This window comes from Oncorhynchus nerka, linkage group LG1 (genome assembly GCF_034236695.1).
Source record: "Oncorhynchus nerka isolate Pitt River linkage group LG1, Oner_Uvic_2.0, whole genome shotgun sequence".
Classification (NCBI taxonomy): Eukaryota; Metazoa; Chordata; class Actinopteri; order Salmoniformes; family Salmonidae; genus Oncorhynchus; species Oncorhynchus nerka.
Genome location: NC_088396.1, coordinates 21,366,391 through 21,510,569, shown reverse-complemented (window position 1 = coordinate 21,510,569; position 144,179 = coordinate 21,366,391). Strand labels below are relative to the sequence as shown.

The following is a 144,179-nucleotide window of genomic DNA, read 5'->3' as shown; positions in this document are numbered from 1 at the left end:
AGTCATCTCCTGAAAAATAATTACTTTTGGGTATGTCCATTTAGGTGGAAATCTAACAAGGATATCCTTGTCTCATCGCGCACCAGCGACTCCTGTGGCGGGCCGGGCGCAGTGTGCGCTAACCAAGGTTGCCAGGTGCACGGTGTTTCCTCCGACACATTGGTGCGGCTGGCTTCCGGGTTGGAGGCGCGCTGTGTTAAGAAGCAGTGCGGCTTGGTTGGGTTGACGCATGACTTTCAACCTTCGTCTCTCCCGAGTCCGTACGGGAGTTGTAGCGATGAGACAAGATAGTAGCTACTATCATTTGGATACCACAAAATTGGGGGGGGGGGGGTAAAAAAATATTTAAAAATCAGCCATTTCCAGCTAGAATAGTCATTTGACACTGTACTTCTGATCAATTTGATGTTATTTTAATGGACAAAAATGTTTGCTTTTCTTTCGAAAACAAGGACATTTCTAAGTGACCCCAAACTTTTGAACAGTAGTGTATGTCTTTACATCAGCTGCTGAATGGACAGTACATACCCCATCTCCAGCATTCATCACAGGACATTGATTCTGCTCTTTCCTTATTTTGAGTGAAGGCTTCTGAATACTAGTGAGTAAGGACTGTTACTGTTCTGTTCTTAGACTGTTCTTAGAGACCCACACCCATTCAGACCAAGGTCTCTTGCATGGGAGCCCTGCATATCAACAATTACACAATCAGCAGCACACTGTAGGAGCACAGGAAATACAGTATACCCCCCAAAAAATACAAAATACAAAATACAAAACACAATCATGAAAAACAATCATGTAAAGAAGTCCTCAACCAACAATATGAATTGCCCAAAGGGTGCTATTGCATCTGTAGGGTCCAAAGGCCACCTGTTCCTACTATAAACAACTGCCAAATGTGCAGTGGAAGGGAAAATAATGTAGGGCTCTGAAAACAGCTTGATGATGACAACAATACCGAAGCTCAGAAAGCAGACGTACAGTACCATCACCGAAAATATGAAATAAGCATCTAGTCTATCACACAGAAACACGAACAAACAGATGCACACACCCACACACACATTATCACACAACACACATCGTGTTTTCACATCAGCTCTTAATTTGGACAGTACATGCCCCATTCATAACCCATCACCAGCATTCATCATAGGACATTGATTTTGCTCTTCTCTTATTTTCAGTGAAGACTTTGTGCCCCCTGCACACCCACACTCACGCGTGTGCACCTACTTAGAGACACACACACCTTTTCACCCCTATACTTCAGTACAGTATTTGATTAGGATCTGGGAAGTGCATAACAACACCCATTGTATGTGTCTCGCACTCTCTCCTAACCCTTGAGGAACGGAATTAATTTACACAGTATTTTGGGACATTTTCCTCACACTCCATGGAAAGACATATGGTGAAAACAGAAAAGAGCTCTCAACACTTTTCAGCCACACGTGTTAGGTGCTGTAGTCTTCTACTAGAGGGGATAGGTCATAAATATACCTTCAGGGTCCAAGGACAATAAACATTCATGCTGTGCACACACTCACCTCTGCATTGTGGGAACATAATTGCAGCAACATAATAGCAGCATGGTATCATTTTTTAACTAGGCAAGTCAGTTAAGGACAAACTCTTATGTCCAATGGCGGCCTAGGAACAGTGGGTTAACTGCCTGTTCAGGGACAGAACGACTTGTACCTTGTCAGCTCAGGGATTTGAACTTGCAGCCTTCCGGTTACTAGTCCAACACTCTAACCAGTAGGCTACCTTGCCTAGGGTTATTAACACAAACTTCTCCAAAAGCACTCAGGCTGGGATGATTTCTTTCCGCACATACATATGGAATGTTTGATGGGCTGTCTTCAGCATCACATAATGTTGTGAAATGTTCAAATAAAAGTATATAATTAACAGCTCTATTCATGCCATTTCTATCTGCAAGGTTGCATCCTCCTCAACACAACCAAGGATAAAACAAAAATAGCTACAAATTGAAATTACTATATGTGTGTGTGTGTGTGTGTGTGTGTGTGTGTGTGTGTGTGTGTGTGTGTGTGTGTGTGTGTGTGTGTGTGTGTGTGTGTGTGTGTGTGTTTAACTACATGAAAAAAAACAAAAATTTGACCAACTGGGGATATTTTGTTAGTCCCCACGAGATCAAATGCTATTTCTAGGGGATTTATGGTTAAGGTTAGAATTTGTGTTTTAGGTTTAGAATTACGTTAATGGTTAGGGTTAGGAGCTAGGTTTAGGGTTAGGGCTAATGTTAGGTTTTTGGGTTAGGGTTAGGGGTTAGGGAAAATAATATTTTGAATGGGGCTGAATTGTGTGTGCACACAAGGTTAGCTGTTCAAGACTATGCGTGTGCGCGTGCGTATTTGTAATCTGTGCTTGTGTATGTGTTTATGTAAGTGTCACCAGTTCCACCACCGGTGTTGATTTGTATGCATGGTCAGGCCAGCAGACTTCTGACAGCAAAGCAATCAGCAGAGATAATCACTGTGAACAACTGAATGTCAAATGAAGCCTGTATCCCAATCTCACAGAGCAGGTATAGGAAGGGTACTGAGGGAGGCCGAGAGGGAAACAGGAGTGTTTGCCCTCCCTGCCCTGGCCTGAGGACAGAGATGTGGGGCAAGAGACGATTTTGAAATGACTTGGAAATTAAACAGGAAATAGCTCCCTGATCTGCCCACTCATCATTTCCACCTGCCAGACCTCCCTTCAGGTCACTTCAAAGCCTGGCAGCACAATCGCCTGTGGAAGCCAACTCTGTGATGAAACACACACTCAACTCAGACACTAAACTCCACTTCAACAAACTCTCCTCGAGCTAGGATTAGGGCTGTGACGGTCATGAAGTTTTGTCAGCCGGTTATTATCATGCAAAATTCTGCCTGTCTCACTGTAATTGACCGTTCATTAACATAAACAAGTTTAGCATTTCCAGGCCTCCGCGCATACAAGACGCATTCAAGCCCTGGGAACATCTACATTTAAAAAAAAGTCTCATAAATCAATTGAATATACACCATCACAACATATTCATTATTCATTTTAGTCTAAATAAACATCAGGACATTAAGAAAAGGTATTTCAGAAGAAAATAATATGAGTACAGTATGTTATCTGGCTATGCTCCATGCCATAGGCTGTAGGCTTGTACATTTAGCAGACAAAATATGCTTAAAAGTCCCGTGCCATTATTTATAGTAAGAAGAATATAATTGAACAACTTGAATAAAATAGAATGGATATTTTTCTCATAGCAAGAGTGCGCATATGAAGTGGCTATGTTGACAGTAAAAGTGATCATTTGAAATGGGTCCTGTATGCTAGATTTAGAGTTATTTTGGAAACTTAAATTGTGAATGATACAACCCTTAGAATGCCTTAGGAATCAAAAGATATATGGGCTGCATGCTGCGACTATAGGCTATTGATGATTTCAGAAAGTTTCTAAAAAAGCTTGCGCTCTGTTCCTTGCCTCAGGCTGCACATGCTGTTCTCTCATGAAGTGATCATATTTTCACCCATCAAACTATTCTCAATGTATTCTTGTCTTTACTAATATATACAATTAGTTTTGATTTAGAATGGCCCATTATCAAACGGGCAGGAACAAGGGCACTAAAATAGGGAGGCCACATTCCCACCGGTACTTTATTTTGCTGCAAAACGTGATACTCCGCCCAAACTCTGTATGCAATGGGCTCTCCAACCCTGTTCTTGCAGCTATCCAGTGCTTAATATGGGAAACTAGGTGAAATCTGTTTGGGAACAGTGACATGATAGTAACATGTTTTCACAAGGAAACATATTGAATTAAACGGTTGACAGCCCCTCTCTCTGCGTATGCATAAGCTCTAATATACATATGGTTGTTTTGAATTAATCATCACCTTAGAAAACGCTGTCCGTTTCGTTGTGTTTGGCTTTGAAACAACATCCACAACAACCATGTTTGCCACTCAGTTTCAACCTGTTTTTGAACTCTTTAAATTGATCAATCACAGTGAGGTGATTTTTGTTGTTGTTGTGTATTTTACCCCTCTTTTTCTCCCCAATGTCGTGATATCCAATTGCGATCCAGTTACAATCTTGTCTCATCGCAGCAACACTCCAACGGGCTCAGGAGACACAAAGGTCGAGTCATACGTCCTACGAAACATGACCAGCCAACCCCACTTCTTAACACCCGCTTAACCCAGAAGCCAGCTGCACCAATGTGTCAGAGGAAACACCGTTCAACTGACGACTGAAGTCAGCCTGCAGGGGCCCGGCTCGCCACAAGGAGTTGCTAGAGCGTGATGTGCCAAGTAAAGCCCCCCAGGCCAAACTCTCCCCTAACCCGAATGACGCTGGGCCAAATGTGTGCCACTCTATGAGACTCCCGGTCACAGCCTGGGATCGAACCCGGTTCTGTACTGATGTCTCAAGCACTGCGATGCAGTGCCTTAGACCGCTGCGCCTCTCTGGAGGCCCTAGCTAGGATTCACGATTGGGGTGACCCGCTCGTCAAATAGGCTCTTTAGATTGACTGAGTGGACTGGTTTTGATGGTGATTGGGGCCATGATATAAATTAAGGGCTTGGGGCAGAATCTGACAGAGGAGAAACAGGACTCCTATATTTACCTTCATCACGTAGCCCAGCCTCAAGCACAGTCAATTAGGTTAAAGATGTTTGTCATTAAAGGGTTATGTCTGCATCACCACACCCATCTCAACACAGAGTACCACAGTAGATCACAGGACAGAAGTGAACTAAATGTCAGACTGAGGGAGGGGGAAAGCATACATACACACTCCAAAGTACTGTACTGTACATCCAAAGACGAGGACGTTTGAAGGAAAGAATAATACAACAGTCTCTCCATCGCTCTCCCCTGCTGGGATGTCTTTCTAGGGTGATACCATTAGCTCTGGAGGGAGGGGTCATTAATCATATTGGTTAATTCTGTAATGGCCCATCTGTTGGTTGGTGTGTTTGGTAATGAACCAGGTAATAGCTGCTAATGGTGGAAGAACACCAAAATGAAAAGATGGCACCGCAGTGGAAAGCGGGCATTTTACGGGCTCCCTACCAATTCTGTTACTTTGTGTTTTGTTATACTGATCTTTACTTTTTTTGTTCATAATATCTCTTCCATCATTTCCTATGACCGAAAACAGTTTCTGAACATCAGTTCTGATGAAACTACGTTGGCGTGCAAATAAACCGCACCTACCTTCCATTATTTTGGTGAATGTATAGTCACTGGGCAACAAACTGAACAAGCTTTGTTCGAGACTGTACTATCAACGGGACCTGAAGAACTATAATATCCTTGTCACGCCCTGACCTTAGAGATCCTTTTTATGTCTCTATTTTGGTTTGGTCAGGGTGTGAGTTGGGGTGGGCATTCTATGTTTTTGTGTTCTATGTTTTCTATTTTTCACTGTGTTTGGCCGGGTGTGGTTCTCAATCAGAGGCAGCTGTCTATTGTTGTCTCTGATTGAGAACCATACTTAAGTAGCCTTTTCCCACTTGTGTCTTGTGGGTAGTTGTTTTCTGTTTTTGTGTCTGCATCAGACAGAGCTGTTTCGTTCATTCTCTTTGTTATTTCAGTGTTCAGTTAAATAAAATCATGAACACGTACCACGCTGTACCTTGGTCCACACCTTCCTCATGCACCGATGACCGTTACAATCACATGTTTTCTCGGAGTCGTGGCTGAAAATGACATGGATATCAAACATCTTACTGGTTTTTCTATGCATCGTCAAGACCGTACGGCAGCGGTAGGTAAGGTTGGGGGAGGGGTGTGTCTCTTTGTTAACAAAAATGTTATCAGCATGTCACCTGTGCAAGCAGAGGAGACAACTTTAGAACACCTTTAATCCACACACAGAAACGCATACAAAGTTCTCCCCCGCCCTCCATTTGGCAAATATGACGATAACTCTATCCTGATTCATGCTTATAAAACAAAACTCAAACAGGAAGTACCAGTGACGCAGTTAATACGGAAGTGGTCCGATGAAGCGGATGCTGAGCTACAGGACTGTTTCGCCAGCACAGACTGGAATATGTTCTGGGATACATCTGAATAAAATGGAGGAGTTTACCATATCAATTACCAGTTTCATTAATAAGTGCCTCGACGACGTCATCCCCACAGTGACCCTACGTACATATCCCAACCAGAAGCCTTGGATTACAAGCAACATTTGCACTGAGCTAAAGACTAGAGCTGCCGCTTTCAAAGAGCAAGGCATTAATCTGGATGTTTATAAGAAATCCCACTATGACCTCCGACGAGCCATCAAACATGCAAAGCGTCAATACGGGATTAAGATCAAACCCTACTACGCCGGCTCGGATGCTATATCACGGGTTACAAAGGGAAACATAGCCGCGAGCTGCCCAGTGACGCAAGCCTACCAGACAAACTTTGGAGCAAGCAACACCGAACCATGCATGAGAGTACCAGCTGTTCCGGACGACTGTGTGATCTCGCTATCCTTAGCCTGTTTAAAGACATTGGCTAACATTCACAAGACAGATTACCAGAATGCATTCTCAGAGCATGCGCTGACCAGCAGGCACTTACATTTTCAACCTCTCCCTTACCCAGTCTGTAATACCTACATGTTTCAAGCAGACCACCATAGTCCCTGTGCCTAAGAATGCCAAGGTAACCTGTCTAAATGACTCACACCATACCACTCACAACTGTAGTCATGAAATGCATTGAAAGTCTGGTCATGGCTCACATCAACACCATCATCCCAGACACCCTGGGCCCACTCTAGTTTGCATACCATCCAAGCTCTTCGGTCCTCATCACTAAGGAACTATCATGGTCCACACACACCAACATAGTCGTGAAGAAGGCATGACAACGCTTCTTCAAATCAAATCAGATGTTGTTTGTCACATGCGCCAAGTACAACTGGCCTTTACCGTGAAGTGCTTCCTTACAAGCCTTTAACTTCTTGGTGACAGGGGGAGGGGGTGAAATAGGGGGAGGAATGAATAAGGTTCCCAGAGTAAACTGCCTGCTACTCTGTCCCAGATGCTAATACATGCATATTATTAGTAGTATTGGATAGAAAACACTCTGAAGTTTCGAAAACTGTTTGAATGATGTCTGTGAGTATAACAACTCGTATGGCAGGTGAAAACCTGAAACAAATCCAACCAGGAAGTGGGAAATCTGAAGTTTGTAGTTTCATTTAAGTGATTGCCTATCCAATATGCTGTGTCTATGGGGCCAGATTGCACTTCCCAAGGCTTCCAGCAGATGTCAACAGTCTTTAAAGTTGTTTGAGGCTTCTATTGTGGAAGGGTGTCGAATAAGAGCTGTTTCAACAAGTGGACTGAGGCCAATCAGTTGTTTACTGCGCGGTCACGCCGTTCCTTCTTTTTCCTCTTTAATGAATACGCTATTGTCCAGGCGGAATATTATTGAAGATTTATTATAAAAAAGACCCTAAGGATTGATTGTAAACATCGTTTGACATGTTTCTACAAACTGCAATGGAACTCTTTTGACTTTTCGTCTGGATTTTGCACTCTCACATTGTGCCTTTGGAATAGTGAACAAAACTGAGGTATTTGGACGTAATCGAACAAAACGAACATTTGTTGTGGGACTCCTTGGAGTGCATTCAGACGAAGATCAGCAAAGGTAAGTGAAGATTTATAATGCTATTTATGACTTTTGTTGACTCCACAATTTGGCGGGTAACTGTATGGCTTGCTTATGTGGCTGAACACTGTTCTCAGATTATTGAATATTGTGCTTTTGCCGTAAAGCTCTTTTGAAATCTGACACAGCGGCTGCATTAAGAACAAGTTTATCTTTAATTCTATGTAAAATGTATCTTTCATCAAAGTTTATGATGAGTATTTATTTTTGATGTGGCTCTCTGCAATTTCTCCAGATGTTTTGGAAGCATTTCTGAACATGGCGCCAATGTAAACTGAGGTTTTGTGATATAAATATGAACTTGATCGAAGAAAACATCCAAGTATTGTGTAACATTGAGTCCTGGGAGTGTCATCTGATGACGATCGTCAAAGGTTAGTGATTTATTTTATGTATATATCTGCTTTTTGTGACACCTCTCTTTGGTTGGAAAATGGCTGAATGCTTTCTGTGACTAGTTGCTGACCTAACATAATGATATGTTCTGCTTTTGCCGAAAAGCCTTTTTGAAATTGGATTAACGAGAAGTGTATCTTTAAAATGGTGTAAAATACTTGTATGGTTGAGGAATTCTAATTATCAGATTTCTGTTTTGAATTTGGCGCCCTGCAATTTCACTGGCTGTTGGCGAGGTGGGACGCTCACGTCCCAAATGATCCCAGAGAGGTTAACCAACAATAAAGTTAAGAAAATAGAGTTGAGAAAATATTTACTAAGTAAACTAAAGTAAGAAACACAATCAAATAACAATAACGAGGCTATATACAGTGTGTACTGGTACAGAGTCAACATTGGGGTTACAGGTTAGTCAAGGTATTCAAGGTAATTTGTACATGTAGATAGGGGTAAAGTGACTATGCCTAGATAATAAACAGTGAGTAGTAGCAGCAGGGGGGGCTTCAATTGTTCAGCAGTCTTATGGCTTGGGGGTAGAAGCTGTCAAGGAGCATTTTGGACCTAGACTTGGTGCTCCGGTACTGCTTATCATGCGGTAGTAGAGAGAACAGTCTATAACTTGGGTGACTGGAGTCTTTGACCATTTTTTGGGGCCTTCCTCTGACACCGCCTGGATAGAGCCTTACGGTTGGATGCCGAGCAGTTGCAATACCAAGTGGTGATGCAACCGATCAGGATGCTTGTCGGATGTGGCAGTGGTAGCAAGTTATTACGAACTACAAAGGGAAAGCCACCTGCGAGCTGCCCAGTGACACGAGCCTACCAGACGGGCTAAATGCCTTTTATGCTCGCATCGAGGGAAGCAACACTGAAGCATGCATGCGAGCACCAGCTGTTCCGGATGACTGTGGAGCTGATCGGGGACTACAAGAAAATGAGGGTTGAACACGCCCCCAGTCACTTCGACGAGGCTGTAGTGGAGTGGGTTCGAGAGCTTCAAGTTCCTTGGTGTCCACATCACCAACAAACTATCACGGTCCAAGCACACCAAAACAGTTGTGAAGAGAGCACAACAATGCCTATTCCCACTCAGGAGACTGAAAAGATTTGTCATGGGTTCACCGATCCTCAAAAGGTTCTACAGCTGCACTATTGAGAGAATCTTGACTGGCTGCATCACCTCTTGGTATGGCAACTGCTTGGTATCCAACTGCAAGGCGTTTTCAGAGGGTGCTGCAGACGACCCACTACATCACTGGGGCCGAACTCCATACCATCCAGGACCTCTATACCATGCGGTGTCAGAGGAAGGCCGGAAATTGTCAAAGGCCCCTGCCACCTAAACCATAAACTGTTCACTCTGCTACCGCACGACAAGCGGTACAAGAGTGCCAAGTCTGGGACCAAAAGGCTCCTGAACAACTTCTACCCCCAAAGGCACAAGACTGCTAAACTAACAAAATGGCTACCTGGACTTTTACATTTACCCTTTTTTTCACACATACTTACACTGTATGTGTACAGTGTGTGTGTGTACACTGACTGTACACACACACTACATACGTTTGCACACACACAAAACACACACACACACACACTTTCACACTCTTCACATACACTGCAGCTACTCTGTTTATTATCTATCCTCTTGCTTAGTCAATTTTACCCCTAACTATATTTACATATTACCTTAAATAACTACCCCTGCACATTGACTCGGTACCGGTACTCTTTGTATATTGTCTCGTTATTGGTATTGTGTTCTTTTTTTTCTGCTTTCCTTACTTTTAACTCTACATTATTGGGAAAGGGCTCGTAAGTGTTTCATGGTAAAGTCTACACCTGTTGTATTGCATGTGAGAAATAAAATGTGATTTGCAGCTGATGCTCCCTCCCTGCCTCAACCCAGTGCAGGGTGATCCAGGCTGGGCTTCGACGGGCACGGCTGTCCCTTCTCTCTCCATCTCCCCATAGCTGGCCTGTAACAGGATGGAGCATCAGTTCTGCTCTCTGAACAACGGCCCAGCCATACCCACGCTATCCACGATGTCGGGCACTGGGACAACTAGCATGGTCACTCGACTGCCTGCCCACCACATCTGAAGGAAAACGAGCTGATTGGGGCACAATGGGGATGGGCCTCGTTAATGTGATCAAGGACGTCGGAGACTGCCCAGTTTAAATCCGTTTAGGTGCCGGATGGGGTAGACACTCATTAAAACCCACTGCTAAAATTAATTGGAGAAGGCAGAGGGAAATGTCCATTCAAAATTATATTTTTTTTTTATTATGTTGCAGTGTTTACACACAAACATGAGGGTTTGGATTAAATGCGGAAGACATTTCAGTTGAATGCATTCGGTTTTACAACTGACTAGGTTCCCTTTTCCCTTACAGGCACAATCTTTATAGTTAGACATTATTTCACTTTCCCTCATTGTTTTTTCCCTTCATATTGCCAAGGAGACAATGAGTCTCTTGATCATTGTTAATAATATTTTTTTATGTTCCCTGCAGAATAGATGGAATATGTCAACAACCTGATATATGACTGTCTGCTGTGACCGACGCAAAGGATATGAGGAAGGGAAGAGGTAGGAAAGGAGATAATGAGAGAGGACTGGCTGATAGTTTTCATACCTCTTCTCTCCTGACAAACTAACATGTTGCTCTTACTCCTCTATGTAACTGGGCACCCTATGGAGGATCGCAAGCAAACTCTAATTTATACTTGTCTAATTATAAAGTGGGGCAGGCTTAAATGGATACTTTGGGATTTTGGCAATGAGGCCCTTTTATCTACTTCCCCAGAGTCAGATGAACTAGAGGATATAATTTGTATGTCTCTGTGTCCACTATGAAGGAAGTTTGAGCTAGTTCTGCGAACCAATGCTAACTAGCATTAGCATTAATGGAAGTCTATGGGTGTCTGCTAGCATGCTTGTTAGTATTTGAGCTAGCGCTAGTTAGTAACTTCTTTCAAACCACACATAGAGACGTACAAATGCTATCCTCTAGTTCATCTGACTCTGGGGAAGTGGATAAAGGGCCTCATTGCCAAAAGCCATAAGTATTTTTTTTTCACCTTTATTTAACCAGGTAGGCTAGTTGAGAACAAGTTCTCATTTGCAACTGCGACCTGGCCAAGATAAAGCATAGCAGTGTGAACAGACAACAGAGTTACACATGGAGTAAACAATTCAATAACACAGTAGGAAAAAAGGCATGAGGAGGTAGGCGAATAATTACAATTTTGCAGATTAACACTGGAGTAATAAATGATCAGATGGTCATGTACAGGTAGCGATATTGGTGTGCAAAAGAGCAGAAAAGTAAATAAATATAAACAGTATGGGGATGAGGTAGGTAAAATTGGGTGGGCTATTTACCGATAGACTATGTACAGCTGCAGCGATCGGTTAGCTGCTCAGATAGCAGATGTTTGAAGTTGGTGAGGGAGATAAGTCTCCAACTTCAGCAAAATATATATATATATATATATGGGTTTTTTTTCAATTCGTTCCAGTCACAGGCAGCAGAGAACTGGAACGAAAGGCGGCCAAATGAGGTGTTGGCTTTAGGGATGATCAGTGAGATACACCTGCTGGAGCGCGTGCTACGGGTGGGTGTTGCCATCGTGACCAGTGAACTGCGATAAGGCGGAGCTTTACCTAGCTTGGACTTGTAGATGATCTGGAGTCAGTGGGTCTGGCGACGAGTATGTAGCGAGGGCCAGCCGACTAGAGCATACAGGTCGCAGTGGTGGGTGGTATAAGGTGCTTTAGTAACAAAACGGATGGCACTGTGATAAACTGCATCCAGTTTGCTGAGTAAAGTGTTGGAAGCAATTTTGTAGATGACATCGCCGAAGTCGAGGATCAGTAGGATAGTCAGTTTTACTAGGGTAAGATTGGCGGCGTGAGTGAAGGAGGCTTTTTGTTGCGGAATAGAAAGCTGACTCTAGATTTGATTTTCGATTGGAGATGTTTGATATGAGTCTGGAAGGAGAGTTTACAGTCTAGCCAGACACCTAGGTACTTATAGATGTCCACATATTCAAGGTCGGAACCATCCAGGGTGGTGATGCTGGTCAGGCGTGCGGGTGCAGGCAGCTAACGGTTGAAAAGCATGCATTTGGTTTTACTAGCGTTTAAGAGCAGTTGGAGGCCACGGAAGGAGTGTTGTATGGCATTGAAGCTCGTTTGGAGGTTAGATAGCACAGTGTCCAAGGACGGGCCGGAAGTATATAGAATGGTGTCGTCTGCGTAGAGGTGGATCAGGGAATCGCCCGCAGCAAGAGCAACATCATTGATATATACAGAGAAAAGAGTCGGCCCGAGGATTGAACCCTGTGGCACCCCATAGACTGCCAGAGGACCGGACAGCATGCCCTCCGATTTGACACACTTAACTCTGTCTGCAAAGTAGTTGGTGAACCAGGCAAGGCAGTCCAGATTGTCAAGCCCAGCTGATTTGTACGGGTCCAGGTTTTGCAGCTCTTTCAGAACATCTGCTATCTGGATTTGGGTAAAGGAGAACCTGGAGAGGCTTGGGCGAGTAGCTGGGGGGGGGGGGGCGGAGCTGTTGGCCGAGGTTGGAGTAGCCAGGAGGAAGGCATGGCCAGCCGTTGAGAAAGTTTTCAATAATCATGGATTTATCTGTGGTGACCGTGTTACCTAGCCTCAGTGCAGTGGGCAGCTGGGAGGAGATGCTCTTGTTCTCCATGGACTTCACAGTGTCCCAGAACTTTTTGGAGTTAGAGCTACAGGATGCAAATTTCTGCCTGAAGAAGCTGGCCTTTGCTTTCCTGACTGCGTGTATTGGTTCCTGACTTCCCTGAACAGTTGCATATCGCGGGGACTATTCAATGCTATTGCAGTCCGCCACAGGATACCCGGGCCAGGTCGATTAGAAAGGCCTGCTCACAGAAGTGTTTTAGGGAGCGTTTGATAGTGATGAGGGGTGGTCGTTTGACTGCGGATACAGGCAATGAGGCAGTGATCGCTGAGATCCTGGTTGAAGATAGCGGAGGTGTATTTGGAGGGCCAGTTGGTCAGGATGACGTCTATGAGGGTGCCCTTGTTTACAGAATTAGTGTTGTACCTGGTGGGTTCCTTGACGATTTGTGTGAGATTGAGGGCATCTAGCTTAGATTGTAGGACTGCCGGGGTGTTAGGTGACCTAAACTGGGATATGCTTAACAGAACAAACTCTGAAGCTAGATGGGGGCGATCAATTCACAAATGGTGTCCAGGGCACAGCTGGGAACTGAGGGGGGTCGGTAGCAGGCGGGAACAGTGAGAGACTTATTTCTGGAGAGAGTCATTTTTTAAATTAGTAGTTCGAACTGTTTGGGTATGGACCTGGAAAGTATGACATTACTTTGCAGGCTATCTCTGCAGTAGACTGCAACTCCTCCCCCTTTGGCAGTTCTATCTTGACGGAAAATGTTATAGTTGGGTATGGAAATCTCAGAATTTTTGGTGGCCTTCCTGAGCCAGGATTCAGACACGGCAAGGACATCAGGGTTAGCAGAGTGTGCTAAAGCAGTGAGTAAAACAAACTTAGGGAGGAGGCTTCTGATGTTGACATGCATGAAACCAAGGCTTTTTCGATCATAGAAGTCAACAAATGAGGGTGCCTGGGGACATGCAGGGCCTGGTTTTACCTCCACATCACCCGCGGAACAGAGGAGGAGAAGTATGAGGGTGCGGCTAAAGGCTATCAAAACTGGTTGCCTAGAGCGTTGGGGACAAAGAATAAAAGGAGCAGATTTCTGGGCATGGTAGAATATATTCAGGGCATAATGCTCAGACAGGGGTATGGTGGGGTGCGGGTACAGCGGAGGTAAGCCCAGGCACTGGGTGATGCTAACAGAGGTTGCATCTCTGGACATGCTGGTTGTAATGGGTGAGGTCACCGCATGTGTGGGAGGTGGGACAAAGGAGGTATCAGGGGTATGAAGAGTGGAACTAGGGGCTCCATTGTAAACTAGAACAATTGTAACTAACCTGAACAACAGCATACAAGGCATATTGACATTTGAGAGAGACATACAGCGAGGCATACAGTAATCACAGGTGTTGAATGGGAGAGCTAGCTAAAACAGTAGGTGAGACAACGACAGCTAATCAGCTAGCACAACTGCAGGTAAAATGGCGTTGACTAGGCAGAGAGGGTCGGATTAACTACACACAGAGCCTGAGTGCGGCCGACAGATAAAACATAAACAAACAGAATGGAGTACCGTGATTAATGGACAGTCCAGCAGGCATCAGCTATGTAGCCAAGTGATCACAGTGTCCAGGGGCCACATTACCATAACGCTGTTTATGTAAACCTCATATCTGAGGCTGTATCTAATTGTTGTATAAGATGAATGAGTGAGTATGATACTGTTAAATTGTGTAATGTGATTTTGGACTGTTTAATGAAGGAAAACTCAAAAAGGGGATTGGAGTTCAACTAAATCAGAGGACCGCCCCTGAACCCAGTTAGGGTCAGACATCCTGGGACAGCCCTTTTCTGCCATTCCGAATAAAACCCAACTTTGAGAAATTATCACCAGACCATGTTTTTCTCCATTAGGAGAGTACAAAGGTTGTAGACCATTGCTGAATCTTTTAACCATACCACGTGGTTAAACTCTTAGACTATCGATACCGACAGAATAAGAACAAGTCTTTGATATTAATTACTAGTCTGCAGCTAGGAATTCGGTATCATTGAACGCGAAGAATGACAACCGCCGAAACATCCATTCTATAACGGAACGAATAAATGTCACTGAACTATTCCCTCTAACCACAACCGAGGGAGAGAGACAGACAATTCTACAAAAGAAACTTACTTTTCACCAGTGATCAAGACGACACACTGAGCGTAAATATATATATATTGATTGCAATTGTTCCCGAATGAGTGCGCGTTCGTGTGCAAAGGATTAGCATTTCAATTGTTATAATTATCACTCTGTAGTGACTTCTTAGTTGACCCCCCCACACACACACACACTTCCCCTTTTGTCTAACAAGCCGTGATGCTGAAAGACCCAGCCACGTTTCATCTTCAATGCCCTTGCTGATGGAAGGAGGTTTTCACTCAATCTCACGATACATGGCCCCATTCATTCTTTCCTTTACACGGATCAGTCGTCCTGGTCCCTTTGCGGAAAAACAGCCGCAAAGCATGATGTTTCCACCCCATGCTTAACAGTAGGTATGGTGTTCTTTGGATGCAACTCAGCATTCTTTTTCCTCCAAACACGACGAGTTGAGTTTTTACCAAAAAGTTATATTTTGGTTTGATCTGACCATATGACATTCTCCCAATCTTCTTCTGGATCATCCAAATGCTCTCTAGCAAACTTCAGACGGGCCTGGACATGTACTGGCTTAAGCAGGGGGACACGTCTGGCACTGCAGGATTTGAGTCTCTGGTGGCGTAGTGTGTTACTGATGGTAGGCTTTGTTACTTTGGTCCCAGCTCTCTGCAGGTCATTCACTAGGTCCCCCCCCCCGTGTGGTTCTGGGATTTTTGCTCACCGTTCTTGTGATCATTTTCACCCCACGGGGTGAGATCTTGCGTGGAGCCCCAGATCGAGGGAGATTATCAGTGGTCTTGTATTGTCTTCCATTTCCTAATAATTGCTCCCACAGTTGATTTCTTCAAACCAAGCTGCTTACCTATTGCAGATTCAGTCTTCTCAGCCTGGTGCAGGTCTACAATTTTGTTTCTGGTGTCCTTTGACAGCTCTTTGGTCTTGGAGGACAGAGGAGCCTCTTGAAGAAGAAGTTACAGGTCTGTGCGAGCCAGAAATCTTGCTTGTTTGTAGGTGACCAAATACTTATTTTCCACCATAATTTGCAAATAAATTCATTAAAAATCCTACAATGTGATTTTTGGAATTTTTTTTCTTCTCATTTTGTCTATCATAGTTGAAGTGTACCTATGATGAAGATTACAGGCCTCTCTCATATTTTTAAGTGGGAGAACTTGCACAATTGGTGGCTGACTAAATACTTTTTTGCCCCACTGTATGTAGGATCTTAAATTGATCCTGCAGCAACAGGAAATGTGAATTATTATATGGATTATAATTAATGGTAAAACATTTTGTAAGAGCAAATCAAGCCTGACACTTTACAGTGGACATTGCATACTTCAGAAGCCTTTTAAAACTTTGAATACACTACAAGTTTGCCGTTTCTGCTGTACAGAAAAATTCACAGCAACAAAAGAGTGATCAAATTAAGATCCTGAAGATTGGTGCACTCACAAAGCAAGTAGCCCAATGCAGTATGCCCTGTTACTGTAGATGATAATGAGGGCAGGCTGAAGTTTCCATGGGAAGAAAGAGACTCAATCCACTGAGGATAAACGAATGAACAGCCACAGCTGTTTGGTTCACACACCGTTTACAAGCAACTCAAAACACACACTATGAGGACATCAATAATATGTATGTCTATTACCTCTCACTATCTCTGAGCTAATGGGGAGAGATAAAGAGAGCAGAGGGGGGATAGAGAGACGGATAGAGAGCAAGAGAGAGCCCGAGAGAGCGATAAAGAATGAAAGCGAGAGAGGGAGAGAGGGAATGAAAGAGAGAGAGAGAGAGAGAAAGATTGTTAAACATAAATAGAGAGCGAGAGAGAGAATGAAATCGAGAGAGATAAAGATTGTTGGACATAAATAGAGAGAGCGAGAGAGAGGGAGGGATAGAGAGACGGAGGGAGAGCGAGAGAAAGAATGAAAGCAAGAGAGCGAGAGAAAAATTGTGAAAGCGAGAGAGGGAGAGGGAATGAAAGAGAGAGAGAGAGAGAGAGAGAGAGAGAGAGAGAGAGAAAGATTGTTAGACATAAATAGAGAGCGAGAGAGAGAATGAAATCGAGAGAGATAAAGATTGTTGGACATAAATAGAGAGAGCAAGAGAGAGAGAGGGAGGGATAGAGAGACGGAGGGAGAGCGAGAGAGAGAGAGAAAGAATGAAAGCGAGAGAGAGAGAAAAAGAATGAAAGCAACAGAGAGACAGACAGAGACAGAGAGAGAGAGAGGGAGAAAGAATGAAAGCAACAGAGAGAGAGAGAGAGAGCGAGAGAGAGAGAGAGAGAGAGAATGAAAGCAACAGAGAGAGACAGAGAGACAGACAGAGAGAGAGAGAGAGAGGGAGAAAGAATGAAAGCAACAGAGAGAGACAGAGACAGAGAAAGAAAGAGAGAGAGAGAGAGAGAGAGAAAGAGAGAGAGAGAGAGAGAGAGAGAGAGAGAGCTTGTTGGACATAAATAGAAGGAATAAAGAGAGACGTCTTAAAAGGTCTTGAAAAAGAGAGGGAAAAATAGAGGAAAAAAGAGAGCGTAAGCGTGAATCATTGCATATTCTATCTTGCACTAAATATACCCATCTAATTTGACAGCTACGTGGTCCTTTGTGTACCGTCACCATACTGTCAGGTCTGATGACACAGCCTATCATCCGTGTCATCAGAGCATGGCTCTTGTCAATGTTTCTACACCTGGTCCCCAAACGCATCACCCCTTGCCTGGGCAGGTATGGGGCAATGACCTCTCACATAACCACTTGGCTTACTTATTACTGTTACGTAACTTTTGTCTGGTGTCTTGACTCTGTTTTGACAGAATCTATTGTTAGGGCTAGATTCAATCCGGGGCCGCGGAAGATCCACATTACAGAGTGATTTACATTGAAAGTTCATTTCCAATTGAGCCGACATATGTAGAGTTTAGCGTGAATGCCGTCTCCGCAATTGCGGGAACATTGCCTTTAAATGTCAATCGCACTATAAAGCGTATCTTCTGCGGTCCAGATTGAATCTAGGCCTTAAGGTCGTAGATGGCGCCGACAGACACGGCCACCCTGTTTCTAGCTCCTAGCCAACTCTGCAGTATTATTTTTTTGTTTTTTGTTATTTCTTTCTTTTTTTGCTCAGAATGTTTATGGTATAATTATAGATAGAACGGAGATCACTCACCTCAAATTTGACTTACCAGACCTGGATCCTTTTTTTGGATATACAAAGCGGCTCCATTCATCCCGGGTTCACTACCTAAAAGACGCTGCCGAAGGAGAGGACGAAGAGCTGGTATTATAGTCACTCTGTAGGAGGGCAAACCACCCACCGCTTCAAAGTATATAACTTGCTAATTTACACTCTCTTGACAATATGGTAGATGAGCTCAGGTTGAGGATCTCCTTCCAGTGGGACATGAAAGATGGTAACATAATCTGTTTTACAGTCATAGTTTACGCCAGCTATTCTTTCTTTGGCCATACAGCCTGCTGGTACATCGCACGGACAAGAAGAAAGAACTCTCTGGGAAAAGCAACAGTGGATGGGTATGTTTCATGGTTAATAACTGATGGTGTGATTGTAACAACGTTCAAAAGCTGAAGACCTTTTGCTCTCCTGATCTGGAATACCTCACCCATAAATGCCGACCACGCTACCTCCTAAGAGAATTCACATCGGTTACTGTCATGGCCGTTTATATCCCCCCTCAAGCCAACACCATGGCTGCATTCAAGGAACTTCACTGTACTTTGAGCAAACTGGAAACTGCACATCCTGAGGCCGCATTTGTTGTAGCTGGGGAATGTAACAAAGGAAATCTGGGAAACATTCTTACAAAATTTCACCAACACATCTCACCTGTGCCACAGGAGCAGAGAAGACGCTTGATCACTGTTACTCTCCCTTCCAAAATGTCTACAAGATCCTCCCCTGCCTACCCTTTGGCAAATCAGACCACACCTCCATTCTGCTCTTCCCCGCCTATAAGCAGAAAGCACCTGTGGAAAGGTCTGTGCAATGTTTGTCTGACCAATCGGAATCCATGCTACAGGATTGTTTTGTTCATGTGGACTGGGATATGTTCCGGGTCGCCTCTGGGATTAACTTTGATGACTACACTAACTTTGTCACTTGTTTCATCAGGAAGCGCATGAAGGATATTGTTTCTGCTGTGACGATTAGAACAAATCCAAACCAAAACTGAATGCGTAAACCACAGCAATTAAACACGGTAAGGTGACAAGGAACATGGACGCTTACAAACAGATCAGCTATGACCTCCGTAAGTCTATCAAAGAGGCATAAATACATTAAAGGGACAAAGTGGAGTCACAATTCAATAGCTCAGACACGAGACACATGTGGCAGGGATATCAAACCATCACAGATTATAAAGGGAAAACCAGCCACGTAGTGGTCACCAATGCCTCACTCCCAGACGAGCCCCTATCTCTCTGGGTCTTCCTTTCCTGTGGCAGTCCTCATGAGAGCCAGTTTCATCATAGCGCTTGATGGTTTTGGCGACTGCACTTGAAGAAACTTTCAAAATTCTTGACATTTTACGGATTGACTGACCTTCATGTCTTAAAGTAATGATGGACTATTCTTGCCATAGTAAGGACATGGTCTTTTACCAAATATGGCTATCTTCTGTATACCACCACTACCTTGTCACAACACAACTGATTGGCTCGCATTAAGAAGGAAAGAAATCCAACTATTTAACTTTTAACAAGGCACACCTGTTAATTGAAATATATTCCAGATGACTACCTCATGAAGCTGGTAGAGAGAATGCCAAGAGTGTGCAAAGCTGTCATCAAGGCAAAGGGTGGCTACTTTGAAGAATCTCAAATATAAAATATATTTTGATTTGTTTAACACCTTTTCGGTTACTACATGATTCCATATGTGTTATTCATAGGTTATGTCTTCACTATTATTCTACAATGTAGAAAATAGTGCAAATTTAAAAATACAAAAACTTGAATGAGTATGTGTGACAAACTTTTGACTAGTTCTGTATACCTCACATGCAACCCATAATGAGACTATAATCAATTAATGGACAAAGTATATAAAAAGTATATCTGACTCCATTTAACATTATAGTAAAACCATGTGCAATCAGGAATTATGCATTTAGCTGGCTAAGATCAAGGAATGGTCATGAGAAGTGAATATCAAAGCAAGTATTATTTAATAACTTGTCAAATGAATGGATTCTCATACAAGGCATAACGTTTAAGTTATAAGGCTGATATACTGATATCAACAAAGCATAATTCTAGGCATATACTGTAGATCCTAAGGTTAAGACAAAGCATGGACAAAGAGATGCCAACTAGGCCGGAGGCCTAGAAGCCAAGGAAATTAGAAAATATCATACAAAATGTGTCCAATGGACAGGAAATAGGATAATAGAGAGAACAACAGACTTTCATTTACATTTACATTTACATTTAAGTCATTTTGCAGACGCTCTTATCCAGAGCGACTTACAAATTGGTGCTTTCACCTTATGACATCCAGTGGAATTTAATTAATTAATTTAATTTCTAACATCTGATGAGACCAATGTAAATAAGACAGAATTCATGAGAGGACAATAAAACCCCTTTGCAAAGAGTTGTTTCAAGTTCACCCTGTACAGATACACGTTACCACAGAGATCATACATCCATATAGATTGCATCAGAGTTCTACTCAGAGGACAAGTTATAGATAGATACCCAACATGGATAATATAGCATTATTCTATCACACATTCAATAGTCAGCCCTCTGGATACTGTCGAGATACATTTTGGCCCCTCGGAGGGAGAAGGGCGTACTGACCCTTACTGGCCATTTGCCATGCGGCCAGAGGTGACAGAGAGCAGAAAAATGAGGGGTGAGCCAACATTATCTCCAGGCCATCAGACTGTTGAACAGCCATCGCATCCTGTAGTAAGAGACAAAGATGTGTACACGCTGTATCTGTATGGAATCTGGAGTCACTAGGGCAACAGGCCTGCCTGCTCTGTCTGTGTGGAATCTGGAGTCACTAGGGCAACAGGCCTGCCTGCTCTGTCTGTGTGGAATCTGGAGTCACTAGGGCAACAGGCCTGCCTGCTCTGTCTGTGTGGAATCTGGAGTCACTAGGGCAACAGGCCTGCCTGCTCTGTCTGTGTGGAATCTGGAGTCACTAGGGCAACAGGCCTGCCTGCTCTGTCTGTGTGGAATCTGGAGTCACTAGGGCAACAGGCCTGCCTGCTCTGCTCCTCAAAGAGGGGGGAGGAGCAGACTGAGGGTCAGAGAATGGAGAGGAGAAAAAAAACAAGGAAACCAAGATAGCAGTGCCAGCTGTACAGATAACTCATCCAAAGTTCTTTGACTTTTCAAACACTGCAGAATGCTAAAACTATATGATGCACCGTCTCCTTATTAATTCAGCCACTGAGCTAACTAGCAAGTAAAACCAAATACTCAGCTGGACTCACCAGCTCCCACTTTCTCCCATTGTGTTATTTACAAAAAAACACATAACTTACTCAACTGTTCTGGGGAACTATGATAAACTTCATAATGTAACATAATGTTACAAGGTGAAATGAAGAACGCAATCTGCGTGATCTCCTAACATATTGCACAAGTTGACTGCAGGTATTTATACTGAACAAAAATATAAACGCAACATGTAAAGTGTTGGTACCAGAATTTTTCCATATGCTCAAAATGCTTATTTCTCAACAACAACAAAAAATGCACATATTTCTTTACATCCCTGTTAGTGAACATTTCTCGCTTGCCAAGATACTCAATCCACCTGACAGGTGTGGCATATCAAGAAGCTGATTAAACAGCAGGATCATTACACAGATACACCTTGTGGTGGGGCCAATTAAAGGCCACTCTAAAATGTGCAGTTTTGTCAGATAACACAATGCCACAGATGTCTCAAGTTTTAAGGGAGCATGCAATTGGCATGCTGACTGCAGAAAGGTCCCCCAGAGGTGTTGCCAGAGAATTTAATGTTCAGTTCTCTACCATAAGCCACCTCCAACATCGTTTTAGAGAATTTGACAGTACGTCCAACCGGCCTCACAACCGCAGACCACGTGTAACCATGCTAGCCCAGGACCTCCACATCCAGCTTCTTCACCTGTGGGATCACCTGAGACCAGCCACACGGAACATGGACAGCTGATGGAACTGAGGAGTGTTTCTGTCTGTAACAAAGCCCTTTTGTGGGGAAACACTCATTCTGATTGGCTGGGCCTGGCTGCCAAGTGGGTGGGCCTATGCCCCATGTAAAATCCATAGATTAGGGCCTAATAAATTGATTTAAATGGACTTATTTCCTTATATGACATTTAAGTCAGTAAAATCATTGAAATTGTTGCACGTTGCGTTTATATTTTTTATTTTTGGGATTAGTTCTGGAATTCGTGATTTCTTGTTTCTTGTTTTTGTTTATTATTTGTGTACTTGTTTGACATTTTTGCATAACTGTTCGGAACTAGTAAGACAAGCAGTTTGCTGCACCCGCTATAACATATGCTAAATTGTGTACATGACCACTAAACTTTGATTTGGTTTGATAATTAGCCTGTCTAAAGTGGTGTGATATGGTGTGATATGGTGAACATGGTGTGATATGTTCAGTCAGGTGTTATCATAGAAATAGAATATTAGAACAGACTGAGATCAGTTTATGATGCCCATAAAGGTGTCCTGCATTTGGGTGTCATAAAATGATCTAATGTGATGGATCATGACACTGTCCTGTCATTATATGAGCACATGAAGGTGACTTCATGATAAGTTTTATATTGTACAATACAGATGCGAACACTGAGTTACTTTTATAACATTATAACTCCCACGTGGAACAACCCATTCAAATTCATCTCAATCACAACAGCACACCACAGGCTTTGGGCTTACATCACACACTGTCAATTCCCCATTGCCGCATTGTAACTCATTGTAATGCAATGTCCAATTCAAATTCATTTTAAAGGAGCAGGCCTAATGAGCACTAACAAGCAAGCAGCTGAGCTTTGAAGAAAATGGTTGTGAAAACTGGACAAAACATTACTCACAGATATTCTAATGTGGAAGGCATTAAGATACACTACATGACCAAAAGTACGTGGGCACTAGGGCTGTTAAGGTGACAGTATTACCGCCACACCGGCAGTCACGAACCATGACAGCAGTCAAATTCCACGTGACTGTTTAGTCACGGTAATTAGTCTTCTCTGAGCATCTCTGATGCTGCTGAGGGTCATTAATATCCTACCAAACTTGCTAACTGCCTGGTACGTTGCACTCTATCGCGTCCCTCTAATCACTCTTACATCAATGCAAATGTGATCAAAAATATAATCAAACACTTCATGAGAGCCCATGAGCTCATGTTGCAGCAACATTTCTATAGGCTATGCAATTGCATGAGAAAACAATGATGGCCTCTATTAAAAAGAGGAGAATCTTATAAGCTTTATATAGGCTAGGCCTACTATATTTATTTATCAACTTCCCTAATGTGAAGCACATTGCTTCTCTTTACAACATGAGGATAGCCTACTTGGCTGGCATGAAAATGAGCCACGTGAAAAGTTCCAATCTCCATTCGCTATTTAAGTGCATAGATGACATGTATTTTTTCCCACTGCCCCTGTTTTTAATCATAGTCGCAAACCTCATGTATCCTAGCCCATGGGCCTGTATGTTTTGATAAGGTTTGTTTCACAACTGGCCAAATAAAATAAAGCACATTAATCTGCTTTACAAGGGGTGTAGAGGCTAACTGGAATACATAAGCAGCGAGTCCAGTTCATTTTCACCATAGAAATGCACCTTTATAATAAAAGCATTGCATGCATAATCGCATTTGTGGTCACTTTTGAGAATGTTGTTTTCCTGCTAATGGAACATTAGCGCTCATAGCCTACTGAAGAAATAGCATAATAGTTTATCAACATTTTAAGCTAAACGTTCGTTGAACATCTTATTCCAAAATCATGGCCATTAAAATGGAGTTGGTCCCCCCCTTTGTTGCTATAACAGCCTCCACTCTTCTGGGAAGGCTTCCCACTAGATGTTGGAACATTGTTGCGGGGACTTGCTTCCATTCAGCCACAAGAGCATTGGTGAGGTTGGCCGATTAGGCCTGGCTCGCAGTCGGCATTCCAATTAATCCCAAAGGTATTCAATGGGGTTGAGGTCAGGGCTCTGTGCAGGCCAGTCAAGTTCTTCCACACTAATCTCAACAAACAATTTCTATATTGACCTGATAAAATAATGTATAGGTTGAAAGATAATGATAAAAGCCTTATAACGGTATGCAATTGATTAGAATCATAAAATTATAATCTGATAATGTGTGTAGTTTTAGTCGGAATTAGGTTAAACAATGTATCTGTATAGTGGGAAAACACAGACTGTCTGAGCAAGGCGTAGTTTAGGATTTGAACTTGGATGTGGGTGCCTAGGAAAATACTGAAGAACAATTAAAACTGTGTTTGAACCGACCTGGCTAGGCCTCTGGGGAACCTATGATAGCATAGGGAGTATTTGTCAAGGTTTCCCTAATCTCGGGGGAATGGAAGTGTCGGCTAGGCAGTGATCCACAGTGGTGAGAATTATAGAGATAAAACTCACCTACTATTTGTGTGGAAGTATGTGCGTAGGATACCTACTGTTTGTGTGGATGTATGTGCGTAGGATATCTACTGTTTGTGTGGATGTATGTGCGCAGCTATAAAATGGATGTCTTTGTATAATGGACTTTAGAACGTTCTCGTGAATAAACTGTACTACCCTTTTGCATAAGCTGAGTCTTTGACTAATTATTATTAAACCCATGGTCTTACAGATCTCGGGGACTGGTCAGAGCTATTGATTGTCAGTTATTATCATTGGGATTAAAAATTCTCCTGACAGGACCTCGCTTTGTGCACAGGAGCATTGTCATGATGAAACAGGAAAGGGCCTTCCCCAAACGGTTGCCACAAAGTTGGAAGCACAGAGTCGTCTAGAATGTTATTGTATGCTGTAGTGTTAAGATTTCCCTTGACTGGAACTAAGGGGTCTAGCCCGAACCATGAAAACAGCCACAGACCATTATTCCTTCTCCGCAATAACTTTAAAGTTCACACTATGCATTGGAGCAGGTAGTGTTCTCCTGGCATCCACCAAACCCAAATTTGTCCGTCGGACTGCCAGATGGTGAGGTGTGATTCATCATGCAAGAGAACGAGTTTCCACTGCTCCAAAGTCCAATGGAGGCGAGCTTTACACCACTCTAGCCGACGCTTGGCATTGTGCATGGTGATCATAGGCTGTGTGCGGCTGCTCGGCCATGGAAACCCAGTTCCTGAAGCTCCTGACGAACAGTTCTTGTGCTGACGTTGCTTCCAGAAGCAATTTGGAACTCAGAAGTGAGTGTTGCAACCGAGGACAGACTATTTTTATATGGTACACGCTTCAGCACTCAGCGGTCCCGTTCTGTGAGCTTGTTTGGCCTACCACTTCGCGGCTCTGGCATTGTTGCTTCTAGAGGTATCCACTTTACAATAAGAGCCCTTACAGTTGACTGGGGCAGTTCTAGCAGAAATTTGACAAACTGCCTTGTTGGAAAGGTGGCATCCTATGACGGTGCCACGTTCAAAGTCACTGAGCTCTTCAATGAGGTCATTCTACTGCCAATGTTTTGTGTATGAATAATGCTTGGCTGTGTGCTCGATTTGATATACCTGTCAGCAACAGGTATGGCTGAAAAAGCCGAATCCACTAATTTGAAGGGGTATTCACATACTTTGGATATATAGTGTATTTCCATTTGTAGACATTACATATTTTCTGTATTTCTAAGCGCATGCAGAGCGGTGTGATTGAGAGAGAAAGGGTACCTTAGAGTAAGATATTAGGTTGAGGGAGTGTTGTTTTTGTACGAGTCGTCTTTTATTATGTTGATTATGTATTTCCTATTTTGTCAGCTGTTGTTATTTCTGTTGTTTCTTATTTCTGTTGTTATTTCTTTACAGTCATGTTCAGCCAAATTGAATTTGGAAGAAATAAACTTGATTGAATTGAACAGTATTTAAATGTGTGTGTCAGGGAGTGGTCTGGCCCTGTGGGACGATGTGGTTGTCATAGGGTAAACTGCCACAGTGCCACAGCTCCAATCCCTGCTGTGTGTCCCTGTCAGCAATGGTTATTCTGTATTATGATTATTAAGATTATAATCCACGTGGAACCTGCTCTACTGAAACGGACATTCTGGTGCTTGCACTGTAGATACAGTACACACTCATGGACAAACACATGAATAAACATGGTCAGACAGATAAACCCAGCTAGACAAACACAGGCAGGTGTTTAGTTTAGATGAACATGCATTTGTGTGTGGGTACATTGAGATGTAAGAGTTTGGGTCAGTGTGTAATGTGTGTAGGTTGAGTGGTTTACTGTAACAAATGTGTCATGTAACTGTTGTGCGAACATTGATGTCGTAAATCGATCCTGCATTGTTGTATTTACGATTTATTTTCCCCAATGTCAAATAAAATTATAAAAATCCACTAGTACCAGGTAGCCTCTGGTCACAGATAGATGTTTCCAGTTTTTAGAGTAAGAAGTGTGTGTTGTTTCAAACCAGGACACTGTCACACCCTGATCTGTTTCACCTGTCTTTGTGCTTGTCTCCACCCCCCTCCAGGTGTCGCCCAACTTCCCAATTATCCCCGGTGTATTAATACCTGTGTTCTCTGTTTGTCTGTTGCCAGTTAGTTTTGTCCGTCAAGCCTACCAACGTTTTTCCCTTTGCCCCTGTCTTTTTCTATAGTTCCTGTTTTCTAGTTTGCCCAGTTTTGACCATTCTGCCTACCCTTACCACCCTAAGACTGCCTGCCGTTCTGTACTGTTTGACTCTGATCGGGATTACTGACCTCTGCCTGCCCTTGACCTGTTGCACCTGTTCTAGTAATACACTTTTGTTACTTTGACACTGTCTGCATCTGGGTCTTCCCTAAAACGTGATAGTACGAACTGGCCATGACTGACCCAGCAGACTCGGACCAGCCCCGCAACATCATCTCCTCCCAAGGAGCCACCATCGGCTGGCACGAGTAGTAGCTTCATGGTCTTATGGAATGGTTCCAGACCTTGGCCGAACACCATGACTGAGCGTTGAACACATTGCAATTCCGCATAAACATTACAGGTTTGATTGAATTGTAGTCAAACTAAGCCTGAACCCCTATACCTCTAAGTTTTTCCTATACTTACCCTGCAGGTAAAACCTGGCAGAACAGGATAGACAGAGGTAAGAAAAATAGTGGAGACTCCACTCAGCCTGCCACAGGGCTAGATTGAGCCGTAACCTATCCATGCCTTTCATATCCTGGAGTGTGAGTCAAGATGTGCCAAGTGGGGGCAAAGGGTTGATTTCATATTGGGCCAACGCTACGGTACAATGTCTCCTCTCTCTCCCTCTTGCTTGTATCACTTCTTTAATTAAAGCTTACGTGTCAGCCTCGTACCTTTCATTAGTGCCTTTGTCAAAGGCCTTCCGATTGGCTGACATGTAAGCTTTTTTTTAAACGATACGAGCAAGAGCAGTGTGCACATTTATTTCTTATTTGAAATCCCTCTTGACCTCTACTTGCCTCTACATACTGGAGCACAATGATGTAGTGAGCGTCATTCCTCCTTGTTCTCAAAGCCACCCCTCTCTCGCTCTAAAGCTTACAGCTGGGAATGGAATTCACAGCATAGCAGCATCAACACTGGCACCAAAGCCTCTGGCAAGACCAGCTCCCTGTCTTCTCACATCTGAGAGCTCACACACTGAGAACTGTGAAACCAGCAAGATGGCCTGAAGGCTTCCAAGCCAAAATGTGTCCTCAGAACATACCCAGCTAACATACGTAGCTAACACATTTGGTTCTTTGGAAGTTGTGGGAACGTTAGTTTTTGTTTTTCCATTGGTTTTGGGAACGAAGCCATACGTTTCCTGACCAGTAAAACTTAACGTTTTTTAAACATTCTGAGAATGGAAGTGAAAATGTTGCCTGTTCTGGGAACATAAATGTTTTTGATTGCAGGCAGGTTCTAAGAATGTTTTACTATGGTTCCCTGAAAGTTTTCCTGTGAGGTTTTATTAACCTTCTGAGAACATGACTTTGAATAGAACCATGAGGATATCAAGCCAGTGTCAAACCAGTTTGAGGGCGGCAGGTAGTCTGGCGGGTAGGAGTGTTGGGCCAGTAACCGAAAGGTTGCTGGATCGAATCCCCAAGCTGACATGGTAGAAAGCTGTCATTCTGATTAAGGCAGCCCCCCGCACCTCTCTGATTCAGAGGGGTTGGGTTAAATGAGGAAGACACATTTCAGTTGAATGCATTCAGTTGTACAACAGACTAGATATCCCCCTTTCCCTAGAACAGCGGTTCCCAATCTTTTTATAGTCCCGTACCCCTTCAAACATTCAACCTCCAGCTGCGTACCCCCTCTAGCACCAGGGTCAGCGCACTCTCAAATGTTGTTTTCTGCCATCATTGTAAGCCTGCCACACACACACACTATACGATACTTATTAAACATAAGTAAACATTTAAATAAATATTAAACATATGTACTAAACATAAGAGTTTTTGTCACAACCCGGCTCGTAGGAAGTGACAAAGAGCTCTTATAGGACCAGGGCACAATAATAATAAATCATTTGGCTCTTTATTTAAACATCTTACATATAAAACCATGTTTTTTCGTCAAAAATGTTGAACAACTCACCACAGGTTAATGAGAAGGGTGTGCTTGAAAGGATGCACAAAACTCTGCAATGTTGGGTTGTATTGGAGAGTCTCAGTCTTAAATAATTTTCCACACACAGTCTGTGCCTGTATTTAGTTTTCATGCTAATGAGGGCCGAGAATCCACTCTCAAACTCTCTTAATATGATTAGTTATTTATTTGACTAGGATACCTGTATTTGACACTAGATGTAATACCCAGTAGGAAAATATAAATGGCCTGTATGAAAATGTGAAAAAAAACAATGTTTAAAAATATATATATATTTTTAATGTCAATCACATTTTTATTTGGCTACCCCCGACGGCATTGCGTGTACCCCTTCATTATGTTAATGAGGAACATTCCACTTTCCTTCAGAATGTCAATAATTTTATGAAAACGTACTGTAGAATGTAAAACAATGAAAAAGAAAGGAATAATGGAATGGAGGGTTTTTATTAAAATAAATAAATTCGTTGCATGTCCGGAAGTGTATCTGAACACAGAATTCAAAATGTAAAAGCCACGCTCAGACTTACAAATATAGCAAATGAGAGTGCGCAAACTGGGTTTGTTTCTTGAACTAACCACTCTCTATAAAGCCTCTCTCTCTCTCTCTCGCTCTCTCTCTCTCTCACTCTCTCTCTCTCCTGCTCTCTCTCCTGCTCTCTCTCTCTCTCTCTCTCTCTCTCTCTCTCTCTCTCTCTCTCTCACACACACACACACACACACACACACACTCTTGCTCTCTCTCTCACACACACACACACACACACACACACACACACACACACACACACACACACACACACACACACACACACACACACACACACAGAGAGAGAGAGAGATCTGGCTATAATAAGCTGCACCGTGCTAGCCCAAGGAACAGAGGACTCCCAGGCTCGCGCGCAGTGACTGATCATTAAATTCAACAGTAGCAAAGGAGCACCCTACACAATAACTGAAGCTTGGAATTAGATCACAAAGGCAGGCACATTTTAGAGTCGCCTGACCATTGAAGCAAAACAATTCCATTATATACTCTCTTGAACAAAACATAATACTCTAGGCAAAATAGATAATAGATACACGGTTGCACTCTTAGTGTATGTGGGTCAGCAAAAATATGATGAGCAATAATCAATAATAATGTATTTTTTAAATGTCCTAGCAAGTGGGTAAAGTGTGCAAGACACGCACCATTCGAGACTTGTGAATGAACTCCAAAGACTGCGCGTAACCGCGATGGACACCCTGGACCAGCCTCGCTGCGCACGCTGGGATTGCCTTGCGACATTGCCACGCAGTTGAGATATCATATCCTCCAACCTTCACTAGACGTGTGGGACAGAATATCATCACGTATTTTGTGAGCTTGCACTTGTAACAACGTTATATAAAATAGGTTTACTCATTTTAACGCAACTGATGCTAAAAGCTGCTCAAAACTACACCATTTTTTTTTTTTTTTTACCGTAAAAGAATATTCAACAAATGGAAAATAAGAGTAATATTGCACAGTGATTAACGGCGTAGATTAAGTAACCAGCTGTACTTGTAGGCCTTAATGGAGGCCTGGACATTCCTGTGGAGCGCTGACGCTGGTGGCAAGATAGGGAGGGACATGGCCAGGTAATGATGGCGTGAGCTCCGTGCGCACTGCCTGCCGCAAATTTAGCCAAATTTCCCCCAGCCAGAGTAATATGAAACTAGCCTTCGTGAACAGCAACCAGGATGATTTATGATCTGGCTGACCTCAACTATAGCCACAACGTGAGCGACGACCCGTTCAGCTTATTGGACCGGGAATGGAGCGACACTCCGAAAGAGACCCTCTCCAGGACTGGCTTCATCGTGCTCTCCGTGTTTCTGGGCTTGATCATGACCTTCGGCTTCCTCAACAACTTCGTGGTACTGCTCCTCTTCTGCAAGTTCAAGAAGCTGCGTACCCCGGTCAACATGCTCCTCCTCAACATCAGCGTGAGCGACATGCTGGTGTGCATGTTCGGGACCACGCTGAGTTTTACCTCCAGTATCAAGGGAAAGTGGCTCCTGGGCCGCCACGGCTGCTTGTGGTACGGTTTCATCAACTCCTGCTTCGGTGAGTCGGTCGGATGCCTCTCTAGCCTTCTCGCCTATAAAGGCTCATTGCATGCGCTGTGAGTGATAAGGTAGGGCTGCTGTATATTGTAGATTTAGCCAATGAATGGAACTTTAAACTTGTATCTTCGTTAAATCGTTCAAGTGTAATTTCATAGTCGTAAAACAACTTTCATGGATGGTGTAGCCTACCCTATTCATAGTTTATTTGACTGACCGCGCTGTAAGAATTTGAATATCTCCGGCAACTAAATCACTGGGTAGCAGCTGCTCATCCTCGAATTAAGTTTTAAGAAAATTATTCTAAATGCCTTCAAATAAGTTATTGTAACATAAATTAATAGCTAACCAAAATGTTGTTTCCTAAATTTGTCCCCAACTTGTCACAATGTTTCAACGGAGCATTTCGAGTTTTATTTCGGGAGAGTTTGGCTCTGCATCGATGTCAATATGCGTAATGTGTGTAATAGTAACGGTACCCCACTAAGATACAAGTTGTTTCTGACGGTGAGACGTGGGTGTAGTGGTTTGAAACGCACTAACGCAGAGCAGTACTGTGTAGTGAACGCAAAGCCATAGCATACAATGGCATAACGCACTGTATACTGTATACCATGTGTAATACGAACATAGAAGGCAAAGGCTTTACACTAAGGATAAGAAGAAGAAGAAGAAGAAGAATATGTCTAATTGATTGGATTTATATATACATATTAACAAACATTTGAATATATATGTTTGTATTATTGTTATTCAGCAGAGCAGAGGTTACTAGGCCTATTCTCCCAGCGATCACAACAACACAAACGTTCCTTGTGGACTATAGTTAGAGCTCTGACAAGCACTTAAGACTTCAGAGTTGTTGTAGAGTAACTCTAAAGAGGAGGAGGGGGTGTTAGTGGTCAAGGATGGTTGAAAGGATGTTGTGTGTCTAGGCCAGTGTAAGGGTGATTTCTGAGATCTGATTGGCCCAGACATTGTGACTGACGGCTCATGCTGTTTCTGGCAACCAGGTCATCTATGTATGATTACAAGTCAGTATTCGATGTCAATCCATGTCTGAGGATGTCGGGAGGTGACTTGGAAACCAGCCATTAGGGGCAACAGTGAGCACTGTTACCTTCAAATAGGTTTGGGTTTTGTTAGGGTGTTGGGGTTGGCAGATAGGCATGGGCATTTGTCTCTGGTGCTGAAGGTTGCATGTTCAAGTCCAGTGATAGAAAGTTGTGTGTATAAGCAAGCTGCTGCTAGAAACCCAGTCTCATGTCAGAATTAGATGTTCCTCAAATATCAAAGTGTTTACATTGAGTTATTAACTCTGAATGGTTAAGGTTTGGGATAGGCTTAAAACAGAAATCTCAAAAACAACTTTCTTTCGCTGTATTCGAACATGCAAATTGGTAGTAAAAAAATGTGGAATTAATACATAAACTTAACCATAAACCCTTTGACGTTTGGAACCACTTCGAGACTTGACATTTGAGAAACATGGATGAATGTCTAATTCTGACGTGTGACTGAGACCTAGTCGGTTTCTGGCAGCAACTAAAACACGCATAAACACATGTGCGTGCACACACACACCTGCACTGTAAAAATAAAACAAAAGGGAAAAGTTCTGGCAAAAATGTATTGGTACAATATCCATTATTTTATGGAACTGATATCTGTATAAACATATTATTTTGAGAAGATCAGGGAGTTTTGCGACGAAGAGGTTATGGACATCACATGCCTTGCACCAAAGTCAAAGGTAGGACAGAAACAGGCTCTCCGAATATAGATTCCCTTGTTCATGTGTGGTTCGGACGGACCAGTCATCAGCACTATCTGCAGTGCCTCTATTCAAATGACTCTCTCCTTACACACATCTAATATTTAATATTCTAATATTTATTACAAAGAAATATCTGGACACATTCTGTTTACCTGGATTTTTTCCTTATTCTAGGCTACAACTTTTACCACTTTTAGTCTTAATCTTTACTACACTCACTGTTTAACACATGACCTCACATGTGAATCCTTAAAGAGATGGGTGGGGCTGGCTTAAGAGGGTGTGAACCATGCTGAGTGGGTCAAGACAAAGGAGAGCTCTCCAGTAGGTACCAACACATTCAAAGGCCATTTTCTCAAAAGTGAGTTTACAAGTTAATCAACTTTCAAAGCATAATTACTTTCCCATTCTTCCTCAAAAATGCAGTGTATGGTATACCATTTTGTAGCTCTGAGTCTCTACTTTTATCCAATGTAAAAAACACAATTTTAAATTTTGCTACAAAAGACCGAGTTGAGCCAGTCGGTCACATATATCTGTTATAACTTTTCTTTCTCCCTTCTTTTTACGGACCTTCCCTGTAATATATTGAAGGGAATGTACATTTAAAAAAGTACAAAGTTTTTTAACAGATTTACACAGATTTATATCCGCTATATCAGCTTTAATGGACAGTCAGAAGGCAGGTTTCCATTGACTCAGGTTTGTTAGACAAAATCAATGTCATATATTATTATATACAGATCTCTGGACAGATACAGTTTTACATCAGCTATGTTAGGTTAGATACAGACATACCGCAAAGACCGCATGAGAGAGGAAGCTACACAACACAACAACAAGGGACAGAGACAGTTCATGAAAGTATACCTTATCTACTTTGAAGAACTGCTAAAATTATTTTGTCAGACAGCTGTGCAGCATAGGCTACTTAGGCAGGCTAGCTAAATAGGTTGGCTACAGACAGTACAGTATAGGGAACACATAGATTACGTTAGGTCTGGCTGGCAGACTGCTTCTGCCCGAGCAAAGATGAGATGATGACTTAAAAAAGGAATTAGGAATGAAAAATAATACGTCATCAAAAAAAAGTAAGTAATATAGACAACTGAAATATTGTATTATATCATAGTAATTTCCTATTTTTCTACTGATGTGTAACCAATGTGGACCAGACAGAGACTATGGAATATTTGGAATGTTTTGGCAATTGAATTCTCATTATTTTGGGCTTTGGAATTTCTATTTTAAAAAAGCATTTAATGTATCAAAAAATGATCGAAACCAAAATTGAAAAACCGTGATTTAAAAAAAATAATCGAACCGAAACCGAACAGACCTCAATAAGCACTAATCGCTCAGCACTAAAGGATTTACACTAAGCAGTGTATTAATTTAACACTGAAAAGTATGGACCCGTATAGGCACTGTACCAGTGTTAAATTTAACACTTTCAGTAGATTATGAGGAGCCTCCTGTGTGCAGTTGTCACGTCCTGACCATAGAGAGTCCTTATTTTCTATGGTAGAGTAGGTCAGGGCGTGACTGGGGGGTTAGTCTAGTTTATTATTTCTATGTTTGTTTTTCTATGTTGGTGATTGTTTATGATTCCCAATTAGAGGCAGCTGGTAATCGTTGTCTCTAATTGGGGATCATATTTAAGTAGCTGTTTTTCCCACCTGTGTTTTATGGGATATTGTTTTGAGTTAGTGCACGTAGTATCTCTGTAGTCACGGTTCGTTGTTAGTTTATTGTTTATTTGTTTTTGTCTTTGCTTTGTTTCACTTTCTAATAAATAATGTGGAACTCAACATCCGCTGCACCTTGGTCTGACATTTATTCCAACGAACGTGACAGCAGTGCTTTATGAATATTGATTAGGTAACAATCAGACTGCCATCTCTTTCTCTGCTGGCAAAGGGCTGGGTTGGGTTCCGAACAGAAAATTCCCAGTTCTCTCCTGCCCTTGCTCCCTTCATACCTTCCCTTGCTCCTTTCAGTCCTTCCCTTGCTCCTTTCAGTCCTTCCCTTGCTCCCTTCATACCTTCCCTTACTCCTTTCAGTTTCCCTTACTCCTTTCAGTCCTTCCCTTACTCCTTTCAGTCCTTCCCTTGCTCCTTTCAGTCCTTCCCTTGCTCCCTTCATACCTTCCCTTACTCCTTTCAGTTTCCCTTACTCCTTTCAGTCCTTCCCTTACTCCTTTCAGTCCTTCCCTTGCTCCTTTCAGTCCTTCCCTTGCTCCCTTCATACCTTCCCTTACTCCTTTCAGTTTCCCTTACTCCTTTCAGTCCTTCCCTTGCTCCTTTCAGTCCTTCCATTGCTCCTTTCAGTCCTTCCCTTGCTCCCTTCATACCTTCCCTTACTCCTTTCAGTTTCCCTTACTCCTTTCAGTCCTTCCCTTGCTCCCTTCATACCTTCCCTTACTCCTTTCAGTTTCCCTTACTCCTTTCAGTCCTTCCCTTGCTCCTTTCAGTCCTTCCCTTGCTCCTTTCAGTCCTTCCCTTGCTCCTTTCAGTCCTTCTCTTGCTCCCTTCATACCTTCCCTTAGTCCTTTCAGTCCTTCCCTTGCTCCTTTCAGTCCTTCCCTTGCTCCCTTCATACCTTCCTTGCTCCTTTCAGTCCTTCTCTTGCTCCCTTCATACCTTCCCTTACTCCTTTCAGTTTCCCTTACTCCTTTCAGTTTCCCTTACTCCTTTCAGTCCTTCCCTTACTCCTTTCAGTCCTTCCCTTGCTCCTTTCAGTCCTTCCCTTGCTCCCTTCATACCTTCCCTTACTCCTTTCAGTTTCCCTTAATCCTTTCAGTCCTTCCCTTGCTCCTTTCAGTCTTTCCATTGCTCCTTTCAGTCCTTCCCTTGCTCCCTTCATACCTTCCCTTACTCCTTTCAGTTTCCCTTACTCCTTTCAGTCCTTCCCTTGCTCCCTTCATACCTTCCCTTACTCCTTTCAGTTTCCCTTACTCCTTTCAGTCCTTCCCTTGCTCCTTTCAGTCCTTCCCTTGCTCCTTTCAGTCCTTCCCTTGCTCCTTTCAGTCCTTCTCTTGCTCCCTTCATACCTTCCCTTAGTCCTTTCAGTCCTTCCCTTGCTCCTTTCAGTCCTTCCCTTGCTCCCTTCATACCTTCCCTTGCTCCTTTCAGTCCTTCTCTTGCTCCCTTCATACCTTCCCTTACTCCTTTCAGTTTCCCTTACTCCTTTCAGTCCTTCTCTTGCTCCCTTCATACCTTCCCTTACTCCTTTCAGTTTCCCTTGCTCCTTTCAGTCCTTCTCTTGCTCCCTTCATACCTTCCCTTACTCCTTTCAGTTTCCCTTACTCCTTTCAGTCCTTCTCTTGCTCCCTTCATACCTTCCCTTACTCCTTTCAGTCCTTCCCTTGCTCCTTTCAGTCCTTCCCTTGCTCCTTTCAGGTTCCCTTGCTCCCTTCATACCTTCCCTTACTCCTTTCAGGTTCCCTTGCTCCCTTCATACCTTCCCTTACTCCTTTCAGTCCTTCTCTTACTCCCTTCATTCCTGCCCGTACTCCTTTCAGTTTCCCTTGCTCCTTTCAGTCCTTCCCTTACTCCTTTCAGTTTCCCTTGCTCCTTTCAGTCCTTCTCTTGCTCCCTTCATTCCTGCCCTTGCTACCTTCATTCTTTCCCTTGCTCCATTCATTGTTGCCCTTTCTCACCTTAATTCCTACCCTTGCTTCCTTTACTCCTTCCCTTACTCTCTTATTTCCTACACTTGATTCCTTGCTTCCTGCTTTTGCTTCCTTCATTCCTGCCCTTGCTCTCTTCATTTTTGCCCTTGCTCCCTTCCCTCCAGCCTTGACAACTTGGAGGTACAAAACACGTGAACACGTGAGCACTATTATCCAGTCAGCCATTGAATAAAAGATCATTGGTAGGAGGTGACAAATGGCAAGTGAAGTAAACAAGTCTGAATGAGAGAAATTATGTTTGGGAGCATAGCATAGAAAATAGCCATTTCAATGCACTGTATTGGAGTGGGAGAGGTACTATGTGGAAGAGTACATTCTAATTAAAGTAGAATGGCATTCCTGTAGGGCAAATACATTGAATTCCTCATGTTGAATGTAGTTCTCTAGGAGGCATTTGTTTACATAATTATACACATGTACTTTCTTCTTGCTCTGCTCTCCACAGGCCAGTGTGTATACCTGCTGCCTCAGATACATTTTTTCATGTTTCTGTGGCCTTGACTTCCTTCTGCGCTAATGTTCAAAAAACATGTGTCTGATATTCCTTAACACAAAACTGGAGAGAGAAGTATATAAGTGAGATTGAAAAAATTGTTCAAGGCAGTGTAGCAGCAAATGATCTGTGCTGCAATGAAATTGATTTGCATATCTACTACACATACACGTTATCTAACTCAAACAGGCAGGGAATATCTCATTCTGCCAGAATACCATTATATAAGGAATATTCTCTGTTATATCCATCTTTCTCATTATTATCACTTCCACGGTGACTGATTGGAAGTTCTCTAAACACAGTGAACATATCTTTGGGTCTGGTTGCTTTTTCGACTTGTCGACTCTCACTACTGTAACATGTCTGTCTGTGTTTGACGCGTTCTCACAGGGGGAACTGTCTGTGTTTGACGGGTTCTCACAGGGGGAACTGTCTGTGTTTGACGGGTTTTCACAGGGGGAACTGTCTGTGTTTGACGGGTTCTCACAGGGGGAACTGTCTGTGTTTGACGGGTTCTCACAGGGGGAACTGTCTGTGTTTGACGGGTTTTCACAGGGGGAACTGTCTGTGTTTGACGGGTTCTCACAGGGGGAACTGTCTGTGTTTGACGGGTTCTCACAGGGGGAACTGTCTGTGTTTGACGGGTTCTCACAGGGGGAACTGTCTGTGTTTGACGGGTTCTCACAGGGGGAACTGTCTTGTGTTTGACGGGTTCTCACAGGGGGAACTGTCTGTGTTTGACGGGTTCTCACAGGGGGAACTGTCTGTGTTTGACGGGTTTTCACAGGGGGAACTGTCTGTGTTTGACGGGTTCTCACAGGGGGAACTGGTTAAAGTAGCGGCTCAAACTCTTAGCATGCCACGGCACATGATCTATAGTCAAATTCAAATCAAATCAAACGTTATTAGTCACATGCGCCGAATACAACAGTGAAACAGTGTTTACTTACGAGCCCCTAAAACCAACAATGCAGTTTTAAAAAAAGATGAGTAAGTATAAGAAATAAAAGTAACAAGTATTTAAAGAGCAGCAGTAAAATAACAATAGCGAGACTATACACAGGGAGGTACCCGTACAGAGTCAATGTGCAGGGGCAACGGTTAGTTCAGGTAATATGTACGTGTAGGTAGAGTTATTAAAGTAACTATACATAGATGACAACAGAGAGTAGCAGTGGTGTAAGGGGAGGTAATGCAAATAGTCTGGGTAGCCATTTGATTAGATGTTCAGGAGTCTTATGGCTTGGGGATAGAAGCTATTTCGAAGCTTCTTGGACCTAGATTTGGCGGTACCGCTTGCCGTGCGGTAACAGAGAGAACAGTCTATGACTAGGGTGGCTGGAATCTTTGACAATTTTTAGGGCCTTCCTCGGACACCGCCTGGTGTAGAGGTCCTGGATGGCAGGAAGCTTGACTGGGCCACACGCACTATCCTCTGTTCTCTCCCTCTCATCTCTCCCCCTCTCTTTTGTCTTCCCCTCTCTTTTGTCTCCCCCTCTCTTTTGTCTCCTCCTCTCTTTTCTCTCCCCCTCTCTTTCCTCCCCCTCTCTTTTCTCTCGCCCTCTCTTTTTTCTCCCTCCCTCTCTTCTCTCTCTCTCCCTCTCTTCTCTCTCTCTCTTTTCTCTCCCCCTCTCTTTCCCCCTCTCTTTTCTCTCCCCCTCTCTTTCCTCCCCCTCTCTTTTCTCTCGCCCTCTCTTTTTTTCTCCCTCCCTCTCTTCTCTCTCTCTCCCTCTCTCTCTCTCTCTCTCTTTTCTCTCCCCCTCTCTTTCCCCCTCTCTTTTCTCTCCCCCTCTCTTTTCTCTCCCTCTCTCTTCTCTCCACCTCTCTTTTGTCTCCCCTTCTCTCTTCTCTCCCCCTCTCTTTTCTCTCCCCCTCTCTTCTCTCCCCCTCTCTTTTCTCTCCCCCTCTCTTTTCTCTCCCCTCTCTTCTCTCTCCCCCTCTTTTTTCTCTCCTTCTCTCCCCCTCTTTCTCTCCCCCTCTCTTTTCTCTCCCTCCACAGGTGCATGTTCATTAATTGTTTATGATTAATTGAACAAGCATGGGAAACAGTGTTTAAACCCTTTACAATGAAGGTCTGTGAAGTTATTTGGATTTCTACAAATTATCTTTGAAAGACAGGGTCCTGAAAAGGGGACGTTTTCTTTTTTCGCTAAGTTTATCTATTTATAACTCATGAACTGTCGGTCTCTGACTGTCTTTTTTTCCCCACCAATTAGAAAATGTCTCACTTCATCACTCCATACTCTCCACTCCCTCACTCTCTGCTCTTTACAGCTGTACAATTTATTCCCTGTCCATTCTACATGTCACACACACACACACACACACACACACACACACACACACACACACACACACACACACACACACACACACACACACACACACACAACAAGCACACACAGCCAGACACTGCAGTGATAATCTCTGTTTGCTACAGCCAGATCATTGCAATACGGAGGGATCTCAGCTGCAGGGGCATAGATAAGTCTCTATAATGACATTTTATGGCCTTAGATATTGACACTAAACCTCCTTCACCCAACTGTTGCGGAAATACAGCTTTTTTTGGATTCCATTTTGCCGGAATTCAATCAAATTCGCACAGCAGGAGATCCGGCACTGCCGAAAAATGACATTATTGCCTGCTCTACATCAAAGTGCATTGTGAGTAATCAGCGCAGGCCAGGCAGAAGAGACGTGGGAGCCCTCCCCATCAAAGAGTGGATGAGATACATCCTGGTTGTTTTTTTCAGGGTATATTTACCTCATTTCAGGTGCAGGGTAATTACAAAGCATACAAAAAGACAGGAGAACACCTGTACACTGTTTACATGCCAAGAAAGTTAATTAAGCAACCTTTGGACCACTGGTAACCCAACAAAACCCGACAGTGCTGGAGGATTTGCTGCACTAAAACTCTGAAAGCTTCTAAACAGAGAACAAAGAACTCTGTCTTGTGCCATGTGAGTTACGTCAGTCCTTTTAAAACCGAGTTATGCAGTCAAGAGAAATTATCATTGATAAGGACAAATAAACACAAATCAACTTAAACTAACACCAATAAAACTAGAAGCGCAGTGTCACACATCATTACTATTTAGAGAGAGAAGCTGTCGTTTCATATGTACTACGACTGATCTGCTGGTCTGAAGCCAATGTAGTGCTGCCTAGGTAGTGTAGTGTTACACAATATGACAGAGTGCTCTGTATTTATATGCAGTGCTATATGCAGTTTTGTGAAGTATTTATTAGTATTACGTACTTTCCTGCAGTATGACACCATATTATGTAGTTTTATGTAGTAGTATTACGCAGTATTACACACAGACTAATGATTCATCTTTTATAGAGACTCACATTCTCTGCGGTTTCCTGCATCATATCGTATGGATATATTTTATCTTTATTTGTTTACTTTTATTCAATCATTTTATAATCATATATAACCACTTCTTAGGTTTTGAAACCTTAGCCGATCCTCCACCACCCCCAAGGTGTAAGACCTTACCGTGAAATGCTTACTTACAAGCCCTTAACCAACAATGCAGTTCAAGAAATAGAGTTAAGAAAACTAAAGTAAAATATATTTTTTAAAGTAACATAAGAAAATTACATAACAATAACAAACCTATATAAAAAGAGCTACTGGTACTGAGTCAATGTGTGGGGTCTATATTGTCCATGTCGGCGTTCAGCCACGTCTCGGTGAAACATAAGATATTACAGTTTTTAATGTCCCCTTGGTAGGATAGTCTTAATCATAGATTGTCCAGTTTATTTGACAATAATTGCACGTTGGTCAATAGTACGGATGGTGGTGGAGGTTTACTCACTCGCCTACGAATTCTCACAAGGCCCTCCCTCCTCCCCCTTTTTCCACGTCTTTTCTTCACGTGGATGACGGGGATTTGTGCATTTTCTTGGAAAGCTGTATATCCTTCGCGTCAGACTCATTAAAGAAAAATCTTTGTCCAGTTCGAGGTAAGTAATCGCTGTTCTGATGTCCAGAAGCTCGTTTCGGTCATAAGAGACGGTAGCAGCAACATTATGGACAAAATGAGTTACAAACGACGTGAAAAAACAAACAAAATAGCACAATTGGTTCGGAGCCCGTAAAACGGCAGCCATCCCCTCCGGCGCCATTATTACATTCTACTCACTCATAGAATGTAAGAATGTGCCTGTCTGAGGCCCCCTTTTATAATGTAGGCATTGTGGTGATGATGATGATGACGATGATGCATCCATCGGCACCTTAAATGAAATTTTGGGAAAAAAGGCAAACTCAGCTCCATCATTCATTGAATCAGATGGCTCATTCATCACAAAACCGACTGCTATTGCCAACTACTTGAATGATGTTTTAATTGGCAAGGTTATCAAACTTAGGCATGACATGCCAGCAACAAACGCTGACACTACACATCCAAGCATATCTGACCAAATTTTGAAATACAAGCATTGTCATTTTGAATTCCGTAAAGTGAGTATGGAAGAGGTAAAAAAATATTGTTGTCTATCAGCAATGAGAAGCCCCCGGGATCTGGCAACTTGGATGGAAAATTAGTGTTGATAATAGCAGACGATATTGCCACTCCTATTTGCCATATTTTCAATTTAAGCCGACTAGAAATTGTGTGCCCCCAGGCCTGGAGGGAAGCAACGGTAATTCCGCTACCTAAGAATAGTAAAGCCCCCTTTACTGGCTCAAATAGCCGACCAATCAGACTGTTACCAACCCTTGGGAAAATGTTGTAAAAATCTGTGTTTGACCAGATACGGTGCTATTTTACAGTAAACAAATAGACAAATAGACTTTCAACACATTTATAGGGAAGGAAATTCAACAAGCACAGCATTTACACAAATTACTGATGATTGGTTGAGATAAATTTATGATAAAAAGATTGTGGGAAGTGTTTTAGACTTCAGTGCGGCTTTTGACATTGTCGATCATAGTCTTCTGCTGGAAAAACGTATGTGTTATGGGTTTACACCCCCTGGTATATAGTGGATAAAGAGTTACCTGTCTAACAGAACACAGAGGATGTTCTTTAATGGAAGCCTCTCCAACATAAGGGCAGCTGTCTGGGCCCTGGCCTTTACTAACGACATGCCACTGGCTGTGAGTAAAGCCAGTGTGTCTATGTATTCGGATGACTCAACACTATACACGTCAGTTACTACAGCGACTGAAATGACTGCAACACTTAAAAAAGAGCAGCAGTTAGTTTGAGTGGGTGGCAAGGAATAAGTTAGTCTGAAATATTTCTAAAACTAAAAGCATTGTATTTGGGACACATCATTCACTAAATCCTAAACCTCAACTAAATCTTGTAATAAATAATGTGGAAATTGAGCAAGTTGAGGTGATGAAACTGCCTGGAGTAACCCTGGATTATAAACTGTCTTGGTCAAAAGATATTGATACAACAGTAACTAAGATCGGGAAAAGTCTGTCCAGAATAAAGCTCTGCTCTACCCTCTTAACCTCTTCAACCTATGGGGGCGCTATGTCATTATTGGATAAAAAAACGTGCCCGTTTTAAGCGCAATATTTTGTCATGAAAAGATACTCGACTATGCATATAATTGGCAGCTTTGGAAAGAAAACACTCTGACGTTTTCAAAACTGCAAAGATATTATCTGTGAGTGCCCCAGAACTGATGCTACAGGCGAAACCAAGATGAAACCTCAAACAGGAAATGAGCTGAATTTTTGAAGCTCTGTTTTACTATCGTCTCCTTATATGGCTGTGAATGTGCTGTGAACGAGCTTATGCTCTCTGCCGTTCGTCCAAGATGTCTGCAGCATTGTGACGTATTTGTAGGCATATCATTGGAAGATTGGCCATAAGAGACTACATTTGCCAGGTGTGGACTACTTCCGGCGCCGACAGAGATGGCCGCCTCGCTTCGCGTTCCTAGGAAACTATGCAGTTTTTTGTTTTTTTACGTGTTATTTCTTACATTAGTACCCCAGGTCATCTTAGGTTTCATTACATACAGCCGAGAAGAACTACTGAATATAAGAGCGTCTGCTAAATGACTTAAATGTAAATGATGTAAATGAATATAAGATCAGCGTCAACTCACCATCAGTACGACCAAGAATATGTTTTTCGCGACGCGGATCCTGTGTTCTGCATTTCAAACAGGACAACGGAATGGATCCCATGCAGCGACCCAATAAAACGACTCTGAAAAAGAGGGAAACGAGGCGGTCTTCTGGTCAGACTCCGGAGACGGGCACACCGTGCACCACTCCCTAGCATTCTTCTTGCCAATGTCCAGTCTCTTGACAACAAGGTTGATGAAATCCGAGCAAGGGTAGCATTCCAGAGGGACATCAGAGACTGTAACGTTCTTTGCTTCACGGAAACATGGCTCACTGGAGAGACGCTATCCGAGGCGGTGCAGCCAACGAGTTTCTCCACGCATCGCGCCGACAGAAACAAACATCTTTCTGGTAAGAAGAGGGGCGGGGGCGTATGCCTTATGGCGAACGAGACATGGTGTGATGAAAGAAACATACAGGAACTCAAATCCTTCTGTTCACCTGATTTAGAATTCCTCACAATCAAATGTAGACCGTATTATCTACCAAGAGAATTCTCTTCGATTATAATCACAGCCGTATATATCCCCCCCCCAAGCAGACACATCGATGGCTCTGAACGAACTTTATTTAACTCTTTGTAAACTGGAAACCATTTATCTGGAGGCTGCATTCATTGTAGCTGGGGATTTTAACAAGGCTAATCTTAAAACAAGACTCCCTAAAATGTATCAGCATATCGATTGCGCAACCAGGGGTGGAAAAACCTTGGATCATTGTTACTCTAACTTCCGCGACGCATATAAGGCCCTGCCCCGCCCCCCTTTCGGAAAAGCTGACCACGACTCCATTTTGTTGATCCCTGCCTACAGACAGAAACTAAAACAAGAGGCTCCCACGCTGAGGTCTGTCCAACGCTGGTCCGACCAAGCTGACTCCACACTCCAAGACTGCTTCCATCACGTGGACTGGGATATGTTTCGTATTGCGTCAGATAACAATATTGACGAATACGCTGATTCGGTGTGCGAGTTCATTAGAACGTGCGTTGAAGATGTCGTTCCCATAGCAACGATTAAAACATTCCCTAACCAGAAACCGTGGATTGATGGCAGCATTCGCGTGAAACTGAAAGCGCGAACCACTGCTTTTAATCAGGGCAAGGTGTCTGGTAACATAACCTGAATACAAACAGTGCAGCTATTCCCTCCGCAAGGCTATCAAACAAGCTAAGCGTCAGTACAGAGACAAAGTAGAATCTCAATTCAACGGCTCAGACACAAGAGGCATGTGGCAGGGTCTACAGTCAATCACGGACTACAAGAAGAAATCCAGCCCAGTCACGGACCAGGATGTCTTGCTCCCAGGCAGACTAAATAACTTTTTTGCCCGCTTTGAGGACAATACAGTGCCACTGACACGGCCTGCAACGAAAACATGCGGTCTCTCCTTCACTGCAGCCGAGGTGAGTAAGACATTTAAACGTGTTAACCCTCGCAAGGCTGCAGGCCCAGACGGCATCCCCAGCCGCGCCCTCAGAGCATGCGCAGACCAGCTGGCCGGTGTGTTTACGAACATATTCAATCAATCCCTATACCAGTCTGCTGTTCCCACATGCTTCAGGAGGGCCACCATTGTTCCTGTTCCCAAGAAAGCTAAGGTAACTGAGCTAAACGACTACCGCCCGTAGCACTCACTTCCGTCATCATGAAGTGCTTTGAGAGACTAGTCAAGGACCATATCACCTCCACCCTACCTGACACCCTAGACCCACTCCAATTTACTTACCGCCCAAATAGGTCCACAGACGATGCAATCTCAACCACACTGCACACTGCCTAACCCATCTGGACAAGAGGAATACCTATGTGAGAATGCTGTTCATCGACTACAGCTCGGCATTCAACACCATAGTACCCTCCAAGCTCGTCATCAAGCTCGAGACCCTGGGTCTCGACCCCGCCCTGTGCAACTGGGTACTGGACTTCCTGACGGGCCGCCCCAGGTGGTGAGGGTAGGCAACAACATCTCCTCCCGCTGATCCTCAACACTGGGGCCCCACAAGGGTGCGTTCTGAGCCCTCTCCTGTACTGCCTGTTCACCCACGACTGCGTGGCCACGCACGCCTCCAACTCAATCATCAAGTTTGCGGACGACACAACAGTGGTAGGCTTGATTACAAACAACGACGAGACGGCCTACAGGGAGGAGGTGAGGGCCCTCGGAGTGTGGTGTCAGGAAAATAACCTCACACTCAACGTCAACAAAACTAAGGAGATGATTGTGGACTTCAGGAAACAGCAGAGGGAACACCCCCTATCCACATCGATGGAACAGTAGTGGAGAGGGTAGTAAGTTTTAAGTTCCTCGGCATACACATCACAGACAAACTGAATTGGTCCACTCACACAGACAGCATCGTGAAGAAGGCGCAGCAGCGTCTCTTCAACCTCAGGAGGCTGAAGAAATTTGGCTTGTCACCAAAAGCACTCACAAACTTCTACAGATGCACAATCGAGAGCATCCTGGCGGGCTGTATCACCGCCTGGTACGGCAACTGCTCCGCCCTCAACCGTAAGGCTCTCCAGAGGGTAGTGAGGTCTGCACAACGCATCACCGGGGGCAAACTACCTGCCCTCCAGGACACCTACACCACCCGATGTTACAGGAAGGCCATAAAGATCATCAAGGACATCAACCACCCGAGCCACTGCCTGTTCACCCCGCTATCATCCAGAAGGCGAGGTCAGTACAGGTGCATCAAAGCTGGGACCGAGAGACTGAAAAACAGCTTCTATCTCAAGGCCATCAGACTGTTAAACAGCCACCACTAACATTGAGTGGCTGCTGCCAACACACTGACACTGACACTGACTCAACTCCAGCCACTTTAATAATGGGAATTGATGGGAAATGATGTAAATATATCACTAGCCACTTTAAACAATGCTACCTTATATAATGTTACTTACCCCACATTATTCATCTCATATGCATACGTATATACTGTACCCTATATCATCGACTGCATCCTTATGTAATACATGTATCACTAGCCACTTTAACTATGCCACTTTGTTTACATACTCATCTCATATGTATATACTGTACTCGATACCATCTACTGTATCACTAGCCACTTTAACTATGCCACTTTGTTTACATACTCATCTCATATGTATATACTGTACTCGATACCATCTACTGTATCTTGCCTATGCTGCTCTGTACCATCACTCATTCATATATCCTTATGTACATATTCTTTATCCCCTTACACTGTGTATAAGACAGTAGTTTTGGAATTGTTAGTTAGATTACTTGTTGGTTATTACTGCATTGTCGGAACTAGAAGCACAAGCATTTCGCTACACTCACATTAACATCTGCTAACCATGTGTATGTGACAAATAAAATGTTATTTTATTTGATTTGTCCACCCGGTGTCCTTTGTCTAAATTGGTGCGCAATTCTCAGTGGCAATCATTTTACCATGCCATTCAGAGGGAGAAGCACACTTCCAGGAACGATATTGAAGAGATATGAAGAAAAACACCTTGAGGATTGATTCTAAACAACGTTTGCCATGTTTCAGTCGATATTATGGAGTTATTTTGGAAAAAGTTTGGCGTTTTTATAACTGAATTTTCGTTTTTTTTTTGGTAGCCAAACATGACACAGAAAATGGACCGATTTCTCCTGCACAAATAATCTTTCAGGAAAACTGAACATTTGATATCTAACTGAGAGTCTCCTCATTGAAAACATCCAAAGTTCTTCAAAGGTAAATGATTTATTGAATGTTTTTGCTGGTTTTTGTGAAAATGTTGCCTGCTAATGCTAACGATAAATGCTAAATGCTAACGCTAAATGCTAAATGCTAGTTTTGCTATGGTTGAGAAGCATATTTTTGAAAATCTGAGATGACAGTGTTGTTAACAAAAGGCTAAGCTTGAGAGCTAGCATATTGATTTCATTTCATTTGCGATTTTCATGAATAGTTAACGTTGCGTTATGGTAATGGGCTTAAGGCTGTAGTCATGATCCCGGATCCGGGTTGGCTCGACGCAAGAAGTTAACAACACTATCAACAAGGCAGGTCCTACAGGCCCTAGTTTCGTCATACCTGGACTACTGTTTAGTCGTGTGGTCTGGTGCCACAAAAAGGGACTTAAAAAATTGCAATTGGCTCAGAACCTGGCAGCACAGCTGGCCCTTGGATGTACTTAGAGAGCTAACATTAATAATATGCATGTCAATCAATCCTGGCTCAAAGTGGAGGTGAGATTGACTTCATCACTACTTGTATTTATGGGGCGTTACAGTTGCCGTACCAAGCGGTGATACAGCCCGACAGTTGTGCATCTGTAAATGTTTATGAGGGTTTTAGGTGCCAAGCCAAATTTCTTCAGCCTCCTGAGGTTGAAGAGGCGCTATTGAGTCTTCTTCACCACACTGTCTGTGTGGGTGGACCATTTCAGTTTGTCAGTGATGTGTATGTCGAGGAATTTGAAGCTTTCCACCTTCTCCACTGCGGTCCCGTCACTGTGGATAGAGTGGTGCTCCCTCGGCTGTTTCCTGAAGTCCACGATCAGCTCCTTTATTTTGTTGATGTTGAGTGAGAGGTTATTTTCCTGGCACCACACTCCCATGGCACTCACCTCCTCCCTTTAGGCTGTCTCATCATTGTTTGTAATCAGGCCTGCTACTGTTGTGTCGTCTGCAAACTTGATGATTGAGCTGGAGGCGTGCGTGGCCACGCAGTCATGGGTGAACAGGGAGTACAGGAGAAGGCTGAGTACTTACACTTGTGGGGCCCCGGTGTTGAGTATCAGCGAAGTGGAGGTATTGTTTCCTACCTTCACCACCTGGGAATGGCCCATCAGGAAGCCAAATACCCAGGAAGCGGGGTTCAGTCCCAGGGCCTCGAGCTTAATGATGAGCTTGGAGGGTACTATGGTATTGAAATCTGAGCTGTAGTCAATGAACAGCATTCTTATATAGGTATTCCTCTTGTCCAGATGGGAAAGGGCAGTGTGCACTGCGATGGCGATTGCATCGTCTGTGGATCTATTGGGGCGGTAAACAAATTGAAGTGGGTCTAGGGTGTCAGGTAAAGTAGAAGTGATATGATCCTTGATCAGTCTATCAAGGCACTTCATGATGACAGAGGTGAGTGCTACGGGGAAATAGTAATTTAGTTCAGTAACCTTTGCTTTCTTGGGTACAGGAACAATGGTAGACATATTGAAGCATGTGGGGACAGCAGACTGGGGTAGGGAGAGATTGAATATATCCGTAAATATTCCAGCCAGCTGGTCTGCGCATGCTCTGAGGACACGGCTATGGATGCCGTCTGGGCCGGCAGCCTTGTGAGGGTTAACACGCCTAAATGTCTTACTCACGACGGCCACATAGAGGGAGAGCCCACAGTCCTTGGTAATGGGCAACGTCAGTGGCACTGAAGCTGTTTAGCAAGATGTCAGTGTTTTGGCTGGTGGCTGGTTTTCCCATTGTAGTCCGTGATTGTCTGCAGACCCTGTCACACACGTGTCTGAGCCATTGAATTGCGACTCCACTTTGTCTCTATCCTGATGTTTTGACTGTTTGATTGCCTTACGGAGGGAATAACTACACTGTTTGTATTCTGGCATATTCCCATTCACCTTGCCATGGTTAAATGCGGTAGTTCGCACTTTCAGTTTGTTGCGAATGCTGCCATCTATCCACGGTTGCTGATTAGTGTAGGTTTTAATAGTCACAGTGGGTACAACATCTCCTATACACTTCCTGATAAATTCAGTCACGGTATCAGTGTATTCGTCAATGTTATTACCAGAGTTTACCCGGAACATATCCCGGTCCGCGTGATGAAAACAATCTTGAAGCATGGATTCCGATTGGTCAGACCAGCGTTGAATAGTCCTTAGCATGGGTACCTCTTGTTTGAGTTTCTGCCTATAGGAAAGGAGGTACAAAATGGAGTCGTGATCATATTTGCAGAAGGGAGGGTGGGGGAGGGCCTTGTCATCATCCCGGAAGTTGGAGTAGTAGGGTTGAGTACTACAATCAATAGATAGAACAGTTGATATTTGCGTTTTCCTCAAATGTCCTTTGTTAAAATCACCAGCTACAATAAATGTGGCCTCAGGACATGTGGATCCAGTTTGCATAAAGTCCAGTGAAGTTCTTTGAGGGTCGTTGTGGTATCGGTTTGAGGGGGAATATACACGGCTGTGACTATAACCAAAGATAAGTCTCTTGGGAGGTAATAAGGTTGGCATTTGATTGTGAGGTATTCTCGGTCGGGTGAACAAAGGACATAAGTTCATGTATGTTATCACAATCACACCATGAGTAGTTAATCATGAAATATATACCACCGCCCTTCTTCTTCCCGGAGTGATATTTTTTCCTGTCTGTGCGATGAACTGAGAACCCAACTGGCTGTACGGACTCAGAAAGTATATCCAGAGAGAGCCATATTTCCGTGAAACAGTATGTTACAATCCCTGATGTCTCTCTGGAAGGAAATCCTCATCCTGAGCTCATCAACTTTATTATCTAGAGACTGAACATTAGCGAATAATATACTCGGAAGCAGTGGGTGGTGTGTGTGCCTCCTGAGTCGGACTAGAAGTCCACTCCGAATACCTCTTCTCCGCCGGCAGTGTTTTGGATCAGCCTCTGGAATCAGTTCAATTGCCCTGGGGGGTACGAACAAAGGGTCCGACTCAGGAAAGTCGTATTCCTGGTCGTAATGTTGGTAATGGTGCTGAGTTACCGTCATTCTGGTATCCAAAAGTTCTTGTGATATGTAATATCACAAAAAAAATTCTGGGCTAATAATGTGAGAAGTAACACAAAAAACGAAATACTGCAAAGTTGCCTACGAGCTAGAAGCACAGCTACCCTATCTAATCGGCGCCATTTTCATCTGTTCTGTTGTATTGTCATTACATGTTAGGTTGAACACTGACAGCTTTGTAACTTCAATGAGGCTGACTGAGTTGTATAAGTTCCTCAAGAGCCTATGTAAATCCCAAAGTTGGTTTAGTTGCCACTTTATTACTATATGTAATCAGCAGTATTATTATTATTATTATGTAGGTTATATGTGAAGTGAACAAACTTAACATGATGAACAGGAGTTACATTTACACTAACAGTTGGCCAAAAATAACTATCTGTAGGCCACATCTCTAATAAGCCACACCTCCAATCTGATAGGCTGCCGTCTTGACAATATATTGAGCCCCTCCAATCACAAAAAAGGTTCCGAAATTAACCTTTACACAGGGGTTCCTCAAAGACCCTTTTCAGAGGGGTTTCTTTTTGAACTGGAAAGGTTCTGCCAGTGTGGCAACTCAAAGGGTTCTTCCAGGCACCTTTACTTTTAAGAGTTTAGCATATAGGACATGAGTAATAAAGAGGAGAGACTGCCTGGAATACATGAGGCTAAATCTGCTCATCAGGATGTAGAGCCACTACTCCTGCTACCACTCTGTTTCTTCATGTCTCTTTGTTTTACCAGGCGTCCCAGCGGTTCTAAGCGGCTCGTCTGTGTTCAGAGTTATAATGAGCTTTTAGCAGACTACCTAGCGAACTATAACACCTCCTGGGATGAGTCTGAAGTCTCAACATCACATCTGTCAAAATAGATTACGGGAAGCTTTCACTTAAAATTCAGTTTTTTTAGGTGGAGGACTGTGTGCAGTGGTGGAAAAAGTACCCACTTATCATACTTGCAAAAAAGTAAAGATACCTTAATAGAAAATGACTCAAGTAAAATTCACCCAGTAAAATACTACTCGAGTAAAAGTATAAAAGTATTTGGTTTTAAATATTTTAAAGTATCAAAAGTAAATGTAATTGCTTAATATTAATATTAATTAATATCATATTAAATTCCTTATATTAAGCAAACCAGACAGCACCATTTTCTTGTTTTTTTTATTCACGGATAGCCGGGGGCATGCTCCGACACTCAGACATCTGTCACGACTTCTCTCCTTGTTCGGGCGGCGTTCGGTGGTCGACGTCATCGGCGATCCACTTTTCATTTTCCATTTGTTTTGTCTTTGTTTTACACACCTGGTTTCAATCCCCCAATTACTTGTTCATTATTTAACCCTCTGTTCCCCCATGGTTTTTGTGAGTGATTGTTTGTATGTATACAGTCTGTTATTGTGGACTAGTTTATTGTGTTGTATATATTTGTATTTTGAGTAAAGAACGTTAATTACTCATATCTGCTGTCCTGTGCTTGACTCCTCCACACCAGCTACACACAGGCCGATTACAACATAATTTACAAACAAAGCATGTGTGTTGAATGAATCCTGCAGATCAGAGGCAGTAGGGATGACCAGGGATGTTCTCTTGATAAATGCGAGAATTTGACCATTTTCCTGTCCTGCTAAGCATTCAAAATGTAATGAGTACTTTTGGGTGTCATGGAAAATGTACGGAGTAAAAAGTACATTCTTTTCTTTAGGAATGTAGTGAAGTAAAGTCAATGTTGTGTGTTCGTTGCAAAGTCCTCTGAATTCTGTCTCAGATGGTTTGGATTACTCAATCGGACCGTTTGTGTAGGTTCCCAGAGTTGATGAAGCCTTATACATTCACCGGCCAGTTTATTAGGTAAAACCATCTAGTCCCGGGTCAGAACCCCCTTTCCCTCCAGAACAACCAGAATTCTGGAAATTCTACAAGGTGTCGGAAACGGTCCAGAGGGATGTTGATCCATGCTGACGCAATGGCATCATGAAGTTGCTGCAGATTGGACAGCGGTACATTCATGCTGGGAACAGCCCGTTCCGTTTCATCCCAAAGTTGCTATATTGGGTTGAGTTCTGGGGACTGACCAGGCCACTCAAGTAGACTGAACTCACCTTCATGCTCCAGGCAACATTTTTCCACTCCTCAATTGTCCAGTGTTGGTGATCACGTGACCAATGGAGCCGATTCTTCTTGTTTTTAGCTGATAGAAGTTGAACCCCATGTGGTTGTCTGCTGCCCATCCGTGACAATGATCGACGAGTTGTGAGTTCCGAGGTGCCGTTCTGCACACCACTGTTGTACTGCGCCATTATTTGTCTGTTTGTGGCCCACCTATTAGCTTGCACGAATTCTTGCCATTCTCCTTCGACTTCTCTCATCAACGAACTGTTTTCGCCCACAGGACTGCCGCTGGATGTTTTTTGTTTGTCTTGGGAAACCTTAGAAACTGTTGTGCGTGAAAAGCCCAGGAGGCCGGACCTTTCTGAAATTCTGGATCCGGCACCAACGATCATACCACACTCAAAGTTGGTTAGGTCACTTGTTTTGCCTATTCTAACTTTCAATCAAACAGTAACTGAATGCCTCGATGTCTGTCTGCCTGCTTTATAGAGCAAGCCACGGCCACGTGACTTACTGTCTGTAGGAGTGATCACTTTCCGTGAACGGGGTGGTGTACCTAATAAACTGTGTATTTGCAATGGGAAGTAAAAAGCTGCTTTGTTAATTTCATATTGTAAATGAAATGGTTATGCTTTTGTATTGTTATGATTTCATAGGGCCTGCTGGAGTGAATGGGCTGCTTATTCTTTAACAATATTTTATGCTGTGTGTGACTGCTGTCGGCTGTCTATCAGCCATGTCTATGCGTTTGACCAAAACTGTCTCTCCTTCATCACCATGGAGTGCACATGTATGTCCTTTCAGTACCACGAGCCTGTCACCTTTGATGTGACACGTGTTGTCGCTATTGGTGATAGTGTGATAATGGTGTTAGGCTTCCATAAGTTGTGTAAACAGTGTGTTTTTTGTTTTGCTGGTCGCATTATTTTATGCTGTGTGTCACGTGTCCGTGCCGGTTCTGTCTCTGTGTGTGCGGTAGCCCGAGGCACGGCCAGGCCTATTTGATTCATACATAATGTCAATAAAAAGCATTGTTCCTTCTTCACTAGAACTAGAATGGTCTGGCTACAGAATATATCATGTCAGGTGCATTAAGTGATGCTGTGTTTTATGTTATTTTCTTGATTTTTGAGTTTGCTAGAACATAGTGGAAGATTTCTGGTACCTCTGAATGTCTACGTTGTCATGCCTACTCCCGCCCCCCTGCACGACGTCACCGGCCGACTCACCACCAGCCCTGGCAACCATCAAATCAAATCCAACATTATTTGTCACATGCGCCGAATACAAGTGCAGACCTTACAGTGAAATGTTTACTTACAAGCCCATAACCAACAGTGCAGTTCAAGAAAGAGTTAAGAAAATATTTACAGTGCACATTAATCAACGTTTCAGTAAAAGTGCCGGTTTTAGCCAGCCGGCTAATTTTCATCCGCAGTCTCTGGGCAGGTTATTAAAAACAATTACAATATAGACAATCATTGAGCAGTGAGCACACGCAGAGCAACATAGGACAAGCAAGACATAGCATACAGACAGAGCAACATAGGACAAGCAAGACGTAGCATACAGACAGAACAACATAGAACAAACAGCAGCAAGACAAAATTCATAAAATCAACAAAGTGTTTCCACACCTCACAAGCTACAGACAACAGACATGGAAAAGGGCAATACACAGCTAGGGATTATGTTCACAAATCTGATTGACCTTTAGCCATGTCTTTATGCATTTTGTGAAAGTGCGATGTGGTGCAGTTATGTGTGTCTGATGGCAGTGTATTCCAGACATGGGAAGCTCTCACAGAGAAAGCGGATTTACTAAAGGTGCTTTTCCTTAATTAAGGGAACTATACAGTCACCTCTCATGGCACACCTTGTGGATCTGCTGCCATATGTTTGGATTTTCTGTTTAACAAAATTACTGAGTGGAGGGGGAGCCAGGCCATTTTAGGATCTTGAATTCAAGAAATGCGTCGGTGTATTGCACAAGATTTTCCCAACTCAGGAGCTCATGCTTTCTGAGGATGTAACAGTGATGATGGCTATTGGGCTTCCTATCAAGCACTTTGAGAGCCTGTTTGTAGACAGACTGAATAGGTTTTAATGTTGTACAGCAGGCTTGGGCCCAACTAGTCAAGCAGTATGTTAAGTGGGGGAGTATCATAGATTTGAAGTACAGTTTTGCTACCTCTGCAATTTCGTATAAATCGGAAATTAGCTATGTTGAATTTGGTTATTTGAATTACCTTTTTCACATGCTTTTTAAAAGAGAGGTTGGAATCAAGTATGATGCCAAGGTACTTAAAATCAGATACCACCTGGAGCTTCTCCCATGACACATAGACATCTGGCTCAGTAGCTCTCTTTGTGAAGAACATGCAAACATTTTTCACATTGAGATGCAAACATGAGTCACTGAGCCCCTTTGTAACCTGGACCATTACAGTAGTGAGTTCTTGTGCAGCTTGTTGTTTGCTTTTTGCACATATATCACTGTATCATCTGCATACATTTGAACTTCAGACCCAGTACAGACAAGGCAGATCATTAATGTACAGGCTGAACAGGAGGGGCTCCAGTATTGACCCTTGGGGCACAATCAACGAACAGAGTCATCTACTCCAACACCACTGCCTGGCGCAACTGGGTATGGCTATGGAGGAGGTCCTCCCCATTCTTCACCGTCTCGACACCACCAGAGAAGTTCTTCATACCACTATCAGAGGGCCTCCTACCACGGCTTATCACAGTGAGCCAATCTCCAGCTTGCCCAGCATTCCGCCCAGGTCAGTGATGCCTGCCTGACTGTCCCTTCCGGAGAAGTGTGGCGGTACTCCATCGTAATGCCGTGGCTTCCTACTCCAGTACTCCCTCTATTTCGCCCATCAGACGGGAGCCCCCACAACCGAGTGGTCTAAGGTTGCCACAGTAATTTCCCTGCTGACCGGACCGCGTTGGAGTGGGCTACAGCAGTCTGGGAAAGAGGAGAGGACGAGCTGAGTTCCTACGAGCGGTTCAGATACAGCCTGGATTCGAAACAGGGACTGTAGTGACACCTCTTGCACTGAGATGCAGTGCCTTAGACCACAGCACCATTCGGGAGCCCTCAAGAGCCCATTAAGGACTGGCAGTGAATTTGTTTTTGCTCACCAAAGAAGCTTGCCACGAGGGGGTTCGAACCCATGGTTTAAGCACACTATCGATGTCAAAGTCATCCGCTTTAGCAATGTGTGCCTCCCAGAAGCAATGCTATTTGGCAATAATGGTACATCACTGCTATTTGACAAGTCTATAAGGTTCTTTTTTTTATGACAATGTACAATAAACTTACATGTTGTAAGGACATCATTTATATTTTTTACATAAAAGCACATGGACGTGTGTGAAACAGATAAGCAAAATGTGGGATTTTGTCTTATATGCAAATGTTTTGTCTAATACTAGTACTAGTAGCCTAGTCAAGGACGTATCAATGGAATATTGACACACAACATTTAGTTACAGACCAACAGAACAAAAGTTAACCTCAAATTTGTAGGTTTAAATTATCCCTCTGGCGGCCAGGGTTGACCTATTTTAAGAAATACCATTGGTTGGTGGATATAATGCCTAAGATCTTTGATAAGCTGATGAGGAATTTGTTACGGGAAATAATCACTGTCAGCTGCTGAGGTTAGTGTAGGGCCTACCAGGTCATGTGATGGGACCTACTTCAATGCGAGTGGTTGAAAAAGTACCCCATTTTCATACTTGAGTAAAAGTAAAGATACCTTCGTAGAAAGTGATTCAAGTAAAAGTGAAAGTTACCCAGTAAAATACTACTTGAGTAAAAGTTTTAATGTATTTGGTTGTAAATATACTTAAGCATCAAAAGTAAATGTAATTCTAAAAATATACCTAAGCATAATTTTAAATTACTCATATTAAGCAAAAAAGACAGCACAATTTATGTTTTTTAAATTTACGGATAGCCAGGGGCACACTCCAACTCTCAGACTGTCACGCCCTGACCTTAGAGATCCTTTTCATGTCTCTATTTTGGTTTGGTCAGGGCGTGAGTTGGGGTGGGCATTCTATGTTTTGTGTTCTATGTTTTCTATTTCTTTGTGTTTGGCCGGGTATGTTTCTCAATCAGGGACAGCTGTCTATCATTGTCTATGATTGGGAACCATACTTAGGTGCCCTTTTTTCCCCACCTGTGTTTGTGGGAGGGTGACTTTGTTTAGGGCATTTAGCCTTTGACGGCTTGTTTGTTCTCTTGATAAGTGTGTGATTTGGACAATTTTCTAGTCCTGCTAAGCATTCAAAATATAAGTACTTTTGGGTGTCAGGGAAAATGTATGGAGTAAAAATAAAGTGAAAGTAGTCAAAAATTTAAGTAGTAAAGTAAAGTACAGATATCCTCAAATTACTTAAGTAAAAATACTTTAAAGTACTACTTAAGTACCTTACACCACGGTACAATGTAGCATTCTATCACGTGTAAGTAAATTTACGATTTTAAATGGCTTTTGGATTTTAAATGCCAGTGTCTTCATGATATCATCACACAGTAAACTCCCCTTAGCATCATTTATGACATCAACGAAGCATTTCACATAATGATAGACTGAAACATTTCCACATGGCATGCAAATAACAGAAAGGTTAGATGTTGTAATTGTAATAATATGCCTGCCCCTCCCCAGGTATTGTGTCGTTGATCTCCCTGGTGGTCCTGTCCTACGACCGCTACAGCACCCTGACCCTGTACAACAAGCGTGGTCCTGACTACCGCAAGCCCCTGCTGGCTGTGGGGGGCTCCTGGCTCTACTCCATATTCTGGACGGTGCCCCCCTTGCTGGGCTGGAGTAGCTATGACTTGGAGGGCGCCGGCACCAGCTGCTCTGTGTCATGGACCCTGAGGACGGCTCAGTCCCACGCCTACATCATCTGTCTGTTCATCTTCTGCCTGGGTCTGCCCATCGTCATCATGGTCTACTGCTACTGTCGGCTGCTGTGGGCCGTCAAACAGGTGTGGGTGGGGGGGTGTGGTGGGGGTGGTAGAGGGGAGTGGTGGGGGCGGTACGTTTGGGTAGAGGGGAGTTTGTGTGTACATGTTGGGGTGACCTTCAAATTGAATTGAATCTGGCTCCCTGTAGAGATCAATATAAGCACTCTGATCAAAACCCTTATTGTGTTTTAATCAAGATGTACTCCATGCATCTGCACATGCATGTTGTTTGGGGTGGTGAATTAACTCCAAGATCAGCCCTCTAGAAAACCCAGTGAGTCAGGAGGAGGTGGTTTCAACCTTGTCATTTTATCCACCATTTCTTTGCGTTTATACATTTACAATCAAAATAGCAGTTTGGCTTGAGTTCATGACCGTCCAAGAACAAATCTGAGGGGTTTCATGCTGCCAAAACACATTTTCAAGTGAAGCTGCTACGGTGTGTAAATATTCCCCCAGCCAGCATGTGTAAGCGACGTGTGATGGTTTGTTTAGGACCTTTCTCAGTCCACTACTTTGAGGTGGTTAAATGTCTCTCACCCTAAGTGCCTACTCCAAAAAGTGTTCACCCCTCAGATGTATAAATCAAAAGAGGACCATTGCACCCCCCCAAAAGTCTGGTTGGTGCATAAAACATGAATCCAGATGAGCAATAAAATGTTGCATAAAGCTCACTTCATCAGGATAGCAGACACAGATAGTTTAGCCTTCTTCAGTGTGTCGGTTCACACACTTCCTCTTCCCTCCCTCCTAATTTGTCTCTCTTTTACGTGCTTCTGTTATAATTGAACTCTGCCTTGTTGAGGAAGAGCTTGTAAGTCAGCGTTTCACTGTATGGGTTACACTTTGATATGATTTAAGCCGAAACGTCTGTGTATGACCCATCACACTTTATTCCCCTTCAGATAGAATCAGGACCAGGAGTGAATGAGTGTGTTAGCTGAGTGCTGGCTGGATTACCCAATGCAAATCTGTTTAGTGGGATTTCTGTCCTGGACTCGGAGTGAAACATTCAGCAGCTTTCACAAAACCCTAAACCACTCCGAGTGAGCGCAGGGGAATGTCCTGAGAAACATGTGAGCATGTATATGCATATATGCACACTATACAGTGGGGCAAAAAAGTATTTAGTCAGCCACCAATTGTGCAAGTTCTCCCACTTAATTTAATGAATTTATTTGCAAATTATGGTGGAAAATAAGTATTTGGTCACCTACAAACAAGCAAGATTTCTGGCTCTCACAGACCTGTAACTTCTTCTTTAAGAGGCTCCTCTGTCCTCCACTCGTTACCTGTATTAATGGCACCCGTTTGAACTTGTTATCAGTATAAAAGACACCTGTCCACAACCTCAAACAGTCACACTCCAAACTCCACTATGGCCAAGACCAAAGAGCTGTCAAAGGACACCAGAAACAAAATTGTAGACCTGCACCAGGCTGGGAAGACTGAATCTGCAATAGGTAAGCAGCTTGGTTTGAAGAAATCAACTGTGGGAGCAATTATTAGGAAATGGAAGACATACAAGACCACTGATAATCTCCCTCGATCTGGGGCTCCACGCAAGATCTCACCCCTGGGGTCAAAATGATCACAAGAACGGTGAACAAAAATCCTAGAACCACACGGGGGGACCTAGTGAATGACCTGCAGAGAGCTGGGACCAAAGTAACAAAGCCTACCATCAGTAACACACTACGCCGCCAGGGACTCAAATCCTGCAGTGCCAGAAGTGTCCCCCTGCTTAAGCCAGTACATGTCCAGGCCCGTCTGAAGTTTGCTAGAGAGCATTTGGATGATCCAGAAGAAGATTGGGAGAATGTCATATGGTCAGATGAAACCAAAATATAACTTTTTGGTAAAACCGCAACTCGTCGTGTTTGGAGGACAAAGAATGCTGAGTAGCATCCAAAGAACACCATACCTACTGTGAAGCATGGGGGTGGAAACATCATGCTTTGGGGCTGTTTTTCTGCAAAGGGACCAGGACGACTGATCCGTGTAAAGGAAAGAATGAATGGGGCCATGTATCGTGAGATTTTGAGTGAAAACCTCCTTCCATCAGCAAGGGAATTGAAGATGAAACGTGGCTGGGTCTTTCAGCATGACAATGATCCCAAACACACCGCCCGGGCAACGAAGGAGTGGCTTCGTAAGAAGCATTTCAAGGTCCTGGAGTGGCCTAGCCAGTCTCCAGATCTCAACCCCATAGAAAATCTTTGGGGGGAGTTGAAAGTCCGTGTTGCCCAGCATCAGCCCCAAAACATCACTGCTCTAGAGGAGATCTGCATGGAGGAATGGGCCAACATACCAGCAACAGTGTGTGAAAACATTGTGAAGACTTACAGAAAACATTTGACCTCTGTCATTGCCAACAAAGGGTATATAACAAAGTATTGAGAAACTTTTGTTATTGACCAAATACTTATTTTCCACCATAATTTGCAAATAAATTCATAAAAAATCCTACAATGTGATTTTCTGGATTTTTTCTCATTTTGCCTGTCATAGTTGAAGTGTACCTATGATAAATTACAGGCCTCATCTTTTTAAGTGGGAGAACTTGCACAATTGGTGGCTGATTAAATACTTTTTCCCCCCACTGTATATGCACACTTACACATACAGATTATGGGGTTATTTTGTTGTGTGTGTTAGCTACTGACCCCTCTCTAATCCCAAATCTAAATAATCCCTTTCTTCTGTTTCGGACTCCCCTGATAAGAGTAAGCAGCTTTCACTAAATTTGTCTTGCAGCATCTCCATGAAGCGCCAGAGTCAGTTGCAGTGCACGGTGTCAAGAACTGACCAATCGACAATGAATACAGCCCGCCACTGTTTTGCTATTAGAGCTGTAATTACGTTGCCTGACAACTCAGACATTTAATTCTGCTGCCCTGTCGATCGCTCCATACATTAGTTTGAATGACGTGACTCACGATTCGCCTTGGCCCAACCCATCGGTTTCTGGGACCATTTAGAATGTCAGAATGTGTTCACTCTCCGGGAGGAGAGGAAATCCAGACTCATCGTGGAGAAGAAACGTTAGTGGGTGTGGCATTTGACCTGAGCGATGTGGAGGCCAGGCAAGTTTTTACAACCGAATTGGGACAGACTTATGAAGACAACCCCAGCGCCCAACCCCTCAGATCCCCACAGTAATTCAGCAATTCAGACAAGTAGGATTAGTGAGTGGTCCCGATAGCGCACTTCCATTTAAGCGTGCTAGAAGGTCCAGGTCAGGGCAACGAGAAATCCAAATTCAGCAGATGAATCTGCAAAAATGGCATGCGACTCAAGGCACAGATACATGTGATAATTAAACCTTGCCTGGGAGACCAAAATGCCTTAGGCATTAGCTCAAAAGGTTAACACACAGAGTTCAAGTGTTGGCGCAACAGGATGGAGAGAGGGTCAGTGCCTTAGTCCTCTAGAATGGAGGGAGGACTCCCTCTCCCTCTCCGCTGTCCCCCGATAGGGTGGGTGGGGGAGATGAATGGTGCGTCAGTTGTCTCATGGCTGAAATAGAAGGTTAGCGTCACAAAATGGATGGACTGATTACCACTGGCTCTGTGGGTTTGGAGAGAAGCCCTCAGGCAGAACAATGAACCTACACTGCAGGGATGTGAGAGAGAGACAGACTATTCGTTCTCAAGTATAAGCATTCATCAAACATCCAGAGTGTGTGTGTGATGTCCAGGGGTTTGAGAATATAAATACAGCAAACAGATGCATTTCTGTTTGGACAAAAGGACTATTATATTCTCTCCCCGGGGTGACGAAACACCGTCACCTCTCCTCACTCTCTCCTTTCATCTCACCTGTCTCTAGGTGGGTAAGATACGTAGGACAGCGGCACGGCGGAGAGAGTACCACATCCTGTTCATGGTGCTGACTACAGTGGTGTGCTACATATTGTGCTGGATGCCCTACGGCGTGGTGGCCATGATGGCGACGTTTGGCCGGCCCGGCATCATCACCCCCGTGGCTGCGGTGGTGCCCTCACTCCTGGCCAAGAGCAGCACTGTCATCAACCCTCTCATCTACATCCTCATGAACAAACAGGTTAGTCGGGGGGGGGGGGGGTAGTATTTTTGTGTTGAGGGTGCGTGGTAGTGTCGGTTTCTTGTTAGTCATCTGAGGTTGAGATGTCAACAATATGGCTTTGAAAGGCAAATGTTCCCAATTGCATTCTTATCGTTGCACATGTCGGTTCAATCGGAAATGACCAATAAAATGGTGCATTGCCGACAGCACTCCACAGATTGCATCCCGACCTAAGTATTGATTACTCTGGAGAGATCTTTTGTACACGTACAATGCTTTTATTTACATGGTAAAAATAGAACAATAAATTAACAATTTCATTGTATACAAACAAGTCAACTTAAATACCTATTCAAATTTTATAAAGAAACCTGCAATGACAAATCAAAAGGAAAAACGTAGTTCTAAAAAAAATTGTGACAGAAGAAGAGTACAGAGCGACTGGAGGAGGGATCAAGTTAAGCAGTGATCTCCAAAACTACTTTCTCTGTGTTAGTTCTGTGTTGAACACAATGCACCTGGCGTGTCCATCCTTACCACAGAGAATGATAAGAGGACTCTAGTTCCCAAAAGCCTATTTTAGCATGGGCAACACAATTGAAAAATGCCCTCATTTTGAAGTAGTTAACTAGGTGGTTATGACCATCCAGGTCATCAGGAGGCAATCAGCCAATGAATTATACTTGTGAGCAAACATTCCATAAATGCAGGTGGATGTAAAATCGGCAACCGTGGCTTTATCTGTTCAAACAACACACTATAGGTGGCAGTTTGCATACCAACTCAAATGGATATGGCCTCAATGATGCCGCCCGTGTGCTCAGACACCATAATGGGATAGATACAAAGAAGCGTCCTCTATCATTCTCTATGGTCCATACAGATACGTTGGTCATATTTATCCTATAACACCCCCCCCTGAAGGGAACATATAGCACCTTAAAAATACCTGCTATAAGAAACATATCCACCCACAAATTACATTTGGCACAGTATCAAGATTTCAATGCTGTTGCCAAAGGCATTGCATTTGATCAAGAAGTGCTTCTACGGAACTAATAATTGCTGCTCTCGTTTCCAGCTGGATAAAATTTCCCTACGCACACAATATACACTTGCACAACGCAGGTAGAAAAATCGTATATCTTGGATGCTGTTTTTTTGTACAGGAAAGTAGAGTAAAGCACAGTAGACAACTTTAGTTGTATTGTTTTCTTTTTAGTTGTATTGTTTGTATTATTTTTTGTTGTACTGTTTGTCTATCATCATTGTAATTCAAATGTGTGACTGTCCTTGTCTATTAGTGTTTTGTTACTTGTCATGTTTTGTGGACCCCAGGAAGAGTAGCTGCTGCTTCTGCAAACGCTAATTGGGATCCAGACAAGTACACATACATAGACAGTTTAAGACTCGTATCCTTGCTCCGGATAGATTTACCTGCTCTGTGCATTGGAATAGAAACAAAGTTATTGTATCTTTTTTTTTTTATTATTATTATTTTTTTAACACTGTCAATGTGTTAATCACAAACGTAACAATTACATTGAATGATTTGAACACTTCAATAATGATGCATGGACATGAATCAGAGACGATACTTATGATAGTGGTGTGAGTCGAGACCATTCCAGATAGTTTCATCAAAGCCCCCCCTCTGTTTCCCTTTGTTAGATCTCTCAGTGAGAGGTGGGCCTTGGGAAATCATTTGACGCAGCGGTGTGTCTGGCTCCTTCAAGCCATGTGTTAATGAGATAGCAGATGTGGCTCAAAATATTTTGCTTGCCTGGCGTGCCGGTGTAACAGTTATTCCGAACCATGCCTGTGTGCCGAGTAACCTTGCCTAAAACCTAAAAGACTTGCGTTGGCTCCCCAAGCTAATGGTCTGTCACACCGGTTGGGAAGGGTTTGCACTGTTATTAACACTGTCATTGATCCTAGGTAGCTCAATCATATTTAAAACAGCTCCAACTCTAAATGGTATTCCTGTTCAGTCTCTTCACTCATCACTTGATTACAACAACAATCTCTTCAGCAGATGCCTCTATATTCCAAGCAGCGTTTGACTGCCATGTTTACGACCGGATCAATTGGTTTCCTCAACCCTGGTTAAGCACTGTTCCTGGAGCAAGGGCACAGCAACACGTTCCTGAATATCACAACGCAAAACAAACAAACAAAACACGCACACACAAATCTCTTCTTTGAATTATGTCACTATGGCTGCCAATGTCAACCCCTCCCAGTTGTCCCTACCCAGGGAATGGTCACCATCTGGCCATTACAGAAAGGACTACAGTGGCCGTAATGGCATATCTGTTTGACAACAAGTGCATGATCTGTTTGGTCTTATAGGAGGCTCAGCTTGGGATAAAGGTGAAGCTTAGTAGTTGTAAGCGGATTTGTGGTTGGAAAGAACAGCCCCCACTGTCCATTCTAGCATGGCCAGATAGTGATCCCATAGAATATAGAGCAATATAGGATGATCTATAGGATCTCTGAGTTATCCTCCTCTCTTACACACACACACACGACAGCTAGCTGAAACTCACTGCAGGCAGGTCTGGCACAGAGTCAGTGTAAACAAGGAAGACATTAAAGCCGGACAAAGAATGAGTCTGGAGATGTTACTGCTTCAAATCCCTGCCATAATAAGAAAGGTCTCTGGCAGCGCACCGTGGCAGCCTGCTGCAAGCCCAGGCAAAAGAGTACTTTCAGAACAATATTGGAGGATTCAGTCAAAATGAGAATGGTAAAGACATAGGGAATGGTAGGCTTCAGTTACTAGACCATGCTCTGCTGAATGCCACAAACCATATCAGCATGACGTGCCTGGGAGGCAGTCCAGCTACCGAACCCTGCGGACTGAATCCCTTGACCATCTATGGCACATATGTAGGATCTTAATTTGATCACCCTGTTGAAGGAGAACGGTCTTTAAATGCAGGACATTTAAAACTTGTAGCGTATTTGAGGTTTAAAAAAAGCTTCTGAAGTTTGTAGTTTTCACTTTGACATTTCAACCCCTACAAAAAGTCAATTCATTATAATCCACATAATAAATTCACATTTCCCGTTGTGCAGGATTATTTTCCTGCTGTAGCAAACTGGATCAAATTAAGATCCTACATCTGTAGTGTGCTCGTAGAGATAACTGTCCTAGGGAGAGGTTTGGCTTTGACCGTGGGAGGTGTGGTGCGATTACATTCATTTAAAGAGGCAGGTCAATCATCCTAGTAATTACAGCTGCTTTTAAAGAGACATCAGAGGGTGTTGGTTCAATTCCCTTTTGGCATGGGGTGGACACTGGAAAGTAAGGGAGTTTGACTAGTGACCTCTCCTACCCCAGCCCGCCACTAACAGAACACTGGACGGTTTGAGCAACACTATCAGGTGACTAACAACTTTCTTTAAATCTTAACTATTAAACAATTAAATCAGCAATAAAAACCACAACAATGACACTGCATAGCATACAGTATGTGTAAGATCAGTCTTTGGGTGTTTTGAAAGGCAACCCAGTGTCCGGTTGGCTACTAGGCACAGGGTTACAGCTGTTGAAAGAATGCTTTGCGAGTCCTCTCTTACCCCCTAACTCCTATCCGCTAGCCCTGCATCCTTTGGTGTTCACAAATCTTAAAAAGGACATCATTGTACTGGATGAGGCCAAAGAACGGGCAACCAAAGGGTTTTCCTGGGTTTGGTACCTAACTATCCGCCAGACACAGAACTGTATATGCCCTTGAAGTGGCAACCAGTCAGCCAGTCTTAAAGACCTAAGTGGGAGTATGACAACCTCTTTATGAGTTGGCAAGTGGTCCGGTACAGCTTGGGAGATGAGAAAAGAAAAGAGTGATTGAGCATAAAGCACAGCAGCAGCATCAACAGCAATCAAAACCCTGATGACAACAACACCATCAAATAAGACTTTGAAATAAGAGAGGACATTTAAGGAATGTTGAACACAGAAAAATGTGTGACTGTTGTAGATTTTTTTTTAAACACAATGTACCATAGTGAGGTAATAGTGAGGTGATGAGTGTTTGGTGTAGTTCCAGCATGTCTGTATTGAGATACATGTACCTGTATGTATGAGCACTTGTATTGTCATTGAAGTGGTACTGAGGTACATTTTGAATTAAAGTTCAAGTTTTTGTTACGGGTTGTCAGGAGTGTGTGGCTGGTGTATGCCGAGTTTGTACATGTTCAGAAGTGTGTGTTTGGTATGGACGTGTTCAGACATTCAGTGCAGACCACTGCTCATTTTCTCAAAGATTAATTTACCACCCCATGAGAGCCATAAAAAAAACATCCATCATTAAAAAACTGTGGACTGTCCTTTAAGTCATTTTAAGGAAGAAGAGCAACCAGAGCCCTAGAAAAACAACACTTCACAACAGCAAAACACATTAAGTTATACAGTACCAGTTAAAAAGTTTGGCCACATACTCATTCAAGGGTTTTTCTTTATAATAACCATTTTCTACATTTTAGAATAATAGTAAAAACATCAAAACTACGAAATAACACATATGGAATCATGTAGTAACCAAAAAAAAAGTGTTAAACAAATCAAAATATATTTTATATTTGAGAGTCAAAGTAGCCACCCTTTGTCTTAATGTCAGCTTCGCACACTGTCGGTATTCTCTCAACCAGCTTCATGGGGTAGTCACCTGGAAGTAGTAGTAGTCTTGAAGGAATTCCCATATATGCTGAGCTCTTGTTGGCTGCTTTTTCTTCACTCTGAGGTCCAATACATCCCAAACCATCTCAATTGGGTTGAGGTCGGGTGATTGTGGAGGCCAGGTCATCTGATTGTGGAGGCCAGGTCATCTGATGCAGCACTCCATCACTCCCCTTCTTGGTCAAATAGCCCTTACACAGCCTGGAGGTGAGTTGGGTCATTGTCCTGTTGAAAAACAAATGATTAGTCCCACTAAGCGCAAGTCAGATGGGATGGTGTATTGCTGCAGAATGCTGTGGTAGCCATGCTGGTTAAGTGTGCCTAGAATTCTAAATAAATCACAGACAGTGTCACCAGCAAAGCACCATCACACCTCCTCCTCCATGCTTCACGGTGGGAACCACACATGCGGAGATCATCAGTTCACCTACTCCGCGTCTCACAAAGACAGTGGTTGGAACCAAAAATCTCAAATTTGGACTGACAGATTTCCACCAGTCTAATGTCCATTGCTCGTGTTTCTTGGCCCAAGCAAGTATCTTCTTATTGGTGTCCTTTAGTAGTGGTTTCTTCATCCATGAAGACCTGATTCACACAGTCTCCTCTGAACATTTGATGTGGAGTTTTGTCTGTTACTTGAACTCTGAAGCTCCAATTTCTGAGGCTGGTAACTCTAATGAACTTCTCTGCAGCAGATGTAACTCTGGGTCTTCCTTTCCTGTGGCAGTCCTCATGAGAGCCAACTTCATCATAGCACTTGATGGTTTTTGCGACTGCACTTGAAGAAACTTTCAAAGTCCTTGAAATTTTACGGATTGACTGACCTTCATGTCTTAAAGTATTGATGGATTGTCGTTTGTCATTACTTATTTGAGCTGTTCTTGCCATAATATGGACTTGGTCTTTTACCAAATAGGGCTATCTTCTGTATACCACCCCTACCTTTTCACAACACATTGAGGAAAGAAATTCCACTAATTAACTTTTAACAAGGCACACCTGTTAATTGAAATGCATTCCAGGTGACTACCTCATGATGCTGGTTGAGAGAATGCCAAGACTGTGCAAAGCTGTCATCAAGGCAAAGGAGTTATTTTGAAGAATCTCAAATATAAAATATACACTTTTTTGGTTACTACATGATTCCGTGTGTTATTTCATAGTTTTGATGTCTTCACTATTATTATACAATGTGGAAAATAGTACAAATAAAGAAAACCCCTGTAATGAGTAGTTGAGTCCAACTTTTGACTGGTACTGTATATTTAAAAAAAAATCTAATAACACTCATCTATTGCTACACTATACAGCTCTCCTCTCTTCCGGCTCAGCAATGGCAGAGATCGGGAGATACAGTCACTTCAGGCCGTCTTGGGTCCATTATCCTTTAAGGAAGGCTGGGTTTCACCCCGTCTGGGTTCTGTTCAAAAGTCCTGACATAAATGTAGTTACACTAGACCTTCACCCTCCGGTTTGATCCCATCCCACACAGCGGGCTATGGCTTGGGTTCTCCACTGTTCTACGTGTTTCCCTCCGGGTTCCCCCAGAGGTCAGAGGGTTATTATTGCACCATTTCCCCCTTGTCCTGTGGGGTTGTGGTGGTTCCACATGTGGCTTCTTTTAAGGGTCAGAGTTCATGAGTTGATCGTTCAGAGGTCACAGTTGACGGTGCTGAAGCCAGGGAGGGTGACGCGGCCCTTCCTCTTCAGGTCTCGCTCGGGGCCTGTGTTGATGCGCTGCACCAGGCTCTTCTCGTAAAGCAGTGGGTGGTACGCCCCCAGGGTGCAGGCTGCGTCGTAGTAGCCCTCGTGGTAGTGGCACAGGTCTGTCTGTCGCAGCGAGGGGATGTACTCGTACACGTGGACCTCTTCGCACAGTGCCATCATCAGAAGGATGCCTGTCATTACAACGACAAGGTAGAGAGAAAGGGGTTAGATAATCTAGCATAGTGGTTCTCAACTGGTTTTGCCTCAGGACCCAAATTGAAGCAGGTTGTTTCAGTTGCAACCCAATATTCGCATCGCATTTTTTGGGGGCCGAAATGCAATCTGAAAACTATTTTGAATTCTCTATTGACAGTAAATGTAGCAATTATATTAAATAAGGAAACAACATTCCCACCTTTTCCCATTTTCAATCATTCCATGGTGCTCATATTCCTGATGAAGAATGTTGGCAAGCTCGCTTGTTTGAGACTACAAAATCTGCCAAATAGCGCTGCTAATAGCTCTATATTGAAAATACTGTGATTAAAAAGGACAATTCCACAACAAACAAAAAAACATCTTTAGGTGTTTCATTTATCCATTGTTGATAATAGTCCCAAAATGTTTTGCATGTCAGTAATCAAGTTAAAGAAACAGAACTACACATGATGCAAAATACTGTGGCATTTCTTTTCCTTATTATTCCTACACACTTTCTACCGGTTAGTTGTTTACATTCAGACACGGTTTCTCATATTAAAATAAGATCTACACTGAGTTTACAAAACATTATGAACACCTGTTCTTTCCATGACAGACTGACCAGGTGAAAGCTATGATTCCTTATTGAGGTCACTTGTTAAATCCACTTCAAATCAGTGTAGATGAAGGGGAGGAGACAAGTTAAAAAATGATTTTTAATGCTTGAGACAGTTGAGACATGGATTGTCTATGTGTCGTTCAGAGGGTGTTTGGGAAAGACAAAATATTTAAGTGCCTTTGAACGGGGTATGGTAGTAGGTGCCATTCGCACCGGGTTGAGTGTGTCATGACCTGCAACGTTGCTGGGTTTTCACACAACAGTTTCCCATGTGTATCAAGAATGGTCCACCACCCAAAGGACACCCAGCCAACTTGACACAACGGTGGGAAGCATTGGAGTCAGCATGGGCCCGCATCGCTTTCAACACCTTGTAAAGTCCATGACTGACGATTTGAGGCTGTTCTGAGAGAAAAAGGGTTGCAACTAAATATTAGGAAGGTGTTCTTAATGTTTTGTACACACACACATATATATATCCATATATATATTCAAAACCTCCCGTGACAAAAATTGAGAACCACTGGTCTAGTATATACATACACTCACACATTCTGCAAAACACACAATCCTTACATTGAATTATGTGATTATGAAGTTGCCTGGTATCCAAGCTCTGTTGCACTATTGTTTCTCTTAACTATAGTAAAACAGAACATACATTCAGTTAGGATACCAACCAATTATGAACCACCCAGTACACAATGTTTACATAAATACACATCCAAACACACCTACAACATACAGAGACTAACCATGTGCCTCTCACACATAAACACCCTAAATTCACCCCCAAATCCATTCTTGTTCACACACACACCCTGCAAAAACATCTGTTTAGTCCTGGCTGGCACAGCACAGAGAGGGTATAAACAGACAGAGCAAGTAGCAGCTTCTTTTCCCACTCTACCGCCCCTCCAAAATAATGTACACTCAGTTATTTGGAAATGTTTCAACCAAAAGGTCTTCATCAAAGTTTAGAGTAAACATTGCTAAAGGAACTACAGGATCATCTAAACAGTGTACGGGTACTCCCTGATGTACACTATGTTATCTCTCAGGAGGGTCAGTCAACCATGAGAAATGGGAATCCAGGAAGAGAGAGCTGAGTTGACAATGTGCATGGCTCTGGGGGCAGCTGTGTTAGTGTGATGTACTACTGTATGTAGCATGTTTAATGGCCTGTGAGGTCACACTAAACATGGCAAGACCACGCTACTCTGCTGATGAACTGAAGTCCTTACAGGGCCATTCCCCTCTCTACCACCTCACTTCCTGTTTACCTTTGTGACATCAGAGAGAAATGTGACCGGTCAAACTCAGGAAACGGAAACATTTGTCCAACCTCTCAAAGGAGACTGAACACGAGTGTGCGTGTTGTTCTTGTTGTTATAGACAATCAAGCGAGGTGGCCACCAAATATTAAGTGCAGTTGAAGTGTTAAAACGTTATTGACCAAGAATGGAATTGACGTCATATTAGCACTCCTGAATGACCCTGTTCATACAACCCAGAGATAGCAGGCTAGAGCCTATAGAATCATCAGTTACCATGGTAACATGGAACAATACCGGCAGATAAATTTATGAATGCTAGTTTGCGCATGCGACCAATTAGCAAAAAGAGGACATGGATAATGTTTTCGCTCGTCTTTGCTGTAGCAACACCTTCCACATGCAGGTTTTTTTGCTACCACCAAGCAATACTTACAGACTTTTCTTCCAACTCTTCCTTTTGCATTCCTTACCCCATTCTTCAATTTCTGCCCTGCCATGTTTCTCCCATGTCATCTCTCCCTCCTCCTCCCTCCCCTCAGTTCTACAGGTGTTTCCTCATCCTGATCCAGTGTGAACGGCGCTCCGCGGAGAACGGCCAATCCTCCATGCCTTCCAAGACCACCGCCATCCAGCTTAGCCGCCGTGTGTACAGCAACACGGTGGCGTGCACCGCCCGGATCTCCACGGGTATCCAGAACCATGGCTGCAGCACCCTGGTCACAGAGCACACCAACCCACCCGAGGTCACTCTCTCATGAGCGGGCACGCCGGGAAGGCCTGGTGGGTGTTGATGCATGGCTCAGCTAGCTAGCTACTGTACTGTGCCGACCAATAGGCTCCAAGGCCCATGCGCTCGTCTACTCCAGCCCAACCCCTTCCATTTGTTTACCAACTGCTGTGTTTATCTTTATGTAGGAGTGAAATTGTACATGCTGTGTGTGCAAGAGAAAGTACATTTCTGTATATGTATACATGAGGGAGGGGAGGCTGTAGAGTGAGCATGTGTGCTGCATTCAAAGGGGAGAGAGGGTGTGTGTGGTTATGAACTGTGTGTACCATTTGATCTCACTCGGCCTGTTCTCTCTGGCTTGTCTCTGTGTAGGTGTAAAAACCATTGCTCGATACACTTGCTTCTTTTCTAAACACATCGACTGCCCAAGTGAAAAGGAGTATCTCTGTCACATTTCACCCCCTCAACACACACACACTTACCCCACCCCTCTAACACACACACACACACTTACCCCACCCCTCTAACACACACACACTTACCCCACCCTCTCACACACACACTTACCCCACCCCTCTAACACACACACTTACCCCACCCCTCTAACACACACACACTTACCCCACCTCTCTAACACACATACACACACTTACCCCACCCCTCTAACACACACTTACCCCACCCTCTAACACACATACACACACTTACCCCACCCCTCTAACACACATACACACACTTACCCCACCCCTCTAACACACATACACACACTTACCCCACCTCTCTAACACACACACACACACACAGCCAGTGGTTACGCTACTCCCAGCCTCTGTGTTGTCCTGACTGTGAAGACAGATTAGAAGGTCTGTGGATGTATCTCAAATCGCACCCTATTCCCCAACGTAGTGCACTACATAGGGCACGGGAAAGAAGGGTAATAGGGTGCGATTTGAGGTGCATCCACTGACTGGTGCAATAAGCTATGGGATGTCCAGTAAAGAGCTGATAAAGACTATAAAAGTTCATCAAGAGAACAAATACTGAGCCGTACAGCTCTGAAGGATACTGGTACACTGGTGACTGTGGGTGATTTCGGACTGAAGCTCTGATCTCGGACTGAAGCTCTGATCTCGGACTGAAGCTCTGATCTCGGACTTTTCTATTGTGGAACTACATGGATCTCACAGATTGAGAATGGGACTTTTGCCAGACCTGCCAGCATTTTGTTTGGGGAGAAGTGGCTTTGAACTCATGTGTGATGTTTGGGGTACCTACCACCCCCCTCCCAAACTTATTCCCCCCTGACCTCTCCCCCTTCATCAGAACCTGTACAAAGAAAGCGCTGAATTCAGTCTGACATGTCTGTGTGTTTCTGGTGTGATTTTTAATTTCCGCGGTCTACTGAGCAATTGAAATGTACTTAATTATAATATTATAATTACGCAAACAATTTGTAATATCGCACTGCAATACACCGCCACACTTTATTATTAGGGACAAGGATATTCCTTCAATAAAATATCTGTGAGACATCGTTCTCCCCAAACTGGACATATGGGGGTCTGACTCAACGAATACCTAAATCCTACCGCAACACAGCCTTGTACTACTTGATGCATGACCCAGGAAGAGGTCTAGAGAAGGGGAGGATGCCAACAGCAACCCGGCGTTGAAGTCAAGGTGACCTGAAGAAGAGGTGGGTTATAATAAGAATGACACTGTTCTGTTGATGACCTAGGCTAGGTTTTAATAGCCCAGTGAGTGTTGCTATAGGTCCTGTAGTGCTCTTATATTATAATAATACAATAACATGACGCCAAGCAGATGCTGAGCCCAAGCACTGTATTACACAACATGGAGGGGTCGACTGGCTGCATATCAGACTCTCTGATGTTAACATTAGAACCACAGAGCCTGCTTTACAAAACACTTGAGTAAGTGCATGTTTGCTTGTACGTTTGTATACACACCTGTATGCATATGTGGGTATACAGTCTCACCTATGAACCCTGAGGAGGGTGGGTTGGGCTGGATGGTCTCCTGGGTGTTGCCCTGGATGACGTCCCAGAGCTGCCACACATATTTGGGGTGGAGGACGTAGAAGGGCTGGGTGGGGTGGAGCCTCCGGTGCTCCACATATGGACTGAACAGGTTATAGTCTGGACTGGCATACCACTGTCAGAGAGAGAGAGAAGGGGGCGAGCGAGAGAAAGGGGGTTTAAGAGAGAGAGGGGGACAAAGAAAGAGGGAGAGCGATTGAGAGGGGGGAGGGGTAATAGTTATAGTCTACTCTAGACTGGCATACCACAGAGAAACAGAGTTAAACAAAGAGACAGATTGAAGGAAGTTGATTCCTGTAGTTATTCCTAGAATATATTAAGCCATTTTGCAACCTATTCCTGGACCAACTACATTGCATCATATTCTCCTATCACAGTGGTAATCACGGCTTCGTCCATTTCCCCTGGACTTGTTACTGATCATGCACCTCTACTCAAAGAGAGAGAGGGGATGAGCGCGAGAAATAGAGAGAGCGAGAAATAGAGAGAGAGAGAGAGAGGGCGGTGATAAAGTGGAACCCAGGTGAGATTAAGGACACACCATATAAATAAAGGAAGTGGAGAGAACAGGGAGGAAGGCCAGAGGGAAGAAGAGGAGAGAACAGGGAGGAAGGCCAGAGGGAAGAAGAGGAGAGAACAGGGAGGAAGGCCAGAGGGAAGAAGAGGAGAGAACAGGGAGGAAGGCCAGAGGGAAGAAGAGGAGAGAACAGGGAGGAAGGCCAGAGGGAAGAAGAGGAGAGAACAGGGAGGAAGGCCAGAACAGGGAGGAAGGCCAGAGGGAAGAAGAGGAGAGAACAGGGAGGAAGGCCAGAAGGAAGAAGAGGAGAGAACAGGGAGGAAGGCCAGAGGGAAGAAGAGGAGAGAACAGGGAGGATGGCCAGAGGGAAGAAGAGGAGAGAACAGGGAGGATGGCCAGAGGGAAGAAGAGGAGAGAACAGGGAGGAAGGCCAGAGGGAAGAAGAGGAGAGAACAGGGAGGATGGCCAGAGGGAAGAAGAGGAGAGAACAGGGAGGAAGAACATGAGGGAAGAAGAGGAGAGAACAGGGAGGAAGGCCAGAGGGAAGAAGAGGAGAGAACAGGGAGGAAGGCCAGAGGGAAGAAGAGGAGAGAACAGGGAGGATGGCCAGAGGGAAAAAGAGGAGAAAAATATGGAAGCGAAGATAAAGGAAGAGATGAATAAGAAGCAGGAGAAAAAGAGGATAAGAAGTAAAATAGAATGGGATAAGAAGTGGAGGTGATGAAGGAGAGAGTGTCAGAGGACTGGAGAGAGAAGAAAGGAGGAGTGCAGGGTATATAAAGCTGGTATGTAATAAATCTGCGTTGATGCCGTCAGTGTGTTGGTGTATATGAAGTAGCACCCAGTCCCTGAGGGCCGTGAGTTAAACAGACAAGCGAGGCTAACTTTTCCACACGGGGCCTTTCACTACGCAGGTCCTCATTAGCATTGCTAGCATAACCATGGCAACCATAGCCCATCTTCCACCAATTCAACAGGTGCCATGGGCTCTGGTGAGCAACTCTTTAAATATCACCATTGGTGGGCAAGGTTTGAGTAGAGTGCAGTGTTTCCTCTATATGTATTTAGCAGCGGCACATGGGAAAACCTTTTCAGTGTAAACTTAAACGACTAAAACAAGATATAAAGTATGTAAAAAAAACTATGTAGCAATATGTATTTAAATAAGATTGTTATTTTAGAACTATTACCAAAATAAAAACTAGACAGTCAACGAGAATCTAAAATTTCCCACACCTTGTGCAAATTGACAGCGTACGGAGCAGGGTCCCAGGCCACCAGAGTCACCTTCTTATACAGGGAGCTGGTGTTGAAGTAGTTCTTGGGATTGGCCAGGATCTGTAAAGTGGAGGGGTCAAAGGTTACACATGAAACTAGATGCAGCACTGCAGTGCCCACACGCATGAAAACAAACACACTCGCCCTCTCCCCATCTCTCCATGGGAGCTGTGGGTCCACAGTAGAATGAGCTCTGCGGTTGCTTTGACTGTTAGTGTGACAGTAGTAGAATGCGCTAGTGTGTGTGTGTCTTTACTGCATGTTGTTCTCTGTGCTGAGTGGGAGAAGATGACTTCTTCACTGGGAGAAGATGACTGAACTGGAGCTGTGGTGAAGACCCACTTACACAAAATGGGTAAGGGTAATCACTCACTGTCTACCTAGTACTGGAGGACAGCTGGTTCACACACACACACACACACACCTGCTTTGAATGAATCACATTCTTATTTATATGCAAATCAGGCTCATGTGTTTGGAGTCATGTTGTTTGTTTGAGTGAGTCATGGTCTATTCAACATGCTGAATCACTTACTCAGCCATGGCACTTGATTACAGGCACATATTGATGAGGAGTCATGTTGTTTGTTTGAGTGAGTCATGGTCTATTCAACATGCTGAATCACTTACTCAGCCATGGCACTTGATTACAGGCACATATTGATGAGGAGTCATGTTGTTTGTTTGAGTGAGTCATGGTCTATTCAACATGCTGAATCACTTACTCAGCCATGGCACTTGATTACAGGCACATATTGATGAGGAGTCATGTTTGTTTGAGTGAGTCATGGTCTATTCAACATGCTGAATCACTTACTCAGCCACGGCACTTGATTACAGGCACATATTGATGAGGAGTCATGTTGTTTGTTTGAGTGAGTCATGGTCTATTCAACATGCTGAATCACTTACTCGGCCACGGCACTTGATTACAGGCACATATTGATGAGGAGTCATGTTTGTTTGAGTGAGTCATGGTCTATTCAACATGCTGAATCACTTACTCAGCCATGGCACTTGATTACAGGCACATATTGATGAGGAGTCATGTTGTTTGTTTGAGTGAGTCATGGTCTATTCAACATGCTGAATCACTTACTCGGCCACGGCACTTGATTACAGGCACATATGAGGAGTCGTGAAGCTTGTTGTAGTGACTCTTAGCTTGTGACATGCATGTTAGCCTTATGACACACACCTGTGAGTTTATGATGCGGATGGTGGTCTTGTTCCCCACATCTCTCACGTAGCCCTCTGTAGGCGCAGCGTTGAACCGCAGAACTGCATCATGGGAATCTGGGGGGCGGGACAGAAAGAAAACACGTCAGAAATAAAGTCAGTCAAAGTGTCATTCGATGAAAAAATGTAAGTGTCACTCTACGTCAATCAGCTGTTACTTAGCTAAGACAATCAAGTTTTGGCAGCCAAATATCAAAAGGCCACCTCAGAAACAGAAAATCAATCAAGTGCTCATAAACGACAAGTCCCTAAGATGACATCCAATAGTCTGTCTTTTGAGCAGTGTTCACTTGGTCCAGCCACCGAGTCTACCTACCTGCCTCTTCTTAACCTCTAGTGATACCCTGAGAGTCTGGTAGTGAAGTTCTTCACTTTTAAGTCTCCTTGACCTTTTCCACTTCACCCCGATTGCCCTCGTTCAGCCATAGTCCAAACACTCGACCTGGATGACCAATCACCGTGAATGGCCATTTGACATGGGCAATCTGGTAAATGAGCAACCTAGTGCAGGATTCAGCTCTGTGCTTTGATGCAATAGTACATGAAATGATCACTACTCAGAGAGAGAGTATTCTCTAGTGGTCAACGTGTGTAACTGAAGGGAGTTTCACAGGCACCTGCTCTACTCGTATTTGTTCTATGATCATCATCAAACATCTCCAGGAAGCCTTCAAACTGACATAAGACACAGGCAGTGTGCCCTTCTGCTGGCCTTCACACACAAAGTGTACACATACACTGAGTGTACAAAACATTAGGAATACCTTAATATTGAGTTGCACCTATTTTGCCCTCAGAACAGCCTCAAATCGTCAAGGCATGGAGTCTACACGGCGTTGAAAGTGTCCAACAGGGATGTTGACTCCAATGCCTCCCGCCGTTCTGTCAAGTTGGCTGGGTGTCCTTTGGCTGGTGGACCCTTCTTGATTCACATGAGAAACTGTTGAGTGTGAAAAACCCAGCAGTGTTTGAGTTCTTGACACACTCAAACCGGTGTGACTGGCACCGACTACCATACCCCGTTCAAAGGCACTTAAATCTTTGTCTTGCCCATTCACCCTCTGAATGGCCCACATACAGAATCCATGTCTCAACTGTTTCAAGGCTTAAAAATCACTTTAACCTGTCTCCTCCCCTCTATATACACTGTTGAAGTGGATTTAACAAGTCAAAAAGGGATCAATGCTTTCACCTGGATTCACCTGGTCATGGAAAGAGCATGTTCCTAATGTTTTGTACACTCAGGTGTACATGGTCTCACACACACAATCTTATGATTAATGGTCTCAATCATGGACACTTACTGACAATTGTAGCTGCTTTGCGTGATGTATTGTTGTCTTTACCTTCTTGCCCTTGTGCTGTTGTCTGTGCCCAGTAATGTTTGTACCATGTTTTGTTCTTTTACCATGTTGTGTTGCTACAATGTTGCTGTCATGTGTTGCCATCATGCAATGTTGTTGTCTTAGGTCTCTTTATGTAGTGTTGTCTCCTGTTGTGATGCGTGTTTTGTCCTATATTTTACCTTTTACTCCCAGCACCTGTCTCCGTAGGAGGCTTTTTTCCTTTTTGTGGGCCGTCATTGTAAATGAGAATGTGTTCTTAACTGACTTGCCTAGTTAAATAAAGGTTCAATAAAAAATAAAACCATTTTAAAATGGTCATGGTTAAATGGTAGGTTTTCGTCCTCTTGCCACTAGCTAGTATGGCTCATGTGCAGGACCATTTATTTCTCAGAGCATATATAGCAATATTGTTGAAGTACTATTACTGGATCCACAGGCAGCCCCCCCCCCCCCCCATCTCATTTCCCAGGTCAAAATTAACAGTCAAGTACAAGCAATGTGGGCATTTCCATGAAAAGGCCCCATGAGCACTAATGTGAAGTTCATAGGGACACATTACATTTGGTGTCAAATGAAAGCTAACAATATGGAAGAAAGTTAAATGTACAGGGGCTTGCGAAAGTATTCACCCTCTTGGCATTTTTCCTATTTTGTTGCCTTACAACCTGGAATTAAAATATATTTTTGGGGGGGTTGTCTCATTTGATTTACACAACATGCCTACCACTTTGAGGATGCAATATATTTTTGATTGTGAAACAAACAAGACAAAAAAAGACATATTGAGTGTGCATAACTATTCACCCCCAAAGTCAATACTTTGTAGAGTCACATTTGGTAGGAATTACAGCTTCAAGTATCTTGGGGTATGTCTCTATAAGCTTGGCACATCTAGCCACTGGGATTTTTGCCCATTATTCAAGGCAAAACTGTTCCAGCTCCTTCAGGTTGGATGGTTTCCACTGGTATACAGCAATTATTAAGTCATACCACAGATTCTCAATTGGATTGAGGTCTGGGCTTTGACCAGGCCATTCCAAGACTTTAAATGTTTTCCCTTAAACCACTCAAGTGTTGCTTTAGCAGTATGCTTAGGGTCATTGTCCTGCTTGAAGGTGAACCTCCGTCCCAGTCTCAAATCTCTGGAAGACAAACACGTTTCCCTCAAGAATTTCCCTGCATTTAGCGCCATCCATCATTCCTTCAATTCTGACCAGTTTCCCAGTCCCTGCCAATGAAAAACATCCCTACAGCATGATGCTGCCACCACCATGATTAACTGTGGGGATGGTCTTCTCGGGGTGATGAGATGTGTTGGGTTTGCCCGACATAGGGTTTTCCTTGATGGCCAAAAAGCTCAATTTTAGTCTCATCTGACCAGAGTACCTTCTTCCATATGTTTGAGGAGTCTCCCACATGCCTTTTGGCGTACACTAAACATGTTTGCTTATTTTTTTCTGGACACTCTTCCGTAAAGCCAAGCTTTGTGGAATGTAAGGCTTAAAAAGTGGTCCTATGGACAGATACTTCAATCTCCGTGGGGAGCTTTGCAGCTCCATCAGGGTTATCTTTAGTCTCGTTGTTGCCTCTCTGATTAATGCCCTCCTTGCCTGGTCCGTGAGTTTTGGTGGGCAGCCCTCTCTTGGCAGGTTAGTTGTGGTGCCATATTTTTTTATAACCCAACCCTGATGTGAACTTCTCCACAACTTTGTCCCTGACCTGTTTGGAGAGCTCCTTGGTGTTCATAATGCCGCTTGTTTGGTGGCGCCCCTTGTTTAGTGGTGTTGCAGACTCTGGGGCCTTTCAGAACAGGAGTATATATACACACAGATCATGTGACACTTAAAGTCCACCTGTGTGCAATCTATTTAACTAATTATGTGACTTCTGAAGGTAATTGGTTGCACCCGATCTTATTTAGGGTCTTCATAGCAAAAAGGGGCACGCACCACTTTTACGTTTTATATTCTTTTGAAACAAGTCATTTTTTCATTTCACTTCACCAATTTGGACTATTTTGTGTATGTCCATTACATGAAATCCAAACAAAAATCAATTTAAATTACAGGTTATAATGCAACAAAATAGGAAAAATGCCAAGGGGGGTGAATACTTTTGCAAGGCACTGTATTATACAAGAACCAATATCACTGACTAAAAACACAACCTTAGGGAACAATCCTAGGATAGCTTTTCAGAATAAACTTAATCCAGTCTAAACTAATGTATAGAATGTATTACACAAAAGACAAAATTCACAAATTCTACAGCAGAGTCGTGATTTAAAAACTAATACTGACTCAATAATCCATGCTTATGTGCGGAGCTAGAAAGTTGGCTATCAGAACTATTACAATGTAAATGTACTTTTAATCCGTCTTTCTGCACATTTCAAGACATGGCATATGGGGGTGTAGTGAGATACCCAATGGGCTGTGCAATTCTCTTCTTATCCCTCATCAAGAAAAAAAATTATACTAAACTTACAAATCCATTTTCGCAATGGAAACATTTATATTTGATTATTTACATGGCACGGGTGACCGAGAAAAACTAATTGGTTCAGTTTAAGGCCAAGTGGCAAACAATAATGCAGGCACTAGGGATGGGGGTATGAACATACGGGTCTGGTCAGATGAGATGTAGTCATTGTTTGTGTGTGTCTGTAAGTTGTTATTTGTATGTATAAGTTTGTATCTAGAGTTTTAAAAAATGAATTTTAAAAAATGAATAAAAATTAAATTTAAGAAAAAGAAAGCTGAGCCTATATTTTTGAGAACTTAAGGCATATTTATATATATATATTTTCAACCATTTTCCACCTTAAGAAATAACCAAATGCTTTGATTTCAGGTCAAACAGATGGAAAAGGGGTTTTAGAAAATGTTTAGCTGACAAAGTCTTAAAAATATCAACTAATTTCAATATTTATATTTTGCCAAATCATTGACAGAATTACCACAAAAACTAACAATGTTTACATTTACTGTCACCAACCTCCTCACCCACTGAGCACCGACCAACACCGGAAGTCCATGGATGTGGAAAAGTAGTTTCGGCAGTCCAAATATTAGGGCCCTATAAAATCCATGATGCGGGGAATGTGGACGGAATGCAGACATTAAAACGGAATTCAACAATATTCAAAAATGTATTGAACATCTACTAAAATCTATTGAATTTATTAGAAAATGTATTCATTTTGCTCAATATTATTATAAAGTCACACAAAATGCATCAGTGATTCGTATTTTCCTTTAACTTTATAAGGAGACACGGGAATACCCGGCCTCTGTGTGTGTGTGTGTGTGTGTGTGTGTGTGTGTGTCTACCACTTTGTCTAGTTGTTAGCGATTATGCTAATAACCATCTTCTGGTAGATGGAAACGCTTTCCCAAAAACCTTCTCAATTAAATGTTAACTACAAAGTAGCCTATGCCTACCTGGCAGAAAGATATCATGATTATTTGCATCAATCCAGTGGTGATTTGTTCAGAAAACTCTGCATCACAAACTTAAGTATTTTGCTACTTGAATTAAAGGGCATCTACACCCAAAGCGGAGAAAACTGAATTTGAAGGAAAAATAAACAGAATAAGGAAAAAAACTGATTTGATAAAATATGAAGCAATAAAAATACAAACAAATTGTTACATACCTCATCCTTTTCCAGATAAAGTCATAGACGTCGGTGTCACAAGTTTGTACAGTACAATACAGTAGAGCACTGTACAGTAAAGAAAATTAGAGTAGAGGTCAGTACAATACAGTAGTCGAGTTTAGTACAGTAGAATTGATTGTATTATACTGTGCTGTACTCTACTGTGCTTTACTGTGATGTCCAAACTTGTGAAACATAAGTCTATGATTGGCACAGATTTGGTCAGGTCCGGACCAACCAAATGTGGTCTTGCCCCAAGCGAGCTCATTAGAATAATAGCCAGTGTGTAGAATAAACACCCAAACATGCAAAGGGGGATATTAGTGTGTACTTATTCAGGACCTACCACCATGAAGAGAATCAGGGACCCATGATGTCATTCTGATACCAGCATTCTGTTACTGGGTGTTAATCCACTTCACTCACTCAATGACCAAAATATACTTTTTCTTCCAGCAGACATCTTTGAATCTTAATTTCGGAGTAGATATTTAAACAGAGTTTTACTGTCATTCTGTAACCCAACTTTACATCTACTCTGTTCAAGTAAATGTGTTTCTGTTAAAATGTCAGTAGAAACTTTTAAATAGAGTTGTACCATTTGTTTAACTTTGCAATCAATGGTTTTTGTTTGGCATACATTTTCAAGTGAAAATCGAAATCTCAGCATCATGCGGTTACCGTGGAAATGCCCATGTGGTAATAACGCCATCTTGTGCTCTGGTTAGGAAAAGGTGTAATTTTCACCATTTGGATACACCTATCAGATACCATCTTGGAGACACCTTTCTGATCTACACAAAGGCCTAAGCTAAGGTATAGCTGAGGGGTGGGGGTCTATTTGGAATTCAGAAGGAGAGTGTATGGATAGGGGGGGTGGATGTGGAGAGATATGGCGGGAGAGAGCAGTGAGGCGATGAGACGACTAAACCGTAGAAGGCCGTTGAGGATGTTATTCAGCCAATTCACCACACGGTGGCAGCGAAACATTAGCCTGGTACAGATGTCCAACGACAGATTCACAAACCTCTCATCTTATTGATTCTAATGTCAAACATACATTCATATGCTTGTACACACACTTTGACGTGAAGGAAAGGATGGGAAGACAGGAAGGTATTTCCAGAAACACCTCAGCATTGGACAGATGAGGAGTATCTAAGTGAGATCAATATGGTTTGATTTCCTGCTAATCTATACAATTAAACAAGTGAGCCATCTGTCCCCGAGTTCACACTCTCCCCATGCCCACATAGAGCCGCCAACGCAGAGAACAGAAGACACACACACACAAAGACAAGCTGCAATGCAGTCAACCAAAGTATTCTAGAGATACAGTATATAGAAGATCTCCAAATTAACTGCTCTAGACCCTTCGGGAAATATGACATGCCAATTCCCTTTCAGCCAATCATAGAAATTGTTACTACTGGGTGATAGATGTCTCCTACTTGGTGTGTGAGACAGTTTAGAGCCCAAGACCAAATGTCACGTCACTGTGCTACAGTAAGCTAACACTAGGCTGTGGGGCGAATTGGGAAGTCGATAGCGTTACACGACAAATTTACTTCCCAATCAATGCTGTGGATGTCGCTTCGTAAAGAGACATTCTCCCCTCACATAAACAGACTGGGTTGTCACGGAGAAATCTGCTCAGGATCAATGCTGTATTTCACACTCTGACAGACACACAGTTACATATAGGCAAGACCAGGGTTCTATTTATCAGGGCATTAGGTAAAACAGAAAACAAAGGTGTTTTTTTTTCAATTTACTGTACCAATAAAAGCATCAAGTTTCAGCCATCGTATCCCAGTTCTCCTTCAATCCCTTCATCCCATTTAATCTGCATACCTCCCTCCCTCCCCCTGCCCTCCATCTCCTTTTCTTCCTTCCCTCTCCCCTCCTCTACCATCCCCTGTCCACTCCCCTCTCTACCCCTCTAGCCTTCACTCACCGATCTCCTTCCCCAGGCCTGAGTGCAGAATAGCCCCAGCAGAGGTCACCACAGCACAGCTCCTGAAGCCCCTCTGGCCCCCCTGTCTGTAGAGCTGCTCCAGGGCCAGGCGTGGCACCAGATGGGCCCAGCCCAGCGAGGAGAAGGGCTGCTCGGACCCGTCCAGTGTTCTCAGCCTGGCCTGATCCTTCAGCTCACACAGCAGTTCCCTGGAGCTCTGGGCGGCCCGTCTGCGTCCTTTATAGGTCACGTGGTGTTTGTTGGCACTCAGGTAGTCACGCATAGCGCGCTGCAGCCGCGGGGACAGCATTCCAGAGGAAACACTTCCCCGCCAAAGTCGCTGCACCACCGAGGCCGACTTGGAGAAGTAGTACTCCTCTAAATCCTCCTCTTTTCCCCACCCATCTCTCTTCCCCCTACGCCCCCACACTGTGGTCCTCCTCCTGTGGCTGTTATTCGTCTGAACTCCCTCCTCCTCCCCCTCTTCATCCTCACGTGAGGATCTGCGCTTGGTTCGGTTGGGCCCCCACTCAGTATCGGAGGGGGTCCAGGCGGTTCTCTCACGGCTGCGGGTCACCGCCTGGTCGGAGTGGGAACCCACGTTCTCCGTGCCAAAGGAGGACCATGCAGCCAGGGTCTGGGGGTCCAGGTAGTCCTGCTGCTGTCGGCTGCCCCCCACGCCCTCCTGGCTGGTCCCGTAGGGACCGCTGTCTGAGCTCTGGCTCAGCTCCAGGCCAGGCTCTGAGGTGGTGGAAGTGGGGCTAGGCTCTGCTTCGGAGTCTGGGTAATGGTTAGAGTTAGGGTCTGGGTAGATGGTGGTAAAGGTGGTGTAGGCGGGTTCGGGTCGGGAGCCCATGACGGAGTGGTGCTGCTGGTGGGAGGCGGCTTGGATGGAGGACAAGCGCCGCGTGTCGGGATGCTGGGAGAGCGAGGAGCCAGCAGAGGACAGGGCCTCGTTGTCCACGCGGGCATCTAGGAAGTAGGATAGCAGAACCAGGAAGAGGAGGGCCCATGCCAACATGCCCACAAACACCAGCCTCCGCCACTGACGCATACTGGACTTCATCTCCTCACACACACACCTATACGAACACCAGGCCGGCTCCAATCAGCAGTCAGGTCTCAGCTGAGAGGACAGCCAGAGGGCCTGCAGGGGTGAGAGGTCAAAGGTGACAGTCTTAACCTAAAGTGGACCTGAGGGTTTTGATTTTGGTTAAAAGGATACATCCCGTCTTTTCAAAAGGTTTTTGTATTGGTGTGTGTGTTTATCTTATTGTCTTTTCCAAGACTTACCTCGCCTGGTGCCCCTATTTCTTTTAGTCCATGTGTCTTCTAGGATAGAACGGGACCCTGAGAAATAAAAAAGGTACAAATTAGGTAGGACAACACACACACACCAAGATTAAATTAACTTGCCTGACACCTCAATGATACAGTTCTAGCAACCCTGTATTGCCTCTATTGTTTGAACAAATCTCTAGAGATGGGTGGGGGGCTCCGAGCTGAAGAGGAGCGGTCTCAGGGGAGTCCCTGTGGTTGTCCTGACCTCCAGACGTCCCACACTGGGAAGCCAAGATAAACCACTGGGCTAAACGGAGTCAGGAAAGGAGGTCAGGCTGGGTTGTGGCCCAAGGGAGGACAGAGAGAGGAAAAGGTACATGCACACCCTGGAATATGAAATCCAAGGGAAAGGATATAACACAGAGGGAAAGAAGAAACACATCCATATCAAAAACTACTCAAAGAGCGGAAACCTATGCAAATGGCATCTTATCACAAGCTCGGGGCAGTATATGTGATAACATTTCATTTGCATACGTTTTGATTTTGAGTGTAGTTTTTTTTTTATTGAAGTGGGAATGTGTGTCTTCCCTCCCACTCTCTCTCTGAGGGTTTACAACCCTGCCCACAAGAGCTGTGAGTGCTGTGAGTCTCTGTGGTGCAGCTCAGACCTTTCAGGTTAGAGGCCAACCTGTGTAAATGTGCCATCTGACCTCCGGGGCAGTAACAACAGTGAGAACCAGCCTTCATTAAGACTCAGCCAGACAAAAACAAAAAGGTTCCTCATGGCAAAGTCATCCTGTGTGCTCCACTGGGGCCCGATGTGTGGGAGTGATAAACATGAACAAATCCCTGTGTGTTTGTGTCGAAGGGAGAGCATTTCACATGGCAGCAATCAGGACCTGTGCATCAGTAACTTCAGTCAAACACCACAAATGTGTACCACAGATTGAAAGACAGGAGGGCAAGGGAAAGAGAGAGACAGTGAATGATATAATTGTATACCGTAAAGATGGAAAAGAGAGACATAAAAATGTATGAAGCAGATGACAGAGAGACAGAGTGGAAGTGTGAAGGGGAGAGAGGGAAACTGTGATGCATAGAAATGTAGAGAGTGAGTAAGAGACAGAGACAGGAAGCAGGGAGAGAATGGGTGGTCTTTGTCATCTTGTGGTGGAGAAGAGTAAGACTGATGGGTAAGGGAGGAGAGAGAGGAGTTGGAGGAGAAAGTGGGGGAAGAGCAGGAGGAAAAGGACAACGAGGAGACTGAGTTAAGCGTTAGCAGGCCGTTACCCCTAGGAGGTTCATTACGTGGTCGTGGTTTTACATGGCAGAGAAAACCACACACACAGAGAGAGAGCTGTGCTAGTTCTATTGTACAATGTGCCCTCTAGATACAAAGAGCTTTTGAACAATGGAAGAGGGGATGAAAAAGGAGGAATGTCAATGTGGCTTTGATTGGATTGTTGCCGGGAAGGTTGTTTATGACAATTTGCAAAGGAAGACAGAATTAATCTACCTGTTGGAGACCGATGGCTTAAACATTCACACTTAATACAATGTATACTGAACAAAAATATAAAAACGCAAAATGCAACAATTTCAAAGGTTTTACTGAGTTACAGTTCATATAAGGAAATGAGCAAATTAAAATAAATAAATTAGGCTTTGATCTATGGATTGCACATGACTGGACAGGGGTGCAGCCATGGTGGTCCTTGGAGGGCATATGCCCACCCACTTGGCAGCCAGGACCACCCACTGCAGAGCCAGGCCCATCCAATCAGAAATGTTTTCCCCCACAAAGGGCTTTATTACAGACAGAAATACTCCTCGGTTTCATCAGCTGTCTGAGTGGCTGGTCTCAGACGATCCCGCAGGTGATGAAGCTGCATGTGGAGGTCCTGAACTGGTCTGCAGATGCGAGGCCGGTTGGACATACTGCCAAATTCTCTAAAATGATGTTGGAGGCGGCTTATGGTCGAGAATTTAACTATAAATTCCCTGGCAACAGCTCTGTTGGACATTCCTGCAGTCAGCATGCCAATTGCACGCTCCCTCAAAACTTGAGACATCTGTGGCATTGTGTTGTGTGACAAAACTGCACATTTTAAAACTGGCCTTTTATTGTCCCCAGCACAAGATGCACCTGTGTAATGATCATACTGTTTAATCAGCTTCTTGATATGCCACACCTGTCAGGTGGATGGATTATCTTGGCAAATGAGAAAAGATCACTAACGGGGATATAAACAAATATGCCAACAAAATTTGAGCTAAATAAACTTTTTGTGCGTTTTTATTTCAGCTCATGAGGCACGGGACCAACACTTAACATGTTGTGTTTCTTTTTGTTCAGTATGTATGCATGATATACTGTATTAGCCTATTCATTATTTCTGTATATAAACATCAATACAAGCCAAGTGGGTCCCAAATGTTGTATGCAGAAAACATTTCAAAAAGTTTAACTGCAACCAAAACACTAATTTTTGCGACCCTTAGACTTGACAGTATGAGTTTCTGTGTCTTCCCAGAGCATTGCCGTAGATGTTCCCATACTGGCTGTTACCATGTAATATTGGTGTTAAAGATTTCTAGTTTAAGAGTCAAGTGAGAAAGACAAGCTACTGTAACTAAAAAAATAATACTTCTGGAGAAGTCATCAGGCTTTCCCAAAAAACCTTTAAACCAATTAAACTGTTGAGTGCAAAGTAGGCTTACCTGGCAGAATATCATGATGATTTGCATCAATCGCGAGGGTATTTGTCTTGCAAAACTCTGCCATCACATGTAGTTTACACAGCACATTGTACAGTACAGGGCTAGCCAAACACAGTCTCTTGCTAGGCACGCAATTTAATTCAATTAAAAGGGTGATTGAGAGTGAAACCCTGAAAAAAAAACTGGAAAACTGAATTCACCAAAAGATAAAACTGACTTTTAGATCCCTACAATTGCAGAGTGAATGTTAAAACTTGCTAACAATAACACCATTTTTGAGAATCCGCAAACATTTTTTCCCCCTCCAAACAATCAATGTAAATAAGATAGTCAAGTTAAAATGTATTTGTGTATTAACGGTAGGCTATATTCTACTTGCACGGCCCGCAAATGAAAAATAACATTTAAGGTGAGGCACCACAGGCTGAAATGAAATTTGTTCATGAATTTATCTATTGAGATTTTGGGGTATATTGTCCTCTTAATAGTAGTACAAATAAGGGGCAAAAAAATGCATTTTGACCACATTCAAATGGACATAAATCCATCATTTCAAAGCTCACTACATGTAAATCATACATCATTTAAAAGCCCAATTCATAGAGAATGTTACAAACTGGACTATATGTAGTAACTTACTTTGAAGGGATAGTGATTGGGTCGAAATATGAATTTGATGAACGGTAGGTTTAATTCGTTGTAGGCTACTCCTCTTTAACTGCCATTTCCTGAAAGTCGCTGTTCTCACATGCCAACACATTTTTCTCAGCTTCAGAAGCATTTGCATTCACCAACATTGTGTGGTTATTCTTACATACAGTATATCCTCCAGACTTATATACCAGGGAATTGTTTATTTTTTGCGAAAATATTATTCTAGATGACATTTTTTCTTGGAAAATATGCACTAAACAGATGCAGTTTATGTACATGTCTTTAGTATTTTACAGATAGAAAGATAGAGTAGATTGTGAACAAACTGGACTATACAAGTCTGATGCTGGAGTGTCTTAACAAAGTGAAACCAAAATGTTTAAAGGCTAACTTCATCTAGTGCCAAGAAAAATGGAATTGGGGTATATGAAATATGTGTATATTTAATGATATATTGCCTAAATTGTACATTTTAAAACAACATTTAAAAAAAGTTGTAATACAAAAAAAGTATTATATTGGTGTCTAAAAGTTAATTGTGATTAAGGGAGAAAAAAATACTCCATTAGGATGTGGTGCCTTGCCTTAAATGATGCCACTGGCAAATTTACCTGAATGTCAAGCCCTGCAAGGACGCACATTTAAAAAAAGATGTCTAGTCATTATTAGCCTGGTTCTATATGGAATGCACGTACATCGGTCAGGTCATTAAATTGGTGCGACCAAATCATGTGCTGATGCCATAAGCTGAAAAAGTTGGTAGCCCCAGTGCCACCAGTGGAAAAAGTTAGTCTAGAGCCCTGTAACATGGATTATAATATTTTCTCTGAGTGGCAATCCTCCCTCATCAGTGAGTGTATCTATCCTATGCTGAGTGGGTAGCGGGAGATATGCGGTGATTTATAAATTAGTGAAAAAAATAATAATTAGTTCTCAGGAGGTTCGGGTTTCTCATTAAAAACACAAACTTCAACCAGACAGGAAGGAGAGGAAGAAAGAAGTGTACAAGAGTGTAATGTATGAGTGAGTTCAGTAGTAGAGGGGTAAAGAGAGACCAAAATACTTTCCAGTGGAGTATAATTCCTTCTACCATCTACAGGGATGGGCAACATTGATGGGGGACACAAAAGAATCTGAAATGATCATGAGGGGGACACAGATGCCTGCGGGTCTGCGTTTTACTGCTTATTTCCTGCAATTCTACACATTTTCCCATAGGGTGGAGAGAAATGTTTGCCGTTTTTTAATATGATATTTGAGTGAGCCCTGACCAACAAAATCAATTGTGGCCTCCCAGGCGGTAATTAGACCATGATAACAAGTTCAGATTGCTACATTAGCTTTGTGACCAGCTATCAAAAAAATGCTAGCTGACATGGGCTAACACGAAAAACTGATGATGCCGAGTGCCTTCAAAAGGGGGGCCGCGGGCCATCAGTTGCTCGTCCCTGATGTACACCAATGGGACAACCCTAAAACCTGCATGTATGTACTGTACACACAGGTAAAGCATTTTGTTCCTCAAACATAATTAAGTGTTCCAGAGTGGTATACATGGTGTTCTGTCCAAAACATCAAGTCCTCTCTTCTCGAAGCATGTTGTTGGATGCTTAATTCCTAATCCACTCCTAGCCTCTATCAGCTAGCCCATTCCTGTTGATCAAAGAGGATCCGGTCTGTTTAAACAATAAGGTCATTTCTTCACCTTGTCTTTTAATATACCGGGTGAAATGTCACCATATCACTTACAATTCATATGCAATTGTTTCAAATCTACAGCAGCATTCTCACCATTCATAAAGGCCCTATAGATCTATACACTCAAGACTATCTGTTGTAGTCTATACACTATACAATCATTGAGAGAAAAAGAGAGAGACTGAGTTAGCCTAAGCATTAGCAGGCCCTTTACCCTGAGGAGGTTCATTATGTGGTCATGAATTTACATGGCAGAGAAAACCACATACTGAGAGAGAAAGGGGGCGGAGGAAGAGTTCTAGCTCTATTGTAAAATGTGTCCTCTAGGTACACAACACAGAGCTTTTGAACAGTGGAAGAGGTGATGAAAAGAGGAAGAATAACAGCCAGTAAGACTGGGAAAAAAGAGAGATAAAATGATCGGAGAAGGAGAATGGGGAGGGAGGTGTAGTGCAGAACCATGTAACACAGCGCAAATACTCTATAATTCATAATCTCTGCAGCCTAAGTCTAACACATACACAAGCTGCCCTCAGGAAGTCTGATCAAACAGAAGACCGACGGACGAGGATCTCAGTTGGCGTGCTGTTTGATAAGACTAAAACCTTCCCGATCTCATGTAGAGAATCATGAAATATAACTATAACTAAAGCCAGATAGAGCCCTAAGGAAAAAAATATGGGAAATGAAAGACAAATAATTTAGTTTACAGTCCTACTTAAACCCCACAGCTGCTAAAGCTAAACTGTGAACCCTAACCCAATCAACACATTCTCTTAATGCATTATTTGTATATACACATCAGCATATTTGTCACTTGGATAAGGCTGTCAAAACATCAATTGACTCAGTGTGCACTTCATTGAACTTTCGGAACTATCCTATTGGTTCCATTATGTCAGGCAGCAAGGCTAAATAAAGCACACCTTAAGTATGGAAAACCAAAATACTATTTCGACCCAGGTCTGAACAGCCAGTGTCATAAGAGCTGCTACTGAAACCAAAGAGCGTTCTACAACCAATTGCGGCCTTGAACTAAAACTATTATGCGGTCTATGGCACTGAATCTCAGTGCTAGAGGCGTCACTACAGACCTGGTTCGATTCCAGGCGGCATCACAACTGGCTGTGATTGGGAGTCCCACAGGGCGGTGCACAATTCGCCCAGCGTCGTCCAGGTTAGGGCTTAGCCAGGGTAGGCCGTCATTGTAAATAAGAATTGGTTCTTAACTGACTTGCCTAGTTAACTAAAATAAAAATATAAATACAAATCTTTCGTCTTTTCCTTCAATTCGCAAGAGGCTGAATGTATCTCAATGAAGAAAGCATCCGAGCGGGCGAAACAGCCCCCCTCTGTCTCTGTAGACCATCTGATGCAGTCTGGTCCTAAAGAGTATGACATTGTTGCTGCCCGTAGCATTGAATGCAAGGGAAGAAAGCGAGCATTTGGTCTCCCATGATCATTTTTTTCTATAAAATATTAGCCAATCAGCGTCGAGCTAAACTGAGTGAGCTAAACTGTGAATGGTCCTGGTGCACCAAACAAAAGTGTTAAGGGAAGCCAGTTTGGATTTGGCTTCACTCCAATCACTTCGAGAGCATACGTCATTGACAGAAATTCGTAATGCATCTCAATGTAATGTTGTCCTTCAGTGGCTAGCTAACTAAAATGGTCCCTTTCCCAAATTAGCTATGGATGGAGATATGGATTTGTGGTTTTACTTAATTCTCCATCCTGGCCAATGATTATAATGGCGATTCTGATCCAACCATAAATTCATATATTTTTGTGCTCCTGGCCTGAGAGGATGGAAGTTCAATATGTAGAAGGCTAATGTTAACTAGCTAAAGTTGGCCATGAAATTAAACATTTTAGCCAGGTAGGATGGCTAAAGGAGGATGGCATTTCTCTACAAGTAGGGTGAGTAAACACGTTTTTTCTACTTGCACAAATGCGCGCACACACACACACAAACAAACAAACAGAACCAGGGACCGACACATTCAGATTAGGTTGCTTGGATTAAAATGTTTTTAGTATCTTTTAGTTGTCACTGTACTAGACTAAACATGGGTGATTTAATAATGTTGGAAAACGGTGAAATGGTGCTTGAATAGTGGAGGCAGCTCCTGTTTTCTTTGCAACTTCAATAGTTGTTTAGTGGTCCAAAAATGTCAGAAACACTAACTTGCTTGACCAGTAGGTCATGTAACTCTTTGTTACATGCAATAATGTTTTGTGGAGGTTGCTCTCCAGTGTTGTGATAAAAAAATAAGAAGGTGTGGTTGAATTTATTCTGCCACTGTCTTCTTATTGTCTCGGCCTTAGTTCATATGCCTTGTGACCGTGATATATAGACCTAACAGGTTATAGAGCAAAGAAAGCAATCATCACAATACATAGGTTGTTATATGCCCCCCCCCCCCCGGCTTGGCTTGCCCACTGATTTTACACAAGCACCACTACTGCTTTCATTAGACCAAAGTCATTTATACGAGTATCAATTCCCTCACAGTTTATGACAGCAGAGCAGACACCCGAGCCGCTCGGATATGACAAAATCACAGTGAGAAAAAAGGATGGAATAAATCCTCAGAGGAAGAGGAGAGACAAATATGGTGGTGGGGAGAGAAAGGGAGTAAAGAGAGCAAGAAAATGAAAGAGGAAAGAGAGGAAGAGACGCAGATAAAGGGCAAGATGCACAGGAAGAATAACAATCAATGAGCTCATATCATGCTTGCCAGACCATATGAACAGTGGATCCCTCTCCACGTTCTTCCTGTGTAGAGCCTGCATCCCTGCCCCTCACCTACAGGTTCACCCTGCTCCACTCGCAGGGGTCAGAGAGGTGATATTTTCAATGGAAGCAAATTAATCATAGTGGGTAGAACAAGCAAGAAGGTGGACAGAGCCAAGCGAGATCCTATTGGCACCTTCTAGAATTTATTTGCATATGTCCGTTAGGGAAATTCACAGAGCCTACTCTGTGAATTGCACATGTGCAATAACTCAATTCACTCTTGCACTCCTAAACTTGGCAATTTTTACAAACAGTGGCAAAGGGTCTACAAAACGTAGTCCACTGTTACAGATTCTAGTTTTGGAAACAGAAAAATGTATTGATATCAAATGTTTAAATCGAGGAACATTTTTTGCAGAATGTAGGTCAAAATCCATCTGGCTTCCTCTCTTCACCATATTTGGTAGGGAGTGGAAACGCCAATACATCTGGTGAAATATCTGGCTCATTGTTCCATCTGTGATATTAATCTCTAATGACACCTAATACTGTAGCTAATAACAGTTAGTCTGCAAGTGAAGGGAAAGGCTAGCTCAGAAGGTTGCTTTGCTACCCCCTAGTTTGGCCTGGAGATATTCAGGAATATTCTTGAATTAAATATAACATAACTGAAACGTAAACACGTTAAAAGGGATTCCATCATCTCTAGGATCGAGTTTGATCTGAGTTGGCAACCCTGCTAGCGCCTATTAGCATCAAAAATGAATATAGCTGCCACAGGATAGCACAGGACTAGGGCTGGGCCATCTGACCAAAAATCATATCTCCATTTATATTTACATTTTCACTTTCTCGACAGAAGCTTTGTTGCACCATTAAAAAAAGGTCAATACACTATTTCAAACAGTCGGGAATAATCTAATTAATTCAGGCCTTGTGAAATTATACATAGGCTAATATAAAAGTCTTCCGCAACCATAAGACCAACCATAATAATAATCATTTTATTAAAATAATTTAACCTTTTTTTGCAATAATCACTGATATTGCTTTCAAGTCTGTCTATGAACATACCCATTGTTACAAATGTAACAAACGATACACATCCACTAATAATTACTAACTTCTTATAGCAGGCTTTACGGAAAATGAACACCGGTCTCATAAACAATCTCTCAAGCACACCAGCCCCACATGCTAGTGAGTAGCCAGCTAATCTTTAAAGTCTAACCAACTTGGATCAATTTGCTTGCTAACAAGGTCAAACTGTTGCACTGCTATGAATAGACCCTTCTGTCCGTCTCCAACTGTTTGAACTACATAAGCCTGCTCACTTTGTTTAGATGTTGAAATCAAGTGTCAAGAGGGCTCCCGAGTGGCGCAGCATCACAGTGCTTGAGCAGTCACTACAGACCCTGGTTTGATCCCGTGCTGTATCACAACCGGCCGTGATCGGGATTCGCGTAGGGTGGTGCACAACTGGCCAAGCGTCGTCTGGGTAAGGGGAGGGTTTGGCCGGGGTAGGCCGTCATTGTAAATAAGAATTTGTCCTTAACGACTTGCCGAGTTAAATAAGAAATATTCCAAATTTAAAGTGGCCTGCCTACCTGTATAAGAAGCATACTTCTTAGAACTAGAAGGAGTTGCCAATTCCTTATAAATGTATTTCTATGCTCATTGCGCATTTATAAAACAAAACAGACCAACAGCTAGCACATAACAATATGTGGCTAATATGCTGCTAATAGTACGTGGTATGAAACTCACGTGCACACTCTCTCCCTGAACCCCCTCCCTCCAGACTGTTCAGGCAAAAAGAGAGACCAACAGAGAGATGGACAAGAAGAGAGAAAGACAGAGAGCGAGACTAGGGCTGTGAAGGTCAACTACCGGTAGATGGCTATATTTGCTTGCCACCTATAGTGTTGATGACAGTAGTCCAACTGACAACATCAAGCTTTTTCCAAAAGCCTAATCTCTGATGAAGCAAGCTAAATTAGACATTTGCTTAGCTAGCTAGCTAGCTACATGCAAAATGCATCGGCTACCCTCAGAAATCTGAAAATACATGATCAATTGATATTTACTGATCATGAAAAGCATGCAGTTACTTCTGTATAACAGAGGTAAATGTGGAATAGATCGGAAACGTGTAACTCTGACTACGCTCTTCAAAAAGGTGATGATATTACATCCAAAAGAGATAACAATCCCTTGAAAATGGCACAGTTGTCAATGGTTTTAGTGGAGTTGGGGGTCTCCAAATCGAACGCTCTGCACCGTATTATTGATAACGACCTAGGTTCCAAGCCTGTTCTATTCATTCTATTTCTGTGTGCTGCTGCATTGATGGGGGTGTTGAGAGTCCATGTTACAGCAGAAACAGTTCCACAAAAAAATTATCAAACCGTTATGACCATCTTCATCCATAACGGTTACACAGTTAATACTAATTGTGCCAGCCCTAAGATAGAGAGAGCCAGTCAGCCAGGAAAGAGACATGACGCAGAGAGAGATGAAGGTATAAAGAGAAAGAGATAAAAGGAGGAGACGCAGGAGGAGAAAGACGTGAGGAGAAAGAAAGATAAGAGCTAAAGGAGGAAGAGAGGAATGCTGGGGGATGGAGAGCGGCAGATCTCTCTGATGGAGTGAGGGATATGTTGTTCATATTTCCTCCTTGTCCTCTGACCTAAAACACAGGAGGGTAAATCCTTCCCACACACTCCACCAAAACCTTAATCCAGCAGCATAGCCAACAGTAATGTTATTTCCTTACATTCGGTCTTCCTCCCTTACCTTATTACTTCCTCGCCACCTCCCTACTTTGTGTGTAGAGATATGCCTACGAGTGTGTGTGCCAGCAGTAGATCCAGTCTCCTTGTGGCTAGTACCTAGTACGTGGAGCTGAGCTCACACTGCAGGCCACAGAGACCCACAGATCATTCCAGCCATCCCACCACCTGCCACTCAAACACAGCGCACAGCCTGGTGATCAAACAGGCCCATAATTACTGGCAACCTGGACAAAGATGAGCAAAACAAATACTAAAATAAATAATACAAATACTCAACTATTGTCTCCTCCGAAAAATTGAGAAATGATATTATAATGATTAAATTGCTCAGAGAAAAATGTTTGTTTAACAAGCAATATAAGGGTAAAAGGGTCAAAATGATTGCCGCCCGTTACCACTACTCCCTCCTCCCCTCTGCGAGGATAACACGGAGGTCATTTTCATGTAAAAAAGGACCCATGAAGTTCATAGCCACAAAATCTGAATTTTGCAATGGCCATCTCAGTCTCAGGACTTGAACCCCATTGAAAACATGTGGTTTGAATTGAAGAGGGCAGTCCATACGTGGAAGGATATCAAGGATCTGGAAAGATTCTGTTTGGAGGTACAGTCTAAGATCACTCCCAACATGTTCTCCAAGCTCATAAAATATTTTAGAAAAAGGCTCAGTGTCATTTACTCGAAAGGTGAAGGTGCTAGAGTGAAAACAGGGGTAGCAATAATTTTTTTAACTTGTTAAACAAAGTATATTTTCCTGTATTAGTATAAAATAATTTCCCTTTTTTAAGCATATAGCTCAGTATTTGTACTTATTATATACAGTACAGTCTTTTCTGCTCATCTTTATTATATAAGTGTGCCAATAATGATTGGACCTAATGTACACACACTCAATAACACACACAGAGAATGCAGCGCATGCTTACTCGCTCTCTCACTTTCAAAACACACACAAGCACATCCATGTGGTTACCCATGGGGTTTCAGAGAAGCCCATTGACCACCTAAGATAATGAGCTGATCCATTGAAGTTATTGTGGTATTATGATCTCTGTTTAAACCCCCTCCATTTCTATCCCCCAGGCCATTCTCTTACCAAATCAACACATTGTTAGTGGGTGACGTGAGTTTGCCCCCCATACTGTACAATGGTAAGCATTTTGAACAACCTGGAAAGTGTAATAATAATGATCATCGCCTCCCGGGTGGCGCAGTGGTTAAGGGTGCTGTAGTACAGCGCCAGCTGTGCCATCAGAGACTCTGGGTTCGCGCCCAGGCTCTGTCGTAACCGGCCGCGAGGTCCATGGGGCGACGCACAATTGGCCTAGCATCGTCCGGGTTAGGGAGGGCTTGGTCGGTAGGGATGTCCTTGTCTCATCGCACACCAGCGACTCCTGTGGCGGGCCGGGCGCAGTGCGTGCTAACCAAGGTTGCCAGGTGCACAGTGTTTCCTCCGACACATTGGTGCGGCTGGCTTCCGGGTTGGATGCGCGCTGTGTTAAGAAGCAGTGCGGCTAGGTTGGGTTGTGTATCGGAGGACGCATGACTATCAACCTTCGTCTCTCCCGAGCTGTACGGGAGTTGTAGCGATGAGACAAGATAGTAGCTACTACAACAATTGGACACCACGAAATTGGGGAGAAAAATGGGGAAAAATTCAAAAAAATAAATAAAATAAAATAAATAATAATCATCAACAACCAGAATGGCAGTGTCAGCATTAGCAGTGCTAAAATACTCTCAAATGCATATCATTATGCTAGTACTGAGCATTTCCATCTAAAAAAAGGACCCATGAGCATGTGAAGTTCATCGGAGCATGGTGTTAAATGAAAAATGTTTTTATTAAGGGGCCATTACATTTTCCAACCATTTTTAAACAAAGGCTTTGATTTCTGGTCAAACAGATGGAAAAGGGGTCTTAGAAAACATCTAGCAGACAAAGACGTAAGGTAGTAGAAACACAAATAAAATAGCAACGCATATTTAGTTTGAGAAATTATTTGCCTCGTGCGTTGTAATTCCGTTACCAAATACCCACAAATCTTTAAGTATTTTCTAATTTCTCTCCCTCATGAGGGAGAATAATGAAAAGTTCACAGAAGTAACAAAGTTAGATGTACATATTAGTTTGTGTTTTTACTGATAACAAATTGTATGTAAACGTCTGACGCACTGGGAATGTGATGAAAGAAATTAAAGCATTCTGTCGACTATTATTCTGACATTTCACATTCTTAAAATAAAAGTGGTGATCCTAACTGTCTGGAATTGTGAAAAACTGAGTTTAAATGTATTTGGCTAAGGTGCATGTAGACTTCCGACATCAACTGTATATGTCAGGGGTCAAAGAAGGGTGAAGAGGAAATAGGTGTGTGGAAAATTACTGTGAGAGAAAAGTTGAACAGATGACCCAGGTCTGTTGAATAAGGTGAACAGGAGGTCACTGATGAACAATCATGGAGAAGTGACTGCGAAGACAACAGCACAATAGTTGCACCACTACTCTTGCCCTGACAGGCAGTAAAAATCGTTGTTTGATCATAGGCAAAATTTATTTGCAGCTGTATGACACTGTGGGTGAATAAACTTGGAGCGAGATTTTTTTAGTTTCTCTGTTCAGAACCTAACACCGCCAATATCCAGCAACTTCGCACAGCCAATGACGCGTGGGATAACATTCCACAATCAGACTATGTGAAGGAGATGTCTCCCCAGACACCGACTAGTTTTCTGATCCAGTCCCCTACTTTTTTTTAAGGCATCCATTTTCCCAGTCATGTGAAATCCATAGATTAGGGCCTAATTAATTACATTTGATTTATTATCTTATATGAACTGTAACTCAGTAAAATCCCTGAAATAGTTGTTTATATTTTTGTTCAGTGTACTAATTTTAAGGGTGATAACATTTAAATGTTATAAACTTAGCATTCTATTTATCATTATAAATTACCAGAATTGTTGTTCATATTGCCCAGCTCTAGTACAGACTTCCTGTAATTATGAGTGGAGGACGTTTCATTTAGACGAAAGGAAAGGGGATACCTAGTCAGTTGCACAACTGAATGTATTCAACTGAAATGTGTTTTCTGCATTTAACCCAACCCCTCAATAAAAAAATGGAGTTAGAGAGAGGAAGAGACCTTGATGCCTCCATAGTACATGACTAATGTGTCAACCATGCAGTGTGGATGATGTCTTGTTTAAACGCACACACACACACCCATTTATCAGTCAGCAGAGGTCCTGTTTGCCAGGTATTTTTCACTGCCAGGCTGTAGCTCTGCTGATTCACTGCATTGACTCATTGGATTGATTAATAAGCCTTGCTCAAGAGACGTTTCTCTCATCATGGGAAAGTACACCGTCAAGAGTGCCAATACACCAGAAAAGGTTGGTGGGAGAAGCTATAGGAGTATGGGCTCATTGTAATTTGTTTTAATTTTTTTTTTATTTCACCTTTATTTAACCAGGTAAGCAAGTTGAGAACAAGTTCTCATTTACAATTGCGACCTGGCCAAGATAAAGCAAAGCAGTTCGACACATACAACGACACAGAGTTACACATGGAGTAAAACAAACATACAGTCAATAATACAGTAAAAAAAAACAAGTCTATATACAATGTGAGCAAATTAGGTGAGAAGGGAGGTAAAGGCAAAAAAGGCCATGGTGGCAAAGTAAATACAATATAGCAAGTAAAACACTGGAATGGTAGTTTTGCAATGGAAGAATGTGCAAAGTAGAAATAAAAATAATGGGGTGCAAAGGAGCAAAATAAATAAATAAATTAAATACAGTTGGGAAAGAGGTAGTTGTTTGGGCTAAATTATAGGTGGGCTATGTACAGGTGCAGTAATCTGTAAGATGCTCTGACAGTTGGTGCTTAAAGCTAGTGAGGGAGATAAGTGTTTCCAATTTAAGAGATTTTTGTAGTTCGTTCCAGTCATTGGCAGCAGAGAACTGGAAGGGAGGCGGCCAAAGAAAGAATTGGTTTTGGGGGTGACTAGAGAGATATACCTGCTGGAGCGTGTGCTACAGGTGGGAGATGCTATGGTGACCAGCGAGCTGAGATAAGGGGGACTTTACCTAGCAGGGTCTTGTAGATGACATGGAGCCAGTGGGTTTGGCGACGAGTATGAAGCGAGGGCCAGCCAACGAGAGCGTACAGGTCGCAATGGTGGGTAGTATATGGGGCTTTGGTGACAAAACGGATTGCACTGTGATAGACTGCATCCAATTTGTTGAGTAGGGTATTGGAGGCTATTTTGTAAATGACATCGCCAAAGTCGAGGATTGGTAGGATGGTCAATTTTACAAGGGTATGTTTGGCAGCATGAGTGAAGGATGCTTTGTTGCGAAATAGGAAGCCAATTCTAGATTTAACTTTGGATTGGAGATGTTTGATATGGGTCTGGAAGGAGAGTTTACAGTCTAACCAGACACCTAAGTATTTGTAGTTGTCCACGTATTCTAAGTCAGAGCCGTCCAGAGTAGTGATGTTGGACAGGCGGGTAGGTGCAGGTAGCGATCGGTTGAAGAGCATGCATTTAGTTTTACTTGTATTTAAGAGCAATTGGAGGCCACGGAAGGAGAGTTGTATGGCATTGAAGCTTGCCTGGAGGGTTGTTAACACAGTGTCCAAAGAAGGGCCGGAAGTATACAGAATGGTGTCGTCTGCGTAGAGGTGGATCAGAGACTCACCAGCAGCAAGAGCGACCTCATTGATGTATACAGAGAAGAGAGTCGGTCCAAGAATTGAACCCTGTGGCACCCCCATAGAGACTGCCAGAGGTCCGGACAGCAGACCCTCCGATTTGACACACTGAACTCTATCAGAGAAGTAGTTGGTGAACCAGGCGAGGCAATCATTTGAGAAACCAAGGCTGTCGAGTCTGCCGATGAGGATGTGGTGGTTGACAGAGTCGAAAGCCTTGGCCAGATCAATGAATACGGCTGCACAGTAATGTTTCTTATCGATGGCGGTTAAGATATCGTTTAGGACCTTGAGCGTGGCTGAGGTGCACCCATGACCAGCTCTGAAACCAGATTGCATAGTAGAGAAGGTATGGTGAGATTCGAAATGGTCGGTAATCTGTTTGTTGACTTGGCTTTCGAAGACCTTAGAAAGGCATGGTAGGATAGATATAGGTCTGTAGCAGTTTGGGTCAAGAGTGTCCCCCCCTTTGAAGAGGGGGATGACCGCAGCTGCTTTCCAATCTTTGGGAATCTCAGATGACACGAAAGAGAGGTTGAACAGGCTAGTAATAGGGGTGGCAACAATTTCGGCAGATTATTTTAGAAAGAAAGGGTCCAGATTGTCTAGCCCGGCTGATTTGTAGGGGTCCAGATTTTTCAGCTCTTTCAGAACTTCAGCTGAATGGATTTGGGAGAAGGAGAAATGGGGAAGGCTTGGGCGAGTTGCTGTTGGGGGTGCAGTGCTGTTGACCGGGGTAGGAGTTGCCAGGTGGAAAGCATGGCCAGCCGTAGAAAAATGCTTATTGAAATTCTCAATTATGGTGGATTTATCAGTGGTGACAGTGTTTCCTATCTTCAGTGCAGTGGGCAGCTGGGAGGAGGTGTTCTTATTCTCCATGGACTTTACAGTGTCCCAGAACTTTTTAGAGTCAGTGTTGCAGGAAGCAAATTTCTGCTTGAAAAAGCTAGCCTTGGCTTTTCTAACTGCCTGTGTATAACGGTTTCTAGCTTCCCTGAACAGCTGCATATCACGGGGGCTGTTCGATGCTAATGCAGAACGCCATAGGATGTTTTTGTGTTGGTTAAGGGCAGTCAGGTCTGGGGAGAACCAAGGGCTATATCTGTTCCTGGTTCTAATTTTCTTGAATGGGGCATGTTTATTTAAGATTGTTAGGAAGGCATTTTTTTAAAATATCCATGCATCCTCTACTGACGGGATGGCTGGATTGGAATCAAATACAGTGCATTAGGAAAGTATTCAGACCCCTGGACTTTTTCCACATTGTTACGTTACAGCCTTATTCTGAAATGAATTAAATAAAAAATGTTCCTCAATCTTGACACAATACCCCATAATGACAAAGCGAACAGGTTTTTAGAAATGTTTGCTAATGTATTAAAAATAAAAAACAGAAACAGCCTATGTAGATAAGAATTCAGACCCTTCGCTATGAGACTTGAAATTGAGGTCAGAGGCATCCTGTTTCCATTGATCATCATTGAGCGTTTTCCACAATTTGATTGGAGTCCACCTGTGGTAAATTCAATCGATTGGACATTATTTGGAAAGGCACACAGCTGTCTATATAGGGTCCCACAGTTGATAGTGCATGCCAGAGCAAAAACCAAGCCAAGAGGTCGAAGGAATTGTCTGTAGAGCTCAGAGACAGGATTGCGTCAAGGCACAGATCTGGGGAAGGGAAGCAAAACATTTCTGCAGCATTGAAAGTCCCCAAGAACACTGTGGCCTCCATCATTCTTAAATGGAAGAAGATTTGAACCACCAAGACTCTTCCTAGCCTGGCGGAAGCCACTCCTCAGTAAAAGGCACATGGCAGCACAATTGGAGTTTGCCAAAAGGAACCTAAAAGACTCTCAGACCATGAGAAACATGGAGTGAACTACTTGGCACCATCCCTGCGGTTAAACATTAAGGTGGCAGCATCAGGCTGTGGGGATGTTTTTCAGCAGCAGGGAGACTAGTCGAGACCTCCTGGCTTGGTTTTTGCTCTGACATGTACCAGGAACATGCCTCAGGACTACCTGGCATGATGACTCCTTGCTGTCCCCAGTCCATCTGGCCGTGCTGCTGCTCCAGTTTCAACTGTTCTGCCTGCGGCTATGGAACCCTGACCATGCTGTTTTGAACTCTCTAGAGACAGCAGGAGCGGTAGAGATACTCTCAATGATCGGCTATGAAAAGCCAACTGACATTTACTCCTGAGGTGCTGACCTGTTGCACCCTCGACAACTACTGTGATTATTATTATTTGACCATGCTGGTCATTTATGAACATCTTGGCCATGTTCTGTTATAATCTCCACCCGGCACAGCCAGAAGAGGACTAGCCACCCCTCATAGCCTGGTTCCGCTCTAGGTTTCTTCCTAGGTTTTGGCCTTTCTAGGGAGTTTTTCCTAGCCACCGTGCTTCTACACCTGCATTGCTTGCCGTTTGGGGTTTTAGGCTGAGTTTCTGTACAGCACTTTGTGGCATCAGCTGATGGAAGAAGGGCTATATAAATAAATTTGATTTAGTCCGGATTGAGGGAAAGATGAACGGAGTGATTTTTGATGAAGTCCTGAGCACTCTGGAGCAAAGGTTCACCTTCCAATAGGACAACGAGCCAAAGCACACAGCCAAGACAGCGCAGGAGTGGCTTCGAGACAAGTCTCTGAATGTCCTTGAGTGGCTGAGCGAGAGCATGGACTTGAAGCCGATCGAACATCTCTGGAGAGACCTGAAAATAGCTGTGCAGCGAAGCTCCCCATCCAACCTGACAGAGCTTGAGAGGATCTACAGAGAAGGGAGAAACTTCCCAAAAACAGATGTGCCAAGCTTGTAGCGTCATACCCAAGAAGGCCAGAGGCTGTAATCGCTGCCAAAGTCCTTCAAAAAAATAATGAGTAAAGGGTCTGAATACTTACAGTACCAGTCAAAAGTTGACACACCTACTTATTCCTGGGTTTTTCCTTTATTTTTACAATATTTTCAAAGTAGCCGCCCTTCGCCTTGATGACAGCACTCTTGGCATTCTCTCAACCAGCTTCATGAGGTAGTCACCTGGAATGCATTTCAATTAACAGGTGTGCCTTGTTAAAAGTTAGTGGAATTTCTTTCCTTCTTAATGCGTTTGAGTCAATCAGTTGTGTGTTGTGACAAGAAGATAGCCCTATTTGGTAAAAAACCAAGTCCATATTATGGCAAGAACAGCTCAAAAAAGCAAAGAGAAACAACAGTCCATTATTATTTTAAGACATGAAGGTCAGTCAATCCGGAAAATTTCAAGAACTTTGAAAGTTTCTTCAAGTAGTTGCAAAAACCACCAAGTGCTATGATGAAGCTGGCTGTCATGAGGAACGCCACAGGAAAGGAAGACTCAGAGTTACCTCTGCTGCAGAGGACAAGTTCATTAGCCAGCCTCAGAAATTGCAGCCCAAATAAATGCTTCAGAGTTCAAGTAACAGACAAGTCTCAACATCAACTGTTCAGAGGAGACTGCGTGAACAGGCTTTCATGATCGAATTGCTGCAAAGAAACCACTACTAAAAGGACACCAATAATAAGAAGAGACTTGCTTGGGCCAAGAAACACGAGCAATGGACATTAGACCGGTGAAAACCTGTCCTTTGGTCTGATGAGTCCAAATTTGAGATTTTGGGATCCAACTGCCGTGTCTTTATGAGACGCAGAGTAGATGAATGGATGATCTCTGCATGTGTAGTTCCCACCTTGAAGCATGCAGGAGGTGGTGTGATGGTGCTTTGCTGGTGACACTGTCAGTGATTCATTTAGAATTCAAGGCACAGTTAATCAGCAAGCTACTATAGCATTCTGCAGCAATACACCATCCAATCTGGTTTGCACTTAGTGAGACTATAATTTGTTTTTCAACAGGACATTGACCCAAAACACACCTCCAGGCTGTGTAAGAGTTGTTCGACCAAGAAGGAGCATGATGAGTGCTGCATCAGATGATCTGGCCTCCACAATCACCCAACCTCAACCCAAATTAGATGGTTTGGGATGAGTTGGACTGCAGAGTAAAGGAAAAGCAGCAAACAAGTGCTCTGCATATGTGTGAACTCCTTCAAGACTGTTGGAAAAGCATTCCAGGTTAAGCTGGTTGAGAGAATGCCAAGAGTGTGCAAGGGTGGCTACTTTGAAGAAACTAAAATCTATTTTGATTTGTTCATCACTTTTTTGGTTAATACATGATTCTGTGTGTTATTTCATAGTTTTGATGTCTTCACTATTATTCTGCAATACAGAAAATAGTAAAAAAAAATAAAGAAAAACCCTTGAATGAGTAGGTGTGTCCAACGTTTTGACTGGTATTGTATGTTAATGTGATATTTCAGTTATGTATTTTTAATAAAATACCTAAAAACAGTTTTTACTTTGTCATTATGGGATACTGTGTGTAGATAGACGAGTAAAAAAACAAAAATAATTTGATATATTTTAGAATGAGGCTGAAACGTAACAAAATGTTTAAAAAAAAGTATTCCCGAACATGCATACAAACATATGGAAACTATGGTTGGGCAGTATCCAGATTTTCATATCGTCATACTGTCCTTCTCTCATCCAAGGATTTACGATATTACTGGCTTAGTACACAATGAGGCACCCAAAAATATATATATATATTTATTTTTACATTGGCCGTCTATTACCGGAATGCTAACAGAATTAGCAAAGGTAATAGTGAATTTCCATGGAGGCTGCTAGCTAAATATGCTAACGAGCCCAAACGAAAATAAACTAATTGCAAAGACAGGCAATCCAGCTCATGAAGTTATATATATATTAGGTAGGAGCTACCAAAAATGTCATTTTTGGTGAGTTTGGACATTTACAAGCGAATGAAAGATATTGTGCAAATGAACAGTTTTGTTTAGCTAGCTACATGTCTAAACAAAAAGACTCCACTATGCAAGTAACCATCTCACTGTACTGTTTACACCTAACAAGCTAGAAACGAACCAAAAACATTGTTTAGAAAGTTGCTTTTAGTTGCCTGATTTCCTAGATTGACATCTACTAAATTCATTTTTAAGCGGATGGGTTTATTTGTGTTAAAATGCACCTGTTATGATATTTTGGACCCCCAGGCTGACAGGCTGCATTTGAGGCCATGTGCTAAACAGTGAGTATACAAGATTAAGACGTAAGGCTGGTTTATACTACTACTATCGACATGTCTGCATACAGTTGTCGCAGTGACATCATGAACATTCTATTGTTGTCCAACATCAAATTTATCGTTGTCATTATGAAAAAGTAAACACAAAAATGACAGGCTGCATGACATTTGGGTGTTCATACTCTTTCATAACGACAATGATAAATTTGATGTCGGACGACAATAGAATGTCCACAATGTCTGTATACAGTTGTCGCAGTGACATGTCGATTGTAGTAGTATAAACCAGCCTTACATCTTAATCTTTGGTTGTACACTACCATACTCACTGTTTAGCACATGGCCTCAAATGTGAATCCTTAAAGAGATGGGTGGGGCTAATGCTTAAGAGGGTGTGAACGATGCTGAATGGATGTAGAAAAAGAAGAGCTCTCCAGTAGGTGTCCCAAAACATTCAAGGGACATTTTCTCAAAAGTGGGGTTACAAGTTTATCAACTTTCAAAGCAGAATTACTTTCCCCATTTGTTCCTCAAATTGCAGCGTATTATATACAATTTTCTAGCTCCGAGTCTCCACTTTTATCCAATGTAAAAATAAAAAAACATTTAAAATGTTGCTACATAAGACCAAATCACTCAAATCACATAACTAGCAAGTTAAACTTAGGGGTCGCGTAAATGCAGAACTTGTTTTTTTTTTGCAAAAAAATCTAAGCTAAAACGCATAAGAAATATCTCTGCGCTTTGTAAATGCAGCTCTAAAGTGCTTCTTACTGTAGATTTTGTGCTTCAGTTGCACTTCTACACTTGGATAAGAATTCACAAAACAGGCATTCTATCAGCAGACAGCACTCTGACATAGCTACTTTTCTCCTGTCCTTTTCTCAGTGTAGCCAGAATACTTTTCTCCATAAATACTAGTGGTGGAAAGGAAATCGATATTTACATATTGGGATATTATTTCTGAAGATATATAGTAATGACAATAAATCGCAAAATTGTTTTTGCACTAGTTGGCTGTACCTGCACCAAAAACACAAGTATTTTCCTTAATAGCTTGTTCTCCATCTTCTTTTTAAATAGGGAGACAATTTTCAGATGACGCCGGAGGGGGCGGCTGCCGTTTTTATGGCCTCTTAACCAACCGTGCTATCTTGTTTATTTTTTTATTTTTTTTAAAACTTATTTTGTACATAATGTTGCTACTACCGTCTCTTATGACCAAAAATAACTTCTGGACATCAGAACAGCGATTACTCACCTTGAACTGGACAAATAATTTTTCTTTAATGAGTCGGACGAAAGGTATTTACTCCTAAACACCCAAACAAAAGTAGAATCGCTCAATAATAAAGTGGACGAACTACAAGCACGTATATCCTACCAACAGGACATTAAAAACTGTAATACATCTCATGTTTCACCAAGTCGTGGCTGAACGGCGTCACGAATAACATACAGCTGGCGGGTCATACACTGTATCGTCAGGATAGAACAACAGCCTCTGGTAAGGGGCTGCGGTCTCTACGGATATCTATAAACAGCTGGTGCACGATATCTAAAAAAAAGTGTCAAGGTTTTGCTTGCCTGAAGTAGAGTATTTCATGATAGTGTGGGCTACAGCTTATCTACCTAGAGAGTTTATCTGTATTTTTTGTAGCAGTCTACATACCACCACTAAGACCGCACTCAATGAGCTGTATCTGGCCATAAGCAAACAGGAAAACGCTCATCCAGAGGCGGCGCTCCTAGTGGCCGGAGACTTTAATGCAGGGAAACTTAAATCCGTTTTACCTCATTTCTACCAGCATGTTAAATATGCAACCAGAGAAGAACAAAAAGGGGGGGGGGGGGCTCTGGACCACCTTTACTCCACACACAGAGACGTGAACAAAGCTCTCCCTCGCCCTCCATTTGGCAAATCTGACCATAATTTTATCCTCCTGATTCCTGCTTACAAGCAAAATTAAAGCAGGAAACACCAGTGACTGTCAATAAAAAAAGTGGTCATCTGCTTAGCAGATGCTAAGCTACAGGACTGTTTTGCCAGCACAGACTGGAATATGTTCCGGGATTCTTACGATGGCACTGAGGAGTACACAACATCAGTCACTGGATTCATCAATAAGTGCATCGATGAAGTTGTACGTACAGTCACTGTGTGGACACACCAAAACCAGAAGCCATGGATTACAGGCAACATCCTCACTGAGCTAAAAGGTAGAGCTGCCGGTAACAAGGAGTGGTACTCCAACCCCGAAACTTATAAGAAATCCTACTATAACCTCTGATGAACCAAACAGGCTAAGCATCAGTACAGGACTAAGATCAAGTCTTACTACACCGGCTCCGATGCTCATCGTATGTGGCAGGGCTTGCAAACTATTACAGACTACAAAGAGAAGCACAGCTGAGAGCTGCCCAGTGACACGAGCCTACCAGACGAGCTAAATTACTTCTATGTTCGCATCAATGCAAGTAACACTGAAACATGCATGAGAGCATCAGCTGTTCCGGACGACTCTGAGATCACGATCTCCGCAGCTGATGTGAGTAAGCCCTTTAAAACAGATCAAGATTCAGGCCACAGGCCCAGACGGATTACCAGGATGTGGACTCCGAGCATGCGCTGACCAACTGGTAAGTGTCTTCACTGATATTTTCTATCTCTCCCTGTCGGAGTCTGTAATACCAACATATTTCAAGCAGATGACCATAGTCCATGTGCCCAAGAACACTAAGGTAACCTGCCTAAACGACTACCAACCCGTAGCACTCACGTCTGTAGCCATGAAGTGCTTTGAAAGGCTGGTCATGGCTCACAACACCATTATCCCAGAAACCCTATACCCACTCTAATTTGCATACCGCCCCAACAGATCCACAGATGATGCAATCTCTATTGCACTCCACACTGCCCTTTCACAGCTGGACAAAAGGAACACCCATGTGAGAATGCTATTCATTGACTATAGCTCAGCGTTCAACACCATAGTGATAACCTTTGAAGGAACTAAGCGTGACAGGCCGCCCCCAGGTGGTAAGGGTAGGTAACATCACATCCACCACGCTGATCCTCAACACTGGGGCCTCTCAGTGGTGCGTGCTCAGTACCCTCCTGTACTCCCTGTTCACTCATGACTGCACGGCCAGGCACGACTCCAACGCCATCATTAAGTTTGCTGATGACACAACAGTGGTAGGCCTGATCACCGACAAGACAGCCTATAGGGAGGTCAGAGACCTGACCGTGTGGTGCAAGGACAACAACCTCTCCCTCAACGTGATCAAGACAAAAAGAGATGATTGTGGACTACAGGAAAAGGAGGACCGAGCTCGCCCCCATTCTCATCGACAGGGCTGCAGTGGAACAGGTTGAGCGCTTCAAGTTCCTTGCCATCCATATCACCAACAAACTGACATGATCCAAGCACACAAAGACAGTTGTGAAGAGGGCACGACAAAACCTATTCCTCCTCAAAAGACTGAAAATATTTGTCATTGGTCCTCAGATCCTCGAAAGGTTCTACAGCTGCACCATCGAGAGCATCCTGACGGGTTGCATCACTGCATGGTATGGCAACTACTCGGCCTCCGACCGCAAGGCACTAGAGGGTACTGCGTATGGCCCAGTACATCACTGGGGCAAAGCTTCCTGCCATCCAGGACCTCTATACCAGGCGGTGTCAGAGGAAGGCCCTATTGTCAAAGATTCCAGCCACCCTAGTCGTAGACTGTTCTCTCTGCTACCGCACGGCAAGCGGTACCGGAGCGCCAAGTCTAGGTCCAAGAGGCTTCTAAACAGCACCCAAGACATAAGACTCCTGAACATCTAATCAAATGGCTACCCAGACTATTTGCATTGCCCGCCTCTTTTACACTGCTGCTACTCTGTTTATTATCTATGTATAGTTACTCTACCGACATGTACATATTACCTCAATTACCTAGACTAACCGGTGCCCCTGCACATTGACTCTGTACCGGTACCCTCTGTATATAGCCGCGCTATTGTTATTTTACTGCTGCACTCTAATTATGTTACTTTTATTTATTGTTTTTTGTAGGTATTTTTCTTAACTACATTGTTGTTTACGGGCTTGTAAGCATTCCACTGTAAGATTGTATTCCTGCTGTACTCGGTGCATGTGACAAATACAACGTGATTTGTTTTCAGCACTTAGTGGGGCAAAAAGTATTTAGTCAGCCACCAATTGTGCAAGTTCTCCCACTTAAAAAGATGAGAAGCCTGTAATTTTCATCATAGGTACACTTCAACTATGACAGACAAAATTAGAAAAAGAAATCCAGAAAATCACATTGTAGGATTTTTGAGGAATTTATTTGCAAATTATGGTGGAAAATACGTTTTTGGTCAATAACAAAAGTTTCTCAATACTTTGTTATATACCCTTTGTTGGCAATAACAGAGGTCAAACGTTTTCTGTAAGTCTTCACAAGGTTTTCACACACTGTTGCTGATATTTTGGCCCATTCCTCCATGCAGATCTCCTCTAGAGCAGTGATGTTTTGGGGCTGTTGCTGGGCAACACAGACTTTCAACTCCCTCCAAAGATGTTCTATGGGGTTGAGATCTGGAGACTGGCTAGGCCACTCCAGGACCTTGAAATGCTTCTTACGAAGCCACTCCTTCGTTGCCCGGGTGGTGTGTTTGGGATCATTGTCATGCTGAAAGACCCAGCCACGTTTCATCTTCAATGCCCTTGCTGATGGAAGGAGGTTTTCACTCAAAATCTCACGATACATGGCCCCATTCATTCTTTCCTTTACACGGATCAGTCGTCCTGGTCCCTTTGCAGAAAAACAGCCCCAAAGCATGATGTGGTGGAAACCCCCATGCTTCACAGTAGGTATGGTGTTCTTTGGATGCAACTCAGCATTCTTTGTCCTCCAAACACGACGAGTTGAGTTTTTACCAAAAAGTTATATTTTGGTTTCATCTGACCATATGACATTCTCCCAATCTTCTTCTGGATCATCCAAATGCTCTCTAGCAAACTTCAGACGGGCCTAATAATACAATTTAAAAAATAAATCGGGTTTCCGTTAAAAAGATAACAAAATATTACAATTCCAGTCAATTCACAATGCAGAATAATGGCCACATATGCATGCCCGCTAGGGCCAGGCAGTGAAGTTCTCTACCGCCACCCTTTACACACATAATAATGCAGTACAGTAACATGTCGATAATTGATAACAAAAAAAAGTGTCCCATCAGAAGTGTCTACCTTTTTCGGCAGTAGAATTCTGCTACGGCATATAATGATATATTGTTTCCCTAACGTGTTGTTTATGCTGTGTTGTTATGGTAGGGTAGCTAGATGTGCTTCTTTCTACTAAATCTCTTGGTAAGTCACTATATTGAACTAACTTTAAAGTTAGTTAAGAGTAGACTGCGCGCAGGCAGCAGGAAGGCTAGGATCTCATGGCGCTACAGAGGGTTGTACGGACAGCCCATCACTGGGGTCGAGCTCCCTGCCATCCAGGACCTGTATATCAGGTGGTGTAAAAATAATGCCTGGAAAATCGTGAAAGACCCCAACCACCCAAGCCATAGACTATTTTCTCTGTTGCAGCACAGCAAGAGGTGCATCAAGTCTGACACCAACAGGATCTTGAACAGCTTCTATCCCCAAGCAATATGACTGATGATGAATAGCTAACAAAATAGCTACATGGACAGAGTTTACTTGCATCTTTACTGACCTTTTATTTCAATATTTGCTCTGTCACTCCAACAAACACTCACTCCATCATAATATGGACATACATTTTTACTGACTCTCCACACCTGCAAGCTGCTGCTACTCTGTTTATCTTTTATCCTGTAGCCTAGTCACCTTACACCTATACAAATCTACCTCCATCACTAGTATCTCTGCACATGTAAATATGGTATTGGAACTGACATTTCAAATATTTCCTGTATATAGTAAGCTTACTTTGTGTATTTCATATCTTATTCCTTGTGGGTTTTTTATATTAATACATTGTTATTGATTATTGCATTGTAGGGTTTTGAGTTTGCAAGAAAAGCATTTCTCTGTATTTGCCATTGCCGAGGCGCTTTCAAGGGGCCACATACCAACATTTCTGAAAAGGGTCATAAATACAGGCTATAGTGGTAGCCTACTGTAATTTCATATTGTGAGACAAAAACACCCCCACCCACTCAGCAACTAAGAGTAGCCTACCTGTGTTCGCAAGACTGGCCCGAAGATACCTCTTTATCCCAGCGACATCGTCCCATTAATAGCCTATAGCCTAAACTAGAATAGTCTACACACAACAGACCGAAGACTGAACACACACTCTGCTCATTAGCAAAGAGAAAGCGCAGGCAGGCCAGCGCGAGGGCGAGAGAGCAGGGGCAGGCAGAACCGTGCACATACGTCTTAATTGTCTTGCATGCCTCGCAAATTTCCCAACGGAGCCTAAAGTTTGCCTCTCCTCTCTGGTTTTATTTCAATTACACAACTTTACAGCCATATAGTCTTGTTAGGCTATAAACACTGAAAATATGGCTTTGTGATAACTGCACTGCGATTTTAAATTTTAAAACAGTTTTTCGGTTAGGGATTTTTCTTAAGGTTAAGGATCCCAACTTCACTTAAACGTTCACACCCCTACACCACAGGCTTTCAAATGTGTTACGTAGGGCTGGGACTATACCAGTATCACCATACTTCTTAGTATTGTGGCAAGGAAACAAAACAAAGTGGATTTAACTTCTTTAGGAAAACATATCTAATGTTGGAAAACATGTCATCCAGAGTCACATTTATTTATTTTCAAACTATAGAACACAATATTTAACAAACAGCAGGTTTTTGCTGGGCAGTATACCATATTTTATGATATACCGGTATTGATGCAGGGACCGGTTTGGGTTTTTACTTTACCTTCTATAATGGCATTTGAATGTTTGGTTTGTTAAATGTGATACGCCATGTGTAATGTCTGTCACTCAAGGAGCGCATTTGATGTTCCTCGACTAAGAGACACTTGCATTCAGTCTGCATGGTCAATGCAGCACCTGCAACAATGTTCATGGCAACAATGTTGTTTTAACTTTGCTTCTTAATATAAATTCACTAGCGTTCTATAATGACACCATTAGTTTGTGTTTCTTACATCAGCAAACAGCTAGTTTGTCTTTCTTAGCAAGTTGCCCTAAATCTTGTGAGATGCTAATTGTTAGCAGCTAATGCTAATAGCTAGCTAGATAGTAAATGTACTGAGTAAGAGCAAACGTAGCTAGCTAATGCAGCCTGATAATACCAGTGATGGTGTAGACCTAAATCAGCACGTTACATTTGATACATAAGTATATATTTGTATATTTAGATCCAAATACTTTTAAAGACTTTTACTTAAGTAGTATTTTACTGGGTGACTTTCACTTTTACTTGAGTAATTTTCTATTAACATATCTTTACTTTTACTAAAGTATGACAATTGGGTACTTTTTCTACCACTGCAATTGAGTGCAGGAAATGCAGAAATGATAAAAGTGATGAAATTTGGTTGAAGTTCAACTGAACATTCTAAAACAAATTTGAATGGAGAAAGACTCATTGAAATCACTTAGAATGTACGTGTTGCCACAGGAGAGGAGAGGGGGGGCTGGGCCAGTTTTGTGAAACCTCACGCCAAATGTAAATTCTTATGCAGCAGAGAACCCTCTCCTGCTCTTCAGTACCAACCAAAGGAATGCCTTTGTCCTCCAGGAAACGTGTGCCTCAAACTATAACATCCAAAAAAAGTTAATTGGAACAATATTTCTAAGATAGGAATGTTAAGAATGGTCAGTGGGGATCTAAAGAATAACCATGTCATATCACTTTTCATTTTGTGATGTTATTAAAAACTCTATGAACCAAATACTGTAACTTAGGAAGGAAACCCCTTCGGCTGTTTAAGTTTCCATCCGATCAAATAAAAATGTTATTGGTCACATACACGTGTTTAACAGATGTTATTGCGGGTGTACTGAAATGCTTGTGCTTCTAGCTCCGACAGTGCAGTAATATCAAACAAGTGATATCTAACAGTTTCACAACATATACCCAAAATACATGTAATCTAAGTAAGGAATGGATTAAGAATACCTATACATATATATCACAGAGGCATTGGACTTAGATACAGTGGCATAGTATGGAGTACAGTATATACACATGATATGGGTGATGCAAAATTTACAAACAATTAAAGTGCCTAAGACATTGTAGAATAGTAAAGAGTACAGTTCACACATATGAGATGAGTAATTCAAGATACAGAGACATTAAAAGTGGCTAGTGTTTAATTTCCTGAAAACTGTCCAGAGATTCCTAATCTATGTCTATAGGCAGCAGCCTCTGATGTGCTGGAGATGGCTGTTTAACTGTCAGTGGTGTAGTATAGAATACAATATATACATATGAAATGAGTGATGCAATATGTAAACAATTTAAAAGTGACTAAGATACTGTAGAATAGTGTGGAGTGCAGTTTATACATATGATATGAGTAATGCTAGACACTGAACATTGTTAAAGTAGCTAGTGATCCATTTCTAAAAGTGGCCAGTGATTCCTAATCTATGTCTATAGGCAGACACCTCTGATGTGCTAGTGAATGCCGTTTAGCAGTCTGATGGCCTTGAGATAGAAGCTGTTTTTCAGTCTCTCTGTCCCAGCTTTGATGCATCTGTACTGACCTCGCCTTCTGGATGATTGCGGGGGGAACAGGCAGTGGCTAGGGTGGTTGATGTCCTTGATGATCTTTTTGGCCTTCCTATGGCATTGGGTGCTGTAGGTATCCAGGAGGGCGGGAACTTTGCCCCCGGTAATGCGTTGGGCAGTCCGCAAAACGCCCTGGAGAGCCCTGCGGTTGTGGGCAGTGCAGTTGCCATACCAGATGGTGATACAGCCCGACAGGATGCTCTCGATTGATCATCTGTAAAGGTTTGTGAGGGTTTTAGGTGATAAGCCACATTTCTTCAGCCTCCTGAGGTTGAAGAGGGACTATTGCGCCTTCTTCACCACACTGTCTGTGTGGGTGGACCATTTCAGTTTGTCAGTCATGTGTACTCCAAGGAACTTGAAGTTTTCCACCTTCTCCACTGCGGTCCCATCGATGTGGATAGGGGGGGGGGTGCTTCCTCTGCTGTTTCCTGAAGTCCACGTTAATCTCCATACTTTTGTTGAAGTTGAGTGAGAGGTTATTTTCCTGGCACCACACTCCCAGAACCCTCACCTCCTTCCTGTAGCCTGTCACATCATTATTGGTAATCAAGCCTACTACTGTTGTGTCTGCAAACTTGATTTAGTTTGAGGCGTGCTTGGCCACACAGTCATGAGTGAACAGGGAGTACAGGAGGGGGCTGAGCATGCACCCTTGTAGGGCTCCAGTGTTGAGGATCAGGCAAAGTGGGGGTGTTGTTTCCTACCGTCACCACCTGGGGGCAACCCATCAGAAAGTCCAGGACAGAGCTGCACAGGGCGGGGTTCAGACCCAGGGCCTCGAGCTTGAAGGGTACTATGGTGTTGAATGCTGAGCTATAGTCAATGAACAGCATTCTTACATAGGTATGCCTCTTGCCCAGATGGGATTGGGCAGTGTGGTGGCGATTGCATCATCTGTGGATCTATTGGGGCGGTAAGCAAATTGAAGTGGGTCTATGGTGGAGGTGATATGATCCTTGACTAGTCTCTCAAAGCAATTCATGATGACAGAGGTGAGTGCTTCGGGGCGATAGTAATTTGTTCAATTACCTTTACTTTTAGGTACAGGGACAATGGTGGACATCTTAAAGCATGTGAGAACAACAGACAGGGAGAGGGAGAGAATATATCGGTGAACACACAAGCCAGCTGGTCTGCGCATGCTCTGAGGACGCGGCTAGGGATACCATCTGGGCCAGCAGCGTTGCGAGGGTTAACACGCTTAAATGTCTTCCTCACGTCGGCCACGAAGGAGAGCCCAATATGATGTTAATAGAATATAAAGAACAATTAAACTATTTTTGTTATGATAGGAATGTGATTTTAGTTAACGAGATCATAGTTTTCATGTCCCTTGCACATTAACTAAACCACACACCGAATGAGGTCAGAAGAGCGGGTCTGTGATGGAATCGCCCTTTTCGACCAGAGTGCTTAAAAGTACTCGCTAAGAACTAACATGCTGTTGGGGGAGGGGGGGGGGGTTCTTGGGGATGGGAAATGGAATAAATCGATTGGTTTCAACAGAGAGACGAACAAAGACATCCAACTTAGACATAAATACATAGCATTTCTTACCCAAATGGGCAGCAGTTCATGAGCAAGGTGTAGGATTAATTTGAGAATGGTCCTAGAATGTATCCACGATAAAATGTCCCTTTATCTCTGTCCATTGTGTATCTAGCCATCATTTCTAGTCAGTTCACTAGGGACATTTGTCTCATGTAATTGTTTATTCTGTATTATTATTTAGTTAGTTATTAAATAAATCAGTTTGTGTAGAATTGAATAAGAAAAGGCTGGGGTTCTTACGGATCCAAAAAGTCTGCGACGTTCAAAATGAGACTTGAGGTAATGATTAATAAGGGACTTATCGATGTATAACATCTCCCGAATTAAACTCGATAACTCGTTAAACAACTTCTTCCGTGGTGCCCCCAACAATGAGTTCATCGTTACACACAATATATATAAATTGGGTAACAATTAAAACAGTTTGTTGATTCGATAAATAACAGTCATCCCATTAAATCAAAGTCACGACACAGGGGATAAGAGAGGGGAGGATAATGATAGGGTACTGTATTGTGATGTGCTGAATATCATAGTATCATGTCTTTCTGTAGTTATACCAGGGAGGAAAGGGGGTGGATTGTGAGTAGCGGAGGTTCCTCAGAAGAGGAGGACCATCCTCATTGAATTTCATTTTTATTTATTTTTTAAACAAAAGTTAACTTTTTTATTTTTTTAGATTAAACCATACTAAATATTTTTACAAAAACAAATGATTTATTAAAAACACACTTTTGCCTCAACATTAGGTCTACAGTAGCCTCAACAGCACTCTGTAGGTTAACACCATGGTGTAGCCGGCGGACAGCTAGCTTCTGTCCTCCTCTGGGTACATTGACTTCAATACAAAATCTAGGAGGCTGATGGTTATCACCCCCTTTCGTAGACTTACAAAGTAATTATGACAACTTCCGGAGGACATCCTCCATGCTATCAGAGCTCTTGCAGCATCACAGCATCATCAAACTGAGCTTGTTGTCATTGCCTGCAATCTCAACGCTATGCATTACAGGGAAGATATCCTGCTCCCTCATGTGGTACCCTTTCTGCAGGCTCATCCTGACCTGACCCTCCAGCATGACAATGCCACCAGCCATACTGCTCATTCGGTGCACAATACAGCAATGTCAGTGTTCTGCCATGGCCAGCGAAGAGCCCGGATCTCAATCCCATTGAGCACGTCTGGGACCTGTTGAATCGGAGGGTACAGGCTAGGGCCATTCCTCCCAGGTATGTCTGGGAACTTGCAGGAGCCTTGGTGGAAGAGTGGGGTAACATCTCACAGCAAGAACTGGCAAATCTGGTGCAGTCCATGAGGAGGAGATGCACTGCAGTGCTTAGTTTCTGGTGTGGACACCAGCTGCATTGACTGTTACTTTAGATTTTGACCCCCCTTTGTTCAGGGACACAATATTCAATTTCTGTTAGTCACATGACTGTGGAACTTTTTCAGTTTATGTCTCAGTTGTTGGATCTTGTTATGTTCATACAAATAGTTACATTTGCTGAAAATAAACGCGGTTGACAGTGAGAGGGAGTTTCTTTTTTTGCTGAGTTTAGTACTGAAAGCATAAGCTCCAGCTAGCTAGCACTGCAGTGCATAAAATGTGGTGAGTAGTTGACTCAAAAAGGGAGAGAAAGACAATCGTTGAGAACAAATTAATTTCTTCCAAAATGAAGGAGAAGCAAGAGATTGGGTGAGCAATACACACACACACACACAAATATTTTAAATTCAAACAGAGAGGGATGCTATGTTAGCTAGCTGGCTATCCAACACGAACTCATACAAGTCAAGGTAAGCTTTTGGTTTTATTAATTTATTGCCACCGGGGCCCAGCTGTGTAACTGCTAAACCGCTTTCTGACTGTACACTGTACTGGATTGTTGTAGCTAGCAGGTTTACTAACGCATTAGTTCTGGTAGCTATGATTACTATGACAACAATGGAGGATGTGTGTAGTAGTTATAGCCGTCATTATATAAAGGTTTGGCTTGGAAAGGTTTTTTCGCCTGGTCACAGACAGCTGATGTGTTGTGCACGGAAGTCCACATGCGAGGCAAAAGGTGAGAGGAGGAGACCACCATCCAAGATGGCGTAGCAGTCAGACGTCGTGTCGTGTCCCTTGTATATATCGTTTTTTTACATATTTTTCTTCGCATATCTTTTAAAACATTTTGCTAAACCTCAATTTCTAAATACTCTCCTGCAACCCGCCTCACCCAATGTAGAGCGGATCTGCTTTTTTTTCTAAAGTATTTATATTTACTTCGGATCCGGTACCCCTCAACTGAAGGTAGCCAGCTAACTACCAGCTATCAGTCAGCAAACCATTGCTAGCGGTCTTCAGCTAACCGGTCATCAGCTAACCTTTAGCTCGGAAAGCTCTCGCCAGTTCGAACAACGCGACTCTAACCAGAGCATAACAGACCTATTATTTTTTTATCCCTGGATTCCCACCGGATTCCCACCGCAAACGGAACATTTTCAGCTGGATCTTCACAACTAGCGAACTAGCTAACCGCAACCCCGGATGATTACTCCTGGCTAGCGTTTCCACCCACTTAGCTTGAAGCTAGCCCGGCCAGAGCTCCTGTGCTATCACCGAAGCATACTCCTGGGCTACAATATCCTGACCCACGACCGGTCTATCGATGTCACCGCATGAAGAGGCATAAACAGACTCACCCCATCGCGACGTCCCCCAAAGGCTAACTTTCTAGCCCTTGCTATCTCCTTGCTTGCTAATTCGGCCTGCTAACTGCTAGCTTGTTTAGCCCCGGTACGCTAACTGCTACCTTGTTTAGCCCCGGCCTACTAACTGTTAGCTTATTAGCACAGGCCTGCAAACCGTCTGAATCGCCGCGTCCCAACTACTCACTGGACCCATATTTACTTTCAATCTCTTTTCGATTTTTAATTTGTTTATACCTTCCGGTAACCTGCCTCACCCAATGTGATACGGAATCGCTATTATTTTTAATTTTTAGAACACACTCAAGAACCTCCAGAAGCTAACCAGCTAACTAGCTACAAGCTATTTAGTCATTGTTAGCCACTGCTAGCGGCTTTTACCTTTTACCTTCTGCACAGCCAGCCAGTTTTTTTTAACCTGGATAATACTCGCCAGTCTAGCTTCCCTGCCCCATCCACCGCTGCCCCCTGGACACTGATCACTTGGCTACATAGCTGATGCATGCTGGACTGTCCATTAATCACGGTACTCCATTCTGCTTGTTTATGTTTATCTGTCGGCCCCAGCCGCACTCAGGCTCTGTGTGTAGTTAATCCGACCCTCCCTGCCTAGTCAACGCCATTTTACCTGCTGTTGTTGTGCTAGCTGATTAGCTGTTGTTGTCTCACCTACTGTTTTAGCTACTGTTTTAGCTAGCTCTCCCATTCAACACCTGTGATTACTGTATGCCTCGCTGTATGGCTCTCTCAAATGTCAATATGCCTTGTATACTGTTGTTCAGGTTAGTTATCATTGTTTTAGTTTACAATGGAGCCCCTAGTTCCACTCTTCATACCCCTGATACCTCCTTTGTCCCACCTCCCACACATGCGGTGACCTCACCCATTTACAACCAGCATGTCCAGAGATGCAACCTCTCACAGCACCACCCAGTGCCTGGGCTTACCTCCGCTGTACCCGCACCCCACCATACCCCTGTCTGCGCATTATGCCCTGAATATATTCTACCATGCCCAGAAATCTGCTCCTTTTATTCTTTGTCCCCAACGCTCTAGGCGACCAGTTTTGATAGCCTTTAGCCGCACCCTCATACTACTCCTCCTCTGTTCCGCGGGTGATGTGGAGGTAAACCCAGGCCCTGCATGTCCCCAGGCACTCTCATTTGTTGACTTCTGTGATCGAAAAAGCCTTGGTTTCATGCATGTCAACATCAGAAGCCTCCTCCCTAAGTTTGTTTTACTCACTGCTTTAGCACACTCTGCTAACCCTGATGTCCTTGCCGTGTCTGAATCCTGGCTCAGGAAGGCCACCAAAAATTCTGAGATTTCCATACCCAACTATAACATTTTCCGTCAAGATAGAACTGCCAAAGGGGGAGGAGTTGCAGTCTACTGCAGAGATAGCCTGCAAAGTAATGTCATACTTTCCAGGTCCATACCCAAACAGTTCGAACTACTAATTTAGAAAATGACTCTCTCCAGAAATAAGTCTCTCACTGTTGCCACCTGCTACCAACCCCCCTCAGCTCCCAGCTGTGCCCTGGAAACCATTTGTGAATTGATCGCCCCCCCATCTAGCTTCAGAGTTTGTTCTGTTAGGTGACCTAAACTGGGATATGCTTAACACCCCGGCAGTCCTACAATCTAAGCTAGATGCCCTCAATCTCACACAAATCATCAAGGAACCCACCAGGTACAACCCTAAATCTGTAAACAAGGGCACCCTCATAGACGTCATCCTGACCAACTGGCCCTCCAAATACACCTCCGCTGTCTTCAACCAGGATCTCAGCGATCACTGCCTCATTGCCTGTATCCGCTACGGAGCCGCAGTCAAACGACCACCCCTCATCACTGTCAAACGCTCCCTAAAACACTTCTGTGAGCAGGCCTTTCTAATCGACCTGGCCCGGGTATCCTGGAAGGATATTGACCTCATCCCGTCAGTTGAGGATGCCTGGTCATTCTTTAAAAGTAACTTCCTCACCATTTTAGATAAGCATGCTCCGTTCAAAAAATGCAGAACTAAGAACAGATATAGCCCTTGGTTCACTCCAGACCTGACTGCCCTCGACCAGCACAAAAACATCCTGTGGCGGACTGCAATAGCATCGAATAGTCCCCGCGATATGCAACTGTTCAGGGAAGTCAGGAACCAATACACGCAGTCAGTCAGGAAAGCTAAGGCCAGATTCTTCAGGCAGAAATTTGCATCCTGTATCTCCAACTCCAAAAAGTTCTGGGACACTGAAGTCCATGGAGAACAAGAGCACCTCCTCCCAGCTGTCCACTGCACTGAGGCTAGGTAACACGGTCACCACCGATAAATCCATGATTATCGAAAACTTCAACAAGCATTTCTCAACGGCTGGCCATGCCTTCCGCCTGCCTACTCCAACCTCGGCCAACAGCCCCCCCCCCCCCTCCTTTAACCAAATCCAGATAGCAGACGTTCTGAAAGAGCTGCAAAACCTGGACCCGTACAAATCAGCTGGGCTTGACAATCTGGACCCTCTATTTCTGAAACTATCCGCCGCCATTGTCGCAACCCCTATTACCAGCCTGTTCAACCTCTCTTTCATATCGTCTGAGATCCCCAAGGATTGGAAAGCTGCCGCAGTCATCCCCCTCTTCAAAGGGGGAGACACCCTGGACCCAAACTGTTACAGACCTATATCCATCCTGCCCTGCCTATCTAAGGTCTTCGAAAGCCAAGTCAACAAACAGGTCACTGACCATCTCGAATCCCACTGTACCTTCTCCGCTGTGCAATCTGGTTTCCGAGCCAGTCACGGGTGCACCTCAGCCACGCTCAAGGTACTAAACGATATCATAACTGCCATCGATAAAAGACAGTACTGTGCAGCCTTCTTCATGGACCTTGCCAAGGCTTTCGACTCTGTCAATCACCATATTCTTATCGGCAGACTCAGTAGCCTCGGTTTTTTGGATGACTGCCTTGCCTGGTTCACCAACTACTTTGCAGACAGAGTTAAGTGTGTCAAATCGGAGGACATGCTGTCCAGTCCTCTGGCAGTCTCTATGGGGGTGCCACAGGGTTCAATCCTCGGGCCGACTCTTTTCTCTGTATATATCAATGATGTTGCTCTTGCTGCGGGCGATTCCCTGATCCACCTCTACGCAGACGACACAGTTCTATATACTTCCGGCCCATCCTTGGACACTGTGCTATCTAACCTCCAAACGAGCTTCAATGCCATACAACACTCCTTCCGTGGCCTCCAACTGCTCTTAAACGCTAGTAAAACCAAATGCATGCTTTTCAACCGTTAGCTGCCTGCACGCCTGACCAGCATCACCACCCTGGATGGTTCCGACCTTGAATATGTGGACATCTATAAGTACCTAGGTGTCTGGCTAGACTGTAAACTCTCCTTCCAGACTCATATCAAACATCTCCAATCGAAAATCAAATCTAGAGTCGGCTTTCTATTCCGCAACAAAAAGCCTCCTTCACTCACGCCACCAATCTTACCCTAGTAAAACTGACTATCCTACGGATCCTCGACTTCGGCGATGTCATCTACAAAATTGCTTCCAACACTTTACTCAGCAAACTGGATGCAGTTTATCACAGTGCCATCCGTTTTGTTACTAAAGCACCTTATACCACCCACCACTGCGACCTGTATGCTCTAGTCGGCTGGCCCTCGCTACATATTCGTCGCCAGACCCACTGGCTCCAGGTCATCTACAAGTCCATGCTAGGTAAAGCTCCGCCTTATCTCAGTTTACGATGGCAACACCCATCCGTAGCACGCGCATCTCACTGATCATCCCTAAAGCCAACACCTAATTTGGCCGCCTTTTTTTTTTCCAGTTCTCTGCTGCCTGGACTGGAACGAATTGCAAAAATCGCTGAAGTTGGAGACTTTTATCTCCCTCACCAACTTCAAACATCTGCTATCTGAGCAGCTAACCGATCGCTGCAGCTGTACATAGTCTATCGGTAAATAGCCCACCCATTTTCGCCTACCTCATCCCCATACTGTTTTTATTTATTTACTTTTCTGCTCTTTTGCACACCAATATCTCTACCTGTACATGACCATCTGATCATTTATCACTCCAGTGTTAATCTGCAAAATTGTAATTATTCGCCTACCACCTCATGCCTTTTGCACACAATGTATATAGACTCCCCTTTTTTGCTATGAAAGTGAACTGTTTGTGTGATCAGGGGTGTATTCATTCCGCCGATTCTGTGGAAAAACTTTTCTTAAAAACGAAACGGGGATAAAAAACAATACCTGAATTTGTCCAATAGAAATTCACATTTGCAACTGTTGGACTAACAATTACTCCCTAGAGTAGCTAGATGCAGGCAAGAGTGTGCAGCGTAATTTAAAGTGTCACTGTTCTTGGTGTGTGCGGGCTTTCCACAACCCTAAAGGGAGCGTGGCCTGTTCACTAGGGATGGGGATTTGAAATTATTTCCCTATTCGAAAAGTATCATGAATTGTTGTCAGATATCTGGATATGAGAAATGTGTTTGTTTTTGAACTGAGCACTGCTGCGTGAGGGAAAGAGGCTGGCGCTCTATTGATGCAGCTGAGGGAGGAAGAGCGAGATGCAGCCAAGGCAACTCAGCTACAGCCAAGACTGGCCAACTTGTAGCAGCCACAATGTTATTTAGCATCCCATATAATTAAGTTATTATTATTATTATTATTATTGTGCCTGTTTCGAGTAGCTTAGAAAAGTCAGGGTTCCCTAACTGATGGCCTGTGGGACGAATTTGGCCGGCGGGTGATTTTATTTGGCCCTTCAAGTTATCTATATTTTTTTTTATGTTTTATTGTTGGATATAAAAGACCAAAAATACCAGAAAATCGGCTCCAAGTGATTTTAAATGTTGAAAATCTGTTCCAAAGTATTTCCACACGTAATAAAGAGACATTTAGCCTTGAGTGATGCTTGAGTCGTCACTACAGACCCGGGTTCGATCCCAGGCTGTGTCACAGCCGGCCGTAATACCCATGAGGCGGCGCACAATTGGCCCAGCATTGTCCGCGTTAGGGGAGGGTTTGGCCAGACGGGATTTCCTTGTCCCATTGCGGTCTAGCGACTCCTTGTTGAGGGCCGGGCGCTTACAAGCTGACTTCGGTCATCAGCTGGACAGTATTTCCTCCGGCGCATTGGTGTGGCTGGCTTTCGGGTTAAGCGGGGAGAGTGTGAAGAAGCAGTGCGGCTTGGCAGGATCGTGTTTCAGTGGAAGCATGGCTCTCGACCGTCGCCTCTCCCGAGTCCGTAGGGGAGTTGCAGCGATGGGAGAAGACTAACTACAAATTGGATATCAAGACAAAAGTTGAATCTAGGCTGAATCTAGTTGATCCCTGTTGTATGTAATTTAATTCACAAAAAAGCCTTTTTAGTGTTAAAATAGGCCTATAATTTTGTATAGGCCTAATGCCGTTCTGATATTTTAATAACTGTGCACATCCCTTCCGTTCACCCCCATAAATAGCCAGCCGCAAAGAGAAAAAGAGGTGCACGCTGGCATGGTGCCATAATGAGCAAGAAATATGTGCTGAAACACTAATGCAGATGTTCTGTTGTGGAGATCACAGCCATCAGGGGAGCTGTGTGTGTGTGTGTGTAGCATCCATCAGCATCACGTTTGAAATGTAGATTTGTGCGAGACTGTAGGAAGAAAGAGTGGTCCTCTACCTCACCTCTCCCAGATTACAGAGAGAGAAGAGAGGGGGAGAGAGAGAGTGAGCAAGACAGAGAAGGTAAATCTTTTTGAATTCACTCACTTTTTGACCATCCACCACCCCCCTCTTCAGAGTACAAAAATAAACTTTGTTTTGTTGTTAAATGTACATTGTATACACATTACAATGTTTTACAGTAGTTACAAGAATAAAGTAATTTGATATAAATGGAGTTCTCAGTCATAACTATTATAGAACGTGAGCTTTTAAACCCACCCCTCAGCTACTCTCAGTCCATCCCACCTAGACGTGGCCAGAAAGTGACTTTTTGGACCTGAATGCCAAAAAGAGATAAGTGCTAAAAGTTAACCCATTTTGCATATCACACCATACCTTAAAACATCCATGTCTTCATCACAGGAAAAGATAAGCAGTTGAGTTTGATATAATTTAAAAGCTTACAAAACGGGGGTCAAACTATTTGGTGATTTCTTGGGGATTTTTTTTAAATTTTTTTATTTTTTAAAATCAAATTATAATTGACATTTAAGGTTAAAAATTGTGTATATACACATGTGTCTACTCTGATGTGAATTTCAAAGAACATGTTGCAGCTTAGATAATACTTCACATCATCTGAGGTTCAAGAGCATGTGTCTCAACTGATGGCGGGCACAACACAAAAACCTCAGATTATGTAAAATAGGGCCATAGGTATTTGCAAGTAAACATTTTTAGGAGTTTGTTCATTTTAGGATAATTTTTAACCTTAAACGTCAATTACCATTTCATTTAAAAAAACTTTTTTTTCAAGAAATCACCAAATAGTTTGACCCTGTTTGTAAGCTTTTAAATTATATAAATCCCAACCATTCATCTTTTTCAGCAATGAAGACATGGATGTTTCATGGTATGGTGGGGGGGCCTTTATCTAATGAATGTTTTGGCATTCAGGGCCAAAAAGTTACTTTCTGAGCACAATGATAATGGGCAAATATGTACGGAAGGTTTTGTTCAAATCAAAAAAGGGGTGCTCTCAAAAAGTGACTGAATTCAAATGGATTTAAAGAGGAGGAAAGCTTGGTCTACTGACACGCTCTACTCCATGTACCAGATGAATGTATAGATGCACGTAAATACATACTGTAAATGACTGATCCCACAGCTCCATCTCACTCACTCTCTCTGGGGGTACTGCATAACTGTGGAGCCCACATTATAAAATACCCCCAAGAGTTCGGATGAAAAAATACACTCACACACACAACCCGCCAACGCACACCCCTGTTACAACTCAACAATACAAACACACATCCCTGCTATAACTCAACCCACAAATACACAAACAATTCCAGAAACCCACATACCACTGTTATAATTCAACAAACACACACCCATTCTAATTCATCAGCAATACACAAATTAACACACCCCTGTAGAGCGGGGGGAGATTGGAGTGCCTTGTGAGAATTCATTGGCGAGTGGGTAGCCTCTGCCATCTGTTCTATTGGCCAACGTGCAGTCACTGGAGAATAAACTGGATGAGCTACGTTCGAGACTATCCTACCAACGGGACATTAAAAATCTAATGTCTTATGTTTCACAGGGTTGTGGCTGAACGACGACACGGATAACATACAGTTGGCTGTGTTTTCCGTGCATCGACAGGACAGCTGCATTCGGTAAGATGAGGGGTGGTGGTGTGTCTATTTGTCAATAACAGCTGGTACACAAAGTAAAAAATTAAGGACGTCTCGAGGTATTGCTCGCCTGAGGTAGAGTACCTCATGATAAGCTGTAGACCACACTATCTATATTTTTCATAGCCGTATATTTACCACCACAAACCGATGTTGGCACTAAGATCGCACTCAACGAGCTGTATAAGGCCATAAGCAAATGCTCATCCAGAAGTGGTGCACTTTAAAGCAAGCATACTTAAATCAGTTTTACCACATTTCTACCAACATGGCACATGTGCAACCAGAGGGGGGGGGGGGAAGAAACTCTAGACCACCTTTACTCCACACAGAGACGCATACAAAGCTCTCCCCCGCCATCCATTTGACAAATCTGACCACAAATTAATTCTCCTGATTCCTGCTTACAAGCAAAAACTAAAGCAGGAACTACCAGTGACTCTCTCAATACAGAAGTGTTCAAATGAAGCAGTAGCTACGATACAGGAGTGTTTTGCTAGCATAGACTAGAATATGTTCAGGGATTCATCCAATTGCATTGAGGAGTATACCACCTCAGTCACCAGCTTCATCAATAACGTACATATCACAACCAGAAGCCATGGATTACAGGCAACATCCACACTGAGCTAAAGGCTAGAGCTGCCGCTTTCAAGGAACGGGACACTAATCTGGACGCTTATAAGAAATCCCTCTATGCCCTCAAATGAACCATCAAACAGGAAAAGCGTAAATACAGGAATAATATTTAATCCTACTACACCGGCTCTGACACTCGTCGGATGTGTCAGTGCTTGCAAACTATCACAGACTACAAAGGGAAACCTAGCCATGAGCTGCCCAGTGACGCAAGACTACCAGATGGGATTGATGTATTTTATGCTCACGTCGAGATAAGCAACACTGAAGCATGCATGAGAGCACCAGCTGTTCCCGAATTACTGTGTGTTAACGCTCTACGTAGCCGATGTGAGCAATACATTTAAACAGGTCAACATTCACAAGGCCACGGGGCCAGACGGATTACCAGGATGTGAACTCCAAGCATGCACGGACAAACTAGAAAGTGTCTTCACTGACATTTTCAACCTCAACCTCTCCCTGCCCGAGTCTGTTTCAAGTAGACCGCCATAGTCCCTGTGCCCAAGAAAGCGAAGGTAACCTGCCTAAATGACTACTGCCCCATTGCACTCACGTCGGTAGACATGAAGTGCTTTGAAAGGCTGGTCATGGCTCACATCAACACCATAATCCCGGAAACCCCAGACCCACTCCAATTCATATACCACCCCAACAGATGATGCAATCTCTATTGCACTCCACACTGCCCTTTCCCACCTGGACAAAAGGAACACCTATGTGAGAATGCTGTTCATTGACTACAGCTCAGCGTTGAACACCATAGTGCCCACAAAGTCCATCACTAAGCTAAGGACCTTGGGACTAAACACCTCCCTCTGCAACTGGATCCTGGACTTCCTGGCGGGCCGCCCCCAGGTGGTAAGGGAAGGCAAAAACATCTGCCACGCTGATCCTCAACGCTGGGGCCCCTCAGGGGTGTATGCTTAGTCCGCTTCTGTACTCCCTATTCACCTACGACCGCATTGCCAAGCACGACTCCAACACCATCATTAAGTTTGCTGACGACACAACAGTGGTAGGCCTGATCACCAACAACGATGAGACAGCCTATAGGGAGGTGGTCAGAGAACTGCCAGTGTGGTGCCAGGACAACAAATTCTCCCTCAACATGAGCAAGACAAAGGAGCTGATCGTGGATTACAGGAAAAGGAGGGCCGAACACACCCCCATTCACACAGACAGGGCTGTAGTGGAGCGGGTCGAAAGTTAAGCTTCTTGATGTCCACATGCCCAACAAACTATCATGGTCCAAACACACCAAGACAGTCGTGAAGAGGGCACAACAACTTTTCCCACTCAGGAGACTATTTGATTTGTCATGGGTCCCCTGATCCTCAAAAAGTTCTACAGCTGCACCATCGAGAGCATCCTGACCGGTTGAATCATCACCTTGGTATAGCAACTGCTCGTTATCCGACCACAAGGCGCTACAGGGGGTAGTGCCTACGGCCCAGTAAGTCACTTGGGCCAGGCTTCCTGCCTTCCAGGACCTATATACTAGGCGGTGTCAGAGGAAGGCCCCAAAAAATTGTCAAATACTCCAGTCATCCAAGTCATAGACTGTCCTCTCTGCTACCGCATAGCAATCGGTACCAGAGCACTAAGTCTAGGTCCAAAAGGCTTCTTAACAGCTTCTATCCCCAAGCCATAAAACTAAACAATTCATCAAATGCCCACCCGGACTATATACTTAAACTCCCCTTTGTTTTTACACAGCAGCTACTCGCTGTTTATTATCAATGCAGTCTACGTACAAATTACCTCGACTAACCTGTACATTGACTCGGTACTGGTACCCCCTGTATATAGCCTCATTATTCTTATTTTATTGTGTTACTTTTCTTTTATACTTTAGTTTATTTAGTAAATATTTTCTTAACCAACAATGGAGTTCAAGAAATGGAGTTAAGGGCTTGTAAGTAAGCATTTCACAGTAAGGTCTACTGTGGTATTCAGCGCATGTGATAAATTCAATTTGATTTGTTCAACCATAAACTGTCCAGCTGCACAATAACTAGGGCTGGGGATTGCCAGGGACCTTATGATACGATATTATCATGATACTTAAATCTAATCAACATTTATTGGTAGCGTATACAGTTTAGCAGATGTTATAACAGGTGCAACAAAATGCTTATTTTACTAGCTCCTAACAATGCAGTAAAATGTCAGACAAGTACACAAATAATTGTACCCAAAAAATATATCTTGAAACGTCGTAATGAATCCAATTCAGCCAAATAGCACTGTAACATTAATCCACATGCAATCTATAGGTATATATACACCGGATGAATTTACACAAGATATACTAAGAATGATATGTACAGCAGTAGATATAGTAGAATGAGCCATGTCAAGAATCCAGTATATAAATAAATGAATATAGTGTGTACAAACAGTGTAACTAAAATACAATGCACGGTAGTATAAATAATAGAATAAGCTTTGTCGAGAATACAGCATGTAAATACACAGTACAAAACCCCATGACAAAATGGATAGAATTGCAGGACCAAAGTCCAGAATACACATATATATGTATATGAATGGTGTGTATAGACAGTATATAAATAGAAAAGGTGTACACATCAGTAGTTCTATAGGATGAGCCACGGCTAGAATACAGTATATACATATATAAAGTAGGTAAAACAGTATGTAAACATTAATAAAGTTGGCTTTTTAGGTGCCGATATGATTTGTATAGAGATGATGTATGTATCACGATGCCATATGTATTGGATTTATTTGTGACTCAATGTTACAAACATACAGCACATCGTTACGTCAGCTGCAGAGCGAAAAGAGAGCAATGAGAAAATAAGTATCGATATATCGTCAACAATAATATTGTGATACTCAACTGTATCGATTTTTTGCCCCGTCACTACAAAGAACACACTACCGCCACCAGGTAGCAGAGTGTCCTCAATCAGTTGTTAAAGCCCTCTTTGGTTCACCTTCCCCGTGCTGCAAAGGGACATGATTTCATAAGTCTGTGAGAATGTGACACTTTGTTTTGGTTTGGGGGTTTTATACCACTTACTGTGATTGTATCCTTCAAATATCACATTTGAAATGTAGTTTGTTCAAGGACTGTATGTTGATACAAATGTAAATTGGTGTACGCTGCAGAATATTTTATACAAATGATGCATTTTGCTCTTTCCTCCCTCCCTTTCCCTCAGATGAGTCTTGGTTTTTATTTGTTAGGCAATTGAGTAAAAATACCTCTGTTCTGAGGCAAACCTAGACCCGTCTGTAGATCCCAGACAAAGCAACAAGGAATCTGACCAGTTCAAAGACTACACACTCACTCCCAACCTATCGGGCTAATTGCCAAGATTCTTCATCCTTGGCACTTGTGTTCTTTCCGTTTCTTATAATTTCTCTCAAATGGCATAATTACCGGCATTTCCGTTCAATTTGTCTAATGCAAAGGCTATTGAGATCATAACACTGTTGGGTGGGATTCAAACCGCTGCTTAAGTCAATAATGATGCGATCTAAATGGTCTTAAATCAGACATCTCCTGGCACAGACAGCGTGGTTCACAGGGCGGGCATGAGCATCCACCAACAGCCTGCCAAAGGACTGGCATGGCCGCTGTGTTTAATGTAATTGACCGAGTCACCCGTAGAGGAGATGTATTAGTTAACCAGGGCCAAATAAATTATCTTATGGCTTGTGATACTAGTACTACTACCAGTTAAGAATAAGAGGTGTGCAGGCGGAAGTATGTGAAGAAAGGGTTCTAAACTTTTCTATGGCAGGTTTGTTTGAATTGCAGCCTGACCCTGCCTCTACACCTCCGTCTGTTCTATCTTATCTCCCTCTTCCTTTTAACTGTTCGTAAATTGAATGGAGGCCAGGCCGCCTCAAATCTCACACGGACACAAGGTCCTCCGCAATCAAACGTTCTTCGTATGCCACAGACAGGGTTTCACAACACAAACAGAACTGTTGTTCGTTTGTGAAACTTGTGGTCTAATAGTTTAAACAGCAGATGATTGTCTCGTTTCACGAGCTACTGCGTAAAACTCAAAGGAATGCGTCGAACACAGGAAGGCAAAATGCAGTTGGACTGATGTGAACAAGCAAATATGTCCATTAATGATTCCCTACAAAGTAGGCTTTCGCTTACATGTGTGGCTTGGCTAATGTTGCCGCACGAGGTACAGCTAGGTTGTTTTATGATAGCAACTATGTTGTAAGCTTCTAAATGTATCAAGGAGTAGGTAGCGATGATGATGATAGGATACAATAGTATAAGGGTGCATGCAATAGGCTAGGCTATGGCTTTCATCATTCTGACTGCAAAGATTAAACCATTCACGCAAACCGTTCAGGCTACTCATTTACTATGGAATATTCTTCCCGAATTGTTTTACTGATACATTCATTCCAAAAATATATAAAATCGCTGTCTGAATCTCATTGTAGCCACATCTCCTTCTGCCCAGTGACTGCTCGTTGTTACATTCATTGTATGTAACCGCGGGCTATTTACACAAAGTGCTTTGAAGCGTGAAGAGCAATTGCCTGCAAATCCAGCAGGGCGCTAACAAAGCCTTACCTAGGAAATGTGCCCGTCTTCATTGTTTTCGGGAAAGGTACTGTCCGTTTTCTCCTCCCGTTAACCGAGCTGCACGCCGCTGTATCAAATCCGATGCATGAATACTGCACATTTGTTGCCTGGCTACCCAGACTCCTCGCTCCGGCCAAACGCCACGCCCACGGACGAGGAAAAAACTATTTAGCGAACACAGAGCAGCAGAATAGTTCAGTTTGAGTCGTCAGGCTAGCACATTCGGTCTGTTTTGTCTGTCATATTGGCCTTTTATCAATTAGATTTGCTCGCCTCCTGCGTCCTCTCTCGCCTGCTTTTGCAAAAGGTCAAAGTTAATCGAGGAGAGTCGGCAAGGAGCGTGAACTTGGATGAAAATGGCTTGCTTGAAATGAGACGGTCCTGCTCCACTCAAGCGTCATTAGGCAAATTACGTTTACACAGGGGTGGATCCGAAAATAAATGCGTAAAGTGCTCAAAACAAATTGTTATCTGTGCAAGACATTGTATAGATGAAATAATAAGCATCATATTGTTTTTAAACGTGTGCATGTTTTTGTCCTCTGACAAAACAGAAGCTGATTTCAAAACTCTTTCAGTTAGGATACACATGGTACTTTAATCCTTTGATGTTTTGGGGAAACCAATAAGTGGTCGAGCATTTTTAAATCTGCCACACCCCTATGTTACTTATTGTTTTATATATGAAATGTCTTGCTCAACTAACTTTATTTGTTTTGAGCACTTTACACATTTATTTTGCGATCCACCCCTGTAAACGTTTGCCTAATGACATACAAGTGGAGAAGGACCATCTCGTTTCAAGCAAGTGCATTTCCATCCACGTTCACTCTCCTCAGCATGTCTCCTCAATTAACTTTGACCTTTTTCAAAAGGAGGCGAGAGAGGACGGAGCGAGGATGCAGAAGGTGAGCAAATCTAATTGATAAAAGGCCAAGAGTATCCTCCATGAAAGGTGGCTATCGAGGAGAGGAGGACACTCTTCTGTTTGCCTACTAACAAATTGACACATTCCTCGACCAATCAACCACATTAAATGATATAATGATATAAAAATAAAGTACTAATGTTACTAGCCCCACTACAACAACAAAAATACTTAAATATATGTAATTTTGTCCTATAAAATGTCTGACCGGTGGCTTCAAAGCCTCTCATTGGCCAATAGATAGCATTAGCAACCCAGGGTTTATATAGGCCTACATCATTGGTTGTTACCAGGTTGTAACCTATTTGTAATATAGTGCCTTTAAGTGTGGGGGATCATCAGCCACGAGTTGACTTGAAGCAAAGAACTGCAATTTAAAGAGGTAAATTGTAAAAAAGTAAAACGGGCTAATTTCCTATTTTAGCTACCAATAGATGGTTGGTTGCTTAGCAACAATGCACAATAAGCACTTGTGTCTCATACGTCATTACAATTGTTGGTAAACTAGATAGCACATTTTTTGCCATATAAGCATTGACATGAAATCAGTCAAAACACTTCAAAACAAGAAAATGGTATCAAGAACAAGATGAAACTAGCTGAAATGAGACACGATTCCCCACATGGCAGTTTCTTGTCATTGTTAGCCATCTGGCCATCCATAATCACAACAACTCAGAGACTTCTGCCTTCTTCATGTCAAGTCCAAATGGAGACCTAATGAAAGACTTGCAGCCTAATGTGCTGGACTGCTAAATCCTTATGCAGAACTACAATTCCCTGATGAAGGCATGGAGTCATATTATCTCTAGGATGCTGCCTATATAGTAGCATCACATCTATGTTGTCCCATGGCCGCTGCATTCGTGTGTGTGATCCGTGCGTGTGTCTGTTTGCATTTGTGTTTATCTTGTCTTTTCCAAGACTTACCTCATCTGGTGCCCCTATTTCTTTTAGTCCATGTGTCTTCTAGGATAGAATGGGACCCTGGGAAAAAAGAAAGTTCCAAATTAGGTAGGAGACATAACGCGTGTGTACTTGTGTTAGTTTGCATGCAGTCATGTGTGTATGTTTGTGTGCTTTGTTGTGAGTTGGCAAGTGTGTGGATGTTTGAGCTCCACTATTGGTTTGTGTGTGTTGGTCTTTCATTTGTGCTCAAGCATGTGTGTTTATACTGTTTGTGGAAGTGTGGGCATGTGTTTTCCTGGCCCTTAGCCTGTGTGTTTGTGCGCTGCTTTCTTAATTGTCTCATCAGTAAATGTCAAATGTCCAAATGGCTCCTCGGTCCAGATTTATTTATTCATTTGTACTCCATCAGATGCAGCCACTGCTGCGGCACGCTGCAATTACAGCAGAGCACAGAAATATGTCCATGAATAATAAATCACTACACAACTAGAGCTGGCCAGCCGGATGGCCATGTACAGTCACAGTTGCATAGAGATAATCAACATAAATAGAGCAATATTTTTTATTTCATTTTACCATGGCTTTAGCAGGTATACTAGATATATTTGCTGAGAGCATATTGTCTTACAGCAATGACCTACACTTTTAAAAATGAAGGTGCAAGTTGGAACCAAATAAGGTTGCTGAGAGTGATGACATGGGGGAACCATTTTAGTGTCTTTGAAGAATCCTAAATGGGTTTGTTCTTTGACAAACCAAACAAAAATGTAAAACCCAGAATGTTTCGGCCCTCCAGGACCGGTTTTGAATAGCCCTGTTTTAGGGTTTTAAACCTTATTTGCATATTTCCCAGAGTACCTTTCAAGTTAATTTTAGAATTACCAGTACCACCAAAGAGTTTCTAAACCCAGAGGCGCAACATTGCGAGTCTTCCGGGAACGCTTGCAAAACAGAGCAAACGGACCAGGCCGGGGTTTGGGGTTTGAGTAGTCAATGAGAGAAGTGAAAATTACTCCTTAGCTGTTAATTTTCACAAAATATAAAGGCACAACCTAGATTAGAGCCAATGTCCTAAGTAGTTGAACATGTTATTACTCCAACCTCATGAAAGTGACAAACCGATACATTTTCACTTTTGTCAAAAACTACTTTATAACAAAGGAGTGCCTTTGATTTGACGGCTTGCACATGAGCAGTTCAGCGAGAGACAACCGTTAGACCTGATGATGTGTTTCTGGGCATGAGCTTAGCTAGCCAATGTCGTCATGACAAGTGTGATCGGGGATTTCTATTGGATAAGCACTTTCTGGACATCTTCATATTGTACTGTCTTTGGTCCCACCCATGACGGTATTTTGTAGTGACAGAGAAATGGTTGTTGCATTGATTCATTTTCAGTCCTGGGGACTTCACCAAGTGAGATTCTGAATGAATATACTGTACGTTGTCATTAAAATTTAATTAATTAAGACAATACATAATACGGTGGTCTGAACCCCATAGTTTTGAGGCCACATCAGGCCTGCAAGTCACATTATGCTGGTTTGCAAAGTGATGTGTAATTCCTATTGGAATCAAATCAAATCAAATCAATTTATATAGCCCTTCGTACATCAGCTGATATCTCAAAGTGCTGCACAGAAACCCAGCCTAAAACCCCAAACAGCAAGCAATGCAGGTGTAGAAGCACGGTGGCTAGGAAAAACTCCCTAGAAAGGCCAAAACCTAGGAAGAAACCTAGAGAGGAACCAGGCTATGTGGGGTGGCCAGTCCTCTTCTGGCTGTGCCAGGTGGAGATTATAACAATCCTGGAATTATAACAATGCCTGGAATCCAGGCAGAGGGGGGATATCAAACATTTAGAATTGTTATTCTCCCCAAAACCTGCATTCAGAATGAACATGGTTGGGAAGACAAAAATGTGAAAATACCTTTAACATGGAACAACCATTTCAGTAACGAGTGGAAAAGTTCAGAATTGTTATTTAATTTATGGTTGAGTAGAATAAGATTAATTCATCAATCAATGTACATGCAGAAACATAGTAGAAACAAACTATTTCAAAAATCAACCTGCAAAGAGCTTGCTGGCAATTATGGTATTGATGGGCGTGGTTTTGGTTCAACTCTGGTTATTAACATTAACACTGGGATTCTTTCACACCAATGTGTGTTAGTTTAACTCTTTACAGTGTTTATTAAATTCCTGAATCAACACTAGTTAACACTGGCCAGTGTGCTGTGTGCTATGAAAGCGACACATCTGCATGCTTCTAAACATTTCAAGAATCTTTAGATGCAACATCAGAGGTTCTTTATAGGGCAAGAGATCTCCAAGGAACCTTACGAGCTGAGGAATAACACATTTTTTCAGTGTAGGAAAAACATGTTGCAGAAGAGAGATTTCAATAGATAGAGCAGCAGAGATGATCAATACAGTATAGACTAACAGAGGATGTGTAGCACTGAAAGACACTCAAAGGGCCTTTGCAGAGTGGACTAACATACACACAGTCACAGTGAGACACACACACACACACACACACACACACCAATACTCACAGCCTTTACACAGAAACGTCCATTCATACACATATTTACAGATCTATCTACTGCAATTGGATGAGTGATTACACACACTCACTCAGAGACTTCTCCAGACAGTGACTGTTAACACACACACACAGACCACTCCAGAGCAGATGACTACCACACTCACAGGTGAGCTGTCAGTGTCTGAATTCTCTTCCACCTCAAATTACATAATGTAAAAATGTTACACCCATGATCTAGGGGAGCAGAGACACAGTAGCCCATCCAGCTGTCCCTCTCTGATCCCCTGTGTGTGTGTGTGTGTGTGTGTGTGTGTGTGTGTGTGCGTGCGTGCGTGCGTGTGTGTGTGAACTGTAAACTGTATGGCCTAAGTAGTTGCCGGATGTAAGTCATAGTAAGTTGCCTTAGGCCCTAGACAAATTATGACTTATATCCTCTCCACCTCACCTCTTTCTTTTCCTCCTGGTCCTACCCTCTCCTCTCCCCCAGATCAGGTGCAGTAGCTGAACACATGAGCCAGGTGCTTATCCTCTTATCCAGGTATGCCATATATGTACAGTACATAGTGTCAATCACCAACACTTTATATCCCTGCCTTTCTTCTGGGCTTGGATTACATAGTGACTGACTGTGTGTGTGTGCATGTTTGTCAGTGTGAGAAAGAGAGAGCATTGTGTATGAGACACGTGTGTGTGTGCGTGCGAGCATGCCTGCGTAGCTCACCTTTCAACATACCTCCTCTGAGCAGTCTCTTTGAACATGGCCAACGATCAGGCTTGCTGCTCTAAATACTGTAGGAACCTGCATCTGGCTTCCTGTTGGCTCTCTCTCAGCGCTATGAGTCAGGCTACTCTCAAAGACACACTCCTCCCCCTCCCCCATCTCCCCATTTTCAATGAAATCACCTCTCTCGTTAGTCGGTGAGCTCCTTCACTCTTCCACCCATAGAAGCCGTTGGTACTATAGTTAGTTAACTTCCTGTCTGTGATGTTTTGAAACCTCTACGGTTTCCATTTTAATCTCCCACTTAATTACTCTCAACTTAATTAGTATCATCATCATCATCATGATCATTATTATCCACTGTATGTCATCACTGTTTTTGTCTTCCACTTGTTCCTGTCTTTCTTGTCCTTGTGGTCATCATCATGGATGTCATCACTGTGACGTCCTCTATTTGCGTTTGTCCATCATCATCATCATCATCCTTTTCCGTTCAGTACTAGGACCATGTGATGACCATGGAGTTAGGGAGCATATCATCTTTAGTCTCTAAGCATCCTCTGAACAGCTGGTCACCACTCGGATCCACCCAGAATGCTGTTTCCCGCGACAGTAATCAGGGCCGTTACCACAGCAAACGAGCGTAGCCGTTTCCATAGCAATGGAACCGTCCTATCTTGGCGGTCGTCCCGTGGTTTAAAGCTCTGCTCATTTCATCCCATCTGTTTCCACTGATTAGCGTGCAGCCACTGATTGAATATGAGTCAATACGTCACAAAGCAGTGCTGACACAACACCCCTCTGGATCCGACTGGTTCTTAGAAGATGGGCTGAAGGCAGGGGCAACAGGAACAGCAAAGTGATGGTAGCAACTTTCTGTAGTGATCCTCGCTATATGAGCCACGTTACAATTATCACCAAGTGGGAGTTTGAATTGGGGTCATCTCCCCGCCCTGCCGTTTGCTACATTGCTGATGGAGTGGGATGGTGCCAGTGAGGCCGTCAGAGAGGTGTGCACACGTGAGGGTCTTGGTATAGAGGAGCGTGGGGACACGCTTTCATGAAGAAGTGGGGTAATGTAGCGACGTTTACAGTCGTCGGACCCAGGTTCGAGTCACGGTCAGAGCTACCCCCTGAATTCACTCCATGTCTTTACAGTGTTCATCATGTTGTTCATGGGTACCTCTGTACATTAAGAGGGTTTACTCCATCATTAACCTCTAAAGTTGCATTTATTCTTGTTCAACAGTTCTGATGATATAGCCAATCATGTAGCATTCTCATTTGGCCACTGCTGGAGAGGCTTTCCAATGAAGATTGTCTCAACTGAATAAGATACCGTGAGTGATGTGGATCAGTAGACATGGTCTGTGGCACATGCAGCATGTAACTTGACTACAAACACTTTCGGACGTACAGTGCCTTCAGAAAGTATTCACACCCCTTGACTTTTTCTACATTTTGTTGTGTTACAAAGTGGGATATAATTGTTACGATCTACACAAAATACTCTGTAATGTCCAAGTGGAAGAACAATTCTAACATTTGTATAAAAATCAAACACTAATATATCTTGATTGGAAAAGTTTTTAACCCCCGGAGTCAAGACATGTTAGAATCACCTTTGACAGTGATTACAGCTGTGAGTCTTTCTGGGTAAGTCTCTAAGAGCTTTGCAAACCTGGATTATGCAGTATTTGCACATTATTCTAAAATTCTTCAAGCTCTGTTAAGTTGGTTGATGATCATTGCTAGACAGCCATGTTGAAGTCTTGCCATAGATTTTCAAGACGATTTAAGTCAAAACACATAAAGGAACGGAGCATTGACAGTGCAGGTGGCCAGTGAGTTGAGGGAACTGTAGAGAAACCATATGCTGGTTGTATGGACTTTATGTTGTCATAGGAGATGAGAGAGAGAGAGAGAGAGAGAGAGAGAGAGAGAGAGAGAGAGAGAGAGAGAGAGAGAGAGAGAGAGAGAGAGAGAGAGAGAGAGAGAGAGTTTTTGTATGAAGAACCAAATTGTTTGCTGTTAATTAGACTGAAACACACATCTACCTTCAGGTCAACTGTGATTGTAAACACACCGCTTCACCTCTGTGTGTGTGCATGCAGCCAGCTGTGTCTCACCTCTCTCTGAAGGCCAATTAGTAGTCCCCCCACATTCCCTTTTTTCTTTTCTCTCTTATCTACAACTCCCCCTTCTTTCCCTCTTTCCCCTCTTTTTCCTCTCCTTCCTTTTTAACTTGCTCAGAATTTTCACACAAGAAGTTTGAAATCTTTGGTCTTTCCCAGCATCCTTCACACCATCTGTCTTTCTCGGAATCTTTTAAAGATAATCTCTTCTCAATTCCCAGAAAGACAGGGACCTTCCCCTATCACCACCTCTCATTTTCTCTGTCACCTTCTCTCTCTCATCCATGACGTTCTCTCTCTTTTCTTCACACCTTACAACACACACTGACACAAACACACACACAAACATATACTCATCTTGCCCCATCCAACAAAACAGTCTCCTACTCCATAAACAATGGGAGACGATAATACAACAATTTTGACTCTGATGTCACTACGATAGCAAACACATTCCAATCTTAATGTCTTACACAAGTAATGTCTCATGTTAACACATCATTGGTGTGATATAGTGATAACCGTCGACTAACGTCATTGATGTTTTCTTTTTGTGCACACACACACACACACACACACACACACACACACACACACACACACACACACACACACACACACACACACACACACACACACACACACACACACACACACAGTGTGTCAGATCTATCACCAACACTCTGTCCCTTGCTCATACTCAGTAATCTGCTCATTATCAGGCTGGTGGTGATGTAAGCTGGATGTTAAAGTCTGTAATAGTTACATGGTGTTTGACAGTTTCGACAAAGGCTTCAAGCTCATTGTCAGGGCTGTCGGAATCAGTCCAATCTGTTAACAGAGACAACCAAAAAGTAACATGGGAAAGAAGGATATAAAATATGATAATGAACCATGAACATCAGATGTGTACATACTGTAAATGTATACACCTGCATAATGCAGGCATACTCAAACTGATTGCTGAAAACACATGGCAACATTCGCGAATACACACACAGGGAGCTGTCCACTTCTATCAACACAAACAAGTTGCCTGTAATGCTTACACACAAGCATAATAAATCTATACCCAGTAATGGGGAAATGTCTATTTCTCCTCTGGTTCACTTCTAGTTGTTTCAGTCACTGATGCCTCTCTTACAGCTCCACATATGAGACCCATATGTTTCTTTCTCTTGTCCTCCCCCTCACTCCTTTTAACACAACCAAACATGGAGTGGGGACGGTAATAACCACAACACCTTCCTCTGGCGGAGCTCTGTCTCCTTGTCCTCCTCCGACAGCGGCTCCCTTACACTCGCCCGCCACTAGCTCGCTGGGAAGTAGGTTGTTGCCATGGTGACAGTGCACTTGACGGACAGGTTTGTGTATGTATACTGGCGCTCAGTGAGGAACGTCCCCATTACCTGCAATTAGCAGCTCCACTACTCTACACACACACACATACACACATATTTACAGTTGGCTCCAAAATGACTGGCACCCCTGACTGGCAATGCACAAACAATTCTTTAAAAAATATAAACAATATAATTATAGAGATAAGCTCAAAATACCAACATGTGAGAAATACTGTACTTTATTAATGTTTCAGTGGAACCAACCAAAATCATACAATTATTTAATACAACATAAATTTCACCAAAATCAAGGTTTCATAATTATTGACACTCCTCATTTAGTACTAATGCAAACAACTCTGGCAAGGATAACAGCATGGAGTCTTTTCCTGTAATGTTTGACAAGGTTAAGGAACACATTTGGAGGGATTTTGGACCATTCCTCTATGCAGATCCTTTCAAGATCCTTCACATTCTTGGGTTTGCGCTTATCAACTTCCCTCTTCCACTCAGCCCACAGGTTTTCCATTGGATTGAGGTCCGGCGACTGAGATGGCCATGGCAGAACATTGATTTTGTTGTCACAGAACCATTTCTGTGAGGATCTTGAGGTATGTTTTGGGTCATTGTCTTGTTGGAAAGTCCACATATGGTCAAGTTCCAGACTTCTGGCAGAGGCAACCAGATTGTCAGACAAAATTGCCTGATACTTGGTGGAATTATGCCATCAATCTTAACCAGTGCCCCTGGACCTCTGGAATTAAAACAGCCCCAAAACATCACTGACCCACCACCATATTTCACCGTGAGTATGAGGTGCTTCTCCTTGTATGCATCTCTGTTTCGACGCCAAACATGCCGATGCTGTATCTGACCAAACATTTAATTTTGGTCTCATCTGACCAGAGCACCTTCTTCCAGTCATAATTTAAATGACGTTTGGCAAACTCCAAGCGCTTGCGTCTGTGTCTTGGGGTCATTAAGGGCTTTCTTCTGGCAACTCTTCCAAAGAGCCTGTGGTTGTGGAGGTGGCGTCTGATGTTGCTTTTTGAAACCTGGTGATCCCAAGATGCCACCAAGGATGGCAATTCTTTCACAGTGATTCTTGGGGATTTTGTTGCTTCTCTCACCATCCTCCTCCCTATCCTGGTTGGGCAAAATGCATTTGCGTCCTCTATCCGTGAGGTTTTCAACTGTTCCATATCTTTTAAATGTTTTAACAATTGTCCTGACAGTGCTCAGTGGTATATTTAATTGTTTGTGTATCTTCTTGTAGCCATTACCAGATTTATGAAGGTCTACAACCATCTGTCAATTTTGAACTGCCAGTTCTTTTGTTTTCTTCATGGTGTTGGATGACAAAGGGATACTGCATGCTTGTTACCTCATTTTTATACCCTAGTGAAACAGGAAGTGATATAATGGCTCAATATAGTTCCTTAAGACTTAGATAAACATAAATAAGTGGAATTGAAGGGTGCCATTAATTGTGAAACCTTAATTTGGAGGACATTGATTTTTAATTAAATCAATAAATGATTTTGGTGGGTTCCATTGAAACATTAATAAAGTACAGTATTTCTCACGTTGGAATTTTGAGTTTATCTCTATAATTATATTGTTTATATTTTTTAAGTATTGTTTGTGCATTGCCAGTCAGGGGTGCCAGTCATTTTGGAGCCCACTGTATATACTGTATATATATAAAAACACCTACACACACACACACACACCTATATGTCAAAATACACACACGCACCTACGCGCACCCACCTAGACTAAATACAAACACTTATAAAACTGCTATACTCTCCTGAAACACATTATACTTAAGTATAACACACACCTACTAATTTGTATAAAAGTTGTATGCATGTGTGTCATGTGATATGCACATACCATACATGCACAGAGACCAGTTGTACAAACATCAACAATGCAGTCACATACTGTACACATGCACTCAAACAATTGGAGAGGCATACAAATATACCCACACACAAAAGCAGTCAGACACACACCACATATTACATACTGTCATACACTCTGTTTTCCTCAGCATATCAGATCATTTTTCACACACAAGTACAAACTCCAAACAAACAAACAAATCAACAGCCAGGCCCGCCCAGATCTACACGGTACATTTACAGCAACATTTTTACAGTTAGCTACTGTAATTCTATATTACAGTACTGTACTGTAAAGAGCAATGCATTTTGGGAGCTCAATGGCATTTTGCTACACTGCTGTAAAATTACAACAATTGCTATAATTGTACAATACAATTTCAGCAGAACACTGAATTATGGTGTATTGTGAGAAAAGGTTGTGGGTGGTGAAATAATCTCTGGCTCATAAAAATATTTTGAGGCATGCCTTTTGAGGCTCATTGGTGAAAATGCTTTACCCCACAGAATACAGTGTCATAACATATTAAAAAATGTGTCCTGTAAATCTATAGTAATTTACTGGCTACTGTGATACCAGTTTTTATTTTACCTTTATTTAACTAGGCAAGTCAGTTAAGAACACATTTTTATTTTTAATGACAGCCTAGGAACAGTGGGTTAACTGCCTGTTCAGGGGTGGAACAACAGATTTGTACCTTGTCAGCTCGGGGGTTTGAACTTGCAACCTTCCGGTTACTAGTCCAACGCTCTAACCACTAGGCTACCCTGCCACCCCAGTAATTCATTGTATTTCAGTACCACCTCACAGAATACTGAAATACAATGAATTAGTGGTTAGAGCGTTGGACTAGTAACCGGAAGGTTGCAAGTTCAAACCCCCGAGCTGACAAGGTACAAATCTGTTGTTCCACCCCTGAACAGGCAGTTAACCCACTGTTCCTAGGCTGTCATTAAAAATAAAAATGTGTTCTTAACTGACTTGCCTAGATAAATAAAGGTAAAATAAAAAACTGGTATCACAGTAGCCAGTAAATTACTATAGATTTACAGGACACATTTTTTAATATGTTATGACACTGTATTCTGTGGGGTAAAGCATTTTCACCAATGAGCCTCTTATGCCTCAAAATATTTTTAAATCTAAAAACCTTTTCCTGTAAATCTACAGAAATGTACTGACTACTGTGCTGCCAGTAATTTACTGTAATTCAGTACTACACTTATAGAACACAGTACCATACTGTAATTGTGATGTACCAAATACCTTTTGTGTGCGCATGCTGTTGTTGTGGTTCATTAACACACTTTGAGGCGTATCTTGTAAGAGGCTATACTTGTTGCATCCGTTAGTGAGAGTGCTGTACCAATTTAAGTAATATGTGGTAGTAGTTCCCTAACAGTTAAATATATATAGGGGACAGATCAGATACATCTCAGACCTTCAATGGGCGTTTAGCTCTTTTTGAACTGTTTCTCCCTGTCGTCACTGCCAGTTTCAAAGCCTTGTTAAGGCCTCTACAAGTGATATCAAACACCAAATATTAATTTGGTATTCTGTAATATAGAATTACATATTTACTGTTAGCAACTGCTATAATTTTATTACAAAACAATTGAACAATAAAGTACTGTATTGCTGTATATGTATATTGGGGTGGCAGGGTAGCCTAGTGGTTAGAGCGTTGGACTATTAATTGGAAGGTTGCAAGTTCAAATCCCCAAGCTGACAAGGTACAAATCTGTCGTTCTGCCCCTGAACAGGCAGTTAACCCACTGTTCCTAGGCCGTCATTGAAAATAAGAATTTGTTCTTAACTGACTTGCCTAGTAAAATAAAAAACTGGTATCACAGTAGCCAGTAAATTACTATAGATTTACAGGACACATTTTTTAATATGTTATGACACTGTATTCTGTGGGGTAAAGCATTTTCACCAATGAGCCTCTTATGCCTCAAAATATTTTTAAATCTAAAAACCTTTTCCTGTAAATCTACAGAAATGTACTGACTACTGTGCTGCCAGTAATTTACTGTAATTCAGTACTACACTTATAGAACACAGTACAATACTGTAATTGTGATGTACCAAATACCTTTTGTGTGCGCATGCTGTTGTTGTGGTTCATTAACACACTTTGAGGCGTATCTTGTAAGAGGCTATACTTGTTGCATCCGTTAGTGAGAGTGCTGTACCAATTTAAGTAATATGTGGTAGTAGTTCCCTAACAGTTAAATATATATAGGGGACAGATCAGATACATCTCAGACCTTCAATGGGCGTTTAGCTCTTTTTGAACTGTTTCTCCCTGTCGTCACTGCCAGTTTCAAAGCCTTGTTAAGGCCTCTACAAGTGATATCAAACACCAAATATTAATTTGGTATTCTGTAATATAGAATTACATATTTACTGTTAGCAACTGCTATAATTTTATTACAAAACAATTGAACAATAAAGTACTGTATTGCTGTATATGTATATTGGGGTGGCAGGGTAGCCTAGTGGTTAGAGCGTTGGACTATTAATTGGAAGGTTGCAAGTTCAAATCCCCAAGCTGACAAGGTACAAATCTGTCGTTCTGCCCCTGAACAGGCAGTTAACCCACTGTTCCTAGGCCGTCATTGAAAATAAGAATTTGTTCTTAACTGACTTGCCTAGTTAAATAAAGGTAAAATATTACCTGCACCATTCTGTAAATTATGGTGCATTGTGGAAAAAATGTTGTGGGAGGGGAAAGATTTGCTGGCTCATTAACATATTTTGAGGCGTGCCCTGTGAATGGCTATATTTGTTGCACCCGTTAGTGAGAATGCTATACCAATTTAACTGATATGTGGTAGTAGTGCCCTGACAATGTAATGGATATAGAGAACAGATCAGCTTGACTGTGTTTCTTGAACCTTTCATGGTTGAATATTAAGTGCTGAGCTGTTATAATGGCCAGTTTTGAAGTCTTTGTTTTGGTCTCTAGAATTGTAAGTGATATTGAACACCAACTAGTATGCTGTAATATACAAATGCCAACCTGCTTGCACTAACTAATCCCATGTAATTACTGTAAAATACCAACATTATTACAGGAGCATTTACTTTTTTAGAGCATATTTGGCAAATATTACAGTATTGTACTGTGTCATTGCTCTGCATTATCCAATTACTTACAGGAAGCTGGTTGAGAGTTACTGTGAATATTACAGTAACATACCTTGCATTGGCCAGAGAAACATTAGAAAATGTAACATGTTACAAATAAAGGGTATTTTGAAGACCGATGTATCCTTAACTACAACAACATTCCCAGTAACGGTTAAGGAAATGTTTTACTTGCTGACTGTGATATGTAGGTTTTTATCAACCTTAGATGAACGCACTGACTCTAAGTTGCTCTGGACAAGAGCGTCTGCTAAATGACCAAAATGTAAATGTTAAAAATAAACATTTGCCAAGCACACTGCTGGATATCATTCTAATGAGCTCCGCCCTTAAACTGTTTGTATTTTGATCAAATGTGGCCTTGTTTGGAGGCGGTCTTCATTAGAATAATACCCAGCATTGTGCTTTGGAAGTGTTCATTTTTACATTTACATTTTGCTCATTTAACAGAGACTCTCATCGAGAGACTTTCAAACTGTGTATTAAATTAAGGTAAATAAGAATATACCACGGTCATAGCAAGTAAAAAGATGATGTTACCATTACCGAGAATGTTGTAGTTAAGCGGCTTACTTGCAAGTATATCTTTCTATTAGAAAATACTACAATACATGTATTCTAATTCAACTGTTACTAAATAGGCAACATGAATAGTAAGTCGGTCCAGCAAAATATAAATAACAAAATAGGCATTGAAATACCTACAGTATGTCAAATACATGTGACATAAATACTGCCTGTCGTTGGTACTAGCTAACAGCACTGTACATCTGAAGCAGTTTACTAACCACTGTGCTTCCAGTAATGCACTGTAGATTCTAGAAATACAGCATGTTGCTGTAGTCAGGTGTTCCAGTAACATGCTGTAAATTTGTGTTACAGTAAAGGTCCTGTAAATCTAAGGTAATGTATTGGCTTCTTATTGGCTGCTGCCAATAATTTACTGTACATTTACAGTAATCTACTTGCTACTGTGCTGCCTGTGCTACTGTTAAAATTACAGAACGTTTTTTACAGTGTATATATAACACACTGTACTCTCTCCGCTGTTGTCACACAGTTGTCATCGCTCTGCAGGCCTAATCTTGCATATGCAGGAAATGTTGTTTATGCATGAAGTC

At 42.9% G+C, this 144,179-nt stretch overlaps 2 protein-coding genes across 3 annotated transcripts; one reads left to right on the top strand and one right to left on the bottom strand.

Annotated features, from left to right (window-relative positions):
• The first annotated feature begins 29,906 nt into the window (after positions 1-29,906).
• Positions 29,907-70,664, top strand: LOC115117382 (rhodopsin-like). Its single transcript, XM_029645887.2, has 4 exons — positions 29,907-30,799; positions 56,422-56,747; positions 60,558-60,791; positions 69,801-70,664. The coding sequence occupies exons 1-4, from the start codon at positions 30,433-30,435 to the stop codon at positions 70,017-70,019; spliced, it is 1,146 nt and encodes a 381-aa protein (XP_029501747.1). The 5' UTR covers positions 29,907-30,432; the 3' UTR covers positions 70,020-70,664.
• Positions 65,089-129,702, bottom strand: LOC115117282 (beta-galactoside alpha-2,6-sialyltransferase 2-like). 2 transcript variants are annotated; one of them, XR_010463609.1, is made up of 8 exons: positions 129,392-129,702; positions 83,343-83,399; positions 82,050-83,196; positions 75,045-75,142; positions 73,805-73,906; positions 71,992-72,166; positions 65,831-67,355; positions 65,089-65,682 (listed from the first exon to the last, which is right to left on the bottom strand). XR_010463609.1 is itself a non-coding variant. In XM_029645784.2 (7 exons), the coding sequence occupies exons 3-7, from the start codon at positions 83,113-83,115 to the stop codon at positions 67,108-67,110; spliced, it is 1,689 nt and encodes a 562-aa protein (XP_029501644.2). In that variant the 5' UTR covers positions 83,116-83,196; positions 83,343-83,399; positions 129,392-129,702; the 3' UTR covers positions 65,089-67,107. The 2 variants fall into 2 exon arrangements, 1 of the variants encoding a protein (XP_029501644.2); XM_029645784.2 differs by having other exon boundaries at positions 65,089-67,355.
• Between the last annotated feature and the right edge of the window lie 14,477 nt (positions 129,703-144,179).

Coding starts and splice junctions, on each gene's coding strand:
- LOC115117382 (XM_029645887.2), top strand. CDS start 30,433: ATGATTTATGATCTGGCTGACCTCAACTATAGCCACAACGTGAGCGAC. Junction 30,800..56,421: donor TTTCATCAACTCCTGCTTCG/GTGAGTCGGTCG, acceptor GCCCCTCCCCAG/GTATTGTGTCGTTGATCTCC. Junction 60,792..69,800: donor ACATCCTCATGAACAAACAG/GTTAGTCGGGGG, acceptor CCCTCCCCTCAG/TTCTACAGGTGTTTCCTCAT.
- LOC115117282 (XM_029645784.2), bottom strand. CDS start 83,115: ATGAAGTCCAGTATGCGTCAGTGGCGGAGGCTGGTGTTTGTGGGCATG. Junction 73,907..75,044: donor TCCGCATCATAAACTCACAG/GTGTGTGTCATA, acceptor TCCACTTTACAG/ATCCTGGCCAATCCCAAGAA. Junction 72,167..73,804: donor ACGCTGTCAATTTGCACAAG/GTGTGGGAAATT, acceptor TCTCTCTGACAG/TGGTATGCCAGTCCAGACTA.